This window comes from Taurulus bubalis, assembly GCF_910589615.1.
Source record: "Taurulus bubalis genome assembly, chromosome: 9".
Classification (NCBI taxonomy): domain Eukaryota; kingdom Metazoa; phylum Chordata; class Actinopteri; order Perciformes; family Cottidae; genus Taurulus; species Taurulus bubalis.
Genome location: NC_136597.1, coordinates 25568977 through 25711476, shown reverse-complemented (window position 1 = coordinate 25711476; position 142500 = coordinate 25568977). Strand labels below are relative to the sequence as shown.

Genomic DNA, 142500 nt, shown 5'->3' with positions numbered 1-142500 from the left:
ATTGCAATGTAAATGTTGTATGAATTGGCTGTATATTTATTTTTCCCTTTTTTATTGCTTCTTTTTTTACGATTTATTGTGATTAATCCGTGCAATACCTCATCCGTTGACTCTGTAAAGTTCGTCACACATCCTCTTCATCACCTGTAAAGACTCTTCATCCTCCTCCTCACCGGTAAAGACTCTTCATCCTCTTCATCGCCGTCATCCGAAAGCACTTAGCGTGACGCCGCACTACATTTCATCACCGGTGATGTGAAACACTCGGAGTCTGAACTCGGAAGTTTTTTTGTTTTGTGTTCATTTTTTTTTCTTTTTTTTTCGCGACCAAACGGGCAGGATCCTCTTTGAGTTTGACGGCGGTCGCTTTGAGACGCGACACTATTGTTCTTTTTCGTGCCTCCGAGTTTCCTCATGCATTGAAGTTCGGTCGTCTTATTTTTTTTTCATGAACCCTGATTGTTGTTTTTTTTTTTGACAAAAATCGCGTGGATTTTCAACTTTCCGTTGTTTTTTTTTATGAAGTTAAAAAGCTGTTTATTTGCACACAGTTTATACGATAGTTATGTTTTGTGTTCTTCAGGTGTGCGTTTGTCGAGTTTAGGTCATCGTGACGACGGACACCTTTAAAAGCTAAAGGTTTCTCAATGTGTACCGTAAAAGTCGGGTTACAAGCCGCTCCTACCTCCGGTCAGTGTCCCGCTGTAGCAAGCTAGCAGCAGCTGCTAGCTAGGAGCAGCTGCAAGCTAGGAGCAGCTGCTAGCTAGGAGCAGCTGCTAGCTAGCACTGCTGCTAGCTAGCACTGCTGCTAGCTACTGCCCGCGTCCCCTCTGCCCAAGTTGGGTGTCAAGCTGGGGCTGGTCCCGCTACCTTTGGTGGTTGTCAGGGAGCTAGCGGAGCGCTAGCGGAGCGCTAGCGGAAGTTAGCGGGGAACTAGCATGAGCGCCAGCTGGCTACAGCTGGGAGCAAAAGGGGACACCGACCAAAGGTAGTAGCGGCGTATAGCCAAAAAAAAAACATGGCTGAGGCTGCGTCACCCTCTTGGGCTTCATGTTGAAACATGTCTACGCACACACACACACACACACACACACACACACACACACACACACACACACACACAGTGGCATTTGTGAAATGATAGAAGTTTTGTTCTCCGTGTCGGGTTGGTTGGTTTTCGTTGTGACGTCATTACGTTATTTTCCCGCAGGAGGGGGAAAAACATCCGGTCGCTATTTCAAAACAAACATCACGCAAAAGAACTTAAAGAGAAATAAATTCATCCTCTTCCAGTTAACAAACTATCATTGTATGCAAACGCGACTTTAAATGCCTCGTCGTGGAGAATGATTAATTTTTTTAAAAAGAGCAAATAATAATATTAATAAACCAAATGTGGCATTTGCAAGCAGCTGCGGGGTTGGGCGGCGCCCCGTGAGGAGAAGTGACCCGACGCTCGTTTTAACTGAGTTTTTAATCCGTCCTCCAGCGAGCCGTTAATGCTGCATCGAGAAGCCGAGATACTGAGCCTGTGAAAAGGGGTTGGGGGGGAATGAGAATACTAAATTGTATACTTAAATAAATGTTAATATTTACAGAGAAATGTGTCTCGTTCTTTTTGTGGGTTCTGCCTCAGCAGCATACAAATATATGTATTTATTTTTGTCCAAGAAAACAGCCTTTTTTGGACGAAAGAAAAACAAAACTCATCGTAAATGTGTCAAAATATAATAAAACTGTGGAACGTTACAAACAACTTGATGTAATTACCAACCAAACTTGGCAAGTTGTGGCACGTTTTACAACCACAACAAACAAAAAGAAAAGCAAGCCAGAAACCGGACGGCAAATAAAAAAGGGCAACATTGACAAATGTTTCAGGAGCTGTAATTTACATTTTAAAACTTCCTGAAAAGTCATTAATAACCGAATAAAAGACACTTGTGTTGAAATGTGACGCTGCTGGAAACCTTTTTTCACCAAAAACAGACCGATGCGTTCCGCTGCTGTGACGAGTTAAATAAGATGCTGTTTTAAAAAGTGACATTTTAGTGTGAAACAAAGTGTTTAAAAACCAAGTGAGCAGAGTTCAGGTGAGGTCAACAGGTGAGTTCAGGCGTCGGACAGATCCACCTGAAACGACAAAACATCACACACACAAATCATGTTTTAAAAAACACAGTTATGCTGGAGAAATACTTCAAATACATATGATGCTGCATTGCTTGTACTGTGTCTGTTTACAGCTTTGGTTTGTCTCCGTCACAATAAATATACACGAATAAACAAAATACTCTCCAGCCAATCTTATGTCTAGGGCTTTTATTGTGAAGGGTAAGAAAGGAAGGGGAGGGTCTGGTCTGTGCTGCCTCTGTCAAGGTCGAAAGAAACAATAAAGTTTGCCGTCTTTGGACTACGCAGCCTCCGTTTACTTATGTGAACTCATGTTCACAATGTTTACTGAGGGAATAAATCAAGAGAGAAGTAGTCATTTATATATACTTCTATACAACCAGAGGAGTCGCCCCCTGGTGGTCAGGGGAGAATGCAGCTTCAACACATGAAGCATATACTTCTATACAACCAGAGGAGTTGCCCCCTGGTGGTCAGGAGAGAATGCAGCTTCAACACATGAAGCATATACTTCTATACAACCAGAGGAGTCGCCCCCTGGTGGTCAGGGCAGAATGCAGCTTTGCCACATGAAGCATAGACTTCTATACAACCAGAGGAGTCGCCCCCTGGTGGTCAGGGGAGAATGCAGCTTCAACACATGAAGCATATACTTCTATACAACCAGAGGAGTCGCCCCCTGGTGGTCAGGGGAGAATGCAGCTTTGCCACATGAAGCATAGACTTCTATACAACCAGAGGAGTCGCCCCCTGGTGATCAGGAGAGAATGCAGCTTTACCACAAAGCATAAACTTCTATACAACCAGAGGGGTTAACCCCTGGTGGTCAGGAGAGAGAATGCAGCTTTAACACATGAAGCATATACTTCTATACAACCAGAGGGGTCGCCCCCTGGCGGCCTGGAGAGAATGCAGGTTTTAAGACACTTACACTAAAATTACTTCAAACAAAGATGAGTCAGTGACAGCCTCAGAGGAGGTCTTACCCTTTTTAAGGACCCGACGCTGCTCTTGCGGATCGCCAACATCAGGTCGTCGCGGCTCGACGTCTGCGGCGGCGGCGGCGGCGGGCGCGCCGGCTCGTCTCGTCTCTTCTGCAGCGACGGCTTCAAGGCGTTCTTCAGGTCCTTGAGGATATCTGCGCTCTCCTTCTCGTTGGCGCCGTTCTTGAGCTTCTTTGACTTCGCCTTCCGCTGGTTGGACTGAGTCTTCGTCGTGTTCGAGCCCTCGTGCTGTTTGACCATTTCGGAGATCTTCCTCGTTGGCGGGTCTAAAGACGAAGGAGGCGGAGGGGGAGGAAGAGGAGGGTTTCTTTTCTGGTTTTCAACAGTCTTGGAAGATTGTGACGTCTTCTTTGGGGGTCCGTTTACTGCCGATGAACCGGGGCCTTGTCCCGACACCTCTGATGGACTCTGCTCCTCCTTCTGTCGGAGCCGCCGCTGCCGCTGTTGGTCCTGGTTGCGCGTCAGGATGCTGGTCGCCGTCATCCTCGGGCCCGCGAGGTCGAACTGGTAGCCGAGCTTGAGCAAGGTGGTGTTCCCCCTCAGCAGCTGCACCATCTCCATCTCCACCTTCCCGCCGCACATGTGCCTCTGGTTGTGGAAGCGCAGCTCCACCAGCGTCCGGTTGTGCTGCAGCGCCGCCAGCAGCGCCAGGACGCCCTGACCGGACACGAAGTTGGACTCGATGTTCAGGTCCCTGACGCAGCGGTTCTCGCGCAGCATCTCGGACACGGCGAGGGCCACGCGGTCGTCTGCGCGGGTGTTGGCGAGGCTGAAGACGTGGACGTGGGTGTTTGAGCGCAGGGCCTCGGCGAAGCTCAGCAAGGTGTCCTGGGAAATGTCCTCGATGTTGTTGAGGTTGACTTCGCTCACGGCGGGGTCGTCGCAACGGATCCGCTCCAGAGTTTCGGCGACGGCGGTCGGGTTCCCGCTCGCCGCGTCGGAGGTTGTCCCCGTGGGTTCGGTCCTCCTCGATTCGCTCTTTGGGCCCTTCGACAGACTTTTCTTCTGAGGACATTTACTCCTCATCGGAGACTCCTTCTTGCACTCGTCTTTCTTTTCCGCCTCGTTCTCACTCGCTTTCTTCCCCTTTTGAGGATTCTTCTTCCGGTCGCCGTCAAAAGTCTTGTCGGGGTCACCGGCGGTCTCCGTCCCTCGTTCCCTTCTGCTATTATCCGGGCTTCCCTCCTGCACACGATAACGGGACAGAAAATGAGCTCGAACCCTGACATTCTCCAGATGCCGGCTTTTAATTGGGCCCCGTCTCCATCGCTGGCCGGCGGTCATTAAAGCTGGCATTTCGCTGGTATTTTTAGACTGCTGTCCACCAACGCATTTAAATAACTGGGTAATTGTGACACTTATTCATAATTATATATGTCATACCAGTTGGGTAGGACAACACAAACATCTAAGGACACTTAAAAAGGCTTCATGTCAAAACCGCAATTGATTTTTTTGTATTACTTTAATTTGCACGTTATGTGAATCAGAAATACTTCCTTTCTGGCATTGAACGTGTTCTCCAGTGGTCTTCCATAAAGGAAAAATATAATATAATAAACATTTTACAAAGAATGTTTTGGCTTTTACACCCTCAGTGTGCACACTATGCAACTGAACTGAAATAACACCTGCATATATATTCATAGTCTCCAAGCTGAGACGAAACAACTGAATATGATTTTTTATATATATATATATATATATATATATATATATATATATATATATATTACGAAGAGTAAACTGACCTTCATGAGAAATAGTTGGACGGCTCCTTTAATCTCAAACTGAAACTGAATCTGTTTTCTCATTTATTAATAATTTTCTTAAGTGAGACTTTTTTAGTCGTGTCACTCAAATCTATTATTACAAAATACTGCACATGATTAGAAAATAAATAAAGATTATAATAGCAACAAAGCAACGTGGGGATATGTTCTCTGTTGGATGGATTCACTGTTGCAGTTTATTTACTTAGTGTTTTCATTTAATGGAGTAAATTAACTAATTTGCAGATATGCAGTATTTAATGTAAATATATAAATGACTGTGATATAATATAAAAGGAGGTCAAATTAGCTACGCTTTACACTAGCTGCAACATTAAAGTGACGAACACATTAATGGACCAAATATTATAATCCAATAATAATATATATATCATTCTGCATGATGAGTACTTTTACTTTCATCATATGTAATGCTAATACTATTGTTGTTACTGAAAGCTCCAGTATTTATGAGCAGAATTTGATGTTTTCATTGGTGTATAATCACCTGAAACTAGCAATGATATAATAATGCATCACATGCAATTTTTTGCTGCATTTCTTGTCAACGTTACAGATTATCGATCATATATGTTTTTAAACTGCTTTTCTGCCGAATGTCGGCTGCAGATAATATTTTTTTTAATTTTTTTTTATATATCAAACCAACAAGATAATGAACAAACATGGATGTTGTGAAAAGGATCATGGGAAATAATCAGCACGGTGTAATCCGTTGATAGTTAAAACATTAATGCATTTTAGGTTTGGTTTACAACAACAAAGATTTAACTTTGAATCACTTTCATAACCATTAGTTTAAACCTCTTTTTAAACATCTGTTTAGTTTTTACTAGATTAAATGTAATTCAGTTCAACTAAACTACTCTAGCCTCGTTTTTATTAGTTTACATCCTAGTGTTCCCGTTCTAAAAGTAGTTTTGCTGCACTCAGATCAGCACTGATCTCAGTTTAAATCATCCCTTCCTGTGTAAAGCTTCCCGGTGTCCCCTCACCGTCCTCTCGTCCTCCGGCAGCTTCCTGTTCTCGTCCTCCAGCAGCTTCCTGTTCTCGTCCTCCCAGTACCTCAGCAGGGCGTCCCGGTCGAAGCTCCCCGTGGGGGTCTTGGCGGTCTGGTCCCGCTGCCTCAGGCCGGTGGGCACGTTGTCGTCCAGGTCGGCCAGCTCCCTCTCCAGCTGCTGCAGCTCCTCGGAGGACAGCGCGGCCAGCAGCTCGTCCTCGTCCGCCTCCTCGTGCTTCTTCGGCTCCCGGCGGCGCCCAAAGGTGCTCATGGTTCTCTCTGGACTTTCTTCTTCTTCGTCTATCTCCTCGTAGACTCGTCCTCCATCAGGCTCGTTCAGATCTGTTGGCGAGCCGCAGAGTCCTCAGTCATCTACTGGTCCCAGCTGCCAGAGGGGCCTGGTGGAGGGCGAGGCCGCTGATCGCCTTGTCTTTTTTTAGGGTGTTGGGTTGTTGGGGCGGTCAATGAGATAGGCTTACAGCAGGAATGTGAGGCCTCTGAGCGGCCTGTGCCTCAAAGAATGGAACAAGACGCCGTGGGGAGACGACACCGGAGATCGAAGCACGGCGTGGATGTGTTGTTGTTGTCAGGGAAACACTTGTTCTCCCCGAAGGATGCTGGGATTAAGTGCAGTTGACGCCGCAAGTGAACCCTGAGGCTGTTCACACCGGGAGACGGCGAGTTGTCGGACTCTTTCGAAGTGATGAAAAACCATCGGTCAAGCCGATCTCGTGGGAAGATGTGTAAAGAGCAGAACAATTTAAGGACATTCTGAGCGTCACAATGACACATTTTCTGGCTATTTCGAGCTATTTTACGCCACTTGGCCGGCGTGAAACAACAGCAGTTTAAAGTTTAGGCAACAAAAAACACGTGGAAAATAAGAGAGCTAAGTGAATAGAAAACGTGTCCCAGATCACAAGCATTACTCAAGAACACTTCAACACCGATGTCCAGGAAGAGCGCAGAGGTTTGACGCAGTGGCCAAATGGTGGAACTACAACTAACATGTGACGGCATGGAGCCCAAAAAGACTTTTCCCAAACACATACATTGGGAAAGAAGTCTGTAAATCAGCTGATCATGAAGTTGGAATTGAACTAAAAATATGAATCAATAATGAAACATTGGATCACTTTCCAGACTACGAAAGATTGTACTCATCAGAGCAAAGGTGTTGTCATTATTGTGTCCACTCCTGTACTGGAAGGACTGACCTTTTTACTTTTGAGTTGTTTTTTATTTTTTATCATTCTGGAGGGCTTGTTGTTTGGTTTCCAGCTTCGTGTCGAACGAGTCGACTCGTGTTACGCGTCCGAGGTGAAAAGACTCTCAGCTCCACTCTGGTCCCAGAGCGGCTGAGCGGCTGTACTGTATGTGACCTTTGACCTGGGTGATTGCTGATTAGCATCCGTCATCCAGCTGCGCGGCCCGGACCGAAGGATGGAAACACGATCCGTTAATAACGAGGAACCAAGTCAGTGGATTCTTCATGTTGAACCCCGCTGAGCGTACAAAAACTCCCATTTCCCCTTTGGCTGAATAATTTGAAAAATCATCCATCAATAAAAGAATGTATAATAAGTAATTTCTTGTCCTCCAGGCATCTGATGCTTTCAATTAATTTCTACCAAAATAAACCCCTTTATTAATGAATGAATTTACTATGTTCATCAAACCTCAAAGGAAGCTTTTCATTACACGTTTAACACAAACCGTATTAAGTAGTGCTGTTTTTTTTATTTGCATCATCCGGGATACAAACAGCAGCAACAGAAACTATTCTTTGTTCAGATAAAATGGCCGACAACCACCAACATCATAACGTAAACACAGAGTCCTGCTCCTGTCGTCCCCTCGAAGTCCTGCAGCTTGATCCTGGACCACGAGGGATCCAGGTCTCTGTAAAGACGTGGGCAGCCAGGAGCATGCTGGGTAATGGAGTAGCCTCATGGGGCGGTTTGGTGGTGTTCGGTTTTGTGTATTCTGTCATATTTAATTTCTGCTCCAATAAAAAAAATGACAGAAATATAGCTAACTTGAATAAATATGACCCGTGTTGTGTTTTCAGCTCGTTCTGCTGCCCCCTAGTGGGCAAAAACATGCAATTAATGCTATAACTTTAGTTCAATTAGTTCAAATGAAACCGACAGGAACAGTTCTATCAGATGTTCCTTCAGCATGGCCACTGAAACCCGTGTTTCATTGTCTCGCTTTAATCTGACTGCTTTCTGGGTTTAGCTCATTAACACACCTGCTGCGGGTCGTTCCTTTACACCCGACTCGCAGCTGGTGTCAACAGTTTGGAGGTCGTTCCAAAACCTCTCGTCTGTTATCAGGTTCTTGGGTGACGAGCCTGAATGTGGAGCCACGCTGTTGATGTTGTTGGTTTCGTCCCTGCAGGTCAGGGGGTTACATTTAGAGCCGATCCGTCAGCCGGAGGAAGCAGCTCAGTGTGGTCAGAATGCATTACACCAGCACATCGTCACCTTCCTAAAATAATGGCCTAAGTCATTTTTTCAGGTCTTTCAGAAAACACAAAAAACTAATACCAATATAATAGGGGTGCACGAGCTGCCTCTAGATACTGCACAACAGGCATACTGTAATAACGGTCAAATTATGTTATGATTACTAATATTATGTTCGAGTGAGATTTTCATTTACAAAAATGCTCGCAAAAATGCTAACTAAATTGCTAGCTTAAATGCTAGCTTCAAAATGCATTATTAAAAAGCTTGTAAAATTACTTTAGTCAGATTGTCTTTTGATTCAGGCAAAATAAAATGTCCTAAGTCACACTCTTGACAGGCCGCTATACTACAGGGGCAGAATCACATGATCTGTTGTAGGAAGTAGGCGATTTGACCAGAGGTGGCCAGTATCACGAGGAGATGATTTAGGCAAGAAAATCCTTTTTGTTAAAAAATGACTTATGCCATTATTTTAGGAAGGTGACGACATGGAATCACTGTTTTCATGATGTCATCCCTCCTGTCCATCCTCATCCTGAAAAGTTTCATCACAACAACAAAAATTTATAAAGAAAACACGACTCCATAAATGGTACATGGCTCTTGAAAAGACACATTTAGCTGGACTCAACATTTACATTTACATGCGTGTGAATCATGATTTTTAGCTTCATAAAACACCAGAAGACCTATAAACTGATAAAAAGGTGTATTTTCCCGCCCACTCATTTGTGTCTCTAGAACATTGAAACGTGTCCGATGCCTCACGGAGAAACACTCTTCTCATGACTGACACTTCATGGTCAGCTGTGGCTTGAATAAACAAACGAGGCCACGGCTGCAAAGCTTCCAAACCGGTTTTGGCAATTTAAATTTACAGCAGGCTGAGTTCAACTTTACATTACAGCAGTGGTTCTCAAACTGTGGGGCGCGCCCCTCTAGTGGGGCGCAGAGGTATTACAGGTTCTAGGAAATGCTCCGGGGAAATGGAGAATTTCATTATTTCAAGACCTTTATTGAGAACTTCAGGTTGCACGTTATTGTTATTTTGAAAAGATATGCAGTGTAAAACTTTTGTTTAGTTTTTCATAGGTTGCACTTTATTGTTATTATCTTGTCTCCCAAGAGAACTATGGAGTTGGCAGGCGCCGTCCTTTCCAGAATCCCTCCGACCGACTATAAGAAGGCCGGATACTCCAAACTGCTGTTTGGTGCATAAGCACAAACAATTCATTCTCTGTCCTTGACCCAGGGACACAGAGGTCCAGGAAAGGTGGTTAGGAAAGGACGTTAGGAGTTAATGTTTTGACTATTCGACCGCACCCTTGTGGCTGAGGTTTTATTGCTTCATTGGGAAGTTTTATCATAAGGAGGAAAATACGTTTTAAACAGAAGAGAAACCTTCTGATTGGACCAACAGCAGTGGATCACAGGGCTTCTGGGTCCCTTTTTAGAAGTAGTTAAAGTTCAATACTCACTCATCAGTGATCTCAGAGTACTTGTACCCCTTAGACTCAAATGTGTTTGTGCTCCTGCATTCATGTATTCTGCTTCAGCATCAGACTGTAGTGTTTTATTCAGAGCATGTCCTCAAATGAACACAGGCTGCAGTTTGTTATGACCTCCTCTAGAGGGCGTCCTCACATCTCATTTATTCTCCACTAACCAGCAGCACTGGTTTAGTGTTCCCATCAGCTGCTCCAACAACTCCAACCTGAAACATCAGCACATTATGTCACAGAACCATCTATCTGACATGTGATGGGTGTTGAAGCTCGTCAGCTCAGGTCAGTCTGAGAACAGCTGATGGGGTTTTTAATCACATTATGTGATGTCATTAGAAACAGCATCAGCTGTTTGATCAGCTGATATCTTAAGAAAACAAAATTACTTAATCAGACACATTGTGACCTTTTTAGCTTTTTTATTTAAAAAGAAAAACAGAAAAGCTAAATACTTTTGTATTTGTGCCAGAATGCAACACTTCTTATACACAATGACCATAACATAAAACAAACGGTTTTGGAACATTTAAGTAACGTGCAAATACTTCATATTTCTCTGTAGATTTTTTAATGACTTAACAGTCTTTGTGGCAGGTAACTGTCACACATTCCCCCATCATAGGTTGTTTTCACCCCAACTGCCTGTTTGCTAACTCTCCTGTTATATATATATATATTATAGCTTTTCATTTTAGGATTCTCTGCCTTTGTAACTGATCTCCTGGTGTTGACCCTGTCAACCCCTGCCTAAACCAAACTGTCCTGGTCTATCTGTCATGCTTTTGATTCCTGTGCCCCAGTACTAGTAACCCTTACAGTAATGTAGTTATTAGAATACATTACACTCCATTATATAATATCAATCAATGCAGTAAAACTGGTGTTTTAGTTGTGAGTGGTAACACGAATCAAAGAAATATCTATAGAAAAGAGAAAGAAAACACTGTACCAATCACCAATAAACATACACATGTATTGTATTAGATGAAAGTAAAACTCTGTAACAAATCAAGTGGCTGTTCTACTCAGTGTGATTGAAAGGAGAGATGATCAGAGGAGCAGAGTTTTTACCACCATCATTAAGACATGGACTAAAGTATGGGTAGAGTTTCTCAGTGAAGCAGCAGCCAGTAAAGGAGTAGATAAGAGCTGCAGCATCAACGTCATGAAAGGAGACCAGACCCTCCTCATAGTCCACAAACACCCCCACCTTCTGAGGCCGAGACTTCAGAGAGAGACGGACTGGAGGGACAGCAAGAGCTAAGTACTCATTCTGATTCCTCAACCATATCATCCAGAAACCTTTCTCAGGAGACGGTATCATTTCTCCCTTCCTGTTGATCGACTCTCTCACCACTCCCACTTAGTCCATCCCACTGAGTCTTCCCTTTAACCTGAACCTCGTAGTAAAATATTCCTGAAGAGAAACTCTGCTTTGCTAAGACAGTAACACAGAAATCAAATCTCTCTGGATTGTTTGGGAGATCCTTAATTACATCACTATCATGTACTTGTTTTCCATCATCAGACAGGATGAGGTTGGGTTGTGCTGTATCAGGATCAAGTGTCACATCCACTGCAGACTGCTGGACCCTCTTCAGCTCGACCTCAAGCAGCTTCTTCATCTGGTTACTGAGCGTCTCCTCCAGCTGAGTCACAGCTCTCACCACAGTCCCCTCATATGAAGGTGGACTGACTCTGACTCCTGTCCAGTTCTTGGTGGGTGGAGCAGCCTTCAGGGTGCTGAAGCTCTGGAGGAGGTGGAGGTGGTCTTCAGAGCGTGAGAGCTGCTCCACCTCAGTGCTTCTCTTCTTCAGCTCACAGATTTCCTGTTCCAGCTCTTCGATGAAGCCTTCAGCCTGTTTCTCTGTCTTTCTCTGCTTCTCTTTGATGGTGTCGATGAGCTCGGCCTGGCTTCTCTCAACAGACTCCTTCAGAGCGGTGAAGACCTGAACACCACCTGCTATCTCTCTGTCTGCATCTTCCTCACTGAGCTCCACCGAGTGTTTGATCTCCTGAATCTTCAGTCGTCTCTTCTGGATCATCTGCTGAATTTCATCATCAGTCTTCTCCAGCTCGGCCTTCATGAACGTATTGACCTTCAGCTCAGGTCTGGTGTAGAAAACCTCTTTACAGTTGGGACACTGAGAAGGAACATTAACGTTCCAGTGTTGAGTGATGCAGGCTTTACAGAAGTTGTGTCCACATGGTATGGTGACTGGATCAGTGAACACATCCAGACAGATGGAGCACAGAAATGATCTTCAGTCATCTGCATGCTGGCAGCAGACATATCTACACTCTGAGGACAACAAGAGTGACAAACAAAACCTTTTGTTATTTTATTTACAGTAAAATCTTTAATACCGCACAGTAAAAGTCCTGCAATGAAGTGAAGAGTGAAAGATAGACATCATCAGCACAATGTACATACATTTACTTCATGTCTGTTCAAGGTGGATACTTCAATTTTAATCTAATGCTGGATATTTAATTGAAATCTAATGCATCACAATTTTATTGTTATATTTTTCTTTTGCTCAGTGATCCTGTGAGCTATGTTGTCATCAACCTAGAATAGGGTATCCCAAGGCAAACGGGTCTCGGGGGAGAGCCCAGACTAAGAGCGGTTAAAATAACCCTGATGTATTGCGGCCCACGGACCTTAGCCACCTCGCTCGGACCAGGGCCACCCTCCCAAAACCAGACACAGGAGAGGAAGTTGCAGGCGAGCGTCTGGTGGCCGGGCCTTCGCTCATGGGGCCCGGTGGGTTTTCGCCGAAAGAAAGAACATGAGCAGCCACCCTGTGGACTCACTACCCGCAGGGACAAGTATCAGGGTCGGGTGCTATCTAGACCGGGTGACGGGCCGGGTAGGGGGCCTGGGCAAGCCAAGCACTGGCAGCATTGGCTTTCCCGATCTGAACCCGAGTGTTGTCTCGCTATTGGACTTCTGTGCTAGCCATGGTTTGTCCATAATGAACACCATGTTCGAGCATAAGGTGGCTCATAACTGTACCTGGTACCAGAACACCTGAGGTCGGAGATCCACGATCGACTTTGTAATCGTATCTGATCTGCGGCCATATGTCTTGGACACTTGGGTGTAGAGAGGAGCAGAGCTGTCAACGGATCACCATCAGATGGCGGGTGAGCCAGCTGGAAAGACCTGGCAAGCCCAAACGTGTAGTGAGAGTGAACTCGGAATGACAGATGGAGGATCCTATCCGGGAGGTCTTAAACTCCCACCTCAGGAAGAACTTATCACACATCCCGAGGGCGGTTGGAGTCATGGAATCCGAGTGGACAATGTGCAAAGCCTCTATTGTGGACGCGGCCGCTAGGAGTTGTGGTCTGAAGGTCATTGGTGCCTGTCGTGGCAGCAACCTGAGAAACCGGTGGTGGACACCGGGGGTCACACTCATATCTTTGCCGGAGGCTGCTAAGGTCGTGAAAAACCTGGGGTGGATGAGATCTGCCCTGAGATGCTTATAAGGCGCTAGACATTGTTGGGCTGTCTTGACCCACATGACTTTTCAATGTTGCATCCGTCTTGGTGAAGAGGGAGCTGAGTCGGAAGGCAAAGCTCTCCATTTACTGGTCGGTCTACGTTCCAACCCTCACCTATGGTCACGAACTCTGGGTCTTGACCGAAAGAACGAGGTCGCGGATACAAGCAGCCAAAATGAGTTTCCTACGTAGGGCTTAGCTTTAGAGATAGGGCAAGGAGCTCGGACATCGGGCGGGAACTTGGAGTTGACTCCTTTGTGTCGAAAGGAGTCAGCTGCGGCGGTTCGGGCAACTAATCAGGATGCCTCCTGGGCCCTTCCCACTGGTTGTTGTCTGGGCACGGTAATGTGGTTATTATTAAACTTTCAAAGCAGCAGTTTTATTTGTGCTCGTGCTAATGAGTCACAACTGTTACAATGCTTTGTATTTACAGTTTGTGTCTGAGTGCGTAGAGGCTAGAATATGCGGCTCATCCGGTTATAGTTAGATTCTTCACATTTCTTGCTTGGGCGTGCGCCATTTTCCTTTTGGTATGTATCCTACGCACTTTATGAATTATATATAGCAGTCAGTGAAGTTGAGAAAAAAGAGTTTGAAGTTCAAGGATATTTACCAAATTGTGGAACAGCTTGTAATACATCACATTTCACATTTCTGTCTTTACAGGCAATTCAAGTTATCCACTAGTTAGCTTCTAGCAGGCCTAGTTTAGCAGTGAATTTAGTCTTTGTAGAACAGAGGACTCACCAGAGTTTGTCAGATTCTGCTGTGTTGATGAGGAAAAGCTGCTGGATTCAGGTGAATGTTCCTCAGAAACAGAGAGACTTGTCTGGACTGCAGCTCTGCTGTCGCTCAGAACAACTTTACTTTCACTTCACTGGAGGAGCTGTGACGTGGAAGCTCGCTTCTTTCAGTGTTGCTCCTCCTCTCAGTGAAGCTGTGATTGAGGTTTTATGACACCTTTGGAAATACCTTGACATTCAAACAACTTTTTCTTCTTTTCCTTTATTTTTTTTTTTTTATAAATGTTAAATGTTCTTGGCCAAATCTCTTGAATAAAGGATCCAATAACATAATCATATATTTTTTGTCTTTTTTGTCTTGTGGCCTGAATCTAACTGAGATGTTTCCTGTGAAGACATACGTTTATTTTGAAAAGACTGTACGCATGCAACAAACATAAATTAACATGTGGGTGACACCAATAGGTTTGTATTCATGCTTGCGTATTCATGTGTTTTTTATATATATTTTTTTTTTTTCTTAAAGAAAGATCTGTGTTGATAATATAGAAATGTGAAATACTGCCAGCCTTATTTTCTTTCTTTTACTCTTTTTGAAATAGTTGCTATAATGATTTGCCTGTGTAGAAGTCAGAAATAACCAGAATGATTGCAGCAGCATGTCAAAGCCGTTTGACCTTTTTTCTCTCTCATGTTTGTCCCTGGTTTTCTTCAGCACGATCCCAGAAGAGCGTTTTCATAATAAGCTTGTTTGGGCCCCTTTGAGACCCGCCGACAGTCGAATTCAATTAAAACATGATGCCAACATCCCGGCAAACACTCCCTACCACTCTCAGAGAAACGTCGGCTTTCAAAGTCAATTGTGTCCGATGTGAAGAGCCGGCCTTCATGTCCCCGTCTGGAGCCTTTTCACGTGCTGAAATAAGAGTTTCCCCCTCTTTTCCCCGAGTCGACATGAGCAAAGTGAACGCCGTGAAAGGCCCAGAGAGAGCTTCCATTCGACGACCGGCAGCCTCAGGTCTTGTGTCTGTGTGACACCATGGGCCACGACAAAAGCTCGTCCTTTCTCCTGCTGCAGAATAAAACTGAGAGGAAAGAAAGGAGTTGGTGCATGATGGGGAGGAGGGATTTTTAGAGAGAGAGAGAGGGGAAAAAAGGGGGTCTGGCTTTAGAAACTGGCCCGGCGCAGATTTACAGGGCTGGAGGATTAGGCTGCGGGTGTCGGTGTCGTCCACCCGGCTCGACTCTCCCTCCGTCGTGGCCCTTTGTAAGATGCCTGCCGGCCTGCCAACAGGGCTCAATGTGCGCCCGACAATGGTAGAGGACACCCCCCCCTCAAAAAAACCACAAACCCCACCAACCTCCGGCTCTCAACTCACCCACTGCGACTCCTCACACAGAGGATGTGATAGGGGAGCTAATGTCACCCCGACTGTGTGCGCTGATGGATCCATAACATCGTGAGAACAACAGTCGGGTCACACCATTGTTGTTTACTTGTTTCCTGCAACAAGTTCGCTACGACTTCTTTCCCGAATAAAGAAGTGTGATCAGACGATTTGAACGGGCTTCACCAGTTGTTCGCGTTATTGTTGTGAAAGTGAAAGTCGCAGTGGTTAAAAGCTGTGGAGCAATTGAGGTTTGGGCCACACAACTACTTGGTTAGGTTTGGTAAAAAGATGGGTTTTTTTGGGTTAACGTACAGTAAGTTACGTAAAGTCAATGAACTGAGTTTTGGTTTCACAAACCTGACTCCCTCTTTTTCTCCCAGAAGACGTCCACTCGAGGTCGACGTCTTCAAAAACATTAGAAGTTATGCTGCATTTCATTTACCTCCGAAAGCTAAACTCAGAGTACAACAAGTCAGAAAACTCAATGGGGTTTAATCCAACCCAGTAAGCAAAACACCTCATTACAATGGTATTTAAACACCGTAAAAACACGTTGGACAGAACTGTATGAACGACTGATCGAATGAGAGAGAAGTGCTAATGAACAGCATGCTACTGCAGCTTTTATTACTGTTGATCAGGCCATCTGGGATTTTGAGGTCGCGGTTGATGGGATTCTTCCAACTTTCTATGCTTCATGTGTTAAATCTGCATTCTCTCTCCTGACCACCACGGGGCGACTCCTCTGGTTGTATAGAAGTATATGCTTCATGTGTTAAATCTGCATTCTCTCTCCTGACCACCAGGGGGGCGACTCCTCTGGTTGTATAGAAGTCTACGCTTCATGTGTTAAAGCTGCATTCTCTCTCCTGACCACCAGGGGGGCGACTCCTCTGGTTGTATAGAAGTATATGCTTCATGTGTTAAATCTGTATTCTCTCTCCTGACCACCAGAGGGCGACTCCTCTGGTTGTATAGAAGTCTATGCTTCATATGTTAAAGCTGCATTCTCTCTACTGACCACCAGGGCACGACTCCTTTGGTTGTATAGAAGTATATGTTCACGTGTTAAAGCTGCATTCTCTCTCCTGACCACCAGGTGGCGACACCCCTGGTTGTATAGAAGTCTATGCTTCATATGTTAAAGCTGCATTCTCTCTACTGACCACCAGGGGGTGACTCCTCTGGTTGTATAGAAGTCTATATAAATGACTCTACTTCTCTCTTGATTTATTCCCTCAGTAAACATTGTAAACATGAGTTTATGTCTCAATCTCTAGTTTCAAGTCTTCTTCAATACAGCATGATGTTCATTTAGTACATTATGGTCATTTAGAGTCAAACAGACCATAAAGCAGGGGATGCTTTAGGGCGGGGCTACAAGGTGATTGACAGGTCGACACCAGTGACGTATACGGCTCGAGGCTTCAAAACAAACCAATGAGGCGACGTCAAGATGACGCCGCTTCTTAAACAGTCTGGTCAGAAAAATGGTCGGAAATCGACTTTAGGTTACAATTATCCTCTGGGAATTCCAACTTTTCAGGTCAAATGGAACGCAGAACTAATCAAATAACTATTTCATCCAACCTTTCTCATGGGAGCCTGGACACCAGGACAGAATGGGCAAATACAATTGTGAAAACCTATTAATAAAGCTACAAATTCACTATATAGACTTTCCTGTAAGTGGTGTTATTATTATTAGATATTGGATCAATGGTCATTAACGTTCAGACATTCATGGGTCTGTTGATCCTCTGACTTTTCCTGCAGGGCCACCATGAGGTTTCTATTGCCCTCAGGATGAATCCTTATAACTAAATAATTGGTGATCCTCTGACTTTTCATCGCCGCTGCTCGCATGGCTGTCGACCTGTTTCTCCCTAATCGTCTCCACTCTGGACTTTTACACGGAATATATATCACTTCCTGATCCCTCACACATCATCCTAATTCATCACCCGGCGCTGAAAGAGAGGAGGGAGAAAGGAGAGGGACAAGCGCATATTCTCAGAGCGCATTGTGGAGAGGAATGTCATTGAATTTGGGTGCTTTTTTTTTTTTTTTTTTCACGCGCCAGCCTCTTTTGTGTGCTGGCTAAGGAAGTCCATTGTGCAGGCAGACACCCTGAGAAAAGAGGCGAGCTTGGAGCCGTTGTCTGCCGGTGCTTCTGCGGCGCTCGGGCCCTAAAAAGACCTGAATGAAGCTCTGCCATCGGAAGCAGCCGGCCCGAACCGAGAGACAATGCCACTTTGAACACCGGCAACAATTAAAAATGCAGCTTCACTATATTAATTATGCATTCGTGCTTTTGTCTTGGTTTTCTTCTTCTCGGGACGGGGCAGAATGGGGGAGCCGTGAGGTTTAAGACTCAACAGGTCCGAGGCAGAGTGAGAGATTACAGTGAAAAAACAAAACGCATGCAAATGCTAATGGTGGAAATGCATTGAGTGAGAAATGTGTGTGTGTGTGTGTGTGTGTGTGTGTGTGTGTGTGTGTGTGTGTGTGTGTGTGTGTGTGTGTGTGTGTGTGTGTGTGTGTGTGTGTGTGTGTGTGGTGTGGCTGGATGCAAGGTTCAGGATTACCAACCCTAACAGGAGAAACACACCCAGGTATTTACTTAATAAAACCAAACTTTGCTTCAGTCAGAAGACAATGCAACAGCAAAGAAGCAGATCAAGAAGAGGTCCGCAAAACCCTTTCGGTTTCATCTTGCAGAGCATGTTGCTAGGAAACTCGGAGTTACAGCTCGGAGTTGCACTTTGCAGACTCTTTTTCTTTAAGGCCTTTCTGCTCTCTCCTCCCTTTGCTTGCAGGCAGGACACGCATAAAGCAGCTTTCTGAAGGCATTGAGGTGAAGTTCTGCTGGCTGGCGGCTCCGTCAGGTGGCTCTGTTGTGCTCGGAGTCGCCAGCAAACGGCTCCTTTAGAACCGGTGGGAAGGTTTATTCAGAAAAAGCCAACACTGGTTTGAAAAATCGCTCTGTTTTGGGGGGAAATTCAGGTCTCGTTTACAACCGAAGCTGTCACACTGAAGACAGGAGAACGTGGAGCCGCTGTCGCCCCCTGATGGTCAAGAGACAGACTCTATATGTTTTTTGGGTGACATTTATAAAAATAATCAATAATGCAATCCTGATTAAACCATCAACAATTAATGATATAGGAGAGATCATGTTTGCATGTGTAATAACCCAGAAAGTTCATGAAGCTGCAGTTCCTCTAATGTCCACTAGATCCTGCTCCAGTAACAATATGGCTGCATTGAAGTGAACGGGAGTGAATTGTTTAGTTTCAAGAAAAGATAAAGAAATATTTGTTTTGTATTAAGAAAAGATCGTGAAATACTTGATTCGTTTTAGATTTGTGAAATACTTTTTTAATTTTTCGGAAAGATCGTGAAATACTTTTTTAGTTTTAGGAAAGCTCGTGAAGTACTTGTTTAGTTTTCGGAAAGATCGAGAAATACTTGTTTAGTCTTAGGAAAAGATCGTGAAATACTTTTTTATTTTTTTGAAAAATCGCAAAATACTTGTTTACTTTTAGGAAAAGATCATGAAATACTTGGTTAGTTTTCGGAGAAGATCGTGAAATACTTTTTAAGTTTTAGGAGAAGATCGTGAAATGCTTTTTTAGTTTTTTGAAAAATCGTGAAATACTTGGTTAGTTTTCGGAAAAGATCGTGAAATACTTTTTTAGTTTTAGGAGAAGATCGTGAAATACTTTTTTAGTTTTTGGAAAAATCGTGAAATACTTTTTTAGTTTTTTGAAAAATCGCGAAATACTTGGTTAGTTTTCGGAAAAGATCGTGAAATACTTTTTTAGTTTTAGGAGAAGATCGTGAAGTACTTTTTTAGTTTTTGGAAAAATCGTGAAATACTTTTTTAGTTTTTTGAAAAATCGCGAAATACTTGTTTACTTTTAGGAAAAGATCGTGAAATACTTGGTTAGTTTTCGGAGAAGATCGTGAAATACTTTTTTAGTTTCAGGAGAAGATCGTGAAATACTTTTTTATTTTTTGGAAAGATCGCGAAATACTTTTTTGTTTTCGGAAAGATCGTGAAGTACTTGTTTTGTTTTAGGAGAAGATCGTGAAATACTTTTTTATTTTTCGGAAAGATCGTGAAATACTTGGTTAGTTTTCGGAAAGATCTGAAATACTTGGTTAGTTTTCGGAAAGATCTGAAATACTTGGTTAGTTTTCGGAAAGACCGAGAAATACTTGTATAGTTTTAGGAGAAGATCATGAAATACTTTTTTAGTTTTTGGAAAAATCGTGAAATACTTTTTTAGTTTTCGGAAAAAAGATCGTGAAATACTTGTTTAGTCTTAGGAAAAGACAAACAGATAACGACAGAGATTGAATCATAAACTCCTTCAATCACTTTAAAATAAAAACTCACCTGTGTATTATCCGCTCCAACCATCAAGTTACCGAGTAACCTCGTTACTCACCACCTGCCGCCCTGAAACACCTGCTGCCCTGAAACGGTTTGCGATCCCGTCTGAATTGTGTAGAACCTGCAATCCTGACAGCCGACCACGAAACCAGCAGACATTTTGACGCCGGAGACGGTTTTAATCCTTCAGACCTCGCTCACTTTTAGCCCTTTCGGCTCCAACATGCACGCCGACGTCTTCTCCAGAAGGTTCTTTTATTTCACCTTTTCTCCAGGTAAGCTTTCAGGTGACAGCTCAGATTCATGCCCTCGGCAAACGGACAAAACGACACACATTCGACACATTCACGACGGAGTATGGGGGGGTCAGAGGTCACGTGTTTTGGCGGCGCGTAACGCACCGTGTGTTTGGAGTACAAGCGGGACGAGTCTGAATGCAAAGCTCATTAGTGCTGCAGGACAAGTGTCTCAACACATTCCTGCCTCTTTATTCAGGTGATCTGTGACCTCGTCTGTCCCAAAATAGAACGTTTTTCCATTGCGTGTGTGTGTGTGTGTGTGTGCCTGTGGGGGCTAATACAGCGCGTATCGGACCTCTTCTCCTAAAAAGGACCTTGTTGTCAGTGGAGAGACCACTTAGTGCTCTCGTGCTCTCGCCAGCAGATAAAAGCGAGTCCGACCTGCTGTTTCCTGAAGCCTCCTCCACTGGAGAGGCTGGCGGAGGAGCGTTTTTTGGGGGGGGGTTTTGTGTTCGCCGCTGGTATGCAGAGAGCGGCCCCGGACGCACAAAGACGCCGGTAATAACAGTTAATCTTCGCTGAGGTTCAATGGCGGCCAACCAGCCGGCCAACCGGGCCCCGCGATTCAGAGCCGTCGCGAAACACAATGGCGGCCCGAGGCATCAAAGTCCAGAGGGAGCGCCGAGCGGCCGGTTCCCATCACCTAAATCAACACGGGCCTCTGCAGAGAGTAAACACGCCGCGTTTACAGAAGGAGTCGCATTTTATACGGATGTTTGTCGGGCCACACCAGACATTTCCCCCTCAATTAAACGTCCAATTACTGTTTACACGGAAGGGATGTGAACTAAACGCGTGGTGCTACGTGTTCTTCTGCTTCTTCTGCGCGTCAGGGTTTCATGTCGGTTCTCTTTGCTGCCCATAAGCTCAAAGCATAAGTCTGCGTTGTTCTATTTGTTGGGTTATTGTCAATAAAATCCCACGAAAAGAGGAAAAAACAGCAATGTGTTAGTTGTTGGCTTCAATCCCAGTGTCCCAATGAAACCGTTACGTACAGTTGTGGGTATTTATGTCGTACTTTTTACTCCCTGATTCACTCGTTTTTTGTTTTTGTCGAAACAGTTTCAATAACAAAATGAATAGAAATAAATCAGCTGTCATATTTCCATTCCTCTGCTTTCGTGTGTTTTTATGTTCTATCTTTAATCCCTAATTTGCCTTCTTTTTACGTCTCCATGCTTCCACTTTTTACCCCGTGTTTAACGTCTCGTTGCTATGAATTGTGGGTAATTCCTGAAAGCGTCTGCGAGGGACTCAAACACTCGACGCTCAGCTCCAATCCCATTGGTTCCTCCCGAAGACGTAAATATTGTATTTAGTTTCAAGTTCATCTGTAAGAAATAACAGGTAAATAAGTATTAATCAAACAATCTACCTGTGCCCCGTTGCATACTGTATCCATCAATTATAGATAATCTAATAATAATAATATAATTATTATAATATAACTATTAAAATAATAATTCCTAGTAGATCAAATGTGATGAACTTGACCGTGTGATGGATGGATCAGACCGGCTCTGTGTGACAGGAACCATGAGGGTTCAATGAGGATCCCCAGAGGGCTGTGAACCTGCTACCCGCTGACCTCTGACCCCGCTGTCAGCGGGGAGGTGTACAGGAGGGGAGGGGAGGGGTTTAATGACTCCCAGTCTGTTCTGTGTGATGTGACCTCATTACCTCAATCCATGCATTGATAGAGGGGAGATTATCTTCTGCGTATTTAACTCCACTGCTGCTCTTAAAGCGTCAGTTCAACATCCTCATAATGCGTCCTGGTCCTTCCTCAGGGGAACGCAGATCCTGAGGTTTCTCCTCCAAACCAAATGAAAGCTAAAGTCTGAAGCCTAGAGTTAAGTACAATAAATATAGAGTAATAAATAGATAAATAAATAGAGATAAGTAAAACAATATGTCATGTATGTGGACTGGCTCTTTAACGACACTACAGCTTTAAATGCATCTTCTATCCTTTGGTTGCTTTTCTTGTTATGTTATGTTTTTGTATTATTTTGTTATCTTTCTCTTGTTTTTAGTTTAATTACCTTTTCTCATTGTCTTTTTCATTTTTTTCTTTTTTCCTGTTATTTATTTATTTTGCAATTCTTTCTTGTTTTAATTTTTTTTTATTGTATTTCTCACTTTTTCTGTATTTATTTCCTGCTTTGTTTTTTGTTTCTTATCTTTTGCAATGTTTTTATTTTCTAAAATTTTTGTTCATGTTATAGGGTTTTATTGTCTTGTTCTTCCTTATTTTTCTTTACTTTTTTTGTTTTTAATTTAGATTTTTTCTTGTTTTAATGTTTTAGTTTATTTCTGAATGTTTGGACAGAATATAATAAAAAATAAATTACATAATTAAAATACATCGAATTATAAAACGAAATATGCATCAATATATTATAGATATTTCAAAATATTTACATTTGACTACAAGAAGAAATCAATGGCGGTGCGTTCACGTAAATCAGGGCGGAGCCGAAAGTCGAGCACAAAGCTCAGCGGAGTCTTTCTGTGGAAATAAAGCTTAAAAACAAATCAACAACAAAAACTGATCTGATATCTGTTAACGCCCTGGGAAGCTTCCCTCGGGGGTTTGTTGTTGTCCGCTCCATCAATGGCCGCTGCTTCTTTCCCACGTAACTTCATCCGAGGGTGGAACCCGTCTGTGGATCTGAAAAGAACGTTTGCTTCCGCTTTTTCCCTGTGACTGTAAAAGGAAACTTATTATCGCCTCAAAGTTTTTTCAACCATTAGTGTCGAAACAAGAAGAAAGACCTGAAGGTCAACGAGTAAAAAGATGACCTTGCAATCTAGAAGCTAACCATCTCCCTCAGGTTTCTTTCCTTTTTTCCCTGTGAACGTTTTTTTTTACTATCTTTGTTTTTCCTGATCCGATGTGAGGTCCCGGGACAGGGATGTCTTATGTGTACAGATTGTAAAGCCCTCCGAGGCAAATTTGTATTTGTGATTTTGGGCCATACAAGATAAACTGAATTGAATTGAATTGAACCGTTAACCGAAGCCGTGTTAACAGTGCTAACCGCGTTAACAGTGCTAACCGCGTTAACAGTGCTAGCCGTGTTAACAGCCCTAACCGTGTTAACAGCATTAACCGTTCCAACAGTGCTAACTGTTTTAACAGTGCTAACCGCGTTAACAGCCCTAACCGCGTTAACAGTGCTAACCGTGTTAACAGCCCTAACCGCGTTAACAGCGCTAACCGTGTTAACAGCGCAAACCGTGTTAACAGCGCAAACCGTGTTAACAGCGCTAACCGTGCTAACAGCCCTAACTGTGCTAACAGCGCTAACCGTGCTAACAGCGCGAACCATGCTAACAGCACTAATCGTGTTAACAGCACTAACCGTGCTAACAGCGCTAACAAACTGCACCACAAAAAATGAGAGCTCTGTTTGCAAAAAATGCCAGGATGAATAAACAATAAAACAGACTAATACAATCCCATGCAAATAAATTAAATAAAACATATTATCACGTGTTTCAACCATTAGTTTGGCGTAGAAACGTACAAGTTATGTCCCGATAGAAGTCTGAAATGCTTGATTTTTACAACAGTTGCCTCATCACCTTGACAAGTCATCTGGAAGATAAATGACTGAATCTCATTCCCGCTCCCAAGAGGATGAACCCTTAAGGTTTGAATGGCTCTTCGTGTTTTGCCTCAGCTCAGTGAACTTATGACGGAACAACTTTTACATTTCTTTTAGCCGACGCTTTTATCCAAAGCGACTTTCAATAAGTGCATCAACCATGAGGACAAACTCAGAACAACAAGAATCTAGAAAGTACAATTTCATCAATAAAGTTAAACTACAAAGTGATATCAGCAAGAGACATTTAAGTGCTACTAAAGTGCTGCTTTCTTTAATCAAGGTGTAGTCCAATAATCAACCAATCACAGCGTTGGTCATGCAGTCATATCGTAAATAAACCGTGTAATCGTCACCCAGAAGACAGATGTTTGATGTATTTGTTGCGTAACTTGCGTACTTCGGTAACGGCACATCCGCTTTAATTTCATCCCAAAGGACGAACCTTTTCCCGAAGCTAACAAAGTCGTTTCCTGTGAAGACGGATATATTAGTTTCTTTGCAGGAAAACGCATTTACAACATTTGTAACCTTTCCGTAAGATATCACACAGACCGTTGTGTTGGAGGGTAAATATTTGCTCCCATCACCACATTCGCTTCCTGTGCCGGCTGGTTGATGGATCAACGGCCAGCAGGCCGGCGGTTCTGTGCAGAACCGGTTTCTGCTTCCGTTTTCTTCCGGGTTTCCAGCGCTGTGTGTTTTCTGCCGTTTGGCCACCGTGAGAAAACGTCTCTATCGGATGAGTCTGATAGTGGAAATCTGTCTCACTATCTGGCCTGTTGGTTTTTCTCTAGAGATCACTTCAGGTTTGCAGGAAAAGTCATGGAAGACTGTCCGAAAGCCCCTACACACACACACACACACACACACACACACACACACACACATCCCTGAATGGCCGCTCTGTGGGAGTACAACTAATTTTATTAGCCCCCCCTCCCCCCCACCCCTTGGAAACATTCAACCTAACAAGTGGAAAGCAGTTTCTGCATAAATTTAAGATAATCCAGAGTAAATTATGCAAATATATTCGCTCAGATAAAGGAAGGGGGCGGCGCGGTCGTTTATTGTGAGGTTAAAAAAATCCGAGCCAGTGGTTGAAACTGAACCGAGGGAAAGTCTGCGAGGGAGAGGAGAACTTTCCTTCTGCAAAATGTTAAAAATGTCCGAGATGCTCAACGTGCAGAGACCCTGAAACCCGTTGCAGCGATAATAAGACGGTCGTGAACGTGTGGAGAGATTAGCCGGTAACAAAGCAGCCCACCACTCAGGTAGAGCGGTGACAGCCTGGGTTTGTCCTGGGAACACGCTAGCGGTTTCCCCCTGCTTCCAGTCTTTGTGCTAAGCTATGCTAACACGCCTCTCTCTGCACAGATGAGGCTGATAATAAATAATCTGGTCAAACAAACGCTCCTATAGAAATGGACTCCACATGCTCTCAGACGCTTGTTCCACCTTCCCCGCTGATGTTTTGGTCTCCGTTTCAGCGAGCGGTAGACGGGTCTCTCAGGGGTCGGGAGGTCGGCCGCCCCGTGAACTCCACCACACACACTTAAATTAAAAAAACAAAAGACACTAGCTCTGCCGTTTCACTCAATTAACGACTCCCTGCTGCGCCGCTCTGAAGGAAACAGCCCGGCGACGACGTCCTCTGACTTTAGAAGACAAACTCTGACCAGGCTGCAGGGATGAGATTCATCTGTCGTGAGGAGGCTGGTTGAAGATTGATGATGTGCAGGAAAATGCAAAATACTGGCCTGCAATTATTATATGTGTTGGGCTTTTATTGTGAAAGGTGAGAACGGAAGGAGTGGATCTGGTCTGCGCTGCCTTTGTGGAGGTTGAAAGGAGTTATAAAGTGTGCTGTCTTCCCTTGTCTGAAAAGTGAAGCCAATGTTAAAATGTCTTAAAGCTGCATTCTCTCTAATTACCACCAGGGGGAGACTCCTCAGGTTGTATAGAAGTATATGCTTCATGTGTTAGAGCTGCATTCTCTCTCCTGACCACCAGGGGGTGACTCCTCTGGTTGTATAGAAGTCTATGTTTCATGTGTTAAAGCTGCATTCTCTCGAATTACCACCAGGGGGCGATTATTCAGGTTGTATAGAAGTATATGCTTCATGTGTTGAAGCGGCATTCTCTCTCCTGCTTTTGCACCAGGTAATGTTTGCGCGAAAATTGGTTTCCCTTGAAATGTAGTTGCAGTTTATGCGTAAGGGAATGCAGTTTTAAAGAGACAGTGTTGTACACATTTAACAGGATAATGTGACCTCTGCCCTCTAGCCAGTGGTGGGAGGACGACATGGCCTCACATTGTTTTTACGCTGCCGTTACAATAAAAAGAAGGAAGAGCAGGTTTTCCTCTAATCGGAAGATTGGAAGTAATTAATAATCAGTTTATATTACAACAAACACAGACGCAAATGTATTTTGGTGTTCAGGTCGGGGATATACTCATTTCTTACCTTTCTTTTTTTTCAAATGTTCTCCATTTACTTCCATTTATTCATCATCATATTCTCTTTTTTTATGTTCACTTTTTTCCTTTGCATTCCTTTCCTTCATGTATTTCCTTCTTCCATTAGCATCGTTTCCATTCTTTCTGTCTCCTGCTGAACTTTTCCGAATTATAACAACAACAACTATATTGTTGTATTTCTCCTCCTGTCGGTTGTGTGATTAAAAGCATACATTAAAATAAAAGCAATATATAAAAAGATAAATAAAAGAATACTGAAGGGCCAGGTACTCTAAACGTCACGCTGTGGCTGAGGGTTCATACACATTTTCACCAATGGATTTCATGACTTTTCCATGACTTTAAACCAATTTTCCATGACCAAACATTTAGTGAAATCTGGGTGTAAACAGTAAAAAGTGAGTAAATGTAGTATTTAAACTAACAATGAGAAAACAAAGCATACAGTAAACCTTAAATGACACAAATGAATGAGACAATAGTTTGATTAAAAGAATAAACATGTATATAGATGCCTGTATGTATGCCTGCTTATATTTTGAGTCTTTCTTTTAAAAGCATATTAATTATTTCAAACTCAGCGTAAATGAACGTCATGAACTCATGCATATATCACATTTACATGACTTTTACAAAACTTTTGGGGATTTTTAATTTTTTTCAAGGACTTTTCCAGGCCTGGAAATAACCATTTTAAAACTCCATGACTTCCCCAGGTTTCCCATGACCGTAAGAACCCCGCTGTGAGTGGAGGAGCTGAGGCCGCGCGCCGCGGCGCTGTGGGCGGTGCGCAGCGTCAGTCTGGCGGCGCGTCCTCAGTCACTCAGTCGGTGTGGAGGAGCGCGGACGGAGCGGAGCGGCGCACCGGGACCCGGGATCTGTACCACACGAACGCGGCAAGCGAGACCACAACCGACCCGGCAGCAGCGGAGCGCGCATGGAGCTGTGAGGGCTGCGGCCGGACCGGGACCTGCTCCCCAAACTGCGCCGTTTTGGTTTGGTTTATTTAGCGCATCTGCGAGGTTGTATTCCTCCTCAGACATGGAGACTACGCGCCGCTGGCTGCTCCCGGCGGGACTTTTCCTCCTCCTCTGCCAACAAGGTGAGACGCGTTTTGTCCTCGAAATGACGCAGAAAGCCTGGAATCTCTCGTGGGTTTCACCTTCTGCGCCAACTTCAAGGTGATGGCGCAGGTGAACCGGGAAGTGACTTCTGCCCCAAAACAAACCAAGGAAGCCTGCGCGCAGTCTGTCATCTGCTGTTGTTGTGTTATGATTATGATTATGATTGTGTGTTGATCTGTTTTATTCCCACAATTGAACCCGCTGTGCGTAACGTGCTGTGCGTCTTTGGAGACATTCACGGAAACTAGTTTAAAAAAACATAAAAATATATTTCCGTGTATGTTTTTTTTCTTCTTCTCTCCTCTCTCCTCTGTCCTCTGTCCTTTCTCCTTTCTCCTCTCTCCTCTGTCCTCTCTCCTCTGTCCTCTCTCCTCTCTCCTTTCTCCTCTGTCCTCTCTCCACTGTCCTCTCCACTGTCCTCTCTTCTCTCTCCTCTCTCCTCTGTCCTCTGTCCTCTCTCCTCTGTCCTCTCTCCTCTCTCCTATGTCCTCTCCACTGTCCTCTCCCCTGTCCTCTCTCCTCTGTCCTCTCTCGTCTCTCCTCTGTCCTCTCCACTGTCCACTGTCCTCTCCTCTGTCCTCTGTCCTCTCCTCTCTCCTCTCTCCTTTCTCCTCTGTCCTCTCTCCTCTGTCCTCTCTCCTCTGTCCTCTCCACTGTCCACTGTCCTCTCCTCTGTCCTCTGTCCTCTCCTCTATCCTCTCTCCTTTCTCCTCTGTCCTCTGTCCTCTCCTCTATCCTCTCTCCTTTCTCCTCTGTCCTCTCTCCTCTGTCCTCTCTCCTCTGTCCTCTGTCATCTCGCCTCTCTCCTTTGTCTTCTCTCCTCTCTCCTCTCTCCTCTGTCCTCTGTCCTCTCTCATCTCTCCTCTGTCCTCGATCATCTCTCCTCTCTCCTTTCTCCTCTGTCCTCTCTCCTCTGTCCTCTGTCCTCTGTCCTCTCTCCTCTGTCCTCTGTCCTCTCTCCTCTGTCCTCTCTCCTCTGTCCTCGATCATCTCTCCTCTCTCCTCTCTCCTCTGTCCTCTGTCCTCTGTCCTCTCTCCTCTGTCCTCTCTCCTCTGTCCTCGATCATCTCTCCTCTCTCCTCTGTCCTCTGTCCTCTCTCCTCTGTCCTCTCTCCTCTGTCCTCTGTGCCTCAGATTAAAATGTTTGAGCGGTTCAGGGCGTCTCCATATCGGAGCTGTCAGAGCGTGAAAAGAGGAGTTTGGACACGGTAGTCTGACCGGCTTATTAAGGGTGTCAAAGGCTCCATATCTGGCAACAACGACAGCAGTAATCCCATAATGCCTTTCACCGAAACAGACACCGTCGCTGCAACACACTGTACACTAACTCATGATGTTCGAGTTCCCCTCCTGGAGACTTTTAGAGAACTTGTAGTGCAGGAGAGAAAACAAATGCACGGACGTTTCCTTTAAGTCTCTGCAGGAATTTTCCTTGTTGTGACCGTGAGCTCATCTGAGCTGCGAGGCCCGAGGTGTGTGATCGGTGCCGTTCCAACCTGCCTGTTGGCAAAAGGGAAGGAGTGCAGTTTGTGCTTTATATTTTTTAATAACGTGCTGAGAAACATCCAGCCGGGATGGAGCTTAACACCCAAACAGGAGTTTCCAAGAGCAATAAACCTCCTTGATCGTTATTAATGTGCAGCAGCAGCAGCGTCTTTCCACTGCTGGCCATCTGGGGTCAAGTTGGCTCTCCAGTATTGTTGGGATCTTGTGTTTTTCAGTAGTTTTAAAAATACCTCATGCTCTGGCAAAGGAAAGAAGTTATTTATATTGTAATGGCCGACGGGCTACTTGTGTGTCTCTAACAGCTGTGAGTGCAAACAGTTCCTCATCGTTTATGTTCATGATGCTTTTGGGAGTTGCTGTCTGGAGTCGACCACTTGGAGACTTTCTCACTACACTTATAGACCTTTGGAGCCTTTTGGACTTTAGGAGTGGGAAACACTGCTGTTTTTATTTTTATTTTATTGTAGTGTATTTTCTTCTTTAAAGAAATATAATTGTTTTCCACGAAAGTATTGTTCTATCATTCATATTCATCAAAAACAGTCAAAGCCAAACACAAACTTTCAGTCCATATTTGTTTTACTTTAAATCATTGTTTAAATCAATAAACAATGAAATAATAAAGCTTTGACTTTTTGATGCTCTTTCCAATGGACACGTTTTGTTGAAGACACAGCGAGTCCTCAAGTGAAAGTTCACTGAACTCTTTAGCATCTAATCACAAATTCTATTTTCAGAGCAGTGGACACAACTTTTTTTTTTAAACATGTTGTTCATAATGATTGTTTTTCCCCAAAATAAGCAATCAAACCACCGGCTGTGTATGAGAAGTGGACCTAGTCATCGTGACGTCACCCGCTGGTTTGTAGACCGCCGTTATGAGGCCTTGAGTTTGGCGAGTTCGCCGTCGCCATCTTGGATTACGGCCGTCGCCATGTTGTTGTTTTTGCAACCGATAAACGGAAGTGACCGTATCTGGAGTGACGTGGAGACGGCGTATACGCTCTGGGAGCGACGGGTTAATTACCTTGTCATTGTCCTTCTCTTACATGCTTGGCACGCGTGAGAAGTTTCAGTTAGTTGCAATCTGCAACGTCACCACTAGGTGCCGCCAGATCCTTCATACTGGACCTTCTTGTTGAGCCCTATCAAATTAAAAAAACATGGTATAAATCCCCCCCGAAAAGAACATGTTAGGTATCAAATTAAACATAAAAATCAAGGCTACAATAATATATAACCCCCATGTACAACCTCTAAACACAACTCAAACAATAAATAGGGTTAGGGTTAAGGAGGAGGAAGTGACAAAGCTGGATCTCCTCATCTCCTTCTGTTAACCTTTAAATTATACATTTTTCTTTTCTCTATGGTGCATTATTTTCCTGTATCAGCTTATTATGAAGCAGTTCTCAGGGTCAACAATGTGTACTAGAATTATGAATATATTTGTGTGCTCGGTGTTCGTGATAAGGGACCCGTCAGTGCGTCCTGCCGGTTCCGATGAGTTTTAAGAAGTCATTGGAGATTTGTCGCCATAAGCCTGAACACTGGAAAGGGGCTTCCAGCTCCTTATCCTCCGGTTTGCCCTCCCAGCCCGTACGGTACAGTCGCAGCGTGCCAGGGAGGACACTGATCTGCTTGGTTGAATCTTTTCGGGGGGTGGGACTTGAAACAAAGATTAAGGGGGAGGGTAAGCTGGTCGGAGCCAGTTTTAGCTGAAGAGATGTGAAACCTTTTGTGCCCGGGCCAGTGAGCCTGGATCTGTGCTGGACGGTTCGGTACCTGCAGAAAGCCTCCGAGCTCTCTTTTCATTTGGGCTGTTTTAAATGAAGCTTTGCTTAAAACGTTGGTGTGTGTTGGTGTGTGTGTGTGTGTGTGTGTGTGTGTGGCGGCACAAAGGCGGTGCCAGCTCACCGAGGAGGCAACGCAGGAATTGTTGATGGTGGAAGAAAAGACGCATGAGGACAGAACTCGGCACCATCTGTCCTCCCAAAAGATATTTGTGAATGGGCAGTGCCAGCCGAGCCCCGAGCTCAGCCCGGGCCTCGAGGAGTCTCCGGGCCTCTTGTTGTCTAACAGGGAGTCTGCTGACAGATGGCCGTCACAGTCAGGCAGTCTGTCAGTCAAACACATGCAGGGGGAGGCTGGAGATGTTTGTTTTGTTATGAGAGTGTGATGCAGGCTTTTCTCACCCAGTGTTCAGAGCTTCACCTGTGAAAGGATGGGCTGTAAATCGTACAAATACATTTGTATGTAATCCACGTAATCGTGAACCAGACTGCAAAAACCCACACAGGGCGGGAGTGGAGGTGGATGGGTCAAACAAAAAACGGTGTTTCACCCAGGAGACCGCTGTTTGTTCCCCGTGGGAAACGAGAACTTGGTTATTTTAACACAATTTAAATTCTTTTCGGAAACCTAACCATGTATTTCACCGTCTTTTCTTAAACCCATCTAAGTTATTCCAGAAGAAGACGTGGATGCGTAGCGTGAGGATACGTAGCGCGAGGATACGTAGCGAGAGGATACGTAGCGCGAGGATACGTAGCGCGAGGATACGTAGCGCGAGGATACGTAGCGCGAGGATGCGTAGCGTGAGGATGCGTAGCGCGAGGATGCGTAGCGCAAGGACAAGTAGCGCGAGGATGCATTGCGCGAGGATACTTAGCGCGAGGATGCATTGCGCGAGGATGCGTAGCGCAAGGACAAGTAGCGCGAGGATGCATTGCGCGAGGATACTTAGCGCGAGGATGCATTGCGCGAGGATGCGTAGCGCGAGGTTACATAGCGCGAGGTTACGTAGCGCGAGGATGCGTAGCGCGAGGTTGCGTAGCGCGAGGATGCGTAGCGCGAGGTTACGTAGCGCGAGGTTACGTAGCGCGAGGTTACGTAGCGCGAGGTTGCGTAGCGCGAGGTTGCGTAGCGCGAGGATGCGTAGCGCGAGGTTGCGTAGCGCGAGGATGCGTAGCGCGAGGTTGCGTAGCGCGAGGATGCGTAGCGCGAGGTTACGTAGCGCGAGGTTACGTAGCGCGAGGTTACGTAGCGCGAGGATGCGTAGCGCGATAATGCATGGCGCGAGGATATACGTTGAGTGAGGATGCGCATAGCAAGGATGTGTAGAGTTTGGGTATGTAGCGCGAGGATGAGTAACTCGAGGATGCGTAGCACAAAAACACTGCTTTTCAGGAGACTGTTCATTTACTTTAATAGAGTGACTAGTAGATTAACATGAACATTTCCAACCTGGAGCAAGACAAGTGAACGCATCACTGGACAATTTTATTTACACAGCCAATTATCACAAATCACAAAAGAGACAGTTGATGTCCTTCGAAGTGGGTTTGTTTGAGATACTTTTCCACAGTCGGCATAATGTTGCCTATGGAGAAGCAGACTGTCCTGCTGTGGACGGGGATGTGAGCAGAAAGGTATTTCAGTTTAAGTGTTTGTCATATTTAGAATGACGGTTTACTCTGCTGTAGGGGAACTGAAGCCGTTGTATACAGCTGTGCTTTTACCAAGGACACACATTTTAAAATTTTCGGTTCAGGTTTTTGTGGCTCTCAATCTGCATACCGTACGTCTGGTCCATTCTCAGGAACGCAATTATCTTGGGAACGCCTTGAGAGAATTCCTTCAAATTTAGCACAAAAGCCCACCTGGACCCAACGATGAACTGATTAGAATATGGGGGTCAAAGGTCACTGTGTGTGTTGTAAACTTCAACTTGACGAGTTGACGGCTTGGTGGTTTTTCTAGTAAAAAAAAGTCTTAAGATAATTGTGGATAAAATGACATTTCTTTCTCCATTGAAGGCACAGAATGTAAACCATACTTTGGTGTTTCATTTTTTATTTTTACAAAATGAGGAAGATCTTGGGACGATAATAATGATAATAATAATAATAAAGGAAATTTAAAACATCCTCTTCACTAATAATATAAAAAAGATGCTTTAAATTTAAATCAAACACTATTACTAAACTTAGCTGAATTAATTGCAACCTGACAACCTGTCATATTTAAATCAGGAACTACATGATCAAATATATATATATATATATATATATGTCTATATATATATATATATATATATATATATATATATATATATATATATATATATATATATATATATAGACATATATATATATACACATATATATATATATATATATATGTGTATATATATATATATATGTGTATTTATATATATATATATATATATATATATATATATATATATATATATATATATATATATATATATAAAAGCTGCTTGTTGGTCACCTCAGACGACCTCTTCTTTCCACCTCTCCTGTTTCTCACATCTCCTTTCTCTCTCTGTCCCTCTCCTGTACTTCGTTTTTATCCCTCCATCTCCGGCCAAAGCAGACGTTCCTCGCCGCCCCGCTGATAGTCTGGAGAAAAAAGAAAAAAAAAGATTTCCAGTGGGGGTATTTGATGACCAGATTAGTGGGTATTAGGCTCAACGGCATTCACTCAGGCCTACACAGGAGCCACCGGTTTGAATCCTCCCGAGTCGCCCCTCTTTTTCTCTCTCCGCCGGCCCTTGGCTGAAAAGAGGCTATAGGCGGGGGGAACTACCAGCCGGGCCCTCGGCGGAGGTCAGCTGAGGAGGACCCCGTCCCTCCTGCGCCGCCTCCCCTGGCCCGGCTCCGGTGAATTATGCTGTCAGAGGGGAGATTTGTTTTGTAACAGTAGGAAAGGGGGCAACTACAGAGAGAAGGGAGGTGTAATGGGGCAGATCGAGAAGGGGTGTGGGAGGGCGGGGCAGGGGGAGAGTAGGGGGGGGGGGGGGGGTGCCGAGCAACGGAGAAAAGAAGGGGGTGAGGGGTGGTTTCGGGAGAGGGGGAGGCATTTAAGCGTGACGCAGGATGGCACTGCGATTTGTCCCAGTGGCGGCGGCGAGGAGGAGAGGACGCTGTCACACTGTGAAGCTGGAGCAGGAGTGTGGGAGCGCAGTGTGTTAGGGTGACTCACTCACACACACACACACACACACACACACACACACACACACCTCACTGTGTCTCCCATCACTGTTCGCAGGCCTCCATTCTCCTCTCGTAGTGTTAAAAAAAAGAAACTCTGTTTGGTCTCAGATTTGGAAGGTGGAGCCACTCGCACTTTTTAAATGTCACGAAAAAAAGAAATGTGAATTAGGCAAGTGTTCGTCGCGAATAATCTCTGCTACTTGCCGCAAAGTTTGGTCCGAAGTTGGCGCTATAAGATACATCTAACCAGGCAGCAAACTCCGGTTCTGCCGAGTGAAGGCGACGCTTCATGTGTTAAAGCTGCATTCTCTCTCCTGACCACCAGGGGGCGACTCCTCTGGTTGTATAGAAGTCTATGCTTCATGTGTTAAAGCTGCATTCTCTCTCCTGACCACCAGAGGGTGACTCCTCTGGTTGTATAGAAGTATATGCTTCATGTGTTAAAGCTGCATTCTCTCTCCTGACCACCAGGGGGTGACTCCTCTGGTTGTATAGAAGTATATGCTTCATGTGTTAAAGCTTCTCCACTTCTTATATATAGTCTCTAGATTTTAACCATCTACAAGATAAAAAGGAAAGTCTTATTTATATATTTATTATATATATATATATATATATATATATATATATATATAGATTTTATCTATATATATATATATATATATAAACATTATATAATAAAACAACACTTTTTTGCAATTGAGGAAGTTTTATGTAAAATTGCCGTTTTCCACACACAGCTTTTCAACACAATACTTCAAAATGCTCTTCAAAATATATGAATGGAAACACGTCGAGTGGATCTAATGGAGAGTTTATTTTTTTTTTGTTTTTTTTTAGTTTTTAACCGATATCGACTGATTTAATAACTGTGGGACACAACGTGCTGTAATGTCACGTGATTGGCAGGTCTTTGTTTGAAACATTTGGACTTATTTCCTGGGACACCTCTGGGTTTGGCACCAGGTAAAATCTACATTGCAGATGGGAGATTTTAAGCCGTTAGGATTTTTTCCGCAGTGCATTTTCCTCGGGGTCCGGGTTTCTGTGATCTTTGTTTTGTTTCACAACCTTCAATCTTCTTCAACATTTTCTTTTTGTCCAACTTAATCTCTCATTCATCCCTTCTGGTTTCACATCTTCTCGGTGCTGCTGCACATCTTCCGTCACCCTGCTGTCCCACATTCTCCCCTTTATTAGAGCCTCATGCCTTCATCCTTCTCCTGTCTACCCCCACCCCTTCCTCCTCATCCACCCTTTTTTAATCCTCATTTGTCTCCTCTCTTGTTTCTCTTGTGAGGGATGATTTTTTTTTCTTCTTCCTCTTTTGGTTAGCCAACCATCTTGCCTCTGCTGGTGTCCGCCGGTGCTCTGGACACTGTAATGCAGCGGTTCTCAAACTGTGGGGCGCGACCCTCTAGTGGGACGCGGCGGTATTACAGGTAGGGTGCGGGGGGAGATGCAGATTCTTTAAAACGAAAAAAGCACGGATGGAGGAGTCACAAAAAGTTGGACCATTTGTTCCAATTTTGTTGGGGCGGTGGGGCTCGAACATTTTTCTTCCTCCAAAGTGGGGCGCGACAGAAAAAGTTTGAGAACCGCTGCTGTAATGGATAACGGGGCAGATCCAGGTGGCCCACCGCCCCTCTGAAAAGGGGTGGTGGTGCTGGGGGGCGCTCACCATTGCAGTTGAGAACAAGTGGAGTCCCCGTAGAGGAGCTGGTGGAGAGCCATTTGATTCCCTCCCCCTGTTTTCTCCTCAGCTGCCTGCGAGTGTGTGGTCTCTCTGGAGGTTTTCGATGGCCCTCGTCTCCCAAAACCGATGAATACGAATCCCCCCCACCAGCTCTGAAAATAAAGTGACGCAGAAAAAACAAGGCCAGCGCTTTTTAAAAAAGGCCGGCATGGAGGACGCGGTCAAAGTCCTCTGGGCTCCTTTTCTTCGTGGAGGATCTGAGCAGGTGAACGCGGGACGCGTCGGGCAGATGTTGGCTCGCACAAAAGGGATTCGATGGGCCTCAACGAGGCCTTTTCAAGTATTTACAGGACATTTGCATTTACATTTCAGACATTAGTCTGATCCTCTTATCCAGATCAGCGTCCATTGAGGGCAGCAGGAGAAAGAGCTTAAATTCCTCGATCACCGACATTACAAGCTAACAGTAGCAGGGGGTCGAGCCCTGCAGCTACGTGCCGGGACTCCAGAAGAAGAAGAAGAAGAAGATAATGTTGAGTTCTTACAACAATGTGAACGACTGGACTAACAAGTGAATTTCACACGGCATCAATGGGTTTTCATGGCACAGAAATGAGCCAGAAGACTAACACATTATCCTTTTTAAGGTCGATGTGGCTGTAAATAACTATTTACACATCCTGTCGGCACAAAGCTAAATACTCCTACAACTCCTGAAGGAAATGTCTTCCTCTTTAGCTGCTGAATAAAGCAGAGGGGGCGTTATTATTCTAGCCAACAGGAAGTGTTAACAAATCCAAGTGACAAAAATCCAATGGCATTCATTGGATTTTGGATTATTGCAGAAAATAATCGGGAAAAAGAAATGGAAGCAAAATTGGCCAAAATCTCAAGATGTGGCCAGAAAAAGGCTGTGTTAAAAGTAGTAGTTATTTTAACAAATGTAATTTGAACTCAAACCACAACCTTAGACCTAACCAAGTGGTTTTGTTGTATCCGTAAACCTCAACCACTAAGTTTATTTTGAAAAGACGCTGTGTGCATGTAACGAGCAAAAACCGATATATATATATTTTGAAAAAAAAACACTTTGCATTGAACACGTGGAAATGATTCATTTTCTGTGTATACAGAAGTTTATTTTGCAAAAACACTGAATGCATGTAACGGCGAGGGAACGGAGGCGCCGCCCCCCGACCCAGCGCAAATTATATTTATTCTCAAAAAGCAGAGTAAACAATCACACACGTGTAGTTATCCATCATTCCCCCCTCAGGTTCCTCCAACACAGGACACATCACATTACCTCAAATGTTAAAAAGCACGTTGCAGTACCAATAACTCAAGTATACACAAAATAAATGAACATGCTTTTCTAGTCTTCCGACCACTCAAAGCACTTTAACACTACATGACATTATTCATCCATTCACCCACTGATGAGAGGAGCCACATCAGGATTATCAACCATTCATACACCGAAGGCTCAGCTACAGAAGACATTTAGGGTTAAGTGTCTCGCTCAAGGACACGTCGACATGGGCTAGCGAAGCCGGGGATCGAACCGCCGATCCTCTGAGTGAAGGACGACCCTGCGCACCACTGAGCCACAGTCGTACATGAGGGTGTGACAGAAAAACAGAAACAAGTCATGAGTTTTAAAGTTAAGATGAGCTGGAACTTTAATAACCCGGGAAGGAAATTAAAACAGAAAAATGGCATAAAACGATAGAATAAAATATAAACATATAGAATAACGACTATTAAATGTCAAATAAATAATACTGCATTGCAAAATAAAACTACAATAAAAAAAGTTAAAAGCGAATAAGAAGTGATTTGAACACCAATGCCTAATAGAAAGTATTATTGAGTGATGTCAATTATTATAAAAAGTACTAAGAAGTTATACACATAGTATAATGAAAATAATATTCCACGTGATATTAAATAAAGATATCTCAAAGATTTTACATTAGATGATAAGACATGTTTGATGTTAACCTATAAAACACTCATAATTGTTTCATAAAGACAGTTTTGTTTCCATATAACGAACCATCTGCCATCACTGGATTACATTAGTGACTCCAGCAGATGTGTGTCAAGGTTAAAGAAGGACGCAGAGGAGAATCCATAATTTCTCTGTGTCCTCCCCTGCTGCTAATTTCAATTAGGTCATTCCTCAAAATAGTCCCGCTTCCCTCTGGCGCCGTTACAACATGTCCGCCTGTTAATGAGCTGCTGATTGTGCTGCTGGTGATCGCCGCGTTCACGCACGAAAACGACACGCGAGTTTCAGGCAGGTGAAAAAAGTGGGGCGCCTGCTGCGGGGCGCCTGCTGCGGGGCGCCTGCTGCGGGGCGCCTGCTGCGGGGCGAGGTTGCGGTCGCTGACATCATCTGGAGCTCAGCGCTGGAGGCGGGACATCCTGCTGATGGACAGAGGGCTCATATTTTGTAACCTGACGTGCCAGATGGTTTGGGGAGAAGGGAACCGGTGCTTTAAATAAATACGTGGCAGGTGATTGGATGAAACATCGGTCAATCAAACTCCTAATTGAAGCCGGTCCGGAGCAAAGTGGAAGAAACATGGGCCTCCTTTGCTCTTCTTTCAGATGAAGAAACACTCCCGGTATAACGCTGACCTCGCTGTGTCTCGTTAGATCTATCAAGCTATTTATATTTAGCTTTAAATAAATGTAATTTAACTTAAAAAGTTGAACGGAAGGAAAGTGATTTTTTATCGAGAAGTGAAATCCTCCATAACCCCAAACGTTACTCACAGGCTCTTTAAATTGGAGTTGGACAGCCAGCATCCGTGGATTTGCTCCGTGTTTACTGACTTACTTTTCCCCAGTTGGCAGCTTAGAAATCCTACATGACTTGAATGCATCATTAGCTCTAAAATAAGTTAAGTTAAATAATCTTTTAGTTGAACACACAACGTCGGGCGGGCTCATGTTAAGCCTGAGCTGAAGTGTAAATTATGCAGTATAAAGTTTAGAAAATACGTAAGAGGCCTTTATGTGTACACACACACACACACACACACACACACACACACACACACACACACACACACACACACTTCCTCCCTCATTGTCTTTGCTGTGGGATACAGCGTTGGCACTCTGCTCCGTCCTTTCAGCCCCACTGTTTAATTAAGTCGTTTTTCTGTTCGAGAAGCTTTTCTTTGGGCCTCTGACAAACTGTTTCGTCACCGCGTGTACGATTAGATTGGAAACCCGTCTGCCGGAGCAAAAAAAACAACCAGAAAAAAAGAACTTGTTTCTGCTCGGAACAGACACTTCAGGCATTTTGGGGAATCTGGGTGAAGAAGGAAACCCGCTGCTCCTTCGCTGGTGATCAGGTATTCAGAAGAGTAACCTGTGGGGACATTTAATAATCAAGAAACAAAAAAAAAGTGTTGTACTCTAAATGCATCTAGAAGTGTTTGTTCTCTGTACGGTGGCCTTGCCAGGACATGTTCATCAGGTTCAGGTTTCTCTCAGCTAGACTTTCACTGCAGTTTGTCGAGTCTGTAGAGTTGGAAAATAGTTGTTGTGTCAACTAAAAAAAGGTTGTGTCAACTTAAAAAGGCCCTGCAGGATGTGGATAATAGAAGCCAGAAACTTGGCTCTTGTTTTGGACATGTTGTTCATCACATGGAGGCTAGTACGTAAGAAACAATACATCATTGTGTGAGGCGGACATAAAGTAGATCATTTAGACCAGTTGGGTTTTCTATAGTTAAAGAATAAGTTTGGTGATATTCTTTTTTTATTTTAATGTTATATATATATCAGGGTTTATTTGTGCAGGGACGACCGACAATTAAAAGTAATTGCACCAGAGTTAGCTAGAAGCTCATTTGCATCTGTTGTTATTTATTTTATTACCAACAAATTACATGGAATTACTAAAAACTACCAACAAGTCATGTGTTGGAAGTTCAGGATTGAGTTGAGAGTTTTCATCGTTGCAATTTCAAGTCTTTGCATTGACTTTAAAAAAAAGTCCTGCAGCCCTTTAAGATGGAGTCGCCTGTGAAACTTTTCACAGAGCACCGTCAACTGAAAACAAGGACCATTTTAGTCTTTGTCAGGCGGGAACCTCAGGATTGTAAAGTGAAGCCGGCCATCTCTCCTGACCACCAGGGAGCGACTCCTGTGGTTGTATAGAAGTCTATGCTTCATGTCTTAAAGCTTCATTCTCTCTACTAACCACCAACAGGCGACTCCTCTGGTTGTATAGAAGTAAATGCTTCATGTGTTAAAGCTGCATTCTCTCTCTTAACCACCAAGGGGCGACTCCTCTGGTTGTATAGAAGTCTATATAAATGACTCTACTTCTCTTGATTTATTCCCTCAGTAAACATTGTAAACATGAGTTTATGTCTCAATCTCTAGTTTCAAGTCTTCTTCAATACAGCATGATGTTCATTTAGTAAATTATGGTCATTTAGAGTCAAACAGACCATAAAGCAGGGAACGCTTTACGCTTTAAACTAGTTCTGGCTCACATAGGAAGCTACAGCAGGGATCCAATGTCAGTTTGAGTGGCGGTAAAGTTTCTGTAAACACAAGGCCACCTAGAAGCCATTTTGTTTACGCATTATACCTTGACAGCTCCCATAGGGAAAGCTCTGAATGCCACAGGGATGTAATGTATGTGAACTTCGGACCACCAGTCCCCAGAACATGCACGCCGCTGCTTTGTTCTCTGATTGATGCCAACATGTGCCACATGCTGCATACATTTAGTGCTCGCAAATGTTTTTCTTCTCTTGAACCTGTTGACATACCAAATCATCTGTGTTCTGCTCTGCAGCAACTAAAACACAAAGCCGAGGCTGGCACGGCCGACAGCCAAGGTTTAAAGTAAATAAAGCGACTTTGAGGTCGGTGTGTTGGAGCCGTACCTTTTCTCAGTTTTCCTTTTAAATCTTCCTCTTCCTGTAAACAAGTCACTCTGAGTGGGAGCTCTTTGTTTAAACACCCCAGTCGCTGTCTGAGTGTTTTGGAGCCTCTGGCTGTGGAGGTGACGGCCGGGCAGACGAACACAGGGAGGCAGTTTGAAGGTCTCGGCTGCTGGGTTTGTTTGAGATTGATGCTGCAGCAGCAGAGGCTGGCACACAGTGAACGGTGGGCGGCTACCCAGCAGACATTCAGAGGATGAACAGGTGTCGATGGGACATCCTGCGTTACAAGACTGGAAGTTGTGTCGAAATCTGCAGGCGTTCAGAGTTATTTCTTCTCTTTCTGAGTCTAAACCTTTCTACAGTGAAACTAAATCCTGAAAACTTTAGGTCCTTTCATTGAAACCATGAACTGTGTATATAAGAAGTGGACGTCGTCAACGTCACCCGTTGGTTTGTGGACTGTTCAGCGTTTTTTGCCGTCACCATCTTGGATTACAACCGTCGCCATGTTGTGGTTTTTCGCAACCAATGAACGAAAGTCATGATATTAAATGCGGACGAGTGACGTAGAGACGCAGTGTACGTCTCTGGTAGTGAGCTGTCAATCACCTTGTAGCCCCGCCCTAAAGCATCCCCTGCTCTAAATGCCCATAATCTACTAAATGAACATCATGCTGTATTGAAGAAGACATGAAACTAGAGATTGAGACATAAACTCATGTTTACAATGTTTACTGAGGGATAAATCAAGAGAGAAGTAGAGTCATTTTCTATAGACTTCTATACAACCAGAAGTCGCCCCCTTCTGATCAGGAGAGAGAATGCAGCTTTAAGACATGAAACATAGACTTCTATACAACCAGAGGAGTCGCCCGCTAGTGGTTAGTAGAGAGAATGCAGCTTTAAGACATGAAGCATAGACTTCTATACAACCAGAGGAGTCGCCCGCTAGTGGTTAGTAAAGAGAATGCAGCTTTAACACATGAAGCATAGACTTCTACACAACCAGAGGAGTCGTCCGCTGGTGGTTAGTAAAGAGAATGCAGCTTTAACACATGAAGCATAGACTTCTATACAACCAGAGGAGTCGCCCGCTAGTGGTTAGTAAAGAGAATGCAGCTTTAACACATGAAGCATAGACTTCTATACAACCAGAGGAGTCGCCCGTTGGTGGTTAGTAGAGCGAATGCAGCTTTAACACATGAAGCATAGACTTCTATACAACCAGAGGAGTCGCCCGCTGGTGGTTAGTAAAGAGAATGCAGCACCAGAGTTTGCTGCCTGAAGCACAACCTCGGAAAATGTACAATTTCTGCATCTACTGAAATTGCCGTCAACGGGACAGATATGACACCTGAGACCGATCACTTGGAACAGAGGACACAACCTGCTAATTGTTCAGCTGGCAGCAGCTCACATAACAAAATAGACCAGAGTCTAAACCAACATGGGTAACGGCAGAGTGACTGGCTGCAGGACAGAGGGGCCGCTGATGGAAACTGTAGACGGTCGGATCCATTATTCATCTGCTCTCCCCCGGGACAGATCATTTGTTTCTGACTACAGATACAGGTCAAACACGAGTGCATGAACACACACAAAGCTGTCAGCGAGCTGTTCAGTCTTATCGCAGTTTAGTGCAGCGATGCTGGTGCTGGAGGACGTAGACCAGAGACGACACACCGCAGCTACAAGTTAAAACCATGACCACACACACGCACACAGAAGAGAGTGTGTTGACTGACAGGAGGAGGCCCAGTGCAGCCTGGTAGATTCACAACGTCTAGCCTGTAAAGCACGATTTTAGAAAGGTGACCAGATGAAGTGGTCCAGGAGAGAAAAAGTAATTGCAGGCAAGTTCCCACAATGGCGGCTTCACTTCCGCAGGTCAAGCAATCGGCAACCGTCCCAAACAGGCCCGGTTCTAGTGCTTCAAACGCTGACTCAAAGACAAAGTTGATGTACTTTTACAAGATTCCGTAACTGTTTTCCGTCGTCTTCATTTGACGACTACAAAACAAAATGGCGTTTGTTGTTGTGTTCACAACCCACGTCAGCGGGTGTTGAGAGCGGACGGCTGGTTAATTAGCTATATATAACTAGCTTGTCCCTCTCCAGAGGTTAATTAGCGATGTAACTAGCTCGTCCCTCTCCAGAGGTTAATTAGCTATGTAACTAGCTCATGCCTCTCCAGAGGTTAATTAGCTATGTAACTAGCTCGTCCTTCTCCAGAGGTTAATTAGCTATGTAACTAGCTCGTCCTTCTCCAGAGGTTAATTAGCGATGTAACTAGCTCGTCCCTCTCCAGAGGTTAATTAGCGATGTAACTAGCTCGTGCCTCTCCAGAGGTTAATTAGCTATGTAACTAGCTCGTCCTTCTCCAGAGGTTAATTAGCTATGTAACTAGCTCGTGCCTCTCCAGAGGTTAATTAGCTATGTAACTAGCTCGTCCTTCTCCAGAGGTTAATTAGCTATGTAACTAGCTCGTGCCTCTCCAGAGGTTAATTAGCTATGTAACTAGCTCGTCCTTCTCCAGAGGTTAATTAGCTATGTAACTAGCTCGTGCCTCTCCAGAGCGGTGGGGGGAAAGGCAGAGGGGCCGATGGACCCAAAGCCTCTCTGAAACCAGTCTAGCATTTAAGCATGGCGGGAATTGGCAAGCTAGCTAGCTAACTAGCCAGCTGTCCACTCGTTAGCTAGCTAGCTTGCTAATTCCACAAAGCTTAAATTCTATTACAGAAAACGAGCCGAACAAAGTTGCCACTCACCTGGCGATAGCGATGTTCTTTCCTACGCTGTGACGAGCGTGTGTTTGAAGCATTAAGCGTTAACTTTCACTCATTTACTCTGGCCCTCCACGCTTCCTAATGTTTCTACTCCACTGCTCGTTTTAGTCGTGGCAGCAAAACCTCCTCTCGCTGAGGTCCCCGTAAGTCAGTTAAGTTTACGTGGACGTTGGCGTGCAAAATGGCAATCGGACACGTAAAAATGGCCGCCGCCCCGACCATCCTGCTACGGTGATTTGAATGAGAGTCCATTCTACTTCCTGTTTTATATGCATGGTTTTCCTTTCTGGCATTCAGGGGAATGGTTTGCTTCATTTAAACTTGCTTGTGACTCGATCCTCAACGTGGGTCCAAAGAATTTATGAAATATGATATCCCTGCAGCACTGGCTCACATTTCCATCTCAGTTGAACTCCTCTAGTGCGTTTTCCTGCCTTCATTCCTGGAGTGCACATATGAAATCCTCCCCTCGGCTTCTTTCATGTTCCGTCCTCCTTTTCGGGCTGACGGACGCGGCCTGTAGATAATCCACAGCTTTTTGTTCTTTGCCATTTATAGTTAAAAGGGAAAGATGAGACCGGCTGATCGATGAGGAGCGATTCAACCCCCGAGGCCTCCGCTCGGCTGATGAGTTTAGTTTTCTCCCCTGTGTTGACGCTCCCAGCAGCAGTTTGGAGGGATTTTTTATTTGAGGTAGAACTGACTTTTCATTTGTGTAATGCCTGCAGCGCTGTGACGAGGCACTTTGACATCCTGTTGCTGGTCTCGTGAGTGGATTTCTGAGTTTTTATGGAGGTTCTGCTGTGTATAAATCCAGCAGGAGCACTTTCATGAATCACTGTGCTGTCTGAGCCTCACAAAGGTCGAACTCTTATTCCTCCTCCGATACTGATTTGAAGGCAGTTTGGAGATGTTGTTATTTTTTGCTGCACTTTTGCGAAATAGTTGCCTTTTACCCACAGAAAGATATGAACCAAGAGAATAGAGAGCAGGAAGTTGAGCAAACAGGGTTTGAGGTTAGAAGAACCTTTGACAGACGTGTAACAGATGTTGTACAACTGCGGATTAATCACCATTTTCACAGATCCATCATGACGTGGAGACACTACACGGGTCGGGGAAAGTTTTCCAAGTGATCTACGCCATGCTGTTTTTTGCAATCAATAAAGGAAAGTTACCATATCTGGACTGAGGAGAAATTACGTAGAGACCTGTCAATCACCTTGTAGCCCCGCCCTAAAGCATATCCTGTTTGACTTTAACTGGACCATAATTTACTAAATGAACATCATGCTGTATTGAAGAAGACGTGAAACTAGAGATTGAGACATAAACTCATGTTTACAATGTTTACTGAGGGAATACATCAAGAGAGAAGAAGACTACTTTTCTATAGACTTCTATACAGCCGGATTAGTCGCCCCCCCCCCCCCCCCCCCCCGGTGGCCAGGAGAGAGAATGCAGCTTTAGCACATGAAACATATACTTCTATACAACCAGAGGAGCCGCCCCCTGGTGGTCAGGAGAGAGAATGTAGCCTTAACACATGAAGCATAGACTTCTATACAACCAGAGGAGTCGCCCCCTGGTGTCAGGAGAGAGAATGCAGCTTTAACACATGAAGCGTATACTTCAATACAACCAGAGGAGTCACACCCTGGTGGTCAGTAGACAGAATGCAGCTTTAACACATGAAGCATAGACTTCTATACAACCAGAGGAGTCGCCCCCTGGTGGTCAGGAGAGAGAATGCAGCTTTAACACATGAAGCATATACTCCTATACAACCAAAGGAGTCGCCTCCTGGTGGTCAGGAGAGAGAATGCAGCTTTAACACTTGAAGCATAGACTTCTATACAACCAGAGGAGTCGCCCCCTGGTGGTCAGGAGAGAGAATGGAGCTTTAAGACACTTCTGCATCGACTTAACTCGGCAAAACCAAAGAAATCCCTCTCAATAAAATGATTAAAGTCATGTAGCAGAACTGGTACAGTAGCTTCAGGGGTCATGTTATGACAGCAGGCTGCTGACAGACCTCTGAAGTGTAAAACCAGCCAGCTGTTCAGGCTCCCATTCACTCTCGCCGGGTGTTTTTCTGCCCTGTGCTCGGCCTGCCATGCAGAGCCGGCTTGGCCTGACCTAAACCCCAACCATGTTCACAACCCCCGAATCTGAACGATTTACAGCGTAACCTAAGCTGTGTAACGGTATAAAGATACAATCAAATAGTTCAAAGATATACTTGAAAATGTGAAAAAAAAGGTAACATGGAATTATGTGTAGCTAAAGAGCCGACCCCAGCTGGCACACTGCCACCAGTATGATCTTTTTAAAGGAATACAAGCCCAGACTGTCCACAGATTAACCTGCCATACCCTTCCAGTCTGAGCGGTTGGTATTACCCCCCCTAGCATCAGGAGAGGGGCAGGGCCTCGTTGGCTGTGTTGGGGGGTGGGTGTTGGGGGTTGTCGTCACACATTCTGGCGTGGGCACCGGTTCTCACCCCCACAGCCTGTGGACGTCCCGGCTCTCCCAGGGCTCGGCTAATCCTCTTATTCAGCGTCCGGCTGGAGGCTGCCGGGCTCCCACAGACCGGAGCGCCGAGCCGGGCCGCTCTCCGCTGAATAAACACACTGACACAGTTGTGGTCTTTTTCTCTCCGTACAGACGCTGAGCAAGAGTTCTCCATACAATCTATTCTACTCATTCAGTCTTTCCCAGTGGAACATAAGCATGTTACCCCCCCCTACCCCTCCATCTTCTGCTCCACCGACGCCCATCTTCACTTCTTTCCTTCACTTCTTTCTCTGTATTCGTCTTTAATCAGCTTTTCTCTCTTCGGCTCTTCCTGCTCCTGATTTTGCAGCTTTTTCCTCTCACTGAGTTCTTCTTTGATTTGGCCAATAATTCTCGATCAATACAACAGCGGTTACAGATTTTTTTTTGCTCTGGGCTCACCGTGACATTTTTTTGTCAAAAAGAGCTGAATAACAAATATAAAACTTGCAACAATATACTGATTTATCATTAAAAAAAATTGTTCATCGGTTATTAAGATATAGACGTGTGAAAATATCCTTTAAGCTATACAAAGATATTTATGGAAACCTAATTTGTTAAATATTGAATAAATGAATAATTACAAAAAAAAATGGTAAAGTGGCCCAGAAACTGTGAAACTCAATGCATTTTCAAAAACTCAAATAAATAAAATGCATGGATGAATAAATAAATCAAAGATCAGCTAAGAAGTAACCATTCTTCCATTAACATAGTAATATTAGCAAATTAGCAATAAACACAAGGTGCAGCTGAGGCTGATGGAAGCGCCATTTTGCAAACCAAAATATTGGACAAATTAAAACTTTGACTGGAAGTTGGTGCCGGAAAAAAAATATAAAAAGTAAAAGATCACCAAAGTTATTACAATTCATTCTAAGAGGAACATGAACGTCTGGACCAAGTTTCATGACAATCCATCCATGAGATGTTGAGATAAAACATGTGTCAAAAGAAAAGTCAGGGATACCCGAGGCGAGCAGGATTCATCCTCTGGGGAACATGAACGTCTGTGTTAAATGTCATGGCAGCCCCTCCAGTAGTTGGTGAGTGTTGTTCAGACATGAGCTGAGTGTCCAATGCAGCGGCTGGTTTGCATTAAGGTGAAGAGCCAAGAGAGGACTTCTTTTTGAGGGCCGTTTTTAACACAACCTCAGCAGGTGTTTTCTTTGTAGTCCTTGGCACAAAAGGTCTCCGACACAACTCACGTATCGGTATTGTCCCGCCGGCGGTGAGGTCCGCAACCGACACCTGTAGCGTTTTGAGGACCGGACTTGGAGAGGAAACGATGGAGGAGACTCAGTCAGCTTCCCTGTGGCCGGAAGTCACGTTGGTGCCTTTTTGTTGATGGACGAACTTGAAAAACCCAATAATTTTATTTTGACTATGAGATATTAACTCTGCGAACCCCAAAACCCAGCAGAGGGATTAGAAAAACATGTTTTTTTTTTCAACCATCGCCAAACTGAACCGTTTATTAAAGAAAGAAACTGTAAAAAACACAATATTGTCGGACTTTTAAACTTCCGAGGGTCCTTGAACACATCATGAACGTCAGAAAAAGCAACCAAAACGAAGCCTAAAATGGGGACAACTCATGAATAAATGCTTATTTAAAATCTAAGCTGGTTAAATGTGACTATATTCTGTGAAAAGCATTACATTCTGAGTGACATCCTCGGTGCAAATAGGAAGTCAGATCTACTGAAACAAGAGCAGAGGCTGCAGGGAGAGGTTGTAAAAATGTGAATGGTTCAATGCATGTAGCACCTGGAGCCTCCATTTTTTTCTGACACTTATTGTTTTCCAATTTTAGTAAAATGAGTCATCACAGATGTAATAATATATGTCATTATAACTGTGTTACTCTGCACTAAAGACATGTTCAAGTTCTCTCTACTTATAGTCATGATTGTGATTTTTCTACAGAGGTGCCAGACTTTTATAGTGCATTGAAAATCAGAGCGAACAGAGATTAAAAAAAAACAGACGGGAATAAAAAACACACTCCAAAACTGCTTTGTCTTCAGAGACAGTAATTAAGTTAATTTAGATTTGAACTCATATTTTCATGTAAAACCTAAAACTTTCTGTCATATTTCTTATCGCTTTGCTCGTCGTCCAGTTCGGTCGCCGAAAAGTCGCCTGAAGCGTTCATATGAACGCAAACAGAGAGTTGTATACAAGTATCCTTTGTAGTGCAAACACACACACACACACACACACACGCACACACACACACACGCACACACACAAGCAGACAGGTGTTTCATGTCAGAGCTTCTGATACCACCGTCTGATTTCCATTTCCACTTCACAGCTTCCTGTCTGTCCCACCTGGTCACAGAGCGAGAAACCGTTTATATATATATATATAAAGATATATATATATATATATATATATATATATATATATATATCTTTATATAAATATGTATTTAATGGAATGGCAGAAGAAGAAAAAAGACAAGACACTATAAACAATTGTAAGAACGAAGGTGTTGTGAAATCAAATAGATCAAAAAAGTTCAAAAGAAAGGTCCCAACATCCTTAGTGATCCTTTGGAGATACTTAATATAAAAGTCCTCCCAGTCTTTCCAGTAGTTGAGATATTTGGAATACCTCCAACAGGACACCTCCCTCCTGAGGCGATAACGACACAAAGACATCCTCCCCGCATGGAAAGCTGCTTCTTGTTACTTGAACTAATCGCCTCTGAACCCTTAAAACTGGAGGTCGCGACCCTGCCGCAGTCTGAGTGTCTGGAAGTGAAACATCCAGAAGTGAAACATCGGGACGCGACTAAACAACCCCGACATGTCACTTCTTCCTGATTGTTCTCTATATGGCTGCCTTTTGAAGGGAACGAGCTGCAGCCGGCAGGAGCTGGAACGCCTAGATCACATTCACTCCCTGTGTTTGGTCACGAAACGCTTCACTGGAACGTACCGGGGAGGAAGCTTCTGCCTCGTCGGGAGGTTTAGTTCCACTTTGGCGCTCCGTCGCTCTTTAACGCCTCAAAAACATCAGTTTAGAGTCGTCTCTGCTGGATTTCAATCTTTTTCTTCTTCACATTTCAACCCTCTATTAGATTTAGGGATTACATTCTCTGCACTTAGTGATGTTCTACTAGACAAGAAGAACAAGATGAGCTTTATTTTCTGCAGAATGTTTTCTCTGATCTGATCTCACAGGCCGATGCTCAAGCGTCCCCTGTTTTATGGTCTGTTTGACTCTAAATGAACATCATGCTGTATTGAAGAAGACTTGAAACTAGAGATTGAGACATAAACTCATGTTTACAATGTTTACTGATGGAATAAATCAAGAGAAGTAGAGTCATTTATATAGACTTCTATACAACCAGAGGAGTCGCCCTCTGGTGGTCAGTAGAGAGAATGCAGCTTTAACACATGAAGCATAGACTTCTATACAACCAGAGGAGTCACCCCCTGGTGGTCAGTAGAAAGAATGCAGCTTTAACACATGAAGCATAGACTTCTATACAACCAGAGGAGTCGCCCCCTGGTGGTCAGTAGAAAGAATGCAGCTTTAACACATGAAGCATAGACTTCTGTACAACCAGAGGAGTCACCCCCTGGTGGTCAGTGGAGAGAATGCAGCTTTAAGACACTTCCACTGGCCTTGAGTCGGTTTAGTTTAGCCAGAAGTTAGCGAGCTACAACGGCCCCAATGGCAACGGCACCCATAACAATGGCCGCCGCTCTGATTTGAATGGGAATGTCCGGTTTACGCCTATTTTATTTCATTGGTTATTTAATGATATCTTTCTCTCCTTTAAATCCATGTAATAGCTTTTCTGGAGCTTTGAATCATATACCACTAATATCTTTAAAAAATTATAACATATTTGTTTGTTTTGCATTGGTTTATTCAAAGATTTATTCCACACACACAGGCCATAATGGCTTATTTCTTAGGTATAAAATAAAGACATCTATCCTGCTTGATTGGCACCATGTAGAAAGTCCTTCCATCTGCTCCCTCTGCACTTCTTCTGTTCAGTAAAATCCACCCTGCAGGAAGTTTTAAACCCAAACTGATCCAAACTTTCAAAGTGATCTCCTCTTTACTCATAAAGACTTAATCTGGTGCAGCTACTCTGGTCTAAAAGCAGTCAGATTACTGGCAGCCTGCCTGGGAAACACCTGCTTTTACATGAGAACTCCACTTCCTGTATGGAGGTCTTCGTGCTGAAGGTGCTGCCCTGCAGACGACCTCTTGCCTCTGCAGACTGTCAAAACATGTAATCCTGGATTAGACCGCTATCATCCAGAGCTCAGGGGGAATAAACACCACACAGCAGGATACCTCATCTCCTAATTTACCCTAAATCTGAACCGACCACAAACTGGTTGGGTCATGAAATTTAATTTGGAAAAGAGGCTCTTAACACTCAGAGGGATTTCTTGGTTGGACGTTTGTAACACCGATCAGATTTCGGTTCATGTGGAAGATTCATATTTAAGTTAATATGTAGACATGAAATAATCTTCACACAGGATTCAAAGAAGCCTACTTTGGGAGGTTTAGTGTCGTCGTAGGAACACCTTTCGAGAATTTCTTCAAACGTTCACCTGGACACACAGACGGTGACGTCACCCGTTGGTTTGTGGACTGCCGTTCTGAAGCCTTTTTTGGCCGTCGCCATTTTTAAATACGTCCGTCCAAATATTGGACCGGGTTTTGGTTTGATCCCCCGTGTAAACTGCAACTTGACTGGTTGGCGGAGGCGGTGATATAGTGTGGTCTGATAGAATAAGACAGATCTACGGCCATGCTGGCGGCTCTTTGAGCTTAATGCTAACATCTGAATTGGTACTTATAATGTGTTCCATGTTGAGTCTGTAGGGGTCATCCTCTGAGGACCATGAATGTCTGGACCAGATTTCTATTCATCCAATAGTAGTCAAGATATTTCAGTCTGGATCAAAGCGGTAACAGACATTGACATAAATAAGTTCCCATGAAATCTGTTTTGTTTTTATAATTCATTCTGAGTTTGTTTTAGATTGAAGTTTTTTACAAGACGATATTTCAACTCATTAAACTATTTCGATGCAGAAGAGTGATGTCTATCCTTACAGGAAGGTGCAATACACTTACTGCTGTTATGGCGGTTCTTTAAGGCGCTTCCTCCATGCTTTTTACTGTTATTCAAGAATAAAAAAAGACACAAGGTGCATTGTTGTTGTTGTTCCTGCTGGATGTCTTTTATGAACCATGGCGGCTTCTCACATAATGTGTTGTAGAAATATATGATGGACATCCAGTATGACGCCTGAAGAAAACTTAAAGCAGTCAATTATTGGACAGGAACCTAAAACATGAGTAGAAACCTGAAGCGGTCACGCCGGTAAATAGTTTAAATTCCATCAAATGAACATTGTTCTGTGTGTTGTGACTGCTTGTGAACACACACCTCATCGCGTCCCTTTATTTCCTCTCCGTGTCATGTGGCCCCGGCTCTTTGTTTCTCGGTCGGGGCCCCGCGGCGCTCTGTTATGGTAACGAGGTGCCGTTCTCTAACGGCCCCCGCCGGGGCGTTGACTCCACTTCATTAATGTGACAGACGCCCGGACAGCCGCTCGGGTTAATAACTCACCTCCTGACACGCATCTCATTATACACGTGACGGAGAGCCGGCCTGGGCCCAGTTAGCCGGCGAGGTCGAGAGGAAGGTCGTACGGTGGGGAGCTTTATGCCCTTAAGAAATCGGTCTGGTTTAATGGGCAGAAAAATGTCCGTATGTGTTTGTGAGTTTGGGATGTTTGGCTGTTTTGAATCAAAATATCCAAATATGGCAAAAAGAAAGTGGAGCCTACATGACGTGACAGGTCGATGCGAGTAAATCAGGCAAAGTAAAGATGCTCTTAGAGATGCCCTTAAAGATGCATTTCGAGATGCCCTTAAAGATGCCTTTAGAGATGCCTTTAGAGATGCTTTTAAAGATGTCCTTAAAGATGCCATGTGAGATGCCCTGAGAGATGCCTTTAAAGATGCCTTTAGAGATGCCTTTAGAGATGCTTTTAAAGATGCATTTCGAGATGCCCTTAAAGATGCCTTTAGAGATGCTTTTAAAGATGTCCTTAAAGATGCCATGTGAGATGCCCTGAGAGATGCCCTTAAAGATGCCCTTAAAGATGCCTTGAGAGATGCCCATAGAGATGCCTTTAAAGATGCCCTTAAAGATGCCCTTAAACATGCCCTTGGAGATGACCTTAAAGATGCCCTTAGAGATGCCCCCTACCTGGGCTGCAGCTGTTGAAGACCATCGAGTATTTCACCTATGATTATTGAGCACAAGGGTAAATATAGATAAGAGAAAATAAGACGGAACAGTTAATAGTTTTCCCTATTAGAATAGTCGGCATTCATTATTTGTATTGCTTGAATTGCATCCAATCTTATCCGTCAAAACTAAACCAGTCAAGTCCATTTAGATGCCACATTACATTCGGTATTCCAAGGCTCTGAACTCACGTTTTTTCCACCAACGCCACGAAAAATCTTGTGAACTCGATATATCTCACGAACTCCAGGAAGGAATTTCTTCAACATTGGCACAAGCATCCAATGAACGAGGATGAAGTGAACTAAACACAGTTCCTGTGTTTTTTCCTCTTCCTGCATTCGTAGCAATATCTACGAAAAATAATGTGTAGATATCCCACAACAGGTTTTTTTCCCCAGTATGTTATTAACGCAATCATGAACGAGAAAGTATAAAGATGCAAAGCCATGATAAGTTTGTTCCCCGTGTGAAACGAAAAGGTCGATCCCAAACCGAAACTACGTTGTTTTGTTGATTTTACCAAACGGAGTTTCTTGTGAAGACGGAAGTTTATTTTGAAAAGCCTGTGAGCGTGCAACAAACAGCAAGTGACAATAATTATTATCATGCAAACCGTTGTATGAAGACACGTTGTTTTTATGGCTTGAGAATTCATGTTCTAATTATGACGATTTTCAAAATAAACACCTTTATTTACTTTGAGAGAACAAAAAACGCTCTGCATATATTGACCGATGACATTATCAGCAATAAACGGGTTATACATGTAAATAAACAGACATGCAGAATCCAGTGTAATCTGTCATTAATACTCATGTAACCTATAAATGACCGACTCTCTCTCTCTCTCTCTCTCTCAGCTGGAGGATACGCATACAGGAATCAACGCAAGTTCTCAGAAGACATCGACTGGTCGTACGCAGGTGAGTCAGGCGCCGTGCAGACAGAGAAAACTTCCTGTGTCAGCAGGTTGGGACGATTAGCCTCCGAGTGATATCGGGCTCTGTGTTTTATTTGAGTGACACGCTGCTTATTCTGCATGCACCGTGAAAGGAGAAGGCAGAAGCTCTCTGGCATGTGCAGTATGTGGAGCAGTCAGCTGCTTTGGTGATTCATGTTTGTCACGCTTCCTGCTAAGAAATCAAGTGTCTGAGAGGAGAAGAGCGGGCAGGTTTTTTCTGCTGCAGAATATTACTTTTTTATAAAAAAAAACATGATGGCTTCAGTTTAACGTTTGGGTTCGGAGCTTTGGGTTTTCTGCCCGTTAAAGCAATTCAAGGCAAGAATGGCGAATTTAATCTGGAAACATTTTCGGGATATTTGAAAACCTGGTTTGGAGCAAGGCAGCTAAGATGGTTCTCAAATATATATAAATAAAAACATTAAAAATATATATGGATATTTGGAAAAACAGGTGTCGTTTTTATGAAGTTATTTTTCTACACCTTAAAGGTGTCCAATGTTGGAATGTGCTTATTTACTTTCCTTTCGAGCGCGAGATGATCAGGCGTGGTTAGCCTAGCTTAGCATAAAGACTGGAAGCGGGGGGGAACGGATAGCTCTGAAGCTCAACGAACATGTTTCTGATTTCCTGATTCCTACCGACCGTCGTGTTATTAATCAGTTTCCCTGCAACAGAAACACTTCAGGGGAAACCTGAAGTGTGTGAATGACCCTTCAGGCTTGTATAACCTTTTTTTAAAACAACAGAAAATGTATTATTTATTTATTATAACATTACGACAACCGCTTCTTATTGTCTTGTTTTCGGTTCTCTGAGCGCTGAGTGCTGAGGTCGGCTGTGTTTACAGCCTGTGTGCTTGCCCTCCATTCACATGCTAATATCCGCCCCGACCCAGAGGCCTGTCTGACCTGGTTCGGGGGCTCTTTGTCCTCCGGTGGAAGAAACTCCAAACAGCCAATCGGAGCGAGGTCGGAGAGTCACGTGACCGCTGGCATACCTGCGAACAGACACAACACCAGCTGGTTGAAACGACACGTAATTAGCACAGAAGAGGCAAACGGCTGCAAACAGCTGCATGAGGGTTGTTTCGTGTTGAAGAGTCTGAGTTCAAAGTTATTCAGGTTCAGAGCTACGCTGAGGAAAATAAATATACAATATCCAACAATCAGTTACATGCAGCTCCAGGGGGATTATTGGTTTCGAATAACGTTCGACGCTGCTCTTATTATCGATGCCAAGATTCAACGACGTCGTCATAACCCCTAATTTAGTCAACCGTGCCTTTTTACTGTCATGTAGTGGAGGGGAAACAAATGCCCGTACATGCTTGGAACCGGTTCCGATGAAGCAAATGATAATAATCACGTTGACGACGCCTTTTAAGTGTCGGGTTGTTTAGAGGCGGAATGATGGGTTCCACTTTATCGTTTCTTTTTGAGAAACGGCAAATGTTTGTACGTCTTTGATTTGAATGTCTCGGTTGACTTTGGCGTCGACAAGAGCGACATATTGACGTGTTTTCTGATTTCATGCCACTGTCCTCATGACCACCAGCCGGCGGCTCCTCTGGTTGTTTAGAAGTATATGCTTCATGTGTTAAAGCTACATTCTCTCTCCTGACCACCAGGGGGCGACTCCTCTGGTTGTATAGAAGTATATGCTTCATGGGTTAAAGCTGCTTTCTCTCTCCTGATCACCAGCGGGTGACTCCTCCGGTTGTATAGAAGTCTTTGCTTCATGTTTTAAAGCTGCTTTCTCTCATGTCCACCAGGGGTGACTCCTCTGGTTGTATAGAAGTCTATGCTTCATGTGTTAAAGCTGCATTCTCTCTCCTGACCACCAGGGGGCGACTCCTCTGGTTGTATAGAAGTCTATATAAATGACTCTACTTCTCTCTTGATTTATTCCCTCAGTAAACATTGTAAACATGAGTTTATGTCTCAATCTCTAGTTTCAAGGCTTTAGGGCGGGGCTACAAGGTGATTGACAGGTCGACACCAGAGACGTATACGGCGTCTCTACGTCACTCCTGGCATTTGATGTCCCAACGTTTGTGGAATTTCCACAACAAGCATAAAGCAGAACTGGTGGTTATTCGCAACGCTTTTGGTGTGGACGCCGCGTAAGAGACTGCCACTCTGAGCAGATGTGAACAAATCCACATGCAGCCCACTGCCGTCCGAATATCTGAACGTCACATGCTGCTCGGATTAATTTGGCAGTAAAAGTGAAACTTAGAGCTCGAGGCTGTAGATCAGTTCGACAAGAATACGAGCTGCTGGACCCACACACACACACACACACACACACACACACACTCTGAGTGCATGAACTCTGTGAGGGTCAGATAATTTGTATTCCCGGCTGTAACACTTTACGCACTGTATTTATGTCGTCCGTCACGTCGGCGTGTTCTTTGCGTTTGAAAGCAAAGAGGAAACCTGAAGCTGAACTTTCCGTTTGAGCGGCAGTAGTTTGCATTTTGGGGGACAGAGTCAGCTTGAATATTAAAAAATCTTGGACTATGACCTCATGAGAGCTGCACGAGAGAGAAAAACCCGTGAGAGCTGATCCTGGGAGCCAGAGTGCAGCAGAGCAGCTGGAGCTCATTAGCTCATTAGCTCGTTAGCTCACCGCTAGCGCTCCCAGAGCGGCGCACCTGTAAGCGGTCCCTGATGCTGCGATTTAGGCAGCGTCGACACACATTTAGACGTCTTTTTATCACAGATATTTTCCTTTATGTCTTCAAATAAAACTGTCTGCCACACGACATGTTTGTTTTACAAAACATCTCCGTAAAAATCACTCCCGATGCTCGCCGGGCCAGCAGCGCTACGTCAGCGCTATGTCAGCGCTACATCAGATGCTACATCAGCGCTACGTCAGATGCTTTGTCCGTGCTACGACAGCACTACGTCAGATGCTACGTCAGCGCTACGTCAGCGCTACGTCAGCGCTACGTCAGCGCTACGTCAGATGCTACGTCAGTGCTACGTTAGCGCTACGTCAGTGAGCTTGATTTTCGTTTGGCCGGTGAAATAGTAAACGATGGCAAAGCAAAATCTGATGTGGACCAAATAACATGTGCAGAAATGTAAAGTGTAAAGGTAAAGTGGTCATCAGGCCGAGCAGCGCCAACAAGACATCAACAACGCGGTCGTCCGCCATCTTTGTTACGCTTTCTCCTGCGCACGCTCACGACACAAAGCCACAATAAGCAAATTGGGGAGATGATCGTTTCCCAATGTTCCGTTTTAAACGTCCGCACTGATGCAAAGTTACTAGAGCTTTTAAAAATGGACGCCTTTCAGGGAGTTCTTTGTATACGTTGCATTGTGGAGAGTTTTGAGAGGAATTAATCGGTTTTCTTTCAACTTTTTCAGCGGGTATGACGTCGTCGTCCGGTCAACACAAATTTTTTAGGTTTCCTTCTTGCTCTTGAAAATAGAATAAATCATTTCTCTTTACTCAACCTGACGACAACCTTAAAACAAGGTCAAAGGTTAAAAAACGTATTTTAGCGGTAATTCAATTCAATGTAGTTAGTGTCCAAGAAATTAAAATATACAGATGTTTTTTGCATATTTGATCACAGTTCTGTCATTACGTGCTGAGAGCTCAGCTTTTCTCCAACATGTGACATTTGATTGAAACTTTGGAATTAGACAATAAAAAGCATCTTCATCTCCTCCCACCAGTTGAACACTGGTTTATTTGTTTTTGTGCGTCTGCCCTCCAGGAACCCTGAATCAGGACAACTGGGCCAAGAAGTTTCCGTCCTGCAGCAACGCCAAGCAGTCGCCCATTAACATCGAGGAGAACCTGGCTCAGGTGAAGCTGCAGTACCAGAAGCTGACGTTCGAGGGCTGGGAGAGTCCGACGGGCGGCCGGACGACCATCAAGAACAACGGCAAGACCGGTAAGACGTCCAGGACCGGCTGCTGGGAGGACGCCATGCAGGGGCCCCTGGGACTGATCTCAGAGCAGCCATGGAAGAGAGGGGTTCGGATCGGATTTCCATTTTATTGTGTTGCCATCGTCCCAAAAATAATTTCAACCAGTAAACCATCCAAAATTCTAAACTTACTTTAATGTCATCTGTAGTAAAAACACTTCAACAACTATTTAAATACAAGGAAATATAAATACAGTCTTTTTTATCAATTTTAAATACATTTTGTCATTATTAGTTTTAATGAAGTATAATAATTAGCTTAGAGCGTGTTCACAATTCTTAAACTTCATTCACCAAAAACTACATTTTACTAGATGGCCTGAACACATCACGATCAACCTGAATGTAGTTTTCTGATTTCTTTCCTTTTTTTAATCATCCTTTTAGGTTTTGAAGAGGAAATAAATAAATAAAAGTCGCACCATATATTCGTTTTTCATTAATAAATAAAGGGAAGTTTAAACCTGGTTTAAATCATAATTAAATCATATTGCCACAGAGCTAATAACTATTAGTTTAGTTAGAATACGTTTGATATGTTTATTGAAGGCATCTACGCTGTAAAGTAAGCACTTTTTCGGCTGACTTCCCTTCTCCCTCCTCTAAGGAGACGGTTTCTCCCAGAAGGGCCTCTCTCATCCAGTGGAGTCCCATTATAACGGATTCAGTTACCAGTTTCTCATTTGACAGAGAGAGGAAACATATAAAAGCCTCTTAGCCATCCTAAGTGGTATGACACACAATAGCCGACAGTGTGCATTCAAGGTAACTGCCTTTAAAAAAAAAAAAAGAAAGAAGCTCCAAACGGAGGCTTCTTAGCAACGGGGAATCAGAATCAGAATCAGAAACCGTTTATTGCCAGGAATGTTTGCACAAATAAGAAGCACTTTGCTGTTGTGGATCAGCCGTCAAGGCTTTATCAATGGAGGCGTTTTGGTGGGCGGTCTTCTTAAACCTGTTTCTTTTGTGGGCTTTTATATCAGCCCACAAATGGACACTCTAGTGTTTCAGATCTCAGTTTTTAGAAAAAGAAGAGGCGATTGAGGCCTTTTGATACGAGGTCAAACGTTTCAACAGGAGGGAATCAGCCGCGAGGTTGAGTCAACATCGGCCTGGAGACGAGGTCAAAGAAAACATAATGAACGAGACAAGATAAACACGGACAACAAAGCCGCGTACAGATCAAAGTGCTGGAGAGAAACCGAGGGCTTAAAGCAACGGTGAACGAACCGTATTGATTTTGCTCCACGTACAGAAGAATTATCGAAAAGGAGTCATAGCCAAAAAATGGTAATGTCATAGAAATTTTTATTCTCTATCTAAATAACTCGACACTCAGCAGTTTGACAGCGTCGTTTATCAAAAGGTATTCATGTTGCTCCTCAATTTAAATCAATTAAATAGCTTTTAAACTTTCCTAACACTTTAAATATTAGGACTTTATGTGAATCTCGACTGCGTAGAGGGAGTTACATGTGTTAGTACAGAGGCTTCTCTGCATGTATTTGCGAGACAATACAAGTTTATTTGATTTGAAGTGAAGGAGATTGTCAGATATAGGTTTCTGTTCATTTAAAACACTTTTTTTTTCTTAATTCTTAATTCTTTCATTATGTTTGGCCATCCCAGCCTTAGTGTCCAGAGCTCGAGTGTTCAGCCGATCGATGTTTCTGAGATCTCGTCCACCTTGAGATGTATTGTCTGCGCTGAACAATAGCCCCGTGCTCGCTCTATCTTTGCGGTGCCGATCTGAGATGTACATTATAGGATCATTACAGAAGATGAAAGGCCATAGTGACGCTCCACATCCATCAGACCATCAAAGAGAGCTTTGGCCCTCGAGGGGACCTTTTGTCAGGTGCAACAAAGACGAGCTGAAGAAGATCCCTCGTTGAGTGAACCATTGTCTGATGGTCTAACGCCGCCGTTAGCGGAGCATTGTGCGGCATACGAGCTCTCGTCTTTTGATCTGCTGTACATTTACAATCCTTTATTTCAGTTAGAGGTCAGGCCGCGTTGTCTTCAGAGCTCTGAACGCAGTGGACGCTCCAGAAGTTTGATTAAATGAAATGCAGCGTTTATTTCTTCACGTCTTCTCTCTGTTTTCAGTGGCAGTCGATGTGGACGGAGATTTCTACGTGAGCGGCGGCGGCCTGAGGTCAAAGTTCAAGGTGGGACGTATCACCTTCCACTGGGGGCGCTGCAACGCCTCCTCAGAGGGCTCCGAACACAGCCTGGATGGAGTCAAGTACCCTCTGGAGGTGAGACGTCTTCTAGGTGTAACGAAGGTTGAGCTCAGTTTTTAATTTTTTTATATATATATAAAAAAGAAAAAAAAAAATATATATGTATATTTTGTTTGAATATATATATGTTTTACATATAGATATTTTTATATTTATAATAAATACAAATATTATTGTTATATAAATATTACACTGTATATATATATATATATTTATATAAATACATTATATATATTTATATAAATATATATATAATATTTATACATATTTGTTTATATTTATATATATTATATATTTATTATTTTTATATTTATATTTTCTTTTTTATACATATATATATATATATATATATATATATATATATATATATATATATATATATATATATATTCATATAGACACATTTTGTATTTACTTCTGTATATTACAGTCCTGTCTATTATTTACCTTTATTTATTCAGCTTTGTTGTCTCTTGCTGCAATAATTATTTTTCGATTCATTGTTCGGTCTCTAAAATGACCGAAAAAGATTTGTTCCGTCAAAATAATATTCTTTACACATAAAGGTTCAGAAAAACAAACATTTGACAAGTTACATATCAAGTTACATATAACAAGTTACAAGTTACATATCCTAGTCACATAGGAAAAGGGAAACGCTTTGTCATCATATTTGTGTTTCGTCCCACAGATGCAGATCTACTGTTACGAGGAGCTTCGCTTCGACTCGCTAGACGAAACCATGAAGGCCGGAGGGAGAATCACAGCGCTGGCCGTGCTGTTCGAGGTGTTCTTTCACTTTACAGACAGATGATGGTTTACCCTGAAAACAGCTCGGAGACTTTCAAATGCAAATAACTGGTTCAGATCGGGACATTTGAACCAGCGGGGGATGAAGTTAGTGGTGGAAAGTAAAGCAGGTTCAGCTGCTAATTTGATTCTTTAGCTCAACAAACTCAAACTGCTGAATCAGCTAAGAATGAGCAAACTGTGAAACAGCTATTCGATAGCAGTTCATTTGTTTGTCCGTTTACATCCCAGGGTTGCACAAGAACATGAAGTTGTCTCCTCTTCCCGCTACACAAACACAGAACATGTATTCAACATGTGAAAGTAGCAACACCGCAACGTTATATACGTCTCTAGTGTCAACCAGTGTATTATTACATTATTATTATTCTGAATCTGCAAAGTAACTTACTTGAGTAGTGGAGTACAATTGTGGCTTCAGTGTGAAGTAGAAGTACAACATGTTCATAGTAAAGTACATAAGTTCAGTACTGTCGTGGGATGCCGGCTATCAGACCGAGCCGTTAGTCGTTAGCCATTAGCCATTAGCTTTACGCAGGGTTCTCAAGTGTCACGCATTGAGCGTGACTGTCACGCATTTCGGTCTTAAGTCACGCCCTCCCACCACAGATCGTATTTCTCACGCTGAAAAAAGGGGAGGGGAAGGAGGATATGTCACTCTTACCTGTCTTAAAAACTTGAGAGCCCTGGCTTTACGTTACCTCAGCACTTACACTAAGGATGACTGTCTGCTAAATAGCGGCCAGTTTGTTGAGATCTCACCAGGAAGTAAAAAGCTCCTCAAGCTTTTTCCTAAATACTTTTGATTCCTGAAAAGCCAGAGGTAACCCTGCTGCGTGGGTTTTGCAGCAGTTAGCTCCGGGCTAACGGTTTGGATGTTCCACCTTCTGACGGGGCTCTCGTCTGAAAAACACTGTTCTCGGATAATAAAAAAAAACTTACTGATTTTTTAGTTGCTTCTCTTAAAGTAAATTGTCTGATCTTTGCAGCTCATCCGAATATCTCAAAGTTGGCAGGTTACAAACGCAGAATGACTTCACGGGTGACTTTTGTGTTCAGTGTGGAAGAAGTCTGACTGCGTGTTTCGTGTGATACCTCAGTGTGTTTGATTCACATCTTGGCTGAGGATCATTGCCGAGCTCTGGTCTGTGTGTGTTTGTGTGTTTTCGTTGCCAGAGTTCACCCCGAGCGTCGTGCATTTCCCGCAGACAAACTTTCCCTGTGTTTTTGCTTTGTGCCGTCGCGGTGCCTCCGGCCGGGTTGGCGTGTTGGGACTGACGGAGGCCGTGTTGGAACACGGCTCTGATGGGAAGCTGCAGGCGCTGCTTGTGTGTTTTGGGTGGAGAGCACGGCGGGAAAACAAAAAGCTAGTGAATCAGGTTTTTTGTTTCTGTTCTCTGCCAACCTCCAACCAGCTTGTAACTCTCCAAAAGTCATTTTGAAGGCCGTCTGTTGGCTTTATTGGAGAAGGTGAACTATATATTACCTGAAAGTCCCGGTTTTTAATCTATAAACAGTTGAGAAAATAAACTTCAGTTATGGAGAAATTGTTGAAATCCATAAATGTATTGGATCAATATCTGAAAAGTGCAGCTTCTGGTTCTCCAAGATCCAAAGTTGACCGAACCAATTGAAGCATCGACCGCCTTAAGTTGTTTTACATGATTTTTTGCGGGGGAATATTTTATTTTTTCCAAATATTTTCACACTGCAGGGGAACATGCATTACAGAGAATGACAAAAGATTAAAAAAAAAGTAGTAAATGAAATAAAACTAATTAAATAAATAAAGTAAATAGATAATTCCCCCCACCCAAATAAAAATATAAATAAATAAAAGGTTGGTGCATAGGATGGCACAGAGAGAGATACCGCAATGACGCAAATGCATAATGTTATTCAAAGCTCCAAATACTTACAGTTCTATGGTTTGTTTTACATGATTAATGAATGATTAGTCAATAAAATTATGAATTCATTAAAAGTCAACACTAGATCATTGTGTTTTTTCACTCTTCACAGACGAGCGTGGACGACAACGAAAACTACGGCGCCATCATCGACGGCATTACCAGCGTGAGCAGATACGGTACGTCGGCCTTCTTCTTCTCCTTCCGTCTCGTCTCTCTTTGCCTCTTCTTCTGTGGTGCTTATTCAAGTTGTCCTGTCCTCCTCGCCGTCTAGGAAAGAGCGCCGCGGTTCCGCCCTTCGCCCCGCGGGGCCTCCTGCCCAACTCCACGGACAAATACTTCGTCTACAACGGCTCCCTGACCTCGCCGCCCTGCAGCGAGACCGTCGAGTGGATCGTCTTCAAGAACACGGCGGCCATCTCCGACGAACAGGTGAGGGAGGCGGTGCCGGTATGTTTAGGAAGAGGCAGTCGAAAAAGATGGATTCACTTTTAATCCCAACACTTTGAAACTACAAAGTGGACATAAATTGTCTGGAGTCAAACTGTGATGGTAGTTTTTGCAAGTATCACATGGGTTTGCTCCTGTTTTCCATTGTTTTCCCCCCTGTGTTGATTGTAATGGAGGATGAGCTTGAGGTAATCACAGAGACGTGAGTGTGATCATTGTGTGGAGACGATCCTCAGAACATGGTGGAGCATTTGGAGTGAATCTCGGGGAAATTGGTTTTGAAGTACCACGTTGAAAAAAAGAAGTTTTTGTATGTACGTTCCCTTGAGTTGGTTTAACGCCTCTGTCAAAAAAATGGGTTCTGGAAACAAAAGAATACCAAGCTCTCCGCTAACGGCTCTCCGCTAACGGTTTGAATGAGCGTGTTCATTGTGTTCATTTTCTTTTGCTAACGTTCAACCAAACTGAGCTCTAGCTGAGTTTATTCGCTTCAAACCTTTTGGTGGAAATGCCAAATAAAGTCCCTTTTTTTGCGATATTTTGAAAGTCAGCTTGCCAGCCTTTTTTTCAATTAGCCAGTGACTCGCTTATGCTAATCGCTATCAAACAACGCTATCAACAACATATCCCAGCCTTGCATGTGAACTAAAATTCACAGAAAATGGTTGTTAGAGTTCATCCTGTATGTTGTCACCGTAAGTCCTTTTACAGCACTTATCTAACCATGATTATAGCAATAGTCCGCATGCTAGCGATGCGCATTAGAGATACGCAATTTTGCGTTTGCAATTAGCATAAGCTAATTGAAGGGGTGAGGCTAGCATTAACTCTCGTTGAAAACAAATAAAGTCCGGCTAAATGTTAACGTGAAGATGTTCTGCAACTGTAGCATGAAAGTTTGGTGGAATTAGCACGCTAGCTAGCTAACTAGCCAGACGCTAAATGAATCAACTTTGACAACTTAATGCTACACACTGTTGTCATTGCTGTCACCAGATAATTAGCATTAATACGTCTCCAGATGTTGTGATGTGCTTATGGTTTAATTTCAAATCCACAGAAAAGACTTATCGTAAAACTACAACGACAGACGTGACTTGGCGAGTGTTAGCCCCGCCCCCTCCCAGCCCTCCACATGTTGGTCCTTTTTTTACGTTCAGGCATTTTCTTTTATTTGCCGAGTTGAGGCGATTCGCCCAAACCTCTGTGGTTTAGCTACTTTAAGCACCAGTGTGGTCCTTTTAAGAACCAGACGTCAGCTTTGAGGTTTTTTTTGTTGTCGTTTTTGTTCAGGATGAAAAGACAAGTGACACAATTACAGAAAATGTCCGTAAACAACCTTTTAGAAAGATGTGCTGAAAGGAGGAATTATCATACCAGAGCTCTGACAACACACAAAAGTGATGGGCGAGGCAACGAGACGGCAGCTGCGTGTGTGTGTGTGTGTGTGTGTGTGTGTGTGTGTGTGTGTGTGTGTGTGTTTGTGTGTGTGTGTGCACGCACGTGTGCATGTCAGCTTAAATACCGTAAAGATCTTTTGTAAGCCAATATTTGTTTGATTTAATGACTGCTCCTGTACGGTTGTCAATCACTCACTCGGCCTGGGGCAGTCTCTCACACACACACACACACACACACACACATATATAAATGCAGAAACATGTGAAAGCATGCACACAAAAGGTTTTCAACATAAAGGTCTTAGTGTGACGCCTCCTGAGGATCAGACGTCATCTTCCAGCAGACTCTTTCATTAGTTGACTTCTGACACACAACTGTCATGGCAGGAAGCCTCACACACACACACACACACACACACACACACACACACACACACACACACACACACGTTTGAGGACCCTTGAGCTATGCAGACACCAGGCACCTGTATAGCCTTTCATACCTTAAAACAAATACGAGCGCTGACTTTCCATGAACTTTCATAGCGAATACGAAGCAAACTTTTTGCAATTCGCTTCCAGTTCAGATATTTAAACTTGAGCGAGAAAGTCTTGTGAGTCTGCGTCGCGAAGAGCCCGTCAGCGTTGAGACGCTCCTCCTGACGCCCGGAGCTCCGCCTCCTCTTTGTACAGTGAATGAAGCAGAGGTCGTCTTGGGCGTGAACGATAGCGTTGCTGCAGTGTTATTTTTAGCGCTACAATGTTAGCAACGGCGAGCAACAGTTGAGCCGAACAAAGCATGACAAAGCATGGAATCCGACTTCTTACAAATTGGCAAATGATTACAAATGATTATGTGGTTAATTTGTCTTTTTTTATCCGTTTATTGCGATCGAATCTCAGCTTTTTATTTTGTGTTGTAGTTAAAACGTATAAACTAAAATTCTCACACGTTTTTAAATACTGTCAAATACCGGCTGATGAAACCAATAATTGATGCGGCAAGAGAAGAAGAATGCGGTCGAGGCGATGTCGGCGGTTCGATCCCGAGAGTTCCCAGGTGTCTCCAAACCTCCCCGACGTGCCTCGGCTGGTCTACATTCCAGCTGCGGTGGAGCTGCCAGAGTTTAATGCTTTAAAGTCAAAGACGACAAAGATGAGCTCTGGCTGTGCGTCAGTGTTGCGTAACCAGAGGGGCGGGGCTTACCTGAGCAGGTACGCGGGATTCCAAACCGCCCGGAGGACCGCAGGCTGTGTGTTGTGGATGATTTACACTTTGTTTTTGTCGGATAAATGGATTAACAGAGTTTATATAGCATTCACACGTTTGTTTTTGAATAACTGGGACATTTTATAAAACACACAAGTAATCAATCAATCAAAGGATTCAGTTGATAGTTGAAAAACAGAACTTTAGTCTTTAGTTCAATTAAGCTTTTGATTTTGTCTCTGTAAAATTAAATGGATTATAATATAATACAATTATATATATATATATATATATATATATATATATATATATATATATATATATATATCGCCTTTGAAACTATACAAGTATATTAATTTACAAGTCTTCACCAACTTTTCTCTTGTTTCTGTTCGTAATTATTGAAATTTAAAAAATTTGACCCAGCTGTGAACAAAAGCTGCAAGTAATTAGCTACTTTGTATTATTATTATTATTACATAACATATATATATATATATATATATATATATATATATATATATATATAGCATAACATATATGTGTGTGTGTAAATATGTATATTTATTCATATATATATATATATAAATAAATGAACTAAAAGCGTTAATTATGCGAACTAGAGATAACTAGACAACACTGAAGAGAGAGCAAATCATAATAAATGAAAGAAAGAAGGGTGACGCATCATGGTTGTTTAACATAATCTCTCACGTGTTCCTCGGTCTTCCCCCGGTGGTTCCGGTTCACTCCGTCTGACGCCGCCGTGTGTTGTGTGTTGCAGCTGCTGATGTTCTGCGAGGTGATGACGATGCAGCAGGCCGGGTACGTGATGCTGATGGACTACCTGCAGAACAACTACAGGGAGCAGCAGCAGCAGTTCATGGGTCAGGTGTTCTCCTCCTACACCGGCACCGAGGAGGTGCTCACACCGGGTGAGTCCTCCAGAGCAACCGGCGCTCCTCCTGTCAGTCACCGGCTGCAGGAGCCCGGTTACTACTGGTGCTCGTTACTGCTAGCCCCGCCCCTAAAGCGTCCCCTGCTTTATGGTCTGTTTGACTCTAAACTACCATAATTTACTAAATGAACATCATGCTGTATTGAAGAAGACTTGAAACTAGAGATTGAGACATAAACTCATGTTTACAATGTTTACTGAGGGAATAAATCAATTTATATAGACTTCTATACAACCAGAGGAGTCACCCCCTGGTGGTCAGGATGAATGCAGATTTAACACATGAAGCATAGACTTCTATACAACCAGAGGACATAGGCTGGAGGCTGCATTAGCCGCTAACTAGCACTTTATAAACGCTTTTTTAAAACATGGCTGGTTCTAGACCTCAAGTGTGAAGAAATCTCTGGTTAATTGTAATTAAATAAGGTTTAAATGGATCAGAGGCGATCCGGCATGATGGGAAAGAAAATGACATGAGGGACCAGAATAGAACTCCAGTGACCCAAATGAAATCTCAGTGACAGCGGGGGGCGGTCAACTTTGATTTTCACGCTGGTTGTTATTCGATAATTAGTAATGAGGAGGTTATTGATCTGGGTTTTTTTGGGATTGCTTGTTCTTTCATTAAAGACCAGGGGACTCAGAGATATATTTATTTATAAACTCTTCTGTTTACAGGTCAGAAACGTCACTGTCAAATATTACCTTTACCATTTTAGGTATATAAAGTAGTTAAACCTAGCTCCACTTTTACTAGCTGCTACATTAAAGTGAACTCTTAAATCCTTCAATAATCATAATCCAATATTAAAGCACTATCATATTTGAAATTGGGCCTTCTGCATAACTCATCACAGTCTAAGTTATTAATGGGAGACACCGAACTTGGAAATAAAAGGTAGAAAAGCGTGGCATATCCTCAGAGGAGCAACGAGCAACAGGAAGTAGTTAGTTGCAGCAACTTTGTAGAACAAAACGTAGAAAATCCTTTTTTGGCTTCACCATGTTTCCACATAGATTAAAGTAATTTAATCTATAAAAGAAGGTTTAGATGTTCAGGTTAGGTGAAAGATGCATCTAAATATCTCTCATGCACTTCTTCTCCTGCACTTTTTCAAATATTTGTCTATTTGAGGACAAACTGTTTCTTAGTCCAGCTCATTTTGACCTTCACTTGATCTTAAGTTGATTTTTTTAGTTTTTTTAATTCAGGTTTGGGTTTAAAAATGTGTCCACCTGTCTCACGCTGCCCTCTAGTGGTTGAAGCGGGACAGTTTTGTTTCTCACTGGTTGTAGTTTCCTGTTGTGTGTCGGAGTAGTTTTGAACACCTCAGATTGTGGTCAGAGGTCAGAGAGATCAGAGCTTTAGGTTCAGAGGAGGAAGTGTGTCATTGTTTGTCTCACGGAGCCTCAATCCTCCGTCTATTGTCATCCATCCCCCTTTTTAATCTGAGTTAATCCAGACCTCCGAGTGTCTGTCATCTGCATTATCTCTGCTCCCCTAATCTCAACTCTGACCCAGAATCCCTCTGGGCAGGAGGCTCCTAGAAACATGCGTAGGAACTGAATTTGGAATATTTCCTGACCCTTTAAAAACCAAAAGGTAAACCAGTTCTCTCCGGTTCTCCGTCAGTGTGCAGCTCGGAGCCGGAGAACCTCCAGGCGGTTCCCTACAACCTCAGCAGCCTGCTGGTGACGTGGGAGCGGCCTCGCGCGGTGTACGACGGCAGCATCGAGAAGTACTCCGTCACCTACCGGCTGGCCAACGTGGAAAGCTCCGCCCCCTCTACGTACCTGACCGACGGAGACCAGGATGTGGTGAGAGGACCCGCCCACAAGCTCATGCTGTCAATCACCGGGTCCTCAAAGTAGTCTGTGATGCGTTTTCCATCCACAGCCACCAGTCCGCCATCTTTATCTCTTTATCTGCTCACTGAGAATCTACTAATTAAGCACGTCCAGCATTGATTGTTTTTTTGTTTTGCAAGTGCTGTGAAAATTCATGTTTAAATATGCAAATGAGGCCTTTTGGTAAATTTAGGAGAAATAAACAACGTAATAAAATCAATCCTCTAGTCCAGGGGTGTCAAACATACAGCAAATTGCAGAAAAATATATATTTTTTAAAAGCTACAAGAGTTGGGACTCAAACCACTGATCTTCTGATTGTAAGACTGGCATGCTAACCATTGAGCCATAATCACAATTGATTGCAGCACAGACATTACTAAAAATATTGTCCAATCTGCAGAGGAGAGCCCAGGCAAGTAAACAGTGGGCGGAATTTTTGGTCTTTATGTTTCTAGTTTCTTGTAGAAATACCTTAAAATATGGTTTATCATCCAAAAGCCTTCACCAAGGATTTAAACATAGAGAAATGTCGTCATTATGTGTGCGTTAATATGCTGTGATTTTACTGGTCCGGCCCACCTGAGATCAAAATGGGAAGCATGTGGCCCCTTCACCTTGATGCTCATGAAAAAAAGGACAATAACTCTGAAGGTATTGTTGAAAATAATGGTTGTTCAAAGCGCTTTCCTCGTCCCTCCACCAGGGGGCGATGCTCGACGACCTGCTCGCCAACACCAGCTACGCGGTCCAGGTGGTGGCGGTCTGCACCGGCGGTCTGTACGGACGTCTGAGCGACCTGCTGGCGGTCGCCATGCCCATCGACGACCCCGGTAAGAGCAACCGAGCCCGAGGCCGAGCGTAGCGTTCAGCGGAGGAACTGTACAGATATTTATTAGATTGTATTTATATTACGCTGCAATTATTCTTTTTCTATTTATTCATATCTTCTTCTTTTTTTTACATGAAGTTGAGATACAGAACATTTGTTCTCTGGCTTCTTCGAGCAGAGAAGTTAAGATGTTTAAAAAACTAAGATTAAAAGAAGAAGAAGACTAAATCTGTGGAAGCCCGTTCCCGACAAACACAAACAACTAAAAATAAGATTAAACTTGTTTTACTAACAAAAATGAAGATTAAGATTTATTAAGTGAAGTATCATGACTTTTCAAAGTAAAAATGATGAGATAGTAAGTTAAATTTGCGATGTTTTCAGTCAAAATGTTGACAGTTATTATGCCATAATTCAGATGTAACACCCCAAAATGTAATTTTAAGTATTTCACAATTTTAACCGAATCAAAATTTGGTATTTTTATCTCATACTTATGCCTTTCTATCTATTAGATGTTTAAAAATAATCTCAGTCAAAATTTGGATTTACAATCTCATAATTTGGGTTAATAATCTCTTAATTATGGGCAAATAGTTGACTTAGTTTGTCGTTTTTAAATCAAGATTTTGACTTCACAGTTGAGTTCTTATTGTAGTTATTGATCTTGACTTATTTGGACTCATTTGACTTGATTTTAATATCTGTCAGTAATAGGCTTCCATACTAATGAATAGATCAAAGCTTTTATTGACAATCTTTAGCACAAATACTGGAATGACATGAGGAGACTGCTATAGGTAATACCAAATATTACAAAATAATGATTTATACATATATATTTAACAAAAAATACTTAATTCTGAGGGAACAAATGCACTGGCTCAACTTTCAAGAGAAATCATAAAATTCTGTTCTTCTAGTTTTACTTGACTGGTCGTGTGTTTCATCCATTACATCATCGTCCTCCCTCTCGTCCTCTGAACCCTGACTCTGATATTTTGGGGGGTTTTCTTCCTCTTTATCTCACGCTTCATCTTCCCTACCCTTCACTCTGGGGCATTTATTTCGGTGTGTATTGTAAGGATTTACTCGCACACACACACACACACACACACACACTGCTCTTTTTGACTCGTCTTTTTTCTGTGTGTTAAACTGCTTCATGAGTTTCTCTGTGTACTTTTCAAATGTGCTCTCTATATATTTCTATATCCTAAGATGAAGAAAGTCCCCATCTTTGTTTTGTTTTACGTTGTGCGGCGTCCGTTCCTTCTGCCTCTCACAGTAAGACCAGTGTGTGCATGTGTGCCGCAGCATTTTGTGTAACATGCATTGGAATCATAGTAACTTTGTATTTCAACTGAACTTTATGGTGAATAAACTAATATGTCTTGTGACCAAGAAAAGAAAATACCCTGCATCCTATTTCAGTGTCAGCTGGCATGAATGGGAGATATTCTGCAACGTCTAGACGCCATTGTTTGTACCGTGCTAAGCTAACGTTGCGTTGCCGTCTCGGCTGCAGCTAAAAATGGTGCAACCATTACCATGAAGTCCATGAAAGTCCAACAAGATTGCACAACGTTAGCTTACAAAGGCTTTTGCTATTTAAAGTGGTCATAAAGGTATGTTAGCTTAGAGCTATGACAGATAGCTCGGCTAGCGAGGTCTGCAAAATGTCATTATTTTCCAATTAAACAATTAGTTGATCAACAGAAAAATATAATATACTTAAACTTATACTTATACTTATAAAATACTTTAGATTTATTTGTCTCAGCTTCAGAAAACTGTAAACAACTTTTTAATCATAATTCACAGCTACATTTCAACTAAGCCATATATGTTTTAATATAATAGAGGAAACTTGCAGCCCCTGCTTCTTCATTAATAACCATGTTTGGCTACAAAATTGAGTTTTATCGTGTATTGTGTCATTTCCGTTTTTATCCGTCAAATACACCTCGACCAGATCTTCTTCCACTGAGACGTTTCACTTCATTTTCGCCTTTTACGTCCTTTCATGTTAAACTCCCTCACGCCCGCTGCATTAAACTGTAAAACCTCCACTCATGCTTCACAAACCAGTTTGATCTGGTCTTCATGATGTATGACTCAGGTAAGAGCCCTGACCTTGAACACCGGACCCCCACCTGACGCCCTGACCACTTGACTCCTTGACCCACTGACGCCCTGACTACCTGAACCCCTGACGCCTTAACCCCCTGACCACCTGACCCCTTGACTCCTTGAACCCCTGACTACCTGACCCCCTGATGCCCTGACTACCTGAACCCCTGACCACCTGACCCCCTGACTACCTGAACCCCTGACACCCTGACTACCTGAACCCCTTGACACCCTGACTACCTGAACCCCTAAGTCCCTGGCGCTCTGACCCCCTGACCACCTGAACCCCTGACGTCCTGACTACCTGAACCCCTGACCCCCTGACCACCTGAACCCCTGACCCCCTGACGCCCTGACTACCTGACCCCCTGACGCCCTGACTACCTGAACCCCTGACCACCTGACCCCCTGACTACCTGAACCCCTGACACCCTGACTACCTGAACCCCTAACTCCCTGGCGCCCTGACCCCCTGACCACCTGAACCCCTGACCCCCTGACCACCTGAACCCCTGACCCCCTGACTACCTGACCCCCTGACGCCCTGACTACCTGAACCCCTGACCACCTGACCCCCTGACTACCTGAACCCCTGACCCCCTGACCACCTGAACCCCTGACCCCCTAACCACCTGAACCCCTGACCCCCTGACCACCTGAACCCCTGACCCCCTGACCACCTGAACCCCTGACCCCCTGACCACCTGAACCCCTAACTCCCTGGCGCTCTGACCCCCTGACCACCTGAACCCCTGACCCCCTGACGCCCTGACATGCCCCTGTGTGCTGTGTGTCTCCGCTCGGTCATCATGTGTGGCATTTGCAAATAACATTTTTTTTTTGTGAGTTTGTTTTATCCCTCTCAGGTGACAGACGGTTGGAGTTTGAGTACCTTTAAAACATTTTTTAAAAAGTTTAGACAATCGGAGGAAAGTAGCTGAGAGTTTATCCGTTTAAATTCCTTTTCTTTTCTCGTCAGCTTTTTACAAAGAGGATGAAACAGAGAGAAAAAAACGATTAATTGCAAATGCTTTTTGTTGAAGTTGTTCTGTGTCTTTGTGTCTTTGGGAGGATTCAGTGCATGAAAGTCTGAATGTCTGCAGCATGTTTGCATGCAGGTGTATCGTGTCTGTCATGAAGCCAGCATGCTGCCTGAAGGGATGTGCACAACCTTCCCCTCTTCTCCACTTTCTCCCACTTTTATTTAATACATTTACATTATCAGGAGCACACTCATCGTTCATTAGCGAGTCCCGGGGTTTTCCTTCCTGCTCTCTGTGATGTTTTCACATTGTTTGACCCTTTTTGACCCCAAACATAAACACAACTCCGGGAAATGTAAAGATCAAAAGTAGCGTTAAGAGTTTGTGTTGCATTTTCTTAGAACTATTTGAGTACTATTTGAGGATTTTGTGTCACTAATAATGCAACCGGTGCCTTTTCCTTTCTTCTAGAAAATACACTGGATCCGGATTTAGAGGAATTTGACGACGAGGTAAGACAAGCTTCTATTTTTCTTCAAACACTGCATCTGATTGTTGAGTTGTTCATAAACATCTCTCTCTCTCTCTCTCTCTCTCTCTGCCTCCCCAAAAGGGCAACTATGGACCCGATCCGTCCTGGAACACACCGGTCCAACCCGAGGATTACGATCGGGCCCGGATCCCTACCGACTCACCGAGGACCACGACCGCCGGACCGCCTCTTTTACCGCCGCCTGGCATCATGACCACAACGGCAGAATCTGGTCGGAGGAAGACCTCCACCGATCCGGTTCACCCTGTCAGATCCACCCAGCACGGTCAAGTCCTGGGCCACTCTGAAGAGACGGGGCCCCGCAGTACCTCCACACGTCCACCAGGCGCCCCCCTCGCGACAAAAAGCACCGGAGAAGCAGAGTTCAGTGGCAACGCTCCTTTTTACTCCTCAACGAGAAGAACCAGCTCCTCCACTCCTTCGCGCTCCGATGCAGAGGCGGTTCTCGGGGGTTTCAGTCCGACAGACGCCTCTGAGAGAACGAACGGTGGCGTTCGGCCAACTTCTCCCACGCTCGCCGGTGCAAAGACAAAAGGTAGTACAAGTTTTTCTTCCAGCGGGACGACGACGTCATCGCCCTTCGTCCGGGCCGGGATCGACCGAGGACTGGCGCGCCCCGCAGACGTGGACGTGTCCCCGGGACCCGGAGGTCTTCCAGAAATCCAAACTCCCACTGCCCGGCCCTCCTCCTCCTCCTCGGGTGGAGCTGCTCCACCGAGGCCTACGAGTCCCAGCGTGCCTCGCTTATCGTCCACCACCACCTCTGTCCAGTTGAGTGGCGTTCTCTTGCAGACCACGCAGCCGATGTCCAACGGTGAGCGCCCCCCTGTCGTCCCCTCCACCACCTCCTCCTCTTCCTCCACCTCTTCCTCCTCCTCCCCTCTGTGTGACACCGCGGACCCCTCCACCTGCCTGCATGACCCTCCCTCCTCGCCTTGGCCCGTGTTGTCCGCCTCTGCCCCGGACTCCCAGCATGCCGCTACCGCTTCGCTGCCTAGCAAAGACCCGGCTTCTCCCTCAACCCCCACGCACCCTGACTCCTCCCCCCCTCCACCTCTGTCTGATTGGGGGACCGTCGCCCCCGGTGTCGAGTTCGACGATAGCGATAGCGATGGTGATGGTGATGGTGATTTGTTGTCTGGGTCTTCGTCTTCGTCGGCCTCCTCGGGCGACCACTCGGTGTTTAGCGATACCCCTCCTCTCCAAGCGGTGCCGGATCCGTCCGGGTCCGAGTCCCCCTGGCCTCCGTCGCTCTCGGCGGTCTCTCTGTCTCTCGGCCCGACCCTCCAGCCTTCGGTTCTCCTCCCCAGTGACTTCCCCCTCACCCTTTCCTCCGCGACCCCGGGCTCGTCCCGCTCTCTCTCCGTTGGGTTCGAGAACGCCGGCTACGCCACCGGGAGCGCGATAGAGTCTTTTCTGCCCGAGGTCAGCGGTGACGGGTTTCTCTTCGCCAGCGACGTGGACCCCGCTTGCAGCTGCTCCCTCGAGCCGTCGGCGTCCTCGTCCTGGCCGCATGCCTCTCCTCACGCGGCCCTCCCGTCCTCGGCCTGGAACTCTGCTAGCTTAGAGCTCTTCTCTGGCGTGGGCTTCTCTTCGGCCTCTGGTGTCGGTGTAGACGACCTCCCGCGCTCTCTCTCTGTGGCGGGTTCTGACGCTCCGTCCGTGGACCGGCCTCTTCCGTCCCGCAGCGCTCGTATCTCGCCCACGTCGTCCACTTCACACTCCCTCCTGCCCGTTTCTGTTGCAGCCACGGCGTCTGGCGTCGGGGATCCCTGGATCTCTGCATCAGACGAGAACTCCACCCTCCGAACCTCCGCCCTCCCTTCCTCCCCCTTCACCCCCACCCCGGAAGGACGACCGTTAGACGCCGGCAGCGGCGCCTCGGGCTCGGCCTTACCCTCCGACCCCCTGGAGGGCGTAGACCAAGAGTGGGACAGGGTTCAAACCTCCGCCTCCGGAGAGAGCGCGTTCCCTTATTCGACCCAAGCCACAAGCGCCGCTCCCCCGCCCGCCGCCGCCTCCGCCTCCGCCTCCGCCTCCGAGTCCGGCCAGACCCCCGACGACTTGGACGAGCGCTCCTCGGCGTTCTATTTTGATAGTGGGAGTGGCAGCTCCATCGCCTCGGGGGCGGGAGTCGCGGCAACGCCGGAAGCTCCCGCGGCGGCGACGGTAGCGGCTCCGCCCTGGTCGCTGGGCGGGGAGGAGGAGAGCGGCTCGGGTGAGAGCCCGTACGACAACGAGACGTCCTCCGACTTCAGTATCTCCGAGCGCACGGAAAGAGAGTCGGAGGAGGAGGAGCCAGTCGCAGGTAAAACCGCCGCCGTAGTGGGCACAGAAAAAGCATTTCACCAGCAGGATGCCGAGCGATGGAGAGATGAGATGACTAATCCACCATCTAGCAACAAAACTACATTTCACTTTTTTATTTATATTTTTCATGCATGCTAAGTAAAATGGATCCAACCACTCGGATGAACGCGCCATCACTCTCTTCTTCATCTTCGTCATCTTCGTCATCATCGTTTGAGACCATTCGTCCTTTTAGTGCCATCCAGTTAGTCTGTTCAGGGGTGTGAAGGAGCGTTTCCCAGCATGAATTGGCTGAGAGGTCTGCCAGGGACGTTGTGCTCAGTGCTTTATTATTACTCACCAATTAATAACCCATACATTTAAAAATATGTTTTGAGTGATATTATTTACAACTAATCCACAAATCTGCTTTTTTTTTTACATTAGTTGTTCATAGTTTGCGCTATTTTCTCCTCACTTTCAATCTAAATTCGTATTTCTTTTTTTGTGTGTTTTGTGATTTTGTTTATTTCTTCTTTTTTTTGATTTTCGAAGATCATCTCTGAAGAGCACAGGTTCAATTGTTTACATGCTGATGAAAGCTTCAAATCAAAACTCATCAGCAGATTTGTTATTATTTAGTTTATTTTAAAACCTTTGGCTGCTTCGGGACAAATACTATACATTGCTTAGCAATGCATTGATCCCCTTACGACAAAAAAAGGCTAAATGTTTTTATTATCTTGGTGATAAACATTGATCTCCTATCGGGTGAAAATGTTGGCCATGTTAAAACACATGTTCCTCAATTGCAACATGAGAAATTCATTTTGGCAGCTCCTGTCCTGTCGTGTTTCCTGTCATGGCCGCTAGAGGGCAGCAGAGCTCCGCGAAGCTTCAACTAGTTCAAACACCGTCTGTCTCTCATGAAGGACTCACCATGTTTTTCATTCAGCTTCAAACAACACGTTTCACTAAAGGTTAAAGTGTCCAACAATCTGAACAATAATGTGATCTGAAGCCGCTGCTGGTTCTACATGAGCGGCTCAACAACAACACACGATGTTCACAGAACGACACACAATTACCTGAAGTAAACGGTTTCATTCTGAGGTTGATTTTAAGATCTGGACGAGACACTAAAGGCAAAAACATCATGCACTGGTCAACACGTCTTCTATCAGACTAGAGGAAAGAAAACATAAAAAAATAGATGTTTTATTTTACTACTTTGTTTATTTACGTCAATAGATTTCTCATAAATTCACCTAAAGTCACCATTACATAATCCCTCATTTGCATATTTAAACATAACATGTCATATAACTTTACTCTTTCATTCCTACATATATTCTGAGGGTTTATGCAGAGGGTTTGTTCACACAGCATCCAGAGCATCATTTATAGACATTTAGTAATATAAACATGGAGGAAATACATTTGTTGACAGTATTTTTAATTCAACAGAGCGATACAAAGAGATATCTTAAACTCCCTCTCTAAAAACCTTTACCTCTAATATGTCTAAGAATGTTGAGCCTGACGTTATTCAACATTCAGAAACTCTGTTCTGGAAACGTATATAAATCAGATGTTTAATAAGATAAAGCCTCAGTTGCATATTTAAACATTGAATCTCAGAAAACCTGTAATCACAAAAAGAGTTGTCTTAATGTCAGTAATCAACGGACGACGTTTCTTGGTGTTTTCCTTTTTAAACGGGCGACAAAAAGCTGCCGGTGTGACGTCGAGTGGTTACTTTAAGGACGCTCTTCGTCGTTTCGTCTTCAACGTGTTGCGTTTCCAGGTTTAGAAAATGGTGGCTAAAGGGAGCGCATCGTGTGATAGTCTGGTGTTAAGTCTCTCAAAGTCGACTCTCCATCTGGATTTTAAAGTGTACAATTTTAATTTAAATGTGTCATTTATTTTTGGGTCGTGTGAATGAAGCTGAGAACAATGGCCTTCTTGAAGGAAGGAAGTCTGGTAACGAGCGGTGTTGTTTAGTGGTGCTACAGGTAAAGTGAGTATTTCATACAATCTGACACCTCCGTCTCCATCACTTGGTCTGACCTCTCTTCAGTGGGATCTTTGAGGATGTTTCGTGTACTCTTTGAGCCCTAGTGACCCCAAAAATGGGCACCGTTTTATATCAGGTCACAAGGTACAAATCAAGAAAAAAACATGGTATAAATCCCCAAAAAAACAAAAGAACATGCTAGGTATCAAATAAAACATAAAAATCATGGCTACAACACTATATAATCCCCATGTACAACCTCTAAACACAACTCAAACAATAAATAGGGTTAGGGTTATTAGGGTTAAGGCTTAAAGGGCTACACCCCGCCAGATCTTTTCAGAGTCCTTTCTCTTCGGTTTCAGCGGCAAAACAAACAAACAAACAACCTTTTCTCTCCTCTTTCCGGGCTTTTTATTTTTCCTCGTTTTTGCCCATTATCACCACCGGTGTGTCCAGCGCTCCGTGAGAGGCAGACAACGGTCTGAATGAATGTCTTTACTCTTGAGGTTAAACCACCGACCCGCCGTGCGCCTTTCACGGCTTCAGAGCTAAGTTCTGACAAACGGCGACCCAGTCAAGGTTGATTCATCCCAGTGTTGTCGTTACTGGTTATCAGACGGCAAAGGGAGGATTCAGCAGCTCAGCGAGGTCAGGTTCAGCCGTCGGGTTTCTCTTTTCACGTCATTCAGAGTTACAATGATGCCACTTGAGTGGCTCGGCTTGATGAATGTGTTCCGTGTTCTCTGACGGACGTGTCGATGAGGCGCTTTTGTGCCTCTGAGTTCTCTTTCAAGAGGTCTTGTCCGGTTTGAATGCGACGGCTTTAGCGGACGTGAACGTGGCGATTCATCGAGTCTCATTGTCGGCTGTCGATACGGTGGTTCATGTTGCTTTCTGAAGGAGACGTGACACAATATTTGAGTTTTACTTCTGCAAACAGGTCGAGGAGGCCAAGCTGCTCCGGAGGCAGAAGGGAACGTCGTCTTCAGGCCTCTTGTTTTGGCGTTTGTGGGCATTTTAAGAAAACAACAAATAAAATCCCATCAGAAAGGATTTGCGACTGTATTAGAAATCTAAATGTTGTTCATCTTCTCCATCGCCCGTTGGACGTAGAGAACCTGATTCATAAGCCGTCACATACTGTAGTCTATAATATGTATCTGTAATCATACTAGAGTCTTGCCAGGACTGGGAGCTAGAGTTTCCCTAAAATAGAAGGTATCAAAAATGAACCTTTGATTGGAATTGGGCCTGATTGTTATGATCAGTCATATCGACGTAATAACCAAGTGAATGGATGTATGCATGCAACATGGTGGCGTCCGTCTTTCAGCAAACATGGTTTAAACGAAACAATTTAAGCTATAAATAATGGGTAAAAAAAAACGCTGCGGAAAAAGCTAAAGGTAGTCGGTAAATGGCTGGAAATGCTGAAAAAAGCTCAAAGTCTTGGTTAAATGGTAAAAGAATTACCTAAAAGTAATGATTAAATGTCTGAAAATGGTTCTATATCCAAAAGTGATGAATAAGCAGTTATCTAAAAAAGGGAAAAAAGGTTGAAATGTCCCACTTCTGGCACTAGAACTGGTTTGAGTCTAAATGCAAACTTGATCAAACGGACCGAAACGTTTTCAGTTCAGTCATTTGAAAAAATTGTAAAAAAAAAAAAAAAGACTTTTTATGTATTTAACAATGTGAACGACATCCGGTTTAAAGCACATTTAGTGAATGATGTCGATGAACGGATACTTTAGTTCTTCTAACGGGGCCGTGGGGCCACAAATATATAACATGCTAGTTTATGAGTATGACTTTGTGTATTTAGTTCAGTGGGTTTCTATAACCCGAGCGGCGTATCCTCTGAGGAAAAACACAGTGAGCCTCCAGCACGCAACAGGCGCCGGACGAAGCTTTATTTCTGTCTAAGTCTGCTGTTCCTCTCCAGACGCCAGCAACAGCAGCCACGAGTCTCGAGTCGGCTCCGTCCGGGACCTGGAGAGGAAAGCCGTGGTTCCGCTGGCCGTCATCTCCACGCTCACCGGCCTCGGCCTGCTCGTCCTCATCGGCATCCTCGTCTACTGGAGGTCAGTGCTGGTTTGAACCTGCGTCTGTTTGATGGGTTTCTTCGCCACTAGGGGGCAGAAGACGGCGACGGCGGGCGGATGGAAACACGCCCTGACGTATTATTTTCTCATAGAATTGCTTTAGCTGAACGTGTCGGCAGCTACACGCGTACCGGAAAAGTTGGGTTACAAGCCGCTACTACCTTTGGTCAGTGTCCCCTTTAGCTTCCCGCTGTAGCCAGATAGCGCTCCTGCTAGGGCTCCGCTAGTTCCCTGCTAACTTCCGCTAGCTCCCCGACAACCACCGAAGGTAGCGGGACCAGCCCCGGTGCTACTGCCCAGAACGCAGGCAGTAGCAGCAGCAGCGGGGAGCTAGCAGCAGCAGCGCTAGCAGCAGCAGCAGCGCTAGCAGCAGCAGCGCTAGCAGCAGCAGCAGCGCTAGCAGCAGCAGCAGCGCTAGCAGCAGCAGCGCTAGCAGCAGCACTAGCCGCAGTAGCGCTAGCAGCAGCAGCGCTAGCAGCAGCAGCGCTAGCAGCAGTGCTAGCAGCAGCAGCAGCGCTAGCGCTTGTCCGTTTACTCTGAATGGGAATATCATTTACATGCTGTATTGAAGAAGACTTGAAACTAAAGATTGAGACATAAACTCATGTTTCCAATGTTTACTGAGGGAATAAATAAGGTATTTGAACTGCGTCCGTCTCTGTACAGGAAGTATTATATCTCAGCTAAAGATGTAATACTTACAGGCGCCACTTCTTCAAGAAAGTTCCAGTCAAATCCTAAAAATCTAAGTTCTGCGGCAACATCCTGTTTTCATCATTGATTTCTTTCTTTATAGGTGTGAATAATCCATCCAGTATTTTATTTTAACACATACACACACACACACACACACACACACACACACACACGGCCCCTTTAACCACATCATATCTCTAGATACTCCTGGAGGAGTGAAGTAAGTGTGTGTGTGTGTGTGTGTGTGTGTGTGTGTGTGTGTGTGTGTGTGTGTGTGTGTGTGTGTGTATCCCCTTCACAAACAATGCTGCTGACAGACTGAATGAATCCTTTCAGCCTCACTTTTGACAGCAGAATGCTTTTTTTATTTATTTTTTATTCCTCTCAGGTTGACCTTGAGAGATGCTATTTTTTCTTTTATTGACAATATGAAACGCTTGATGTAAAGCAAACAAAAGTTTCTTTGAGAATGGTTTTAAAGTTTTTCTCTGTGTATGCCTATTCAGGACGTAAACCCAGAATCTCTTCTTGTGCTGAAAACATCTTTGACTGTGCAGGAGGATAAATAAATAAATAAATAAATCCCTGCTGCCCACTCAGACCGTGAAATAACCAACTTCAGAAATCCGATCAAGGACACGCTGTCAAACACTTTTAGTAATGATTTGCACATTTCTCATCTGCCGTGCGGGAGAGTCGACATATTGTTCTTGTTTTTGCGCCCGCTTGTTGTTGCATCTCTGAGATTGAGCAGCGCTAAACTGGTAATAATCTGGGGGGGTTAATCCCCGCTGGAGGATGTACCTCCAGCGAGCCGCCACTCAGCCGAGAGGCTCGGGGGATGGAAAAAGGACATCCGCCCGATTATGTCGGACAGAAGGAAACGTGTCGGCGTCTTGTAGAGCGAGCGGCGGGAGGCCAAATGGCGGTAATCCCGCTGGTGTCGTGTCCCTTTTCACTCGCTGCTGACAACACGTCGCTCTTTTGGACACGGCTGCGGTGCATTTGAGGTCACGCAGTTTGAGGGGATTTACAAGTTTACAACAAGAGGAGGCGTCCAACTTCCTTTTTATGTTGCAGCTTCTCTGCGGGAGTCCAGGCCCAAGTGAAAAGACCAGTAAAAGCATCTGGCAAGACGGAGATGTTTCTTTGCCCCAATACATGCTTCGATGTAACAAAGAAAAGGTTATTCCTAGGAATATCACGGCGCATTATTTTGACTTCTTTGCACCTGCAGACAACCTCCTGTTTGTAAGAGTGAAGTCTATGCGTCATGTCTTTAAACTGCGTTCTCTCTCATGTCCATCAGGGGGCGACTCCTCTGGTTGTATAGAAGTCTATGCGTCATGTCTTTAAACTGCATTCTCTCTCATGTCCATCAGGGGGCGACTCCTCTGGTTGTATAGAAGTCTATGCGTCATGTCTTTAAACTGCATTCTCTCTCATGTCCATCAGGGGGCGACTCCTCCGGTTGTATAGAAGTCTATGCGTCATGTCTTTAAACTGCGTTCTCTCTCATGTCCATCAGGGGGCGACTCCTCTGGTTGTATAGAAGTCTATGCGTCATGTCTTTAAACTGCATTCTCTCTCATGTCCATCAGGGGGCCACTCCTCTGGTTGTATAGAAGTATGTGCTTCATGTCTTTAAAGCTACATTCTTTATACTGAGCACCAAGGGGTGACTCCTCTGGTTGTATAGAAGTATATGCTTCATGTCTTTAAAGCTATATTCTTTCTACTGAGCACCAATGGGCCACTCCTCTGGTTGTATAGAAGTATGTGCTTCATGTCTTTAAAGCTACATTCTCTATACTGAGCACCAAGGGGTGACTCCTCTGGTTGTATAGAAGTATATGCTTCATGTCTTTAAAGCTACATTCTTTCTACTGAGCACCAATGGGTGACTCCTCTGGATGTATAGAAGTATGTGCTTCATGTCTTTAAAGCTACATTCTTTATACTGAGCACCAAGGGGTGACTCCTTTGGTTGTATAGAAGTATGTGCGTCATGTCTTTAAACTGCATTCTCGCTACGAGCTATTTGTATGGATCCTTAAAGAAGACTATGAGATTAAAATGTAAAACCATTATTGTAATAGTTTATTCTGCCTGTTGAGCTACACAGAAGTACATTTAAATTAAATAATGTTTCTATTTCTGAAGTTTATTGATTTTAAAAGGGGGCCGATCAAAGTTCTCGTTACTATTGTTGCTGTTGATTGAACTCTTTGCACAGAGGGAAGCGGAGGCTGGTGATAAAGAGGTAAACTCTGGAGGAGAACACGTGGAGAAGTGAAGATCCGTCTCGTCTTCGGGCTCCCGAGAGAATAACTGTGTGATTCCCCCAAAAACACGCCTTTAATCTGGGAGCTCAACCCTTCTCCTGTTGTTTTTTCCCTCGGTGATAATCCCTGATGTTCTGGCCCGAGCCGACGCAGGTTCATCAGAACCAATCTCATCCGTTTAAAAACGTGTCGCGGATTAAGAGAACATGTTTCCTTCTGTGTTTATGGGAAGATTACGTGGATTCTCCAATATCTGGGCTAAAACCAGTCGCGTGAAAACAAAAGCATCTTCTGCCTTTCAGCAGGCTCTCCAGTCAAATTCACTATATACATATATTATATATATATATATATATATATATATATATATATATATATATATATATATATATATATATATATATAATATATGTATTCATGTATATATTATCTTTTATTGATTTCTTTTTTCCCCTCCAAATCAAATCATTTGTATTTTCTGTTCAGGATTCAACACAATATATAAAATATATATTTGTCTTTATTAAAATGACTTTCATGGATTCTAATTGTCAGTGTGTGCTGATTGTTAGTGTTTATGTGTTCATGTATTTATGTATTTATGTTAAACACATTTGCCGGAGACGATTGTGATTGGTTTAACAAATAATTGTTTATTTCCTGAATAGTATTTATTTTTTGTTGTTGTTGTTTTCACATTTAGACAAAAGTGTGACTTTACTTTTCATGTTTAAAGAGGATTTTTTTAAAATAGGATACATGCTGATTGTGTGTGTGTGTGTGTGTGTGTGTGTGTGTGTGTATATGTGTGTGTGTGTGTCCGTGCGTGTGCGCGTGTGTGTGTGCAGGACTTGTTTTCAGACGGCTCACTTCTACATCGACGATAACTCTTCACCCCGAGTCATCGCTGCAACGCCTTCCTCTGCTGCATTAACATCTGGTAACACACACACACACACACACACACACACACACACACACACACACACACACACACACACATAAGGTTGTTTACATATGAGGGATTTGCCTCAAAGAGCTTTACAGTGTGTTCAACATTCAGCTCTATTCTCAGAATAGAATAGATTCCTCACTTCTCACAAATATTCCCACTTTCCTAAAACTCTTTTTAAAAGACAACATTCCTGTTTCCTATTTCCTGTTTCCTGTTTCCTGTTTCCTCTTTCAGACGAGCAAACTTCTTTCCCAGTGAAGCAGTTTGTGAAACACGTGGCCGAGCTTCACGACACCAGCGGGTTCCAACGAGAGTTTGAGGTGTGTGTGTGTGTGTGTGTTTGTGTGTGTGTGTGTGTGTGTGTGTGTGTGTGTGTGTGTGTGTGTGTGTGTGTGTGTGTGTGTGATGGTCTGCATGCAGCATGATGAGCTGTGATCATGTGACTCAGTTACAGAGAAGACAAAAAGGGCTGCAACATTTTGGGACTAATTATTATTATTATTCACACATAATAATAATAATAATAATAATAATATAATAATAATAATAATAATAATAATAACAATAACAGTGAATGTTATTGTCCTGGTTCACGTCTGTGGCGTGAATTATTTTGTTTTGTTCTCAAACTGCCACTGAAGGAAAACATCAACTCAAAGACAACGAGCTGCAGATTAAATTAATGTTTCATTCACTTCTTTATCAGATTATTGTGAAAATAATGAAGTCACATTCAGAAATAGTCAAACTTTAAAGTGTTTAATTGGAAAACAGAAGACAGACAGGCAAAAAGAATAATAATCCATTTACTAACAAATCAGATGCTTAATTTACATGTTAGAAATGTAAAGTTTTCCATTTGGACATGAATATTTTAAAAGTGAGGAAATGTGTGAACAACATTCAAATTACATAACTATGTATTTAATTATTTAAAGAAACAAAAAAATACAGTCAACCACACCCATCTCCCTTATACACACACACACACACACACACACACATTATATAATTATATAGACACACACACACACACATTATATACACACACACACACATGATATAGACACACACACACATTATATAGACACACACACACATTATATACACACACACACATATAGACACAAGCACATTATATAGACACACACACACACACACATGATATACACACAAACACATTATATAGACACACACATGATATAGACAGACACACATTATATACACACACACATTATATAGACACACACACACACATGATATACACACAAACACATTATATACACACACATTATATAGACACACACACACATGATTTCTACACACACACATTATATACACACACACATGATATACACACAAACCCATTATATACACACACACATGATATAGACACACACACATTATATACACACACACATTATATACACACACACAATATAGAGACAAACACAATATATAGACACACACATTATATACACACACACACACAATATAGAGACAAACACAATATATAGACACACATATTATATAGACACACACATATTATATACACACAAACACACAATATAGACACACACATTATATAGACACAAACACATTAAATAGACACACACACATTATATATACACACACACACACACATTATATACACACACACAATATAGAGACAAACACAATATATAGACACACACATTATATACACACAAACACACAATATAGACACACACACAATATAGAGACACACACACACATTATATACACACAAGCACATTATATAGACACACACATTATATAGACACAAACACATTAAATAGACACACACACATTATATACACACACATTATATAGACACACACATATTATATACACACACACACACGTCAATGAGCTAAATCTAATAACAGGCTGAACATTTCAAACGGTAAAGTTGGAGTCAAAAAATAGTCAAACTTAATCACAATCAAAGACAAACGGTAACATTTTAGTCCCTAAAGTTCCCAGAATGCCGCTTGTCATGCGTGACCCAGTAATAATATTAGAATAATGTTCCATTTACGTTTGTTTTGTTTAGAGGAATTTAAACTTCGGATAAAGCCGCTGTTCATTTGGGTTGATTTGTGCCTTTGAGTCGGCAGCAGCATGAGCTGCATCGAGTGTATATTCTGTGTGTATTCTGTGTGTATTTAGTGTGTATTCTGTGTGTATTTAGTGTGTATTCTGTGTGTATTTAGTGTGTATTCTGCGTGTCGTCTTGTAATGTGTCTTCTTCACCCCTCTGGGTGGCTGTGCTCCGGCCTGCTGCTGCTTCCTCCCCTCGCCTCTAGATACTGAAGCAGAGTTACGAGGTAAGAGCTCCTCCTGACGCCGCTTTGGGGGGCGGGGCGTATGGGAGGGGGCGGGGCATATGGGAGGGGGCGGGGCATGAGGGTTGTCTCGTCTTTGTTAACTGTGGTCTCTGTTTGACACGAAGCGGTCATGATTATCATCGACTGTATTCTGGACCAAACAACGTTTTCTCATGCACTAAAAAAACTGAGAGATTTGAGGAAAAGTTCAGTTTTTTTAATTAGCAGTTTTCGACAGATGTCTCTTGTAAAACGGAGAAATCGCTTCACTGTGTTGTATCCAACTCTCCGAATACATCCACAGAAGAAGTCCTTTACTTTGGTAGTTTTCAAATATCCACAAATATTTTGTCAAATTTTTTAAATCTCTGCCTTTTTACTTTTATTTTCCTCCCAATCACAATGTAATGTTTCAAACAGTTAAAAATACAGAAAACTGTCCAGACTTTAGGACATTATTCGATTAAATTCTCTAGATAATGGAGTAAATGTTAAGTATTGAACCTGAATCTCAATCTTGTGGATTTATTCCTGTTCCAGATTTAAATCCACTTTTTTTGATCAGACGGTTTAACATCAGAAAGCTTGAAGGCCTCTTGAGGATGTATTGGCTGTATTGATCCCCTCTACCTGGGTTTCCTCTTTCTGCAGTCCGGGAGGTTTCTGGCCGGACTTTAAGCCCTCATCAAATTTATCTGTAAACGTGTTTTATTGCTGCTGTAAAGTCGGACATTTTCACATAGATGTCTATGGGAATTAACTCGCTTTTGGAGCCTCAAGTGGCCAAAAACTGCCACTTCATTTTTCAGTTTCTGGAGAATTGTTTGTTTCAGAATCACAAGCAGCAAATCCTACCGATTGTGTCTTTAAACTCCTCAAAGTAAAAAGTCGTTCAGTTCCGGCACAACGAGACGTCCTCTGACAGTCACAGTGAAAACCCTATTTTCAGATTATATATTAAATCAGATCGTTAATCCATTGTGGTGTCCAGGAGGTTCAGACGTGCACGGTGGACATGGCGATGACGACCGACAGCTCCAACCATCCCGACAACAAAACGAAAAACCGATACAGCAACATCCTGGCCTGTGAGTCCTGCCGCCTCCGAGCAGCTCTGTTTTTAGGGATTTTTGTATTTTTTACTTCATAAACCACGTTTCAGTTTGCAGCTCAGATGAGATTTGAGCATTTTGACTCTTGTTTTAGGACATTAAGGATGAAACGATAGTATTTGTCATGTTTTTATGGTGTTATGTCTTCAGGAGAAAGACAGGAAGTGACGGACTAACATGCTGTGTTGTAGTTGTTATTTTCTTTGTAATGAAACCTGTGACTTAAACCTAATTTGAAAACAACATGCAGTCTTTTCTGTGTTGATCTGATCTCGCGCTGCTCTCTTATTTAATATTGTTTTATCCGTTCTTCGCCCTCAGATGACCACAGTCGAGTGAGACTCGTGCCGCAGGCGGACAAAGGCGGGAAGACGGGGGATTACATCAACGCCAACTACGTGGATGTGAGGCGCTCTCCTTCATCTTCATCATCTTCATCTCCAGCCTCGTTTCTGCGCATTGAAACTGTCAAAACGTTCTTTTTTTCCGCTTTATAGTCTCAGAGCCCCAACTTGCATACGTCTAAACCGTATCCGTTGTGACGCACCCCGTTGGAGGCGAGGTTCTCCATTATGCACATCACATTGAACTCTCACTTTCCAGTGTTTGGCGTTTTGTGGAAAGACAGAAAAGACAAAAAAACACACACACATAAAACCAGCAACTGTCACAGCCTCAGTGGAGAGCCGGCTGCAGGTCACGAAGTTGGTAAAAGCACGTCGAGGATCTCTCCAGCGCTCGGTATGAAGGCGACTTCTCGCTTTTCAGTCACGCGAAGGTTATGCAACTGTTTAGTGAGTGATTGAATGCTGACCTGCGGAGAACAAGTGGCACTTTTATTAATGTTATATGTGTCTCCCCGTGCCGGCCTGTGAAGGGGCCTCGTGGAGCTTCACTCACCAACATGCTTTGTGCGAAACCTTGAGCTCGAACAAATGTGTTCAATGTATTTCTTTCCTCTCAAAACATTTGCAAAGATGATTTTAAAACGTATTCGATATCCAGCGTTGTTTATATCCACGTGTGCTGTTGAGAAGTGTCGTTCTTCTCTGGCTGCATAGAAGTCTATGCTTCATGTGTTAAAGGTGCATTCTCTCCCCTGACCACCAGGGGGCGACTCCTCTGGAGTCCTCTGGAGGGGCGACTCCTCATGCTTCATGTGTTAAAGCTGCATTCTCGCTCCTGACCACCAGGGGGCGACTCCTCTGGTTGTATAGAAGTATATGCTTCATGTGTTAAAGCTGCATTCTCTCTCCTGACCACCAGGGGGCGACTCCTCTGGTTGTATAGAAGTATATGCTTCATGTGTTAAAGCTGCATTCTCTCTCCTGACCACCAGGGGGCGACTCCTCTGGTTGTATAGAAGTATATGCTTCATGTGTTAAAGCTGCATTCTCACTCCTGACCACCAGGGGCGACTCCTCTGGTTGTAAATCCGACCATTCATTTAATTCTGTATAAATATTATGATTTGTTTTTGAAGGGCGGCCTGAAGGGACGAGCTGTTGTTGGTTATGTGTTCTTAGGAGTTCAGCAGGTGTTGTTGTTGTTGTTGTTGTTGTTGTTGTTGTCTTTAAAGCAGCTGTGTGTCCCCTCAGGGTTTTAAGAAGCCGCGGTCGTACATCGCCGCTCAGGGTCCTCTGAAGTCGAGCACTGAGGACTTCTGGAGGATGATCTGGCAGCAAAACGTCTGCGTCATCGTTATGATCACCAACTTGGTGGAGAAGGGAAGAGTGAGTGACTCCATCTTAACTAACTTAACCATCTTAACTAACTTAACCAACTTAACCAACTTAACCATCTTAACTAACTTAACCAACTTAACCATCTTAACTAACTTAACTAACTTAACCATCTTAACTAACTTAACCATCTTAACTAACTTAACCATCTTAATTATCTTAACTAACTTAACTAACTTAACCATCTTAACCATCTTAACCATCTTAACCATCTTAACTAACTTAACCATCTTAACCATCTTAACTAACTTAACCATCTTAACTAACTTAACCATCTTAACCATCTTAACCATCTTAACTAACTTAACCATCTTAACTAACTTAACTAACTTAACCATCTTAACTAACTTAACTAACTTAACCATCTTAACCATCTTAACCATCTTAACTAACTTAACCATCTTAACCATCTTAACCATCTTAACTAACTTAACCATCTTAACTAACTTAACTAACGTAACTAACTTAACCAACTAAACTAACTTAACTAACTTAACCATCTTAACTAACTTAACCATCTTAACCATATAAACCATACTAACCATCTTAACTAACTTAACTAACTAGTCAGCCATTTCAACACAACTCAAACACCAACTAAAATAATTATTTAAATAAAATAGTTATAATTTTGTCACGAGTCAGCCCACTCTGCATGTTTCTGGAACTAGCAGCCCGTAGCTTGGTGCTATCAGAAAAAGACAAATAGCAAAAAGCAAGACAATTCCACACAGATTCCAAATGTATTCACCAAATCCCTCTGCTGCAAAGCATCACCGAGATACGAACCAAAGAACACAGCAACATAAATCGCTGAGTCAGCACATTTTGAAACTTAAATTTTTTTTTTTGAAAAAATGCATTTCCCCCAGTAAATCCACACTGATACACACCATAAGTCATATGAAAGTGAAATATAAGGTTTGCTACATGAAAAAATTCAAATGTCACAGATGCGCGAAAATATGCGCAAATGTGCCGAAATGCAAATTTTGGAAACCTCGCCTGAATTCTCTCTGTACTTTACCCAATCTGACTTTGTTCTGCTTCACCTTTTCAAGTGAAAACAGTGCAGAGAGACTGTTCACATATTGTGCTCTGATTTGGGAGAGCCTCAGGGCTTCTTCTTAGTGAAGCATCATTTCAAGCAGATAATCATCCTGAAAGTGCTTTTTTCTATAGGCAGACCTGGAACTTCTATTTGTTCTGTGTTTCAATCTTTATTTACTCTTAGCCAGCAACATATATACTAATATGTACATATCTGACCAAAGGCTCACAAGGGTTGCCTTTATTATAACACCAAAATTATTCAAATAGCCCTTGTGGTTGCAGAGATACACCCTTTTTAGTTTGGGTATGCTATTTCGAGCTAAATCCTATAAAATGCCTTGGTGCTTAACGGGGCTTAAAAGGTTAACCATCTTAACTAACTTAACCATCTTAAACATATTAACCATCTTAACTAACTGAACTAACTGAACTAACTTAACCATCTTAACTATCTTAACTAACTTAACTAACTTAACCATCTTAACCATATTAACCATCTTAACTAACTGAACTAACTGAACTAACTTAACCATCTTAACTATCTTAACTAACTTAACTAACTTAACCAACTTAACCATCTTAACCATCTTAACTAACTTAACCATCTTAACTAACTTAACCATCTTAACTAACTTAACTAACTTAGCCATCTTAACTAACTTAACCATCTTAACCATCTTAACTAACTTAACTAACTTAACCATCTTAACTAACTTCACTGGACATGCTGGTTATCCGTCAGGTATTAATACCAGTAACATTTCATAAAGGGAAAGAGTTTTGGGGAAATATTTCCCATGCATTCGTTACCAATCCAGCTCTTTTAGAAAATAACTATTTCATTTTGAATGCAAAATATTAAATGGGATTAAACTGGGTGAGAAAGTTCAAATACATATATTAGTTAAAATACATATATATATATATATATATATATATATATATATATATATATATATATATATATATATATATATATATATATATTAGTTATATAATATATTAGTTATATAATAATGCTGGCAGAACGTTTAATTCCTAAACCTGAAATAAAAAGCTGTGACTTTTTATTTCCAGGGAATGAAGACAGAAATCTGTTGTATTTTCCTCATAATTCGCAATGTGTGATTTGTGCGTTTAGAGGAAGTGTGATCAGTACTGGCCGGCGGAGGCGCAGGAGGAGTACGGCAGCTTCCTGGTGACGCTGAAGAGCAGCAGAGCGCTCGCCTCCTACACCCAGAGGAGCTTCTCTCTGAGGAACGCCCACACCAAGAAGGTCAGGCAAACAGCCAATCAGAGCTCAGTAATGTTATCGCTAACGTAATCTTTTACATTCGCTCGTTGTTTTTTTCACACAAGATATAAACATTAATGCAGATTAGTTCAAAAGGAACACTATTTGATTAATCGAATAGTTGTCAACTTTGAAATTAATTTGCAAATAGTAATTTTTTAATTAAGAAACAAAGTTTACAATTTTTTTATTCCAGGTTCTTGAATGTGAATATTTTCGGTTTTTTTCTGAGACAGTGAACTGAAATATTTGAGTTGTTGACAAAACAAGACATTTCAGAACGTCATCTTTGGACATTTTATAGACCAAACAACTAATTGATTAATTGAGAAAATAACCAACAGATTAATCAACAATGAAGATAATCGTCAGTTGCTCGTCATCCAGATATTTAAATGTTAAAAAAACCTTGTTTAAAAAAAAGTTACTTTACTCGTTTTAACCTGAAATAAAAAATAAATCCAATAGCCATGGTGATAACAATCTTTAATTATTGCATCTTGGACACTCTTGCAATATTGCATGATAATAATTCATAATTATTCAAGATAATTCATTGAGATCATCAACAGATTTATTGAAATTACATGTTAAAGATTTAATAACACGCTCATAGTAAAATAATAATATATTCAAATATCATTACATTTCACAATTAATAATTGTATTTATTTATTATGAAAAATAAAAAAAATGTTCCCAACATTTATTTAAAGAATTTGACTTCTATTGATGAAGCAGCCCATTATATTGTATGTTATCTCACAGTTAAGTAGAGAGTAGAGAATTCATACAGCCATGTTTATCTTAATTTTGAGAGGAGGAGGAGGAGGAGGAAGAGGAGGAGGAGGAGGAGAAGGAAGAGGAGGATATGTCACTCTTACCTTCCTTTCTTTCTTTCTCCGTGTTGCATTTCATGGAGACCTGAAGCCTTCTGGGCGACCGGCGCCTACCAGTGAAGCTGATACCCTTTTAGAAGTTTTATTGTAATCACTTCCTGTTTGGTGCCGTCCACCCGCAGGGCTCCCAGAAGGGGCGGAGCAACGAGCGGACGGTGACCCAGTACCATTACACCCAGTGGCCCGACATGGGCGTCCCAGAGTTCGCGCTGCCGCTCCTCAGCTTCGTCCGCAAGTCGTCCAAAGCCCGGGCGGACGACGCGGGGCCCGTGGTGGTGCACTGCAGGTGAGACCTGAACGAACCAGACCAGGACCCAACCGAGCTTTGCTTTCAGTCGTTAAAGTAAAACTCTCCTCCTCCTCCTCCTCTTCCTCCTCTTCCTCCTCCTCCTCGATGGCGTGCAGCGCCGGCGTGGGCCGGACGGGAACGTACCTGGTCCTGGACAGCATGCTGAAGCAGATGAGGGAGGAGAGCAGCATCAACATCACAGGCTTCCTCAAACACATCCGCACACAGAGGAACTACCTGGTCCAGACAGAGGTCAGAGGTCAACTTGTCCACACACATAAGTACAGGTCTGCGGTCGTAAAATGTTTGGGCACCATGCTATTTTTAGGCTTCTGCTCGAAATTGCATACCCAAACTAAAAAGGGTGTATCTCTGCAACCACTAGGGCTATTTGGATACTTTTGGTGTTATGATAAACATGTATAATGTGAGAATTTGTTCAGATGTGTAAATATCAGTCTATATGTTACTGGTTAAGAGTAAAAGAAGATGACACACCGCAAAAATTTAAAGTTTTCAGGTCCACCTAGAAAAAAAGCACTTCTTATTTCTTTGAAATGATGCATTCGTAAGGTCTAAAGCTCTCCCAAATCAGAACACAATATGTGAACATTCTCTAATCCAAATAATAACACAATATGTGAACATTCTCTCTGCAAAGTTTGACTTTGAAAAAGTGAAGCAGAACAAAGTTAGAGAGGGTTTAGAAGAGAGAAAATCCAGGCGAGAACACAGTAAAAATCAAAGTTTAACAACAATACGTTTTATACTTTTATGATTATCTTTCTTTCTGTTTGAGTTTTGGCTTGATTCTTGTAGCAAAGGCTTTGATGTTTAATTTGATGTGCAACATCAACATCTTTTCTTGTGATTTATATGTTTATTTTGCAATACAAAGACAAATAACCATATATGGTTCTATGGTGTTTAAAAGGTTCAACCCAGGAAGCAGAACATTGCTAGTTAAATAAAATTAGTGAAGTTGAACTAAATATTGAAATGTAATCATTATTTGTCTTCAGCTCTTCTGATCCACACTAGCAGCTGTTAGCGCGTAATCATTATTGGATGCCTGGTGTAGCCTCCGGAATAATTCAGTTAAACAAGTAAACAGGCGCTGCAATCTTGACATCAGGGAGTCGTCCAGTCAACTCGCAGGTTGACCTTCTAAAAACACCCCGAACAGCCGGAGGTTCGGCTCTTTAATACACGGTTTTCCGTCATGAACATCTAACATTTAATTAGATTGGAAGGATGAATCCTTCCAATCTTGTTGATACCCACATTAATGGATAAATTAACCAGTTCAGCTGGAGGGTTTTCAGAGTGGGAGGTAATGGAAAGTGCTGACATGATATTTTGTACAGAAAGTCATGGTTCCCAGAGGATGTATCCTACTGCCTTTGGTGATCCCCTGACTTTACCTTTGAGGTTTACGTTTGAGGTTTACAAGAAAATATATCAACAACTTTTGGATGGAATGCCATGACATTTTGAACAGAATTTCATGTTCCCCAGATGATGAATCCTTCCAATCTTGTTGATCCCCTGACTTTTCCACAAGCGCCTCCATGAAGTTCTTATTCGTTGTTTTTGGTGAAATGTCTCAACAACATTTTAATGGATAGCCATGACATTTTGTACAGGCATTCATGGTTCCCAGAGTTTGTATACGAATGATTCTTCTGACACTTTCACAAACTTCACATAATTGTTCTTCTTATTGAACAAAAGGTCCCTGCATTACTCATAGTGGACAACGTAAAAACATAAATACTTTATATTACAAACAAGAATAAGACTTTTTCACGATACCTAGGCCTCAGTCTCAGAGTCTAACCTCCGTCCGTCCCTCCTCTCTGCAGGAACAGTATGTTTTCATCCACGACGCCTTGGTGGAGGCCATCTTGTCCGGAGACACGGAGGTGGCGGCGGCTCAGCTGCACAGGTACGTGGACGAGCTGCTGACCCCGGTGGCTGCTGGGAGGACGCGCCTGGACAAGCAGTTCAAGGTGAGCGGCTCGTCACACGGTCCACTTCTGCAGAAGTTTAATGACTCGTTTAGATAAAAATCCCATAAATGGGCTTGTCTGTATTGATTTATACTGTATGATGCAACATAGAATGTATATTTATAATTGTATGACGTTTTTTTCTGGTTCTTTCCTTCATTGTTTCTGTTTGTTTTAAACCAGCTGACTGCTGGTCATTGATAATCTAAATCTAAATGTCAATATAGGAACCATTTCAAAATGATAAATGCAGAAGTCAGATTGAATGTGTGTGATGGAAATAAGGTTTACAGTAAAAAAATATAAAAATAAAAAGTAAAACAAGTTTGGGTTGTTTCCGTCAGTATTCTTGGAGAAAGAACTTGGACATTCTTCTGGAAAGAAAATATCAAATATGTTAAGGCTTTATCCTGAACTTTACAGATAAAAGGCTTGTAAAACTGTAGCTGTCATCAAAAAAACACCCAAAAATAAAGAGTGATCATTCAAAACATTGTTTTCTGAGCACTTTGCGCAGATGATGCTTCTCCAGCCGTGTCCAGATGTTTGGTGTTTTTCTCCCACAGCTGCTTTGTCAGTCCGGAGTGAAGCCGTGCGACTACTCTGCAGCTCTGCAGGACGGCGACCGCAGCGAGAACAGGAGCTGCTCCGCGGCGCCCGGTGAGTCCGGCGCGCTCCAGGAAACAGAAGGCGTTCCTCAGTCGGACGTGAACGTTTGATTTGTCTCTCCGGCTGCAGTTTGAGGAAGATCGATGGGGAAAGATGGCGCTGCATGACTCTCTTCTTCTTCTTCTTTCTGTCTTTGCAGTTGAGAGGTCCCGCGTGCGCTTGTCCACGGCGGCGGGAGAAACGTCCGACTACATCAACGCATCATACGTCACAGTAAGAACCACCATGGGTCATTGGTTGGATTGAGTTGAAGACATTTGACGGGGGAACAGAAGCGAAATGTATCGTATTGATGCTGAAGTTTATGTTCCTGCAGGGTTACAGGCAGAGCAACGAGTTCATCATTACCCAGAGTCCTTTGCCCGGCACCATAAAGGACTTCTGGAGGATGCTATGGGACCACAACGCTCAGGTCATCGTGTCGCTGATGGGGACGCCGTCGGGCGAGGTGAGCGATTTCAAAGTCTGTGCTCTTTGAATTCAGAGAGCGAGATGCTCACGTCTGTGTGTTCAAATACAGAGCTGGAGTCAGGGAGGGATTAGCCTAGCTTAGCATAAATACTGTAAAGAGCTAGCCTGGCTCAAAGTTAAAAAATACGCCTCTAAAGCTCACTAAAAACTCTTCTTGGTGAAGTTGAAACTGTCTTCTTTTGTGTATCCGTGATATTTTAAAACTTTGGCCAGAGCGAGGCTCCGTTTCCAGTCTTAATGCTAAGCTAGGCTAACCACATCCTGACTACGACTCTGTACTTTTGCTGCTTTAAGGTCCGCCTCCCCAAACCAACCGGTGGGGTCACTATGACTCTGTCCACTTCTTATGTACAGGCTATGGAGACGTGGATATAATCAGCTCATTCTGAGGGAACGACAATGCAACAATTTGTATTTTTAGGTATTTATACACCAAAAGAAAATACATAATAATTAAAAAAATGTCACCGTTCTGCCAACATGGCGTCAATATGTCGGCATGAGGGTTGATAACTGTTCATTTAGGATTCACAAAAGCTCGTTCGCTCAGATTCTTTGACTCATAACAAGATGACAAGCCGCCGTAGTTTCAGATTTCAATCTGTGATGAACGTCCGCTGACTTCCTGTGTTGTCAGAAACCCGAGGAAGAGGAGGAGGCGGAGCTGTGTGTCCTCTGGCCACGTAAAGGGCAGCCAATCAGCTATGAGACGTTCACTGTCACTCAGAGGAGTGAGAACCACATCTGTCTGACGAACGAGGACATGGTGGTGGTCCAGGACTACGTACTGGAAGCTACACAGGTTAGTGCGACTTATAAAAGTGTTTTTCTCTTTTATCGGCATTATTTATGTCGCTAGCTTCAATTTGTCATGGTTTGAGTTGTCCTGTCTCCAGGTTACAATAGACGTGCATGTGATTAATTGTTGAACATATCTCAAATGTCCTTTCAATGCAGCGACAGCACATCGATAGAAGAATACATATTAGCTGGATGTCCGTGAAATGTTCTGACGGAGGATGAATCCTTTGAATTTAATGCACAATTAAGATAATATATATTTGTAATGACTTTATTATGGCATACAATATTATGACGTTTTAATTACCTTATGTCATACTGTATAATACAAATGTTGTGACTTTTTTCTAACAAAATCTTTGTTGAAAAACAATTAAACATGACCACAACCCATTTAGATCATGTTTAATTATTTTTCAACAAAGATTATTTTTCAATAATTTATCATTTTTTTGCTGAGAATTTGTATATATATTTTTTTTTACATTTTTTCTACATACTATTTTTGCACTTTTTTTTTACGTCATCCTACTGCAACCATGACAATTTAATCCATTAGAACATTTATCTACAACACATTCAAGTGTTCCAATGTGCAAGTCTGAATACTTTCTGATGCCACTGTGTATATATTGTTAACAGGATTATGAATTACGGCACAGTATAAGCCAATAAAGGACTTCTCCAAAGTAACACTGGAGAGGCTTCCCTTTGTTTCGAAGGGTGAGAGGACAAAACGTTGAGAACGTCCTGGCTGGCTGTGACAGATGTCTGGTCTCGTTCTTTCAGGACGACTTCGTTCTGGAGGTGAGGCGCTACCGGGCCCCTCGCTGGCCCAACCCGGACAGTCCCATCAGCAACACCTTCGAGCTGCTCAACCTGGTGAAGGAGGAGAGCCTCGCCAAGGACGGCCCCGCCGTGGTCTACGACGAGTAAGACCTTCACCGAGTAGTCGGCCATGTTCCATGAGAATAACGACATTTCAGGGATTCTCTGCTCTGAATGAATACGTTTCACAGCGAGAGTTTCTTTTTGTTCTTCTAGTGTGGGCGGAGCCACGGCAGCAACGTTCTGCGCTCTGTCGTCTCTGACTCGTCAGCTGGAGGCCGAAGGTTCGGTCGACGTCTTCCAAGTGGCCAAGCTGACCAACCTCATGAGACCGGGAACCTTCAGCGACATTGTACGGCATTTACGGTCTCACGATATGCTGACGATGACGTCATGTTTGTCACACTTTACAACTTGGGGGATATTGTTTATATATTATCTGTCGTTTGTCTAACAGGAGCAGTTCCAGTTCCTGTACAAAGCCATGCTGAGTCTCATCGGGACGCAAGAAGATGAGAAAACCCTCCAGTCTTCGGACAACAACGGTACCATTGTGGTGGGAACCGCCAGCACTGCTGCAGAGAGCCTCGAATCCCTGGTGTAAAAAACCCCCAAAAACTTGTTTAACTTTTACAATTGAGCCCTCCACGTCAATCGCCAACAGAGCTTCTCCCGATGCCAGACTCGTGCTACATCTACTAAATAATAATCCTCAGCGTTCAGGAGGGCCGGGTTTCTCCTCCGATGGATCTGGACTTCCTGCGGTTTTGTAATGTGTGCCTTTTTGTATTTTTCATTCTGTACTTCTAACTTTGATACGAACTGTAGACTAACTGTCCACTGTTTTTAACGCTGTACCGCCCTGAGACGTTTCACTCAACTAACCAACTTTTCCTAAACCTTTTGTATTTATTGGCACTGAGCCAAATAGGGGAGAAAAAAAAGGGAAAAAGCATCTTTTTACATCAAATGAGATATTTTGTTAGCTTGTCTTTTATAGCGCTCCTGCACTGAACTCCTTTCTGTAAATACCATCGCAACGGTAACAGCAGTGTGCTATTGCAGTCAAATATAAGGGCCTGGAATAATAAAAATAATAATCTAATGTAAATAATATTATAGTAATCAACTTGATGGACCAAATTTCTATTTATACTTTTAGATTTTTATATTTTACCATTTTTAGTGCATTCGAATGTTATGGTTTAATTCTAATTGCTTAGTTGGAGAACATTAATGCTTTTATATTCTGGATTTTGTAACAGACTAAATGTGATGCATGGGGTACTGACATGTTTGTTGTTTAGCTGGACATGAAACACTGCTGGATTATTAGCTAGAGGATTAAATAAGTGAAAGAACACCAAAGAAGGAGCCTTTTGGAGTATTTTTGTTCCCGTGTGCAAAACTACAACACAAGTACACTAATACACACAAACGGCTGTCTGTCATTATGAAAAAACAGCCAATAATGTTCTTTCTGCTATTATTCTTTAGCTATATAAAGAACAGAGGGGGATTAATGAGCAAGAAAAAAGGTCAGCGGTAAAAGAAACAGGATCGGGACATTTTTGTTTTGTTTTGTTTCTCAGGCTGCTCATTAAAGTTTAATATTTTTGTGTACACCAGTGTTTTTTGGGGGGAAAACACAAAAAATATTTTTGGCTCAGCCTGTGGAGACCATGAACATCCACAAGAAATGTCATAAAAATTGTAGCTGATTGGGATTTTTCACATCACGGTAAAAAAAAGCTAAAAGGGTAAACAAAAAAGAAAGACGTGACTCCGCAGGACAACGAAGAGGCAATCAAACTCGGGCTGAACAAGCAGGTCACATGAATTTAGCTGATGCGTTTACTCATGAGTGACTTTCAGAATGAGACGAAGTTCCCCCGACCAACAGCCTGCCCACAGGAAGGTCACAACCACGAGACAAAAGAGGGAGCAGACATCCCTGAGAGGTGTTAACAAACACAGAAATAGAGAAAATAAAGACGTGGTTCTAATGAAAACCAAGTGCTGTCCAGCATGTGGATTATATATTTTCCCTTTATGGAGTCATGCTTTAATCCCGGCGCTGAACTGATTATTCCAATTGATTTCCCATGTGGTAATCCGGGCTAAGACTCAAGACGCAAAAAGAAACGCGCCTTTTCAGGACAGAAAATAGGTCAAGTGTCCCAGACGTCATCTTGACCGGCCGCCGTATCCACACCTTAATTTGCATTTTTGACTTCTCATAATTACATGCCCAATTATCCCCTGCTTGGTGGCCTAGTTTGCATGGCTGCCTCCAAATTGAGTGGAAGCAAACAGGCTGATTGTCTTTTTCTCCTTCAGAAGGCCCGAGCTGGAGGCTGAAGTCTTCAGAACAGGATAGTCCAAAATATCTGACTATTGCTTAAATCTGAAAGTCAGCTATGAGATGATTAGTAGTGGAAGTATGTTTTACTTAAGCACTTTCACTTGTAATGGAGTACATTTGCACTGTAGTATTGTACTTTTACTTCAGTAGACGCACATTAGTATTATAAGCAAAATGCACTTTGAATCAAATTAATCTACAGCTTGTGTATAAAATATCAATCTGAAGTAACTAGTAAGAGTTGTCACATACATTAAGTTTAATCCGCAGGGCGTCAGCATGACTTGAGTGAAATAAAGCTTCAAAGATGTTTAGAAAGTTACTAAAAAGATGAAAATCTGGAAAAGTTTAAATTCATCCAAATACCTTACCAAAAAAAAGAAACATTCCACTTCCCTTAACTAGTATGGAGGCTACAATGTGTCAGTGTAATCAAATACTTTAATTAGAATGCATTAACACATTGATACAGTAAAAACCCAACTATAAATAATGTAATTGCAATTGCATTGATGAGATGCAAATGTGAATCAAAATAATGCAATTATCGCATTTGCAATTGATATTTCTGTATCCAATTCATGAAAAAAGAAACAATGTAACGTAATTACTTTTATTCATGTAACTTTTTTTATTTTTTTTTATTTTACATTTTTGGATATCAAAACCAACCAAATGCGTGTTTTGTCATCATGAATGGCAATAATGTCAGCTGAAACAAGAAGGACAAATCAATATTGGAGGTTTCCTTGGAAGTAAATAAAACCAATACTTTGATCACCAACATGTTAGTGTTGTTCTCTTTCACCCAAAAATTGTGTAGCGTCATCTGTCTTTGTGCCATTCAGATGTAAACCTACTAATCTACCAAAATATCAAACGTGGTGCCGTTTAAAACCTTCTGGAGGTCCACATATAAACTAGATTAAGTAAACGTATGAATGTAATTACTTTTAAAAATATATCTCAGGTACTTATAAAATATTTCTCTCTGGGAATTTTTTTTTAAAGCATTTAACAAATCGTTTACAAAGTGACCACATCCCCCCCACAAAAAATACAATAAATATTGCTCAGGTGGCGGATAATAAATACTCCAGTCTGAGAAACTTCTGGTTCCACAAAACGGAATTCACCCTTTAAAACAACTCAAATAAAAAATGTCTTCTACTGAGCTCGACATGTGCCAAGGAACACCGTTTCTGGTCTTTTTTTAGCTACACAGACCGACAGGAGAAACTAACGTTAGCTGCACAGACTGACAGGAGAAACTAACGTTAGCTGCACAGACCGACAGGAGAAACTAACGTTAGCTGCACAGACTGACAGGAGAAACTAACGTTAGCTGCACAGACCGACAGGAGAAACTAACGTTAGCTGCACAGACCGACAGGAGAAACTAACGTTAGCTGCACAGACCGACAGGAGAAACTAACGTTAGCTGCACAGACCGACAGGAGAAACTAACGTTAGCTGCACAGATCGACAAGACAGTATCAGATACTATTTTTAAATGTTTGAATCCTCCACATGGGGTCTTTGGTATTTTGGAAATTATGGTACTGCTTAATTAAATAATTATTTCTGGATAACCAGCTGGAAAAGGTGAACAAAAACTAATAATAATTTCTGATCATCAGACACTGACTTAATACTTTTAAACGTTTGAGTTGTTTATGCATTACAAATATTATTTGGGTATTATAATACATATTTGAGATATGGAAACTGAGAGGCAATCATATCTCAAATGTTGCATAAACCTAAAAAAAGACCAATTCTAAAATAAAACGTTTAACTCATGATCCCGTTCAAACCAGATGAAAATAATACCCAACCGCTCTCAGTTTCATTAGTGCTCCCTCTGAACAAAACAGTGGACGACTTCCTTTCACAATATAATATCCTGAGAATGGGAGCTGTTAACAGTATTCTATGGTTCTGATGTCAGACTGCTTTATTTCCATCACGGCTTTGAAGAAATGTGTGAAGCGAGTTTGTAACTAAGGTGATGTTTCTTTTGTTGAAGGTTATTACACTCTAAAGGTCGGTGCAGTATTGAGCTGGGTTTCTATTGGATCTTTAATTAATGGAGAAATCAGATGCTGTTTTAAGGTGATGTAGGGAAGGAAAAAAAAAGACGTTCAGCATCTTTGCACTTTCCAGATAAAAACTTTGCAGATTAATGATTTACTCATCTGTGCCAGACAAACTTACGTTAGCTGCACAGACTGACTAGAGAAACCTACGTTAGCTGCACAGAATGATGAAGAAACTTACTTTAACTGCACAGACTGACTAGAGAAACTTACGTTAGCTGCACAGAATGATGAAGAAACTTACGTTAGCTGCACAGACTGACTAGAGAAACCTACGTTAGCTGCACAGAATGATGAAGAAACTTACTTTAACTGCACAGACTGACTAGAGAAACTTACGTTAGCTGCACAGAATGATGAAGAAACTTACGTTAGCTGCACAGACTGACTAGAGAAACTTACGCTAGCAAGAAACTTACGTTAGCTGCACAGACTGACAAGACAAACTATGCTCATTGCGATGTCAGAATTTACCATTTAGTCTACAGGAATAGTTTACTCAGAAGTCCTGGTTTCTACAGTAGTTCTACCTGACTAGTGAGACAATGTTTGTGCTATTTAATGGTTTAAATTTCTAACGGCAAACATGGCGTTTGATCAGTCGAGTTTCTACACTTCACAGAAGAACGTTTCTCTGACAGTCGACAAACTCAGAGCTTCTGACCTAAAACTTCGCTTCAAAACCAAATTATTACAACATTTAAATTTCGAACACAATAACAAAATGACTTCTGGGGATTGACATATTTGACCTTTTTGCCCCGTTTCCCTTTTTGCCCCATTTCCCTTTATGATCGATTTAGTTTGAATAAAGTTGGTGAAGAGGCAGTTTGTTTTTGTGTAAATGATCTCGGCGGTTTGTTATATATTATTGATAATGATTATTGATCAGCGCTCTCTCTCTGGAGGCTCGGCTTTTACTCCTGCAGGGTGCTCTTGAACATGAAGTGAAGTCCTTCCTCCTTCAGGCAGGCCAATGCCGGCACGTAAATATCCTTCGTCATCGGAACCACGAGTCCCTTTGTAAGGATTTCACCTGAAGGAAGAAAAACTCTTTCAATTAAATGTTTACTTAATTCCTGAGACAGAAACAATCTTCCAGACGGACGTCACTAACCATCAAGGACCATGCGGGCAGCAATGGCTGCTGGGTATCCCACAGTTTTGGCCATGGCGGAGAAGCCGCTGGGGTCGCCGTACACCGCCAGGCTAATGTGTTTGGTCTCCAGCTCGCCGGTTGGGTGGCGAAGCCCAACGTCGTTCCTCATGAGGATCATGTCTCGCTCAGACTTAGCTAAGCAAGGGATGAAAACCATTAATAGTTCAACACACACAACAAAGACACCAATAGATGTGATATAATTAAGATTTAACAAATGAAATAAAACAAAGCTTAAAATGACGACATCACGTCTGTAAAAAATATTTTTAAAGAGGTGATTTAAAAGCTTTATCTCTTCAGTCGTGAAGGCAAAAACACGGTCACCTTTTAGTTTTTAAACTCGACTTTGGAGCAGCCAGAAGGACCCAACCTGAGGATCTAAGGCAACGAGTCGGATCCTAAGGGGTTTTCTTCTACATCTTAGACGTGCGTTAAAAGTGAGAAGCAAAAATCTTTAAATGAATTCTACGAACAGGAAGCCGATGGAGAGAAGTTAGGATTGTGATGTCGTCCGTTAAAAAAAACAGCATTATTATTGTACTTGTTTTTAAGTAATACAATGCGCCTCACCGAAGGATAATTTAGCTTCCAGGTGTTTTGCCAGAGCGGCCAGAACGCTGTCGGCGTGAACCACCGGCTCGTCGCTCAGCATCCCAAACCTGAACACAGAGACAAAAAAAAAAAAAAAGAGACTTTTTCCTCACAATAAAATAACCTTCACAAAGCCGTTTCAAAAGGTTTAATAGAAAAATTACTCTGCTTTACCACCACGGTGCCGTTCGAGGCGGCAGCCCACACATCCTTGGCTAAATCTAAAGAGATGAGCAGTTGCTTTTTGTCACTGCTTTTCTGGTGAATTGAATAAATGAACAACAAGTCATTCAACTTGAGCTTCGAAGCTTCGTTTGGCTTTTTACCCTTTATTTTTTTTACTGCACGGATTGGAATGTTTCCAACGGTTCACTTTTACCGTTCGGAGGAATTCACGCTTCAATGCCACCGGGGCCCTCGCTCAGCCCTCGGCGCCAGAACAATGGGGGGCCTTGGTCTGAAGAGACATTTGCAAAAAAAAAAAAAAAAAAAGTTTGGTTTCAACTGAAGAGTGTGCACGCTACACCACTTCAGGCACCCTCGTTTAAAAACTAAAAAAAGAAGAGGGAAGTGAAAAGTGTGCATAAGAGGCGCAGCCTCGGCCTTGCTCCACGGCGCCAATGCCAACTTTGAAGAGCAACAAAAGCACTTGTTGAAAAAGGGGGTGTTACCACACCGCTTCCCAGAGTCAACGCAATTGTTAATTACTAATTTTACTCCACCAATCGACCTCGTGGAAAAGTATTAGTTACTTTTCAAAAATATTTCTCAAACCTAGTTTGTCCGTTACTCCCGCTAATTTACTTCTTAAAAATCAGCAGGATCAAATAATAAAGTTTTTTTATTAAAACTAGATTATGGATGCCAAATTGATTAGAGTACTTCAGTCTCACCATCTCAGGGAGTCCATCACAAAGTCGTCCTTTCCGATGCGTTCGAATACGGCTTCTTCAAAGGCATCGTGGGAAATAGAAGAGGACAATCCCATCTGCTCACACAGGAGCGCTTTCTGTAGAGGAGAGGACACATCACTGTTGCTCCTTTATACTTATTGACTACCACATTTAAAACACGTTTGTTTTTTCACTGTTATACATGAAAGGTCTCCTAGCTCCTAGTCTGACTGAGCTCATCTATAGTATACAATGTCTCCAAAAGCTCCTAGGTGGATATATATTTATCTCCTAGACGGTCTCTTTAAGATCACCTTTAGCTCATAGACTGTCTCCTAGCTCCTCGTTTGCTCCTAGCTCTTCTCTAGTTCCTAAAAGGTATCCTTAACATCTTCTTAAGCTACTTGACTGTCTTTTTAGGATCCTCCTTAGCTCCTACACTGTCTCCTTAATATTCTTTTTAGCTCATAGACTGTGTCCTAGACCTATCTCTTAGAATGTCTCCTTAAGATCCTCTTTAGCTCTTAAACTGTCTCTTAAAAGATCTCCTTCAGCTCCTATACTTTTTCATGAAGGTCTTATTTAGCTCCTCGACTGTCTCCTTAACATCCTATTCAGTTACTAGACTGTCTCCTAGCTCCTATACTGTTTCATGAAGCTCCTCTTTAGCTACCAGTCGGTCTTCTCTTTAGCTTCTACACTGTCGCCTAGCTCCTCTTTAACTACCAATTTGTCTCCTAGCTCCTCATTAGCTTCTACACTGTCTCCTAGCGCCTCTTTAGCTACCAGTCTGTTTCCTAGCTCCTCATTAGCTTCTACACTGTCTCCTTGCTCCACTTTAGCATCGACGCCGTCTCCTAGCTCCACTTTAGCTTCTACGCCGTATCCTAGCGACTCTTTAGCTTCTACACTGTCTCCTAGCTCCACTTTAGCTACCAATCTGTCTCCTAGCTCCTCTTTAGCGTCTACACTGTCTCCTAGCTCCTCTTTAGCGTCTACACTGTCTCCTAGCTCCTCTTTAGCGTCTACACGTCTCCTAGCTCCTCTTTAGCGTCTACACCGTCTCCGAGCTCCTCTTTAGCGTCTACACCGTCTCCTAGCACCTCTTTAGCGTCTACACCGTCTCCTAGCTCCTCTTTAGCGTCTACACCGTCTCCTAGCTCCTATTTAGCTTCTACGCTGTCCCCTAGCTTCTTTTTAGCAACCAGTCTGTCTCCTAGCTCCACTTTAGCAACCAGTCTGTCTCCTAGCTCCACTTTAGCTACCAGTCTGTCTCCTAGCTCCACTTTAGCTTATACACTGTCTCCTAGCTCCTCTTCAGCTTCTACACCGGGTCTTATCTTCTTAACCGTCTCCTACTCCTTTCTTCATACATGGAGATTAGCCACCTTTTTTTAAAGCATGTCTTAGCGGCTCCGGGGGCAACATTTATTTTTCTTTCCATTTATCAATGCATCTCGTTTCCAGATAATAAAAAAAAAAGACATTTATGAGTGTTTTCAGAAACACAAGTGGTGGAATTTCAGATTTAAATCGTGCTCTCTGATGAACATGCAGCCGCGTGTTTCTCTTTCATCTCAAAGGGATCAAAGACGACAGACGTGAAGCTCTCATGGTGTCAGAGAGCCTCGCTGCAGCCTTGATGTTGACGAGCAGCTATTGACAGTAAGAGACTCTTCAAACCCACTTCCACAGAAGCTTCACTTTTCTAAGCCCTAATGACAGACGGGAGAAAGAAGCACACTTTATACACAGAACGGCGGTTCTCACCCAGGAAACGGGGGATGCAGTCGCCTTCAGGATGGGACAGGGGTCGCTGTTGATCAGACCCAGTTTGACGAACCCACTCATGGCCTTCGAGAAGCCCTTTGGGACGAGAGACAATGTGTAACACATTTACACCCGAGACGCTTCTACGCTTCCACTACTTTTATCTGCCTGCTTTAGTTACTTCACTCCACTTGTGATAAACTATAGGATGAAGTGTTCCTTTATGTGTTGAAGATGAACGTTAGTGATAAACTGAAGGATGAAGTGTTCCTTTATGTGTTGATGGTGAACGTTAGTGATAAACTGAAGGATGAAGTGTTCCTTTATGTGTTGATGGTGAACGTTAGTGATAAACTGAAGGATGAAGTGTTCCTTTATGTGTTGATGGTGAATGTTTATGATGAACTGAAGGATGAAGGTAAAATAAAACATACACATTAATGCAGCAGGAATATTAATCAGAAACATCAGATATAAAAGTAAAACACAGACAGAACATTTTACTGCACATAAATACTTTTTTTTCTTTTAACAAATCAAATTTGACAACAAGCAGGTTAAGCAAGTAAAGCTGAAAATGCGTGTGTGTGTGTGTGTGTGTGGTACCTTGAAGCGCAGTGTTCCTCTGATCAGTGTGTGCGCGGTCTGGATGCCGTAAGCCTCGGCGTACTTGGTGCTGTCGCGGTTTGGAAAGCCCTCCAGGTTGAAACCAGGAAAGAAATCCATCGGCGTGCTGGACTCCATCAGAGCGCCGCCACCCGGGATGGTCACCACCTGAACCACACACACACACACACACACACACACACACACACACACACACACACACAGTCAGTCTCCCTGCTCAACTGGAAGCGCCGTGACTAGAGGGAAAGATCCACAGAGTGAACGTGTTGTCGTCTGGCCCTTCCGGGCCTCCGTACCTGGTTGTCTCGGAGGAAGACGGCGGTGCTGATGGTGTTGAGCAGGACGCCGTACGGACTCCAGCTGAACTTGTAGCGGAGAGGGTTGTCGGAACATTCTGGAGCAGGAAGACCGCAGCAGAACGAGCTGTAGGACTCCACCTGTCGGCAATTAACCGCTAATTGTTTTTAGCACGAAACCATTTGTGACGTGTTTGTTTTAAAAGAGGTCCGACGGTCACCCGCTAGAAGCCAATTTATAAACGGAGAAAAGCGGTTTGGTGATTTACTTCAAATGTAAATGACACGCTGGAACAGATTTGGGTCAAAACGTTACTTCAACAGTGGTTTAACCAACTGCTCATATTTGCAGTAACATAACAGTCGTGGGTGAAAAGGTGCATTGATTATCATTTTCCTTTTCCAATTTTGTGGAAATACGCTTAAGATTACCGTTACAATTTGATGGAAACCTTTTTTTCTTGACACACACACACACACACACACACACACACACACAGCTGACTCACGGTGCAGCCGTCAGCTTTGGCCTTGTCGATACACTCCATGGCGAGCATGTGATCGATACCCGGGTCCAGTCCCATCTCGTTCACTATGGTGACACCGGCCTCCACCGCACTGACCCACAAACATAATATTCATTTTTTGCATTTCTTGATTAAAAGGCACATTAAAATACATTTGAATCACTTCAGTAAACAAGTTTACACTACTGACATTGTTATTATTATGACCGGTAGAGGAAACGTTAGCTTTAAGCCAATTCTGGCACGTCAAAGAGTAAAAGTAAAGTTCGTAAAGCCCATGTACATCACCTGCTCTGCAGCTCCTTCATGGCAGGACTCAGGTAGCTGGCCGTCACCATGTTCACCTTCCTCTTGATGCAGTGTTTGGCGATGAGCGGGTGAAGAGTGTACGGCAGCATGCTGAGGAGCAGAGGGAGGACAGACGTTTCCCATCGGCAAAAAGATGTGGGCGGTACCTGGTACTTTTTATTTGATACGGACAGATGCGATATTATTGTACTGAAGACAGCTGTCGTATGTAAATGTCAGTGTTTATGCTAACGTCGGTCTCTAGAAGGGCTATTATCGAGGAGATGGAGGTAATTAAAACACTGCAGGCCACTGATTGGTCAGAGAGAATCCTCACCAGAGCAACGAGACCTCCTAGTAAACAAACGGAGGCCGCACTTTCTTCTAGTCACTCGACCCGGATTAAGGAAGATGTCTACCCACAAAACAAGCCCTAAACTACGCCCAGTACACCATAAACTACTCCGTACACTACACTGTACCCTATGTACACGACTCCGTACACCATGTGCTGTACCTGATGACCAAGTCGTGATCTTTGATCAGAGAGTCCAGGTGTCCTTCCTGGCTGCTGACGTCCAGCATGATGGGGATGGTGTTGGGATATCTGGCTGCCAGCTCCTCCGCCTGCTTCAGCAGCACCGACGCTGAGAGGAACACAGGAAAACGCATGTAAACGGCCATGAAGAACGTTTCTCTGGGATTAACTACAGGATTGGCAGGTTGCCTGTAATGTAGAGGAGTGAAAAGTACAATATGTACCTCCAAAATGTAGAGGAGTACTTGGCTACTCACTAAGCTCGTACTTGGTTACTGTACTTGTTTACTCACTAAGGATCAAACTAGAAGGTCGATGGCATTTCAGCGATCACGTGACTGACGTGTCACACCAGGAGCCGGACTCAGAGACCTTTGAACTTTATGTCGTTACACATTTCCACCGGTACGTCCCTTTCGTGTCTTTTCGGAGGCCGACTCACCCACGGTGACCTGGGTCTTCTCGTCGCGAGTCAAGTACTCCACGATGGGTCCGGAGACGTACCCAGAACCCAGCAGCAGGATGCGCTTCATGCCGACCTTCTTCATGATCTGAGCCTTCTCTCTGAGGAACGTCAGGGAACAGAGACTTAGAACCCTCGTCATGAAACTTAATCAGTGACTTTCCTCTCACTAGCCGTTAGACTTTGAGCTACTCAGAGTTACAAAACTACATGAACAACATGAGATTTTAAAAAGATGGAAACCACAAAGAAAAGTTCAGATTTTAATTAAAGAAATAATAATACACATTTCAGATTTGTTTAAAACGTGGTCCTTAATGATTGGACTTCTGGCTGAGCAGAAATAAATAAAGCATCCGCTCAACTTTGACTCTTTATACATTTAGTTTTATGACTAAAAAACCACCAAAGCTGTTTTTTGGGGGAATCTGCTATATTCCATTTAAACATTTGCTTGCTATTTAAAAAAACTTCATGGACAACATTTTTGTCTATGAAGAAAAAAAATAAAAGAAAAATATATACATATATATTTATAAAGAAAATATGGAAAAAGTTAGTAAAGCATTGCATTGTTACGACCATGATGCTAAACATTTTTATATTAAAAGGCTTATTAGGCTTTAGGGTTATGCAGAACATTTAAAGCAACAGTTAAAGTAAAATCACTGTTACATCACTGATTCTTTCAAAGAACCTCTAATTTAAAACTGTAGAAAAATTAACTAAAAGGAATAGTTTATTCAAAACAAGTGTTTTTTTTTTTAAATAAAAGTAGTTTTTGATATATTAATTCAATTATGTTTTAATAATGTTCGTACAAAAACGGTGGACCAAAACCTTTTTTTTTCTTATCTTTTTCTTAGTTGTGCAACTTAATTGTTCACTAGATATATTTCTGATAAAAAATAAAAAAAAAACATCGTAGTGAATGACGAGGTCGTGGTCGTCTAAAAAATATAAATAATAAGTAAAAATTTAAAACATCCGTTGTGGATAAGTGATATAAATGCAAAGTATTATCAACATTAAATTAAATATTTTATAAAAATGTACCCGCTATTAATAGTTAATATTACATTTAAAGTATTAAAGAAAATCAGATGTCATTGTTTTTATACATTTTAATATACTGGTATTTAATTTGTAATATTTAGCAGGGGAAAATGAGTAATCTTAAAATACTAAAATATATATTATTATTATAATAATGCATTTGATTGGTTCATTCAACTAAATGTTAAAATATTGTTACCGTTTTTGTCAAACTTCATAAACACATTTATAATATTTTCTGGTCGCAGTTTCCAGCGTCAGTTAATTAAACCGAGACTTCTTACAGACAACTTCATTGAGGGTTTTTTCTTCTTCTGCATGCTGGATTATCTCAACACCATCACAACAATAACACCATAATGGAGGCATCACCCCGAGTGACCTGTGGCATTAATATCCCACCGCCAACCGCCTCCGCCCCGCCCCCCAGGAGTCAGACCCCTGGACTCGCTAGCTTCGGGCTAATTGGATGCGACACCGCGCTCACGCAGGGGCGCAGCGGGGACCGGCTGGAGGTCCGACCGCCGGTCCGACCGGCGCCGAGCATCGTCCTCTTAATTAAGAAAAGAGAGACGTTCCCTCAGGAGGATTTCTCCCTCACTTTACATATCTTAAGGAGCCAAACTCAATCAAAAGGATTAAGATTTGGTGGCATGGCTTGTCTGGAAAAATGATACTTCAGATCAATTAGGAAGAAAACTCTTCAGGTCTTAGCGGCGGCCTAAATATGAGCCCAAGTCTTTCTTTGTGCAAACAGTCTGACGAACCTGGACGTTAATAATCTCAAGAAACAAACATTATTAAGGGTTATCAGATTAGATTTGACCAGCTAGCTCATTAAAATGTTTGTTTTGTTAAACAGCAACGTTGACTGCAGCTGCAGATAAGCAGCGAGGTAAAAGACGCTAAATGTGTAATCAATTGGGAAATTAATCAAAGAAGATTAAAAATAAAAAATTGAAAACAGAACGCAGACGAGGATTTCAAGTCAACAATAAACATGCAGATGAAACATTTGTTTTCTGTCTTAAACAAAGTCAGAAGAGAAGATCAATCACAGTTATTCCATAGTTCGGCTGCATTAACTCGTAGACGGAACAGGCGTGTGCCAAAGCAGTGTTTTTGACATTTGTTTTAAGACTAATTAAAAAAGAGAAACTCAGAATAATCCCCAAACGCACACAAACACAATGCTAAACATTCCCCTAAAAACATACACTACGCACCAAAAGTTTATAAAAATATCGCTTCAACCGACGACGTTAACCATCAACGCCGACGGGACGTCCGCACGAAACAGATGAACTCACAAAAGAGGTGAAAGAAGTCTTACCTTCTTTCTCGAAGTTTTTCAATGTATTCGAACTTTGGGGTGAGGACTCCGTTGGATGTGATGACGGCCTTCAGGAGCCGAGAAAGGATTCAGCATTTTCAAATCACAAGCACAAGAGTAAAATCAGTTTCGTCAGAGAGAATGCAGCTTTAACACATGAAGCATAGACTTCTATACAACCATAGAAGTTGCCCCCTGGTGGCCAGGAGAGAGAATGCAGCTTTAACACATGAAGTAGAGACTTCTATACAACCAGAGGAGTCGCCCCCTGGTGGTCAGGAAAGAGAATGCAACTTTAACACATGAAGTATAGACTTCTATACAACCAGAGGAGTCGCCCCCTGGTGGTCAGGAGAGATAATGCAGCTTTAACACATGAAGCATAGACTTCTATACAACCAGAGGAGTCGCCCCCTGGTGGTCAGGAGAGATAATGCAGCTTTAACACATGAAGCATAGGCTTCTATACAACCAGGAGTCGCCCCCTGATGGTCAGGAGAGAGAATGCAGCTTTAACACGTGAAGCTTTGACTTCCAGCAGCTTGACATCACGAGTCATGATTTTTTCTCCCATAAAAGAAATATAAGAAACAGCAGATCTAAAAACAACCCTGCAGCAGATGCAGTGACATCCTTCCCGACAGATAACATTACAAGACTTACGTCTCTGACTTGCGGGCTGAAGTCCTCTTCGTCCAGCGGTCTGGTGGCGTCTGAAGGCAGCTGATGATGACACAACACTATGTTTAAAAGTCCCATCTCTGTTTATATATGTTACCCAGGTCACCCGGCGGCAGCTCCTCTTACCATCTCCCAGAGGTACGGGAAGAGTCGGTCTCCGAAGTAATCCGTGGCTCCCATGGGCAGCTGAGCGGGAAGGTTGTCGATGGAACACATGAGGATCCCGTTTCCCTCCACGCTGCCGGGGCCACAAGCGTCAACGCACTTTACTCACACGGCATCATATATAAGTTACGAATGAAGTAATGCAGGTGTGGAACAAGCAGGTGTGGAACGTGCAGGTGTTGGAACGTGCAGGTGTTGGAACGTGCAGGTGTTGGAACGTGCAGGTGTTGGAACGTGCAGGTGTTGGAACGTGCAGTGCAGGTTTGGAACGAGCAGGTGTGCAACCTGCAAGTGTGCAACCTGCAAGTGTGCAACCTGCAGGTGTGCAACCTGCAAGTGTGCAACACGCAGGTGTGCAACCTGCAGGTGTGCAACATGCAGGTGTGCAACACAGGGGTCACAGCGCCGTACCTGTCGTGGTCGATGTGCTGGTCGGCGTCGTACATGCAGAAGGGCTTGTCGATGGTGGTGCACTCGTTCATGAAGTCGATGGAGCCCCCGGTGTCAGCGGATATGTCACAGATGGCCAGCAGTCTGTGGACAGAGAGGAGCGGTCAAGGTCAGAGCGACAGCCACTCTGTACACACGACTGAAGATACAGATGTGACCTTCGACCTCTGTGGAAATACAGCAGCTTCCACACTGCTGTCCATGCACTATATATATACACAAACAGATATAAATACACATGGGCGATATGTTCCAACAACGCGGCGCTCTTACTTGTGAGGCAGCCCCGGGGATCCCTCGGTGGCCGACGGGGAGATCTTGGGTCGCATTAGCTTCTGGGCGTCCAGTCGCCTGAGGAGTCGAGGGGTTTGGGGGTCCCAGTAAATGCCATTGATCAGACAGGTTGTGTAGGGCGCCACCTGGAGTTAAGAGATGACACGGCACTTGTGACGAGTGTGACGCAGAATCCAGGAAGTCTTGGAACCACTTTTCTCCACTACATTTTTTTTTTTAAGTAACTTATTGTGCAATGTTTTACTGTAAATTGTGGTGAGATGTATTTTTACACACACACACACACACACACACACACACTATGTTATTATGTATTATATTTTAACGGCCATAAGTTTGACGAGTTTAAAAACGTTCTCCAGCGGAGTCCCACAGGGCTCCATCCTCGGTCCCATTTGGTTCTCTATGTACATGGTTCCCCTCGGCTAAATCATTAAAAAATATACAACATTTCCTTTCATCGTTATGCCGATGACACTCCGCTTTATCTTCCCCTGAAAACACACGACCCGTCCAGTCTAATTTATAGACTATCTATAGACCACACAATCCCTCCAGAGGAATCGATAATGAAATGACTATAAGTTTAAAAAATAAAAAGAAGAGAAAGAATGTATGTTTTTCAATCTTACTTAAATTCCTTTCCTTTTGAGTATTTGACATATTCTTCTGATGTGAAGGATTATTGACCAGGCAGATGTACTGGTTAATTCTCTGTGATGAAGGTCAACACAACAGTTAAACCTGATAACAGCTGTGTGAAAACAGGCCATGTGACGTCTGTCCTGAAACACCAACCGGCAACTGTTTAGTGCCGAAAATAGAGGAGGAGGCCCCCGAGGGGACCGGCGGGAGCAGGTGGGAGGTTGGGACGAGCAGTGTTGTAACCGCGGTGGCTGAACGGAGGCCGGCCCACTCACGCTGGTCCTGAAGTGCGAGGTGTAAAGTTCCGGGTGGTCCTCGTACTCCATGGGGTCGTAAAAGCCGTCGCTCTTCCTCATCAGGTGGTGATGTCGGCTCAGAACGGTGGCGTACACTTTGGTCATATCTAACAAGGGAACAACAGCAGCAACAAACTTTAAGTGATCCCGTCTGCACTTATAAAGATCTCCGTCCATCAGAACACACCAGTTTCTTCCCAGATGATATTTAAAATTGACATGGATAACATAACTAATTCATAACATGGCAAGTGTTTTTTCCCCGTTAACAACTAACTTTGTGCTGCTTCGACAGCGTGTAACATTTCAAAATGTCTTACACCGCTCAGATTCCTATACTAAAGTGGTAGTGTTGGTTCTGTTGACCCCTGTGGACAAAAGAGGTAGTGTTGGTTCTGTTGCCCCCTGTGGACAAAAGTGGTAGTGTTGGTTCTGTTGCCCCCTATTGTCTAAAGTGGTAGTGTTGGTTCTGTTGCCCCCTGTGGACAAAAGTGGTAGTGTTGGTTCTGTTGCCCACTGTGGACTAAAGTGGTAGTGTTGGTTCTGGCGCCCCCTATTGTCTAAAGTGGTAGTGTTGGTTCTGTTGCCTCCTGTGGACTAAAGTGGTAGTGTTGGTTTTGGCGCCCCCTGTGGTCTAAAGACGTAGTGTTGGTTCTTGCGCCCCCTGTGGACTAAAGAGGTAGTGTTGGTTCTTGCGCCCCCTGTGGACTAAAGAGGTAGTGTTGGTTTTGGCGCCCCCTGTGGACTAAAGTGGTAGTGTTGGTTTTGGCACCCCCTGTGGACTAAAGAGGTAGTGTTGGTTCTGGCGCCCCCTATTGTCTAAAGAGGTAGTGTTGGTTCTTGCGCCCCCTGTGGACTAAAGAGGTAGTGTTGGTTCTTGCGCCCCCTGTGGACTAAAGAGGTAGTGTTGGTTTTGGCGCCCCCTGTGGACTAAAGTGGTAGTGTTGGTTTTGGCACCCCCTGTGGACTAAAGAGGTAGTGTTGGTTCTGGCGCCTCTGTGGACAAAAGTGGTAGTGTTGGTTCTGGCGCCCCCTGTGGACTAAAGAGGCAATGTTGGTTCTGTTGCCCCCTGTGGACTAAAGTGGTAGTGTTGGTTCTGGCGCCCCTATTGTCTAAAGTGGTAGTGTTGGTTCTGTTGCCCCCTGTGGACTAAAGTGGTAGTGTTGATTTTGGCGCCCCCTGTGGACTAAAGTGGTAGTGTTGGTTTTGGCGCCCCCTGTGGACTAAAGAGGTAGTGTTGGTTCTGGCGCCCCTGTGGACAAAGTGGTAGTGTTGGTTCTGGCGCCCCCGTGGACTAAAGAGGTAGTGTTGGTTCTGGCGCCCCTGTGGACAAAGTGGTAGTGTTGGTTCTTGCGCCCCCTGTGGACTAAAGTGGTAGTGTTGGTTCTTGCGCCCCCTGTGGACTAAAGTGGTAGTGTTGGTTCTAGCGCCCCCTGTGGACTAAAGTGGTAGTGTTGGTTCTGGCGCCCCTGTGGACTAAAGTGGTAGTGTTGGTTCTAGCGCCCCCTGTGGACTAAAGTGGTAGTGTTGGTTCTTGCGCCCCCTGTGGACTAAAGTGGTAGTGTTGGTTCTGGCGCCCCTGTGGACTAAAGTGGTAGTGTTGGTTCTGGCGCCCCTGTGGACTAAAGTGGTAGCGTTGGTTCTAGCGCCCCCTGTGGACTAAAGTGGTAGTGTTTCTGAGCACCAGGGTTCCTAGAGAACCTCTAATTTGACTGGGCCCCTCTTAGTGCAGCGCGGGGTCGACGTACCTCCCGTTTCAGAGACGTCCTTCAACTCGTGGGGTTCAACGTACTCGACAGGAAGCTCGTTGAGGATGTCTTGGGCTCCCTGCCGGGAAGGAAAGAAGTCAATAAGATCAAATCCCGCCAAATATCCCTCAGTGAAAATGCATTTCTTTGGACCCGGCTGTACCTTGGAGACGTTGCCGGTGCCGGTGAAACAAAACGTCACGGGGCCGATGGATTTGGGCATGAGCCCCATGGAAATCACATACCCACAATCCCTCACTGCCTGGATGGCCTGGTTGACGTTCCTGTAGTTATGAGCCATGCCGATGTGCTGCGAGCGGCAGAGAGACAGGAAGTGGCGGCAGGACAGAGAGAGAGGGGAAAGGTTGGAGGAAGCAGGACGGCGTTTTCACATATCGGTTCTTTGTGGTCGAGTTCTCGAAGAACGTTCTCTTACCATGAAGGGAGTGTGGTGGCCGAGGGCGAGGAAGCGGAGCCCCAAACCATGCAGAATGTTAATCATTCCTACAAAAACAACAGAGAAAACAAATACAGATTACCTCCGTTTCACCCTCTGAACCCTGAAGCTGCAGGGCGTCATTTTCTCCGGTCACATTTTACTCTTAGAAACTGCAATATAAAAGTTCTGCTCCTCTCTGGAAACAGAACTAGAAGTAGAGAGAACTAGAACATGTGTGTAGTGCAGAATAACACACTTATAAATCATTAAAAATAAAAAAAACCTTGAATTTCTTTGATAAATTATTTTTATGTGCTGTATATTTTAAGCTATTCTCATTCTTACAAGCTTAACAGAATTGTTGTCACATGACTGTCGGTCTCAGGTTAATTAACCATGACGTCATAGTTTCAGTGAGGAGTTCAGAATTTTGTGTTTTTTACAGAGTTTGATGAAAGTAAACGGTTTATTTGTGAAAACATTTTAAATGAGACAGAAGAAAATAAAATGTAAAGCTTCGTTTCGGTAGTTTTTTTTCTGACAGAAGCGCTCGTCACACATGATGTGTTCAAGGACCGTCAGAAAGATGAAAATCTGTCAATAATTAAAGTTGTTTTCCAGCTTCTGGCTTTGAAAAAACAATGTAGTTATGGCGAAAAATAAATGTTGTGGAGGCGTTCATGTTGCTGAGGCGTTCGTACCTGCGATCCCGGCCCAGTGGCCGAACGCTACGATCCGGAAGCCGTTGGCGTCGACCATTTTCTCGTAGTCGATCAGACGAACCTCCTGAGGACACAAGACAAACACTCGGATGTTCAATGACTGAAGAGAAACGTTTATATAGATGCCTGTTTTATGCCTGCTTATATTTTGAGTCTTTCTTTTAAAAGCATATTCATTATTTCAAACTCAGCGTAAATGAACGTCATGAACACATGAATATAACACATTTACATGACTTTTACTAAACTTTTGGGGATTTTAATTTTTTCAAGGACTTTTGCAGGCCTGGAAATAACCATTTTAAAATTCCACGACTCACCTTCTTCAGCAGGTCGTCCAGCAGCCCCATGTTGGGCTCCTGGGCCTTGATGGTGTGGGAGAAGAAGGCGTACGTCTTCCGGGGGATGATCTTCTCCTCCGGCGGCCTCTTCACCCCGAGGATCAGGGACGCCTCCGAGAGATCTTCCTGCAGGACGGCCCCGGCCTTCATGTAGTCCTGATCACACAACGGGCCAAGTGAGATCTTCAGTACTTAACACATGAGGAACTATTCATGTTTAATTTATTCATATTTCATTAAATGAGACATTTAAATTACAATACCGTTGACTATATAAGAGGATTGTGCAAAATAAAGTCAGAAATCCACTAACGTAACTCCGGTAGCCATGATGTGTGTACTGTTTACAATAAAAATACATATAAAAGGTGTATAAGTATCTGTATGAATAATAGATACTACACTATGCATGTACATGCATTGAGCATATAGCATTATGTATATTATGTGCAGTAAATATACTATACAAAGTCTATACAGTAATACAGCACTATTAATTACACTTAATAGTGCTGTATTATTACTGTATACAGTGTGTATAATAATAATAAAGTACAATAAAGTATATTTATATATATATAATAGAAATTACAGAACATGTCAACTGAATACTACAAAAATATAATAATAAATACAAATATACTTCAACTAGTAATGCTGAATATAATAATGAATACAATACCAATATTAATGATAAATATAGTAATAATGATACAAATAAATAAATGCAATAATAATATGTATTATTATTGCATTTATGTTTATTATTATAATATATTATATATTAATAGTATTAATAATAAATATTATTATGACTATGATTAAATATAATAATCATATCATTGTTTGAAATTAGAATAATAAGTGGTAGCAATATAATAATGTTCTATAATGATACGAGTAATATAAAGCAACGTGTATTCGGTAGATGCGTACTACTACTGCGTACTACTTCTTGTACTGCTCCTGCGTACTACTTCCTGTACTGCTCCTACTGCGTACTACTTCCTGTACTGCTCCTACTGCGTACTACTTCCTGTACTGCTCCTACTGCGTACTACTTCCTGTACTGCTCCTACTACTGCGTACTACTTCCTGTACTACTACTACTGTGCACTACTTCCTGTACTGCTCCTACTGCGTACTACTTCCTGTACTGCTACTACTACTACTGCGTACTACTTTCTGTACTACTACTACTACTACTGTGCACTACTTCCTGTACTACTACTACTGTGCACTACTTCCTGTACTACTACTACTGTGCCCTACTTCCTGTACTGCTCCTACTGCGTACTACTTCCTGTACTGCTCCTACTGCGTACTACTTCCTGTACTGCTACTACTACTACTACTACTGCGTACTACTTTCTGTACTACTACTACTACTGTGCACTACTTCCTGTACTACTACTACTACTGTGCACTACTTCCTGTACTACTACTACTGTGCACTACTTCCTGTACTGCTCCTACTGCGTACTACTTCCTGTACTGCTCCTACTACTGCGCACTACTTCCTGTACTGCTCCTACTACTGCATACTACTTCCTGTACTGCTCCTACTGCGTACTACTTCCTGTACTGCTCCTACTACTGCGCACTACTTCCTGTACTGCTCCTCCCACAGTTCCAGTGCTACCGCCCCCTACCTTCTCGTGGATGGCTCTGCGGTTGGACGGCTGCAGCAGGACCTTGACGCCGGCGGCGGTGAGCTCCTTGACGTGCTTGGGGGCGAGCGGCGCCCTCCTCTCCCAGGGGTTGATGTCCTCGCGCCGGATGGCCATGACGGCCCTGTGGTGCTCATGGCGGCGCTGCGCCGCGAGGCAGCTCCTCGTCCTCGCTCCTTGTCGGCCGAGGAGTCTGAACATGACTTCACCGCCCGCTGCTTTGAGAGGAAGACGTGGAGCCGTGATCACAAGGGAAAAAATGCTGCATCGGAACATCCAGGGCGGTGTACTTACAATACATTACGCAATAAGCTGACTAATATATATACACTTTAATTCCTTGGAAATGTGAGTGTTTTGCACACCATGCATTACTGTACGTTTGACTCACCGATAAACTGGCATTGGAGTTTGATTCAGAGCTGCTTGGAAAGAGCTGCTGAGGAGCAACCGACCAGAAGACTCCTCTGGTTGTACAGAAGTCTATGCTTCATGTGTTAAAGCTGCATTCTCTCCTGACCACCAGGGGGCAACTTCTCTGGTTGTATAGAAGTCTATGCTTAATGCGTTAAAGCTGCATTCTCTTTCCTGTCCACCAGGGGTGACTCCTCTGGTTGTATAGAAGTCCATGCTTCATGTGTTAAAGCTGCATTCTCTCTCCTGACCACCAGAGGGTTACTCCTCTGGTTGTATAGAAGTCCATGCTTCATGTGTTAAAGCTGCATTCTCTCTCTTGACCACCAGGGGGCGACTCCTCTGGTTGTATAGAAGTCTATGCCTCATCTGTTAAAACCCCACTCTCTCCTGACCACCAGGGGGCAACTCCTCTGGTTGTATAGAAGTCAATAGAAAAGGACTATACTCTCTTGATTTATTCCCTCAGTAAACAAAGAAGATTTTAAGTATCAAGCATGACCTTTTATTATGAAAGTGTGCAACAATATTGGTCGTATTTATTTATTATTTCGGGAGACAACTAGAGGCCGAATGCTGCCATTGCACCTTTATGCGTCTTGCACGTCCTTGAGGGGGTCCCGACCCCCAGGTTGGGAATCACTTATGGTGCAGTAAACCTGAACCCCAATGCAAGACCTTCCAACAGAAGTCTTGCTCACAGTTGCACTGGCGGATCGATATGCAACAGTAACATGAAACCGATTCACTAACTAAAGCAGAAATTACTGCAAAGTCAAAGCTGAAACCCGCAGACGCGTAAATTAAAAATCAGGAAAAATGTGAATGGAGTTTGGTGCAGCTCGAAGTCGTCGGTGTGGATTTAACCTACAGTGCGCCGCATGGGTCAGTTCCGGGGTCTGGTTCACCAGACGCGCACGCGCTGGTTTAAGATAATCGATAACGAGTATCGATAAGCGGCTGCACGTGCAGCAGCGACCGGGTCGAACTCACCTGTTTCTTCCCTTTTCCCGGTTTGTGTTCACCGACAGCGCCAGAGAGTCACATAGAGGTGAGACGGGCTGCAACTTACCCACGAGAGTAAACTCATCTGTTTCCGGTCAGAATTTCAAAATAAAACAAAAAGTTTTAGAAATGTACGTAATGTTTATGACCTTTTGAGATAGTTATAAGTACAATGTTTTCCTTTTATTCTGAAGGCAAAACCGCTGTATTTGTAAAGTTGAAGTGTTTATTTTCGACAAGAGGAAAAGTGGGTTTGTTGTCAAACGTGCACGCCCACGGTAGAGCTGAAGGAAGTGGGTTACAAGTTGATAAAGTCCGCGGGCGGAGCTGCGTGGGTTGTCACCGCCTCTACGGCACACCAGGATGTAGAAAACGAGCGCGTGACTGCCGCTCCCCTTCAAACTAAAACCTGTCGCGTGACGCAGAGCGCTTATGAAGCTATAGAGGGTGGAAGCCTCTCAGCCAATCAGCGGCCAGAGCTGAGGAGCGGCCTCCCGCTCGGTCCTGTCGCACTGTGATGACGTAGTGAAGCACAAGTACTGTATTCACCCCCAATATTAAAACTTTTTAAACTTATAAGTATAAAGAAAAGGGGCAAAACTATTCAAATGTAGACTGAACTCTCAAAGCTTTTTTATATTTTACTCATCCCAAATCAACTATTTTTTTATTTAGCATTATTATTCTTATGTATTTACTATTTTTATATATATATATATATATATATATATATATATATATATATATATACATATACTAGTGATGTGTCCTTTCGTGTCGAGGCTTCGATGAGCGTGTCGAGTAATCAGGTAGATTTTGGTGAAGCGCGTATCGAGGCTTGTGTCGATGACGTATGCGGTGACGTTCGAAGCCTCGCGAGCCGGCCGTACCACGTGACTGATTCAGAAAATTGTTCGTGGGTTTGCCGTGAGATTTGAAATATAAGGGGCAGCGAAACCCAATGGATTTCCCCCCTTCCTCTCTGTACCCAGCTTCATGTGTGCCTGTGAAAGGGTATTTTATCAAGCAGGCGAAATAGTCTCAAAAAGCCCAGCACTGTGGAAAAGTTCTTATTTTTACTTAAAAAATTGGACACATCAACATGGACTATTGGAGCTGAGGCTCGAAACACCGAAGTTGTATATTCTAAACACTGACCCACAGTCACATCACAACCCTCTCCCAATTTGTTTCGAGTTTTGATTTTGACCCCGCCATTACATCATAAAGTTAATAATTGATGTATTGGCGTCACAAACATAATTTATTCAATTTAAAGCTTCACACACCAAAGCCATGGTGTCGTTATGATCACTCTGCCTGTTTTACATGTATTGTCCACTTGGTGGCGCAGTAGAGCAAATGAAGCTCCATGAAGCTTCGGCCCATGAGCGAACCAATTGGATGGAAAGCTTCAATGCTTCAGGAAGCTTCACCTCGCCATCACTAATATATACATACATACATTTCTTTGGAGGAAAATATTCCTACTTCTGATTCCAGATTCTGATTACATAAAACCACTATTGCAGATAATTTTTTTAAAGGGAAAAAAAGATGAAATGTTATGAATTAAAATTACCTTAAAAAGTTGTAACTGTGATATAAAAAGCAGAGAATTAAATCTTGAACTATATTGTAAATATTTTGACTTGTGTCACTTTTGACATAATAAATGATAAATGTTATGCGATCATTTATTTATTTTGAAATAAAAAGTCATCAGTTTGACTTGTTTTTGCATAATTCTGTCATGACATATGAAATAAAAAGAAGAAAACTTGACTTTGTATGTTAACATGCACGTATTTATATGTTTATCACTCTTTTATTTGACTGTAAACCAGCTGGTACTTTATGTACTTTGTACTACGTTGTCATTAAGAAAACTGTTTGAAAGAAAATGCAGCATATGTCTTTGTTTATGAAGTATAACTTATAAATAGCATTTTACTGCATCTCAGCAGAGCCAAACATCAATATTAAAATAAAAATAGTTATTCCATATTTACAGATCATCAGCACATGAACACAGATCATATTTCTCCTTTTGTTTGCCTAATATTCAGTCAACAAACCTTGTGTAAACATTGAAAGTGCAAGAAAAAGTGATCACAGATTTGATTCATTTATTATTATTTCCCTGTTAAGCGTCTGCAGCACGAGGCTCCCACCGGGGAAATACAAATAAAAACAAACCTCCACCGTGACAAGAACCTTTTTTATATACAACAGCAGCACAATTTAAAATAAATATCATAAAACACTTTAGTTTTTTTTGTTTTTTTGTTACAATAATCCTGAGAGTGAAATCAAAAGTAACAGCAGACCAGAGACGTGGAGGGGAAGCGAGCTGCGTTTCCTTTTGGGTTTAAATCCCACCGTCGGCTTTCATGTGAGGTTCACAACATCATCAACAGTGTGGGAAATATGACCCTTTTCATAATGACGCGATACTTCTGGCTTATTGCAGCTTGGCTTACAGTGTTCTGATCATAATCATAACACTACACTGGCTCGTCTCGGCCTCTTCGCCTGCAGGTCAAAGGTGAAGGGCGTGAGCCTGGAACCCGTTTAAATGTTTATTCTCACGCGGAGACGTCGCCGTGGCTCCAGAATGAAACTTTTTTTGGGAGGAAAAAAAAGCAAACCGGGGTCTCGTAGTAAAAAAGGAAACCGTTAACTTTTAAACATCTGGAGCAGCAGTTTGATTCATGAACGCTGTGATGCGGCTGTGATGCGGCTGTGATGCGGCTGTGATGCGGCTGTGATGCGTTGGTCTGTCGTCTTCTTTCTGTCCTTAAATCCCGGGAAAAGACGCAAACCAACGACGTGTCCGTCCGTCTCTCAGCTCAAGATGTAACTCTTTAAATAAAAAACACATAGTTTCATCGGTATTTTCCCTAAAACTGATGGAAATAGAGCATTTTGTTGGGGGACTATTTTCAGCGGCGGATGGATCCACATTTGGCGCTCTAGCGAGTGAACACGGACGACGCGTATTCGTCGGATGTTTTTTCTTTTTTCTTTTCGTGGGATTTGATGTCAGCGAGAAAAACGTTCAACGTTCCCACAAACTGTAGGTTTGAATCCTGATTTAAAGTCTGAGGCTCCGCCTCCTCTCCGGTCCTCAAACTCACATCCTGAGATGCAACCGGAACATAATGAAAACTAGGAATCACTGACGATCAGCCAGCGCTAGGATGTAACCGGCTAACGAGTCCGGTTTGTCCTCCTGGAGCGTCCTCAGCTGGAGTCAAAGGGCCAGAGGGGTCCGGGGTCAGGGGTCAGGGGTCAAGGGTCAAGGGTCCGGTCGTATCAGGTCTGGGGTTGTAGACGTTCTCCTTGGTGCTTTTTTCGTGTTTTTATTTTCAATAATTCACCTGCTTCAAAGCAAAACTCTTGTTTCTGAACTTCATTTTGTGTCAGGCTCTTGCAGGGTCTAGATCGAAAGGGTGGGGGTCAAAGTGTGGGGTCACCGGGCCCGAGTACAAAGGAAATGTCTTTTATTGGTGGGAATTTAAATTTAAATCTATTTCACTCGAGCATGATCAATGTGACAAAATACTGTTGGAATGGACTAAAGAGTGATGTCACGGTGATGTCACGGTGATGTCACGGTGATGTCACGGTGATGTCACGGTGATGTCACATTGATGTCACGGTGATGTCACGGTGATGTCACGGTGATGTCACGGTGATGTCACATTGATGCAACATTGATGTCACGTTGATGTCACGGTGATGTCACATTGATGTCACGGTGATGTCACATTGATGCAACATTGATGTCACGGTGATGTCACATTGATGCAACATTGATGTCACGGTGATGTCACGGTGATGTCACATTGATGCAACATTGATGTCACGGTGATGTCACGGTGATGTCACATTGATGCAACATTGATGTCACGGTGATGTCACGGTGATGTCACGGTGATGTCACATTGATGCAACATTGATGTCACGGTGATGTCACATTGATGCAACATTGATGTCACGGTGATGTCACGGTGATGTCACGGTGATGTCACATTGATGCAACATTGATGTCACGGTGATGTCACGGTGATGTCACATTGATGTCACGGTGATGTCACGGTGATGTCACGGTGATGTCACATTGATGTCACGGTGATGTCACGGTGATGTCACATTGATGTCACGGTGATGTCACATTGATGCAACATTGATGTCACGGTGATGTCACGGTGATGTCACATTGATGTCACGGTGATGTCACATTGATGTCACATTGATGTCACGGTAAATATCAGAAACCTTTAAAACTCTAAACGAGGTTTTCTGGCCCATCAGACATCAGGATTCCGTCATTTTCGGGCGCCGATTATCGATGAAAAGAACCGTATTTAGTCGTCAAAGGGTCCAGGGGAGCGAAGCATACTGATCGTTCATTTGGGGGAGGAACAGAGTCTAGTCTCGGGGTCTCTGGTCTCTGGTCTCTGGTCTCTGGTCTTGGGGTCTCGGGTATCTGGTCTCTGGTCTTGGGGTCTCGGGTATCTGGTCTCTGGTCTTGGGGTCTTGGGTATCTGGTCTCTGGTCCCGGGTCTCTGGGTCTCTGGTCTTTGGGTCTCTCTCTGGGTATCTGGTCTCTGGTCCCGGGTCTCGGGGTCTCTGGGTCTCTGGTCTTTGGGTCTCTGGGTCTCGGGGTCTCTGGTCTCTGGGTCTCTGGGTCTCTGGGTATCTGGTCTCTGGTCCCAGGTCTCGGGGTCTCTGGTCTCTGGTCTCTGGGTCTCGGGGTCTCTGGTCTTTGGGTCTCTGGGTCTCTGGGTCTCTGATCTTTGGGTCTCGGGGTCTCTGGTCTCTGGTCTTTGGGTCTCTGGGTCTCGGGGTCTCTGGTCTCTGGTCCCGGGTCTCTGGGTCTCGGGGTCTCGGGGTCTCTGGGTCTCTGGTCTTTGGGTCTCTGGGTCTCTGGGTCTCTGGTCTCTGGTCTCTGGTCTTGGGGTCTCGGGTATCTGGTCTCTGGTCCGGGGTCTCTGGGTCTCTGGGTCTCTGGTCTCTGGGTCTCTGGTCTCGGGTCTCTGGGTCTCTGGGTCTCTAGGTATCTGGTCTCTGGTCCCAGGTCTCTGGGTTTCTGGGTCTCTGGGTCTCGGGGTCTCTGGGTCTCTGGTCTTTGGGTCTCTGGGTCTCTGGGTATCTGGTCTCTGGTCCCGGGTCTCTGGGTCTCTGGGTCTCGGGGTCTCTGGGTCTCTGGGTCTCTGGTCTCTGGGTCTCTGGGTATCTGGGTATCTGGTCTCTGGTCCCGGGTCTCTGGGTCTCGGGGTCTCGGGGTCTCTGGGTCTCGGGTCTCGGGTCTCTGGGTCTCTGGGTCTCTGGTCTCTGGGTCTCTGGGTATCTGGGTATCTGGTCTCTGGTCCCGGGTCTCTGGGTCTCGGGTCTCAGGGCTGGCTGGGGGCCGACTGCTGGCCCACCAGGTCGTGCAGCTTCCTGATGTGCTTCTTCAGGTCAAAGTTCCGGCAGAAGCCCTTGCCGCAGGTGGGGCAGGTGAAGGGCTTCTTGTCGTTGTGCGTGTGCATGTGGAAGGTGAGGTTGTACACCTGGTGGAAGGCCTTGTTGCACACCGAGCACTTGAACTGCTTCTCGCCGCTGTGCGTCAGCTTGTGGTTCTTGTAGTTCCCTGCACACAAAGAGTTCAACACAAAACCCTGAAACACGTCGTTCAGTTTTTATAGAAACAACCCAGAACAGTCTGTGTTTGTTAAATATCTTTTTGCAATTATATTTATTGTATTTACATCTTATACGTCGTTTAGTGTTCACTGTTTATTTTTTTCATGAAGCCGCCCAGAAAAAAGCCTTTGACATGTTACCACATCCTATTATATTCACAGTCTCTCCTGATTGTACAAATGTTTATAAATATATATACAATTAGTAAAAATATGTATAAACTAATATTTACTATGTTTATATATTATTTATTTACTTGTATACATAAATATAATGCATATATGAATATATTAAATATTATTTAAAAAAATGATATATTAATATAATTTATATATATATAATATTCAATATAATTTATATTTAATATTATATTTAATATATATATTTATAGATATATATATATTCATAACTCAGTGTTTTAGGACCCAGGTTACAGAACGCTGCCCTCTGATTGGTGGAAATCAATAAACTCGTCTCCTTACCGACTCGGAAAGAGAGGAGGGAAAGAAGAGGAGGCGAGGGAAGGAATCGAGGACGCACAGACTGGGAAATGGGAAAGGCCCGATGTTGTAACAATATCAGAAATATCTCAATATTATTTAGATTATGATTCAAATGCAACATATTCTGTTCATAAATGTTATGAAAACCGTCAATCAGATGATTTCATCAGGAAATGATATTTACTCGGTTGATATGTGAATATTGTGAAATTATTCACTTGAGGAGAAATTATCTTCTTGAGGAAAGTGATTCATACATTTAAGACATTTTGTCTGAAAAGAGTGAAACTATAGATATTTAGTATTCAAATGAATATCAGAATCATCACATTCAAGAAAACTATGCTGCCAAATAAATGCAGTAAAAGTATAATAAACTGCCTTAAGTCTCAGTACACACGAGTACTTATATAATTAATGCTAAATAGATGTAATTATTACAACCTCATATATCCTTGATATATTTGTAGCAGTGCATAGTGCACTTTATACACTTAGAAGCTGATTGTATAATACTGTTTTAAGCCTTATTTTATATTTTTTCTTGTAGTATTATTATTTATAGCAATGTTTTTTGCATTCTTAATTCTAATTCAAATATTTGTTTACCTTAAGTTTATTGTAATTCTATAAGGAGGACCGAGCAAAATAAGCTTTTCATTGTACGGAGTAACTGTCTATTATGACAATAAAATATCTTCAATCTAGAATTCTAAATATATATAACTAAAGCTAAATATATATAACTAAAGCTAAATATATATAACTAAAGCTAAATATATATAATTAAAGCTAAATATATATAATTAAGGCTAAACATGATGGACAACTACATGATGGTGTATAATCAAATTAAGCAACCAGCAGAATACAAACTCATTTATAGTATTATTGCATTACAATATTAGTATTATAATGCAATACTAGAATATATATACACACACATATTTATTACTCTGAACTGGTCCATTCTGCAGGATGAGTACTTTTGATACTATAGTAAAATTTTTAATTTTGAATGCAGTACTTTTACTTCAGTAAAAGTTGAGAATACTTCCTTAAAAAGATCAGGCGTGTGTCTTTGTACGCGCTGTGTGTACTACAGTACATCTTTATGTACAACACACGATACTTTCCTCCGGCTGTGTGTACTACAGTACATCTTTATGTATAATACACGATACTTTCCTCCGGCTGTGTGTACTACAGTACATCTTTATGTACAATACACGATACTTCAGGCTTCACGACTTTGTTTTCATGTTTTCATGTTTTCTAAGTGTGATTTGGTCTTTTCTTCTTCTGGATCTCAGCGATCTGATTGGCTGTTACTTTGATTGACAGCTGACAGATGCTGCTGATGGCATTCAGCCGGATTTAAGACACCTTATTTTGTCCATAAATTATCACCGCAGAGCTAATTATAACTGCTAGACATGTTTATATTGAGATGTGATCAAACTGATTATTATTATAATGTTTTTATTATAATTATGTTATCTGTATTCATTTATTTTTATTATATTGTTACTATTATTGCTTTTATATAATCATTATTATTATCATTATTATAACATATATAAACACTATTTTGCATAAAATCATTATAATAGTGAGGACATTTATTTTGTAATATTCTGAAATTTTGTATATATTTTTTTGTCACTTAAATTTGTATTCATTTAAATATATTAACATTAAACATAAAAACAATAATAAAGTACAGAAAAATATTTAACATAATTAAATATTGTAATAATACAGATCATAGAAATATACAATAATTATGTAATTTAAATATTATAGGGATGTTTTTGGTTAGTGGTTATTGTTGTTTATTCCTCACCTTTCTGATGGAAGCCTTTCCCGCAGAACTCGCACACGAACGGCTTGTATCCCGCGTGGATGCGCGTGTGCGTGTTGAGCGTGGAGCTGCGGTTGAAGGCTTTCCCGCACTGGTTACACTTGTGCGGTTTTTCCTGGAAATAAAAACAACAATAAAATAATGTTAGAGATATTTTAACATGTTTTACAGTGAATGCAGCACGAGACGGTCGCGTTTAATGACCTCAGAAATATTTAAAGTCTTCTTCTGATGCATTCTGGGAGTCCCAGTGACGCCCCAGGAGGAGCCCGGCGGAAGAGGCGAAACTCATTTTATTTATGTATTCATATTTATTTACACAAATGGTTCAAAATGCAGTTTAATCACAGAGATTTATCACTTATTATTATTATTATTATTATTTATAAATGTCACAAAATTAAAACGGAGATAATAAAGTAACACGGACACACGCGCGCGCGCACGTATCTTTGGGTTTTAATAACAGGTTTTTAAAATGAAATAATTCATCACTTCATAATAAATTGAGATTCAAATTGATTGACAGGTCCTTTAATGCCGGAATTATTACACGATATTATATTAAGTTATTAATGTGTTATTTTTTGAATCGTCAAATTAGTTTTTTAGTATTTTATTTAATTCTGTAAAGTATCAAAATATATGACCAAAAGAAGATGAATAAATAATAAGACATAAAAATGATGACAGTTTGACTTCCTGTTCATCAGGAAGAAAATAAATTCAACAGTTCAATAAAAAAGTTTTTTCTCTGACTGAACTCAGGTCATGAAACATGACGTCATGCCCACGTGACCTACGTACCTGCGTGTGGATGATCTTGTGACGACACAGCGTGCTCGCCTGGCGGAACCCTTTCCCGCAAACTTTACACACGAACGGCCGCGCGCCCGTGTGCACGGGCATGTGGCGCGTGAGGTTGTAGTGCGCGTTAAACACCTGGGAGGGATAAAGAAGAAGTATCAGAACAATTACAACAATAATGTAAACAATAATAAAAATAATAATAACGCATTTAAATAATAATAAATAAGAACAATAATAATAATAGCAGCAGTACAATAATGTTAATAATAATAAGGAATAATAATCAATTTGAATAATACGACATTTAAATACTACTACTAATAATAACACAATTAAACAATAAAGAACATCAGCAGTATTCTCTCATCCAACATATTTTGCATAAAAAAACTTTTCTTTCACATTAATTAAATTATCCAAAGCTGAGGGAGTTTAGTTATGTATTAAAACAATATTTGGACTAATTGCAGCTTTTCATTTAATGTATGTGTCATTAAAAAAAATATGTATACATGTTTTTTATTTTATATGTATAAATATATTTAAAAAAAAAGACAAATACATGAAATACTTGTAGAGTTTTCTAGTGGAAATACTTCGATGTTAATTTTAAAGGTTTATTCATGTTTTCTTTTCCATTCAAGCCAAAACATTATAATGATCAGTTTACGTCTAATGAAAGTCAATCTGTTTATAACTCATTAATAACACAATGCACGTGAAGGATATTAAATATAAATAATCCGGATTTAACGGCGTGTTTTGGCTTCCGGTCACGTGTCTTTATATGCTTTCTTTAGTAAAATTATTATAATTATTTTCCCTTTCAGATCGGAGCTCAATGCATTGAAATAAATAAGTAGAATCTCACAGGAACTTTTCTTTCTCATGATAATTAAAAAATAAATACTTTTCCTGAAAAAGGAGTTAAAATAAAATCAGATGGAACAGAAAAAACTATTTTAATAAATCCTGAAATAAAGATTAAAATAATATAAACTGTGTTTGAAGGATTTCCTTATGAAATAAAATCACTTTATTTCATTTTTATGATTTAATGACTCCGATAATATCAACATTTTTAAAATGTGAGAAAGAAAAAATTATCCTCGAAGAAAGTTTGAAAAAAGTTTCTAAATCAATCCAGAAGAAAATCAAATTAAAATAAATTCTCCTTTAAAAGTAACAAACTCGTCCCCGCGCTGGTTCTGGTCCGGGTGGACTCACCTTGCCGCAGACCTCGCACGTGAACACTTTGGGCTTGCTGCCCGCGCACGCGCCGCTCAGCCGGGCCGCCGCCGCGGAGCCTTTGAAGATCTTGTCGGTGAGGATCTGGTCCCGCTCCTTCATGTAGTGCTGGATCTGGATCTGGCTCTGGGACAGCTCCTTGAAGGCCTGCGCGCCGCCGGACCCCGGGTACCGGTCCCCGGCGGCCTGCGGCGGCGGCGGGCCGGGCTTCATGCTCCTCTCCGCCAGGTAGACCTTGTGCCGCGCGGTGAGCAGGTACGAGGCCATCGGGTGCAGGTTCACGAGGCCGGCGGGCGGCGGGCACGCGCCGCCGCCGTCCCCGCTGCAGTTCAGGTAGCACACGGCGGCGGGGAAGGAGGACTGGTTCAGCACGCGGGGTCTGAAGAGCTTGTACTGGCCGCCAGTCTGGCTCAACGCGGAGTCCTCGTGCGCGCTCTTGTGGTTCAACCCAAAGCCCAAAAGGTCCGCGGGAGCAGCCGCGAGGGACGCCGCGTCGAAGTGGTCCAACCCGGCGAGGCTGAGCCGGCGGTGGCCCGGCTCGTACCCGAGCGGTAGCAGCGGGATCATGCAGTGCAGCGAGGAGGAGGAGGACGGCGACGGGCATGCGTCTGCTTTCCCCGCGGGAGCGGCGGATGGGAACCAGCTGGGCAGCGGGATCGACGGTGTCGATCCCGCTGCCCAGCTGGTTCCCGTCCGCTCGGGAGTCCGCGCCATAATCCGGTCGATGGAGAAAGCGAGCGGCTTTTTTCCGCCGCCGCCGCCGTAGGTGAGCGCGTCGGAGCCCGCGGGCTGGCTCCCAGAAGCCGGTGGGGAGCCGAGGATCCCCGCTGGGCGGCGGAGGGGACCGTCCATCACCTCCGCGTCCACAAGAAGAAGAAGAAGAAGAAGAAGAAGAAGAAGAAGAAGAAGAAGGAGAGAAAGAGGAAGAAGGAGAGGAAGAAGAAGAAGAAGAGGGTCCTCACCGGCCCGCAGGAGAGCGCATCATCAACCGGGGAAACCCCTCCGAGGCACCGGCCCCGGTGCCGCCGCCTTATTGACGCTCGATGACGGCGTGCGGAGAGCCGAGACCTCGCCGATCGTTACCGGCCAGGAGGAAGAGAGGAGCGCGCGGTAATTTGCTCAATTCTGCTCCGTCGATTCTCTGCACTTGGAGGAGGAAGATGAGGAGGAAGAGGAGGAGGAGGAGGAGGTCCCGGTCTTGGCAGGACTCCTGCTCGACTGGAAGGTGTTTGGTAAATCCCGGGTCCCCTTGTGGCTTCGCGTGACATCATTTATTTTCTTCTTCTTCTTCTTCTTCTTCTTATTTCTCCTCCTCCTCTCAACTCCGGGTCACGAGCGTCAGGTTTAGATCATCTCTCTGGTTCTCTCCTCCTGCACGCGCACACGCGCGCATACGCGAAGCCTCACGCGCTGAACTTGAGACAGAAAAAAAAGAAAAAAGATTGAGTTGTTGAACCGATTTTGTTGAATCGATCTCAGGTCTCTCTCTTTTATTGTTACGCATTAAATATTCTTTAGAGATGAAACATCTTAAACACTTCTTCTGACAGAAAGACTCTTCAGCATCAACGTGAGAAATAAAGCGCGCGCTCTTCTCGTTTTGTTCTTTTCGGGGCGCAAACTCGTCTTTACGCGCGAGACGTTTCCCTGAGGGACTCCGTCCTGGTTCAGGTTTAAGTAAACCAGGTTTAAAAAGAGAGAGAGACCGGAATCACCCTCAGAAGGCCTCAGAGGTCCTCATCCGGTCATCCGGGATCGAACACGCGACGTAGAGATATTAATATTATCTGTTGTGTTTTAATTATAGTGTATTAAAGACACACACACACACACACACACACACACACACACACACACACACACACACACACACACACACACACACACCTTTTTAAATATATTTTCTTTTTTAACATCTGAAAAATAAAAAGGATATATTCTTTCGAATAAAAAATAATATATATACATGGTTTTGTATTTAAAAAAGAATATCTGATCAAAAACGAGTTATTAAAACTATAGTGATATAAAAAAAAGGAATAATATTATTAGTAAAAAAACAAATTGATTTTGGGCGACACAAACTGACACGTGATGCTTCTCATAAAACATATTTTAAAATGTATAATCAGCTGTTCAGACTTTGTATTTTTACCGGATGCTTCGCGTTCCATCGCGTCACGTGACTCCAGGCTCGCGCGCAAATGACTTATTACGTCATAATTAATAGCGTCGTATTATTTTACACATTCTTTAGTGTCGCAGCGGCTTTTATTCTATTTTATTGTTTAGTTGCTTTTATTTCTGTTTTTGTTGCATTTCTTTTGTCTCCATTGTTTTGACCCTGTAGTGTTTTATTAGTCATTGATTCATACATTATTATAATAATACATCGTTTTACTTTAAGTGCCTCTTTAACATATAGAATGAATAGAATAAAAGATATTACCTTTTATTTGCAGACAATGAGTGAAAATATAGTGAAACACAGCTGTCATGAAATATAGATGTAAACATACAAATATCAAGTTATAATTGTTGACACATACTGATAATATATAATATAATTATAATATAATGTAGCCGCTTACAGCTACATTTGATATACAAGCTTTAAGAGGCTACACACACACCCACACACACACACACATATATATATATATATATATATATATATATATATATATATATATATATATATATATATATATATATATATATATATATCAAAAGGCTAAAGGGCAACTTAAAGTAAACTGAATAACAATAATATGAAATAATACAGATAATAATATTGTAAATAAACAATGAAGTGTTTATTTAATGTGTCTAATTATAGTAGTAATAGTAACATAGCAATAGTAGAATAGTAATAATAGTAGTAATAGTATAGTATCTGTAACAAAGCCGGTATTGTATTTTGTCTGCTATAATAATTATTTAAACCATCTAATTATGTTTCTGTGATTCATGTTTCATCTCCGGACTCTTTGGTTTCCTCCTGCCGAACGGTCTTTATCACTTTATGAATTAATATATTCACATCTTCGCTGCTCGTGGTTTATTTCATGGACCTGAGAGGAGAAAATATCTTCAGTTCAGTTTTTATGATATCAGATGAAATCTGATGCTGTTTTATAGATTCAGATTTTATTCTGGATTTATGTATTTATTTCTCTTTGCAGGAAGTCAGTTGTAACGCTGTAGAACCTCTGGAACCTTTAAATATCATCATAATCATAATAACATGAAGGTGTATTAATATAGTGTTATCAGTAATAATAATAATAAATGCATGTGTCCTCAGGACTCTTCTTCCTGCAGTAAAAAGGTTTGATGCTCATTTAATGAGAACAGAAAGTGCAGCTGATGGACGACAGCCAGCAGACAGTTCCACCTTAAAAACCACAAGATTTAAGGTGGAATGGAAAGAAGAAGAAATAAAGGAAGAAAACAACAACAGGAAGCAAAATCAAGATTTTAACCCTTCGTGTCCGAAGCTTTGATGAAATGTTCTCAAGCTTTTTAAAAACGACTCTTTGCGGTTTATATTCTGTTTTTAATAGGAGAAAAATTAAGCAGAAAAGGAATTAAGGGATTGGTTCTTTTATTATTATTGTGATAACGTTATATTAATTATATTATATGTTAATTAAATTATTAGTCTTTGGCTGTGAGTGAGTTGAGGAACTTTAAGATGGCGGCGTTTTAAAATCAGCTTGAAGAGATGACAAAATATTAATATTATAAATGTGTTGAAAGGGATTTTACTTTTATGGTTGTTGGTGCTTTTATTAACTGCATTTCACGTGTTATATTTAAATGGTTTTCGGGAGCGTTCAACACTTTGAAAACCACCCTATAGGCCCTTCCCTCGAAGATGTCATACCCAAACTAAAAAGGTATATCTCTGCAACCACTAGGGCTATTTGAATAATGTTGGTGTTATAATAAAATGTACACATGTGAGATTTTGTTCAGATGTGTAAATATCAGTCTATATGTTACTGGTTAAGAGTAAATGAAGATGACACACAGAAAAAAATCCCTTTCAGGATGATTATTTCTTTGAAATGATGCAGCTGTAAGGTCCAACTCTAACCCAAATCATCGCTCAATATGTGAACATTCTCTAACCCAATTCATAGCTCAATATGTGAACATTCTCTAACCCAAATCATAGCTCAATATGTGAACATTCTCTAACCCAAATCATCGCTCAATATGTGAACATTCTCTAACCCAATTCATAGCTCAATGTGTGAACATTCTCTAACCCAAATCATCGCTCAATATGTGAACATTCTCTAACCCAAATCATAGCTCAATATGTGAACATTCTCTAACCCAAATCATCGCTCAATATGTGAACATTCTCTAACCCAAATCATCGCTCAATATGTGAACATTCTCTAACCCAATTCATAGCTCAATATGTGAACATTCTCTAACCCAAATCATAGCTCAATATGTGAACATTCTCTAACCCAAATCATCGCTCAATATGTGAACATTCTCTAACCCAAATCATAGCTCAATATGTGAACATTCTCTAACCCAAATCATAGCTCAATATGTGAACATTCTCTAACCCAAATCATCGCTCAATATATGAACATTCTCTAACTCTCAACATTCTCTAATTCTCAATATGTGAACATTCGCAGAGAGAATGTTCACATATTGTGTTATGATCATCATCGGTTTGTAGAAGGTTGTGGTTTAGAGACACGTCAGACTTTCTAATTTCTAATTCACCACCAAATTTGACATTTTCTCTAACCTTAATGTTTTTTGCAAATCAATCTCTAGTTTCACTTAAAATAAAAACCCACACAAAACGAACCGGTGCTTTAAAAACACTTTTATTGACACACTCAGATAAGACACCTGGACAAAACAGGTGCACAGTCAGACAATATAAATATACTTCTTCATGTAGTTTTAGTGTTTGTCCTCTGAAACAACAACAACAGGTTGATCGGAGGCCGACACGGAATATTACAGGCAAAAAAACCCCAACAAAAAAACGATTTCAAACGTTTCTCAACGACGACACGCAAAACGGACCGAGAGAAACACGTCAACCAGATTAAAGACAGATCCACGTTCCGGCTGGAAGAGTCCAGATTTCTTTTTTTTGATCGATGGTCGGACATGATGCACATCAGGCGGTACGACCGTATCACTCCACAGCTCAATATTATTATTATTCTCCACAACAGTTAAGATTACGACGAACAGAGATAAACGTGGTCGCGATTCTAAACAATGATTACCCCCCAAAATAAATCAGGGGTTTGACACTTTAAGACGTTCCGCGTGGTGAAAACTGAGGTTCATGAAACAGCCGTGCAGCAACGCGTCACTACTCTGTTTTTGTTCTGAGAGCTCAACGGCCTTTAGAACCTTTAGAACCTTTAGACTCTTTAGGCCCTTTAGACTCTTTAGAACCTTTAGGCCCTTTAGACCCCCTTTAGACTCCCTTTAGACTCTTTAGAACCTTTAGGCCCTTTAGACCCCCTTTAGACTCTTTAGAACCTTTAGAACCTTTAGGCCCTTTAGACTCTTTAGACCCTTTAGACTCTTTAGAACCTTTAGGCCCTTTAGACCATTTAGACTCTTTAGAACCTTTAGGCCCTTTAGACTCTTTAGACCCTTTAGACTCTTTAGGCCCCCTTTAGACCCCCTTTAGACCCTTTAAACCATTTAGACTCTTTAGGCTCACTTTAGACTCTTTAGGCCCCCTTTAGAGTCTAAAGGGACTTTTTTGTCCCTTTCGATCCTTTAAACTCTTTCGACCGTTTAGACCCTAGAACCTTTATACTCTTTAGACTCTATAGACCCTTTATACCCGTTAGATCCTTTAGACCATTTCAACCCTTTAGACCATTTCAACTCTTTAGACCCTTTATACCCGTTAGACTCTTTAGACCTAGACCCTTTTGACTCTTTCAATCCTTTAGAATCTTTAGACCCTTTACACTCTTTTAGACCCTTTAGACTCTTTATAAAATGGAATGGCGTCATCGCTGGTCATCAGTTTTAATTTCTTTTCTTCAGATTGTCCAAAACCGCGACTTCTTGCTACGTTAGTTCCGTACGTAAGTTAGCGAACAAAGCTAACCAGCTACGTGGTTGTCGCCATTGCAGCTAACGACAATTGCCATTCATTTCTTCTTTAGACCCTTTCCATTCTTTAGACACTTTGGACCCTTTAGACTCTTTGGACCCTTTACACTCTTTAGGCCCTTTTTTTCTCTTTGGACCATTTAGACTCTTTAGGCCCTTTACACTCTTTAGGCCCTTTTTTTCTCTTTGGACCATTTAGACTCTTAAGGCCCTTTAGACTCTTTGGACCCTTTAGACTCTTTGGACCCTTTACACTCTTTAGGCCCTTTACACTCTTTAGGCCCTTTACACTCTTTAGGCCCTTTAGAGAACATTCAAACACTCCTCACACATCAATTTCTAAATGTCACCGGCCGATGGAATGGCGTCATCGCTGGTCATCCATTTCAATTTTTTCAGACGGTCTAAAACCGTGACTACTCGCTACCTTAGTTCGGTACGTAAGTTAGCGAACAAAGCTAACGTGGTCGTCGCCATTGCAACTAACGACAATCGGCATAATTTTTTTCTAATGAAAACAGTTACATTCTCCTTAAAACTCCTACAGTGTTCCCGTGATGAGCCCTAAAAGACATCTAGACGCCACCATCAATCTTCCACTCGTCCATCTAGACGAGAATTATCAAAAGCCGATGAGCCGACGTCGTGGCCAAGATCCCTCGGCACGTCGGTCACCGCCAGACATCGAACACGAGCGTTATCGATCGGCCACCTCCGAGGTCAGGCTGCGTTTCGGTAATAAAAAGCGGTTGGAGAGACTTTGTAGTCGAGCTCAAAGGATCCAACATTGACGTTAACAAAGTCACGCCTCTGCCGATCGGAAAAAACAACGGTCATTACTAGGCACGACCACAAGAGGGCGCTTGTTGGGGAAATGTAAACGTAGGTTGTTACTTGTGTGTTTTAAACAAACCGCAGACAATGCGAGAAGCAGACGCAGTCGTCGTATTTGAATACAACCAGAGGAGCCGCCCCCTGGTGGTCAGTACAGAGAATGCATGTTTTAAGACATGAAGCACTGGTTCTTACTGGTGGAGATGGGCGCCGTGGGTTGTCACGAATATTTCAGCATACAGATGAGGCGAGAAGGACGTTTTACTTTGACCTTTTCCTAAAAAGGTTGGCTATAAAAATGAAACTACAGTAATATAAAGTAACATTCAAAGATGTGATTGTGAATAAAAGTAAAACAGAAGCGTCCAATTTCCAAGCTTCCAATATATCTCCTGATCTTCTGAACGTTGGGTGAAGACACAACATGGCGGAGCCGCGGGTACAAAGTGACATCAATCAGAGTACGGCTGCTCGTGGAAGAGGGCGGGACTTCCTGTCCCGCAGGTGAGAGAGAGAGGGGGAGGGGTCACCACCTGAGCGTTCGTCCTTCCCCGATCAAGACCTTCGGTCACGGTGAGTGACTCCTCTTCATCGACAACAAAACTCCGGTGATGAAGGTCCTGATCGGGGAGGAAGGGGGGAGGAGTCAAGCAGCGAGGAGGAGGAGGCGGCCTCGCTCAGTCGTCCTCCTCGTCGCTGTCCCTCATGCTGATGCCCTGCAGGCCGTCTCCGGCCTTCACGGCCGCCGTGGCCTCCTCCACCGTCAGCCGGTTGTAGACGGTCTCGTAGCTCTTGTTGTTCAGCACCACGTCCAGGACGCCCTGCAGCCGGAAGTCACGGTAGGTCTTCTGTGGAGTGGGGGGAGGAGGAGGAAGGAGGGAGGAGGAGAAGGGAGAAACATAAGGGAGGAGGAGAAGGAAGAAGCATAAGGGAGGAGGCACGAGGAGAAGGAGAAGAAGAAGGGAGGAGGGAGTAGGGAGAAGGGAGGAGGCGAAGGGAGGAGGAGAAGGAGGGAGGAGGAGGAGGGAGAAGCATAAGGGAGGAGGCACGAGGAGAAGGAGAAGAAGAAGGGAGGAGGGAGTAGGTAGAAGGGAGAAGGTGGAGGGCAGGAGGAGGAGGGGGAGAGAAGAGGAGGAGGAGGGAGGAGAAGGGAGGAGGAAGGAGGAGGAGGGAGGAGGTAGAAGGTAAAAGGGCGGAGGAGAAGGAGAGAGGAAAAGGGAGGAAGAGAAGGAGAAGGGAGGAGGAGAAGGATAAGGAAGAAGGGAGGAGGTAGAAGGCAGAAGGGAGGAAGAGAAGGAGAGAGGAGAAGGGCGGAAGAGAAGGAGAAGGAGAAGAGAGGAAGAGAAGTAGAAGGAGAAGAGAGGAGGAGGAGGAGAAGAATAAGGAAAAGGGAGAAGGAGGAGAAGGGAGGAGGTAGAAGGTAGAAGGGAGGAGGAGAAGGAGAAGAGAGGAGGAGGAGGAGAAGGGAGGAGGAGGAGGAGAAGGAGAAGAAGAAGGGAGGAGGGACTAGGGAGAAGGGAGGAGGAGAAGGGAGGAGGAGAAGGAGGGAGGAGAAGGAGAAGGGAGGAGGAGGGAGAAGCATAAGGGAGGAGGCACGAGGAGAAGGAGAAGAAGAAGGGAGGAGGGAGTAGGTAGAAGGGAGGAGGAGAGGGGAGGAGAAGGAGAAGGGAGGAGGAGGTGGGAGAAGGGAGAAGGTGGAGGGCAGGAGGAGGAGGGGAAGAGAGGAGGAGGAGGAGGGAGGAGAAGGGAGGAGGAGGGAGGAGGAGAAGGGAGGAGGTAGAAGGTAAAAGGGCGGAGGAGAAGGAGAGAGGAAAAGGGAGGAAGAGAAGGAGAAGGGAGGAGGAGAAGTATAAGGAAGAAGGGAGGAGGTAGAAGGCAGAAGGGAGGAAGAGAAGGAGAGAGGAGAAGGGAGGAAGAGAAGTAGAAGGAGAAGAGAGGAGGAGGAGAAGAATAAGGAAAAGGGAGAAGGAGGAGAAGGGAGGAGGTAGAAGGTAGAAGGGAGGAGGAGAAGGAGAAGAGAGGAGGAGGAGGAGAAGGAAGGAGGAGAAGGACGGAAGAGAAGGAGAAGGGAGGAGGATGTAAAGGGATGAAGAGAGGGAGAAGGGGAAGGAGACAGAGAGCATCTTAGGAATGTGGCGAGCGGCAGGAGGCGTTTGAAAGGACGAGAAGCAAAAGAAAGCGGGAGGACTGAACCTCAAGGCCGAGCCGAGTCTTTATGTGTCGCAGCGTCTGAGGGCTTTTACCTCCAGAGGCAGAAGCTTTACGATTCCTCGTCTCGCTGCTTTCAAGTTAAACTTGCGTCTCCGTACATTAGCCAACTACCAAAAGACAAAAGCGGCGAGCGGCACAGTTGAGCAGTTTCTCTCTGGAGCGCCTCTTCACACCACCTCCAAGGACACTTGTGGTTTGATTTGTCTTTTCTTATTCTCCTCCTTCAATGTCAGTTCTGACTGTTTTACATGAATAAGCCCAGAATTACGATTTTTTTTTAAATTACATTTTTTCCCCCAGTCAGTCTCAGGCTCATTCACTGACGCTCTTTTCAAACGAAGGAGCCTATTAAGGGTAAAAGTCACCTGTCAGCTCTGAATTTCAAACCTTTTTTTATTCAACACAAAATCAGTTTTCGTGAATAGTTTTATTTAAAAAAACAAACAAACATGTTCTACCTACCTTCACGATCTTGATGAGTGTCTTCAGCTGGTACGGGTGGAGCTGCAGGTCCAGTCGGTCCGTCAGCCAAACGCACACCGCCTTCATGGAGCCGCCGTACCATTGCTGCCACACAACCACAGAGCATGATCACCGAACAGAACACACTCACTTCCCGCTTCAACTCCTTTCAGTACTGCATTGGTCGTCACAGTCTTCTGTGGAACTCGCTCATTTTAGTTTGACCTCCAAATGTTGAGATATTATGGTTATGGATAACCAAACTGTCTGCCAAATACAAGTGAGGTATCCTGACCACCAGGGGGCGACTCCTCTGGTTGTATAGAAGTCCATGCTTCATGTGTTAAAGCTGCATTTTCTCTCCTGACCACCAGGGGGCGACTACTCTGGTTGTATAGAAGTCTATGCTTCATGTGTTAAAGCTGCATTCTCTCTCCTGACCACCAGGGGGCGACTCCTCTGGTTGTATAGAAGTCCATGCTTCATGTGTTAAAGCTGCATTCTCTCTCCTGACCACCAGGGGGCGACTCCTCTGGTTGTATAGAAGTCCATGCTTCATGTGTTAAAGCTGCATTCTCTCTCCTGACCACCAGGTGGTAACTCCTCTGGTTGTATAGAAGTACATGTTTCATGTGTTAAAGCTGCATTTTCTCTCCTGACCACCAGGTGGTGACTCCTCTGGTTGTATAGAAGTATATGCTTCATGTGTTAAAGCTGCATTTTCTCTCCTGACCACCAGGGGGTGACTCCTCTGGTTGTATATAAGTATATGCTTCATGTGTTAAAGCTGCATTTTCTCTCCTGACCACCAGGGGGCAACTCCTCTGGTTGTATAGAAGTCTATGCTTCATGTGTTAAAGCTGCATTCTCTCTCCTGACCACCGGGGGGTGACTCCTCTGGTTGTATAGAAGTCTATAGAAAATGACTCTACTTCTCTCTTGATTAATTCCCTCAGTAAACATCGTAAACATGAACATGAACTTCTATCTTTTTCACATGTTTTCTCTGATCGTCGACTCGGCAAAAATGAAATAATCGAGTATCGACTTGAAAGACGCAACTCAAACCAAATGATCAAAATTAAAAGACATCTGCTCCACAAAAAAAAGACATAAATAATGTGAACAGCCATACCAAGACATGAATACATTTGCATCTGAGCAATAAATCCAAGTAGAGCTCTGAGGATTGCAGCGTGAACGTAGACGAAGCCAAAGCCTTGATTCTTAACAACGCTACCCTTCAAAGCACGAAGCATGAAGCATTAAAAGGGATAAAGCGTGGCCTTCTGAGTCAGTCACACATGTAAATGTCTGTATAACTGATTTCTCTCGCATGGAGGAGGCGACCTCAGACCACCGGGGCACATTCTTTACAGCAGCAGCTGAAAGAGGCTTCATTCATCTCCTGAAAGCATCCTCCAGCCGCTCCTGAAGTCAGAGAAACCAAGAGCAAACACCCTGAGCAGCGTCTCTAACGCTGCGTTCATCCTCAAAATGAACATGAATATGTAAATACAAATAAATAGAAACCACGACGTTATGTTAATGAGTGCTCTCAGAACAAGGAGAAGTTTGTGGTCGTCGTTTCTCCTTCAGGTGAGTTCAGGAGGTCGCCGCTCGCTCGCCGCCAGCTTCTGAGAAAGAAACTCGCTTTGGTTCAGACCCCTCCAACAAGAGGTCAAACCGTCGAAACGGCAGAAGAAGAAAGCAACAACAACAACCTTTAAAGTGGGTGAAACGTTTACTCGTTTTTAAAAAAAAATGGCAATTTTAATGCAAAAACTCCCAAACGCCTCGGGAGAAGTTCACGGCTCAGCTTTGACCTTCGAGGAAGGAAAGAAAAATGAAAGAAAGTGTCGTCTTTGTAGTTTTTCATTAAACGCTTCTTTCCCGCCACCGGGCTGCAGCTGCGGAGAAATCAAACGCACCCTTTTCTCTCACCTGAAGAGCAATCCCACGTGGCTGGTAAAATGCGCACAATGGGGCGGCTTTATTGAGTTATCAGTCAAACAAGAATGCTCAGGGAAATTGCTCTGACACGCGGGTGAATATTCAGATCTGCTTCAAGAGCCGCCGAAAGACTTAATTTCACCGCGGCAAGGGCTGTAATTACCTTCCAATTTAATAGAGAAAAAAAACAGTCCAAAGGTTATTTCTATGCACTTGACAAAAGCCAAAACACATCCGTGATCATTCGGGGGTCGCGCAAATATTTGATTCCTTCATTGTGGGATCGACCGCGCCGACCTCCTTCACACCGGCTGCTTAAGGGGCCAGACACGATTTTTAAAAGCGATTTTTTAAAAAAAACAAAAAACAGCCCGGTGCGCCTGTGGAGCGGGTCTGCGTGCACAACCGGGCGATAATTAACTGCCGGGCGGTAGCCGGGTGATTTTTGCCCGGTTACCGCCGGGCAAAAAATACGGCGGAATTCATCTTCCACTATTTTATATATTTCGGCTGTTGTTTCCTTAGAAACAGGCAGATTATAGACGGTATGACTTCAACACATCAAATATCGTATATTAATGCGTTTTGTGTACTTTTACGTGTCACAAAACTTTGATTCGGGTCCAATTCAAAAGCACAAAGGGTATATTTCAGAGTTGAGAGTATTCATCGTATTGAAAGGAAAGAAAAAGGTAACTTTGCTAAAAGAAGCTCGGGATGGATTTAGGATAAAAGTCTCTTTAAGTAACTTTTAGCTTCGTGTGACACGTTCTTTAATAAATGTGATTGATTTATCCCCAAAAAAGGAAAAATGCACTGTGAAAACCGATAATAATATAATTGATTGTATTTCCCCCTAAAATGATCTTCTTATACTTCCCTAAAATGTTTTTAAGGTTAAAAAAAAGAAGTTGCTATTGATAAAAAAAAATATATATATTATTCAGGCAAGAAAGTAACCATTTTGTTTCTCAATATGTGATCGGTTCATATAATATGAATAACGCCTATTTGGAAAGTTGCAGCTATGCTGTGAGAGCCAAGCTGTTCGGTCATTGTTTGTGTAGAAATATTCTGTCTCCCTGCCATCTCGCTGTTGTCTTGCTGCCATCTTCCTGCTGTCTTGCTGCCATATTGCTGCCGTCTCGCTGCCGTCTTGCTGCCATCTCGCTGCTCTCTCGCTGCTGTCTCGCTGCCATCTTCCTGCCGTCTCGCTGCCATGTCGCTGCTGTTTCCTGCTATCTCACTGCTGTCTCGCTGCCATCTTGCTGCCGTCTCGCTACTGTCTTCCTGCCTTCTCGCAACCGTCTCGCTGCCATCTCGCTGCTGTCTCTTTACCGTCTCCTGCTGTCTTGCTGCTGTCTCTAAGCCGTCTTGCTGCCATCTCGCTGCTGTTTCCTGCTATCTCACTGCCGTCTCGCTGCCATCTCGCTGCTCTCTCACTGCTGTCTTGTTGCCATCTCGCTGCCATCTCACTGCCATCTCGCTACTGTCTTCCTGCCATCT

The 142500-nt window shown here is 43.1% G+C and overlaps 6 protein-coding genes and 1 pseudogene across 8 annotated transcripts in view; 2 read left to right on the top strand and 5 right to left on the bottom strand.

Annotated features, from left to right (window-relative positions):
* Positions 1-198, top strand: part of wasla (WASP like actin nucleation promoting factor a) — a gene marked incomplete at its 5' end in the record, with an annotated part of 13658 nt that extends 13460 nt beyond the window's left edge. The window contains 1 exon segment of the mRNA XM_079224364.1: positions 1-198. This exon segment is cut by the window's left edge and continues 138 nt beyond it.
* Positions 199-2112: 1914 nt separating this feature from the next.
* LOC306741157 (leiomodin-2-like) lies at positions 2113-6201 on the bottom strand (the record flags this gene model as incomplete). Its single annotated transcript, XM_079223410.1, is given in 4 exon segments — positions 2113-2133; positions 3120-4288; positions 5926-5952; positions 5955-6201. Coding segments are annotated over 4 exon segments (1464 nt in total).
* A 4117-nt stretch (positions 6202-10318) lies between these two features.
* Positions 10319-12202, bottom strand: LOC306742022 (zinc-binding protein A33-like; annotated as a pseudogene). Its single transcript has one exon. The product of its transcript is annotated as a zinc-binding protein A33-like (transcript).
* Positions 12203-27319: 15117 nt separating this feature from the next.
* Positions 27320-97766, top strand: ptprz1a (protein tyrosine phosphatase receptor type Z1a). Its single transcript, XM_079223127.1, has 31 exons — positions 27320-27452; positions 53142-53204; positions 56985-57164; positions 59310-59461; positions 60138-60233; positions 62279-62345; positions 62441-62598; positions 66011-66161; positions 67821-68005; positions 68742-68868; positions 72455-72495; positions 72597-73350; positions 74284-74844; positions 78791-78929; positions 82780-82871; positions 83121-83206; positions 85214-85234; positions 86226-86322; positions 86668-86750; positions 87945-88079; positions 90283-90417; positions 91457-91620; positions 91740-91875; positions 93489-93635; positions 94202-94295; positions 94444-94517; positions 94621-94752; positions 95413-95577; positions 96366-96508; positions 96621-96756; positions 96862-97766. The coding sequence occupies exons 1-31, from the start codon at positions 27392-27394 to the stop codon at positions 97006-97008; spliced, it is 4722 nt and encodes a 1573-aa protein (XP_079079253.1). The 5' UTR covers positions 27320-27391; the 3' UTR covers positions 97009-97766.
* Positions 97767-101233: 3467 nt separating this feature from the next.
* Positions 101234-118065, bottom strand: aass (aminoadipate-semialdehyde synthase; the record flags this gene model as incomplete). Its single annotated transcript, XM_079224320.1, has 23 exons — positions 101234-101904; positions 101986-102162; positions 102601-102689; positions 103515-103630; positions 105285-105380; positions 105891-106058; positions 106208-106348; positions 106717-106825; positions 107023-107133; positions 107540-107669; positions 108003-108124; positions 110413-110480; positions 111076-111135; positions 111220-111331; positions 111670-111792; positions 111982-112127; positions 112923-113050; positions 114693-114771; positions 114856-115002; positions 115129-115196; positions 115833-115917; positions 116174-116350; positions 117847-118065. The coding sequence occupies 23 exons, from the start codon at positions 118063-118065 to the stop codon at positions 101786-101788; spliced, it is 2790 nt and encodes a 929-aa protein (XP_079080446.1). The 3' UTR covers positions 101234-101785.
* A 6620-nt stretch (positions 118066-124685) lies between these two features.
* On the bottom strand, positions 124686-130254 carry fezf1 (FEZ family zinc finger 1; the record flags this gene model as incomplete). The annotated part of the gene is made up of 4 exons (XM_079223169.1): positions 124686-124924; positions 127327-127459; positions 128152-128286; positions 129382-130254. 4 exons carry the CDS (start codon positions 130252-130254, stop codon positions 124686-124688), a joined length of 1380 nt encoding a protein of 459 aa, XP_079079295.1.
* Positions 130255-137045: 6791 nt separating this feature from the next.
* cadps2 (Ca++-dependent secretion activator 2) overlaps positions 137046-142500 on the bottom strand; it is a gene marked incomplete at its 3' end in the record, with an annotated part of 102236 nt that continues 96781 nt past the window's right edge. For both annotated transcript variants that reach the window (XM_079223928.1, XM_079223929.1), the window contains 2 exons: positions 139042-139146; positions 137046-137216 (listed from right to left, as the gene is read on the bottom strand). In XM_079223928.1, the coding sequence (XP_079080054.1) occupies positions 137046-137216; positions 139042-139146 (276 nt within the window). The remainder of the gene's footprint in view (positions 137217-139041; positions 139147-142500) is intronic.

Bases quoted from the DNA above. Each gene is read 5' to 3' on its own strand.
- ptprz1a (XM_079223127.1), top strand. From the start codon at position 27,392: ATGGAGACTACGCGCCGCTGGCTGCTCCCGGCGGGACTTTTCCTCCTC. The intron at 78,930-82,779 runs GTCAGTGCTGGT...GTGTGTGTGCAG, and splicing joins GGCATCCTCGTCTACTGGAG to GACTTGTTTTCAGACGGCTC. The intron at 95,578-96,365 runs GTTAGTGCGACT...TCGTTCTTTCAG, and splicing joins ACGTACTGGAAGCTACACAG to GACGACTTCGTTCTGGAGGT.